The 144,179-nt window shown below is 42.3% G+C and overlaps 1 protein-coding gene across 3 annotated transcripts; it reads left to right on the top strand.

The window, feature by feature from the left end:
* The first annotated feature begins 23,786 nt into the window (after window positions 1–23,786).
* Window positions 23,787–124,644, top strand: SCN10A (sodium voltage-gated channel alpha subunit 10). 3 transcript variants are annotated; one of them, XM_050778350.1, is made up of 27 exons: window positions 23,787–24,056; window positions 25,524–25,651; window positions 28,630–28,710; window positions 50,630–50,758; window positions 58,307–58,398; window positions 60,544–60,735; window positions 61,178–61,244; window positions 64,775–64,916; window positions 65,063–65,260; window positions 65,987–66,157; window positions 69,447–69,740; window positions 71,759–71,870; window positions 79,488–79,726; window positions 82,321–82,494; window positions 92,666–93,025; window positions 94,519–94,965; window positions 96,290–96,427; window positions 98,367–98,490; window positions 99,538–99,692; window positions 102,785–102,958; window positions 107,861–107,983; window positions 109,584–109,868; window positions 111,131–111,184; window positions 112,392–112,529; window positions 114,643–114,747; window positions 119,896–120,166; window positions 123,431–124,644. In XM_050778350.1, exons 1-27 carry the CDS (start codon window positions 23,787–23,789, stop codon window positions 124,642–124,644), a joined length of 5,877 nt encoding a protein of 1,958 aa, XP_050634307.1. The 3 variants fall into 3 exon arrangements, with proteins under 3 accessions (XP_050634307.1, XP_050634306.1, XP_050634308.1); XM_050778349.1 differs by having other exon boundaries at window positions 96,287–96,427; XM_050778351.1 differs by lacking the exon at window positions 69,447–69,740 and having other exon boundaries at window positions 96,287–96,427.
* Window positions 124,645–144,179: the final 19,535 nt, after the last annotated feature.

The following is a 144,179-nucleotide window of genomic DNA, read 5'->3' as shown; positions in this document are numbered from 1 at the left end:
TGGAATGGCTCTTTTTACTCTCTCAGCTGCACCCACACAACTATGACCAGCATCCATAAGTGGTCCAAGAATAAGGAGGGGAGTTGTGGCGGTTGAAATGAAGTTCCAGTAGGCAACTTTCCCCACGTGCCTTCCCTCTCTTTGCCCTCAGCTTCCACTCTGCCTCAAATGGTGAAGGCATTTGGCGTAGACCTTGCATACCAAAGAGCAAAAGTATTTCCATCCAAAGGGAACCACCATAAAAACAGCCATATTGCAGTGGCTCACCCTTGTAATTCCAACACTTTGGGAGACTGAGGTGAGAGGATCACTCGAAGTCAGGAGTTCAAGTCCAGCCTGGGCAACAAATCTAGACCCCTATCTCTACAAAAAAAAAAAAAAAAAAAAAAAAAAAAAAAAAAAAAAAAACCTTGAGAAATTAGCTGGGCATGTCGGTGCACGCCTGTAGTCCCAGCTGCTTAGGAGACTGAGAAGGGGTATCACTTGAGCCCAGGGATTTGAGGCTTCAGTGAGCTATGATAATGCCACTGCACTCCAGCCTGGAAGACAGAGCAAAACAACAACAACAGCAACAACAAAACAAACAAACAAACAAGCAAAAAAACAAAAAACACCAACAACAAAATTGGCAGCTTCTCCTGAACCATCAATCTGCAAGTATATTGAGATGAACCCTGATTGTGGTAATTAGTTACAGGAGGGGAAAGATCACATCATACCAATAGTGTGGTAAGACTTCTGAACATCTGCGAGGAAAGAGATGGTTAATGATTTTTATGACATTTCTAAGTTCAAACCCAACTGCAAAACCAGAAGGCAGCTAAGAGTTCTCCTTGAAAAATGTGTTTATTTTGCAGGTGGAGAAAATGAGATCCAGAGAAATTAAGACACAAAACTTACCAGTGGCAGCACTGACCCTCCATGACAAACTCCACAGCTATTTCCCCTAACAATGCCCCTTCTGAGAACCCTGAAGCCCTGGTTCTAGGATGGGAGGAAGAGAGAGAGCAAGCGGAAAGGGTGGTTCCAAAAACCGAAGAGAAGCCCTTTTCTAGCCGTGCAGATTCATTTGAGGGAAGACGACAGGGCTTAATGTATGTGCAGGGGCACTCAGGGGATACCCTCTGAAGGAAGGATTCCCTTCTCCCAGTCGACACTCCCAGCAGTTGCTCCTTCTTACTCACCAGACAAAGGGGGGCAGAAATCCTGACAGAGCCCTCACCATGCTCTTTAATTTTTCTGAAATTAGCAAGTTTAATATGGAGAGAAGTTTAAAAAAAGGGAGAAGAAGAAAAAAAATATTACCCATAATTCTACTACACACATACAAACACTCAAACTTTGAGTGTCTTTCGTTCCAGACAGTATTCTCTGTATATAGCTAGAATTTTGTTTTCATAAAGTTAGAATCAACAGTGTCACAATTCAGTTTTCATGTAACAGCCTAGTGTTAATGCCTTTGCATGAGCATCACAATTTACAAACATTTTGTTACAGAAATTTTCAAGAATATACCAAAGTAGAAAAAAATAACATAATAAAATTATTACCGACTCCAATTCTACAATTATCTACTCAGAGTCAATAAATTATTTTGCAGCAAATTCCAGACCTCAAGTCATTCCACCCATAAATATTTCAGAACCACCATCTTTCGAGGCAGTTCAGTTTTCATTGCCTGGATAGACTGACAGCAGAAGCACCTTAAAAAGCTTGCTGGGGTTGAGGAACACCCTCCTCCTCCTCCTCCTCCTCGTCTCTACCCTCCATGGAGCTCTCTGATGCCCATACCCTCTGACCTCTACCCTTTCTGTAGATCTGTGCCTTGGAGCAGGGATGTGGCTGTCCTTGGCTGGTCCCCTTACAAATTGCAGTCCCTTCAGGAAAAGGCCAAGGCTTCACAAGAAAGGAACCCTGGCCCAAAGAAACTGTTTTTTGCTTGACTTAAGAGGTTTTGAGTAAACAGAGTTGTAATGTAATAAAGCACCGAGCCAGTTTCCTCCTCTATTAACTGGCACTGAGAGACAAGATGAATCAAGCAGCTGCAGGGGAGCTGGCTTGGCCTGGGACCCCGCTGCAGCACCTCCTCTACCTCCCCCTCCCTTTTGGTCCTGTGGCCCTGTGGACAGGTTATTTTCTCCTGCTCTTTGTTTTGTTTAATCTCATTGGAGGTTTCAGATCTTTTTTTTTTTTTTTTGTAATTTCATTTCAAACTATTATTTTGTAAGACCTGGCCTATTACTTAGTATGCATGCAGAATATGAAAATTACTCCAGAACTTTTTTAAATGAAATTTTCAAGATGCAAAAAGTGAAACTTTAAAATTTCAATGGAAGAAGGGGAGCAAAAACATTTTAATAAATGAGAGTGTTTATTCTGGAATGGGAATATAGAGACAAGGAAGGTACCATGTGAATGGGTGCACCTGTGCTCTCTCGGGTCAATGGTAGGAAACAGCCTGTCCCACAGTCAAGGCAGGCTTGCGCAGGCTATGAGTCTATTGTGGATGCTGGAGGCATTGTTATCTAAGTGCAGCCTCTTTGCTTCCTCAGGTTTCAGCATTTCCCATGAGATCATTTAAAACCACATTTGCTATTTTACCATCTAATCACACATAAGCCTCTCCCCACACTCCCCCCGCCCTGTTTCCATCCAAAGAGTGCACTTTCTGGAGCACCAGCAACCAGGGTGGAACTCGTGACGGGAAATGGGAATGACACCCAAGAAAGCATGATTCCTGTAGTTTCGTGAATGACAGCAAGGCTCCCATCAGACAAGCTGAGCCACTGTCACTGAGGAGGACAAACAAGTGCAAGTCTTTGCAAAGCTTGGCATTTCAGACTTGCTTCTCCTACCTTGCTTCACACACTAGCCTCTTGGCTAGAGAACAGACATCAGATGGAGTTTCTTCTTCTTGCTATGCCTGGATGTTAAGCTGAATGTATGTTCCAGGAGCTCGTGGTCTCCAGTAGAGGCAATCTGGGATAGAAGGGAAGATATTTCTTACGTAGAAGACAAGCAAGATTGAGCAGCAAAGGTTTGGCTGTGCGACTTTGTTAGTCTGTGGCTAACAGTGTAAAGATATTTGCCTGGGGTATTTTGAGGGGGATTACATATTTTATTCATAAACCAAAAACAAAACATGTTTGGTGGGACGTTTTAATATATGACCTTCCTCAAATAGTATTTTCTTGGAAAAATACTATTAATCTATATGCCTAAAAGACTCCCACTGCATCTCTTCCTCCGAAGGATAAGAGTGAAAATATAGCTAAATCCAAAAGCTATCAATTTCTACACACTACATCAGTGTCAAGTTTCTACTCTTCAAAGAGTTGTGTTGATATAAAAAGACGGTTTATCAGCAAATGTGATTTCAGACATTTAACAAAAACTGTGATCACAGAGCTCAAATGTCCTGGTAGTATTGATGAAGTTGTTAAAACTAAACAAAAAGGGGCACAGAAACAGAGAATGCATGGTCTCCAGGTCAGTGGTGATACACAGCTTCAGCAAGAAGTTTTGCCTCAAACTCAAGGCAACAAGTTATCTTGTTAGAGAAGTAAGAATCAGGGTCAGAGCAGTGGTTTTCATTCTTAGTACACATCAGAATAAAGTGGAGAACTTTTTAGAAACACAGACTCTTGGACCCCACTCCAGGCCTATTGGCTCTGAATGTCTAGGGGGTGAGAGTCAGAAATCTGCATTTTTCCAATACTCTCCAGAAAATTCAGATGGACAACAAGATTGAGGAACTTTTGTTTTCAAATATTGTGATGAAAAAAGACAAGACCAGGTAGCCAAGGGTATTATTCAACCTTCAGTGTAGCATTTATACGTGTTCAGAGAGGTGACAACAGGCACGACCAAAGTCACCTAATCTTTGTTTGTCACCCCAAATCTGTAATCCAGAATGCCTCATTCAGAAGTTTCTGTGGTTCTGGCTTTGTTTGTTTTTTTTCCCCATACCTCTAGCACACTTAGTGTAAATTTGATTCTTGATCATGATTTTGCTCTTCGAGATTACCTGATTAGATTTGTGCCAGAAAAGAGAAATATTTGCTATGATTTTAAAACATAGTTTGAATCAGCTTTACTGGACTTGTAAAATAAAGCAGAGAGAAGCAACCACATGTATATGTTTTAAGTAACAGAAGCCAAAGGTTGGACTTTCTAGCCACATGTTGTGGGAGGAAGTTTGAAATGACACAGATAAATGAATTGCTTTTAAACTGGTGGAAATTTTTGGTTTGAAATGGCATGAAGTTGGTTTGAAACATTAGGAAGGTTTTAGAGTGGCCTTAAAAAGTAATTTCCTAGTTCCCTGTCCACTCAGTCAAGTAATGGTAGTAATAATATTAATAATAAACAAGCATATAAATTGAAACATCAGCATGTTTTTGCCCCAAGCATATGAAAGAGCATATACCTACAATGATGATTTTGAGATAATAATCATCAGAAGGAAATGAAAAAGAAACCTGAGAATGGTCTGTAATGGTAAATGGTGGTAAAGGGTCTTTTACAACTAAATATTTCCAAGAAAATGTTATTCCAGGAGGAGAAACCCACTAATTACTGACTCTGGGCATGTGCAGTCATGTATTCCCTTCTGTCAGCACCCAATCAAGTCAAGAAGACTCTTAAGATTTTCAGCTTTTTTTGTGAGTGTTAGCCCCAAGATTCCCCTTAGCTCCCCCACTCTCAGAATACAGACCAGCCCTATGGTCCCCAGATACAAAGTGATACTGTGAGTTTAGGGTCCACAACTCCTGAGCCCATGAGTGAAACACTGTCCCTGCCCCCTCTTCAATTGCCGTATTCTTTCTCATTCGGCAATTGAATGAGAGCATCCGCCGGGCTCTCCCTTTCTGCACAATCACTTTCTGCCCAAATCTTACCTGCCTTTCCAACTCCTGAATAGACCTCATTCTCCCACAAGGCATAGTGCCTTCTCTCTCTTCCTCTGCTCCCACCTCACCTCTTAACTTGTATTTATTTACATGGTGCATGTCTCATTTTAGAGTGATGCTTGTATGTGTCTCTCTCCCCACCAGAGTGTGAGTTTATGAGGATCTCCCTCTCCTCGATTTCTATACCCCATCAAAACTTTGCACATATTAGCAGCCCAGTAAGTGCTTACTGAATAAAAAGCATGGCCTGGTGTCCTGGATCATAGAGGAATAAGATTCAAATGTGACAGCACCTTCTCTCACCCTCCTCACTCAAGCAAATATGTTCTGTCCCTTGCCTGCCAGCATCAATTCTGAGAGACTTAGAGCTACTAATATTTGTCCTTAGAATGTCACTTTGGTCCGTCTTGCTCATTAGATCCCATGGTCACTCTTCTTACCTTGGTATTTATATATTGCGCTTTTCTCTGTTCTCCAAAGATATCTAGAGCCATGTTTTATGAACTAGTTCATGAGGGTAGGAAGGGGTCAGAGTGCCAATGGCCAGTTATAGAGTACAGTGGCTAACAGCATAGGCCTTGTGAACTCAGCTAGACCTTGGTTAGGGTCCGTTTCGTCAATTGTGACATGGCCATAATAATACGTATGTCACAAGATGACTGTAAATATTAAACAGGGGATGCACAAAAAGGTTAGCCTAGTCTATTATCTCCTATTCCTATTATCATTTAGTCTGATACACTCATTTTATAGATAAAGAAACTGAGACTCAGTTTCAGTTTTAGTGACTTATTCAAGGCCATGTAGCTGGTTACTGGCACAAGGAACAGGAACCCCACTCCCCTGCCTGCAACGTGAGGTGACAAGAGGGGAGTCCTGTTGGAGACACTTTGTTCACACTTTGTTCATACACTGTAGGCAGGAGCCAAGGCACTCAAAGCCCCGCATGAATTCATCAGCAGGTGTGAGCTTGACTTGCATTAGGCACACTCCTTTGGGAGATAAGGTGGAATGGTAATTATTGTTGTGATTATTTTGAGGTACTCACAGAGCTGACCAGCAGCACAAATCAGAGGATGCTTCAGAAAAAGGGGAATTGAGGGGGGTTGTGAATAACAGGTAGACTTATTTATTTATTTATTTATTTATTTACTTATTTATTTATTTGAGACAGGGTCTCACTCCAACACCCAGGCTGGAGTGCAGTGGTACAATCTCAACTCACTGTGGCCTTGATCTCCAGGGCTCAGGTGATCCCCTTACCTCATCTTCTGAGTGGCCTCTACCACACTTGGAAAATTTTTATGGTTTTGATAGAGACAGGGTCTCACCATGTTGCCCAGACTGGTCTCGAACTCCTAGGCTCAAGTCATCCTCCTGCTGAAGCCTCCCAAAGTGATGGGATTATAGGTGTGAGTTACCATGCCCAGCCATGGGTAGACTTTAGATAAATGGAAGAGAGGGGAGATTTCTGTGCCCAGAGTGCAGTGACAGGAAGAGAATCAGAAACATCTAGCAAGTGCTGACTCTGACAACAGAAGATGAACGGTAGTTCCCTCCAGGCAGAAGAGGGGTAGCCACTGGGAAGGGGCGCAGGAGAGTCTTCTCATTTTCTACATCTTGGTCTTGGGGGTAGTTACACAGGTGTTTGCATATGTTTTTTAAAAAGCATCAAACTGTAAACTTAAGATGAATGAACTTGGTGTACTTTGTGTATGTATACTCCTCAATTAAAAAAAAAATCACCAGTACTACCACTCCCCAAGAATGATGTGTTAATATTTGTATTCATTACCTACTGAGCGAAGAGATAAGATCATTGCCCATCTCCGATAGGCTATGACCTTCACTAAGTTAACCTCAAGGCTTTAGTGGCTTCTCTGCAGAAATGGGTTAATTATAGGATATTCTCCTATGATTGTGTGAGGATCAAATGAGTGTTCATAAAATACTTAGCACTATGCCCAAAATTTAGAAAGCAAATAAGAAGACACATTTGTTAGTAAGACAATCATCTTTTTTGTTCAATTTTTAAACACATAAAGCTGTGGTCACACTTTTAAAAACACTGGCTGCCTTGGTGGATGATCATAGGCCAAGCATGGGTCAGTGGCACTCAGGCTGCCAGCTGCCCTAGAGCTTGCTGGCAGTCACCATGGATCAAGGTGCTCAGGAAGTATTGATTGGTTGCCTGGCTCATTGCTCCACCATAAACCAAGTGAGGGGCAGGGGGTTCAGGACATCCTGGTTGGCCTGCTGGTTCAGTGGCTGGCCAGAGGCTGGTCAGACACCTCACTGTTTCCCCTGCTCCAATATATTCCAGTTCTAGCTTTGTGAGAAATCAGTATGAGAGGAGGAAAAAGGGAATCCTGGGGAAATTGGTAGCCTTGGCCCTGGACAGTAGAAAGTCCTGGAAAATCTGGGTTGTTGTCCAGCTCTGCCTCTTATTGCTGGAGTCCCAGGCAAGATCCACTACCTAGTCTCAGATTCTGCAACTGTTGGCTGGAAGAGTTGCACATTAGGAAGACTGTATGTTTTGATGTAAAATCAGACAAAGTGGGTAGCACTTCTGAGTCAACTACTTAATTATGTTACCTTGGGAGATAATAGTATTAATAGCAAGATTAATATATTTCTTCCTTAGTTCTTGAGCAGTACATATCTTTTTTATGCTCATTTAATTTAATTTTCATGACTACTTCATAGTTCAATTTTTTTTTTTTTTTTTTTTTGAGACAGAGTCTCACTCTGCTGCCCAGACTGGAGTGCAGTGGCACAATGTCGGCTCACTGCAACCTTCACCTCTCATTAAGCAATTCTCCTACTTCAGCCTCCTGAGTAGCTGGGATTACAGGTGCATGCCACCATGCCTGGCTAGTTTTTGTATTTTTATTAGAAATGGGGTTTCACCATGTTAGCTAGGCTGGTCTTGAACTTCTGACCTCAAGTAAGCCAGCTGCCTCAGCCTCCCAAAGTGCTGGGATTACAGGCGTGAACCACCGTGCCTGACCTGTAGTTCTATTATTATGATTATTTTGTAGATGAGAAAACTAAGGCACAGAGAAGTTAAGTAGTCTTCTAATAGTCCCACAACTGGTAATTGTAGAGTGGGGATTTAAGCCGGGAAAGTAAGGCTCCGGTATCCAAGATTATAATCATTACCCTATCCTCTTGAAACATTAGTTTCTTAACCAATGGAAAATACGTTGCTCTGTTGAAGAAAAGATATGACAAGTGTAAAAAATGTGTAGAAAAAAGTTGAGAGGATTCAAACTTTACATGCAATCAAATGCATTTTGAAAAATCTGAAACAGTAAGCATATGCTACAATGTTTGCAAAATGCGACTATTTCACTGAGATCTCATTTTTACCTAATGAGACTATTTCATGCAAACATTCAACAAACCTACTTGGGGTATGTGCTAATGTGCTGTTTGCTGCCAGGCACTAGGGGCACAGAGCTGTGGACAGAATGATTTTTATGTCTGCTCTCATAGAACTTACAGTCTAGTGGGGCAGACAGATATTATACAAATACACAAATAAATATAATTTTAAAGTGTGGTAAGTGCCAGGAAAGAAATAAACTAGATTCTTTGGGAGATCTCGGGGCCACCTAATTTAAACAGACAAGACCAAGGAAGGCCTCCGTGAGGAAGTGACATTTAAGCTTTAGCCTAAAAGGAGATACACTATTTTTGTCCGAGTTTGCCATTTATAAGCAGAATTTGAGAACCAAATCAAAATGCGACTTGTGAACAAAAGACAGATTCCTTCAGTGTCAGAACTGCACAGCAACACTGGATTTCCTGTGTATCCTTTGCTTGCCTGGAATAAACTGAAGGGCTGCATTATACTGGTTGGCATTTACATAATGTTCACAGTGTTTTTGTCTTAGAACCTTGCCCAAAACCCATTTCTACCTGTCAATTTTTATTAGAATTTGCATATTTTTTCTTTAGAAACTTAGAAGAGAAAAAGGGGGATTGTTGTTCATGAGAAACACTTTGGCTTTGAAATAATTAATGTTTAAGAAGATTAACAACCACGGAGTTGCTTAACGAGCAGGGGCTCATGCTTTTGGCAGGTGTTCAACCAAGGCCATGCACAGAGAGAAAGTGCCCAGTGGGGGCCTCAGTCTGGGCATGTATTTGTGTATTTTTCAGTGTACGAAAGCCCAGAGTGTATGTGGCATTGTGTATGTGGCATTCACATTGTGACAAACACAGTCATAAAAGTACTCTACCAACAGCTTCCTAGGAAGCCTTCACCAGCTTCTCTCATCTATATCGATCCATCCCTTGTTTAGTACCTTGAGTCACTTACCTTTATTACTTAAAATTCCATGGTCAGAACCATATAATATAGCCTTTATTTGTTTTTCTTGTGATTTCCTCGTTATAAGGGCTTCTTTTCTCCCTGAGTAGACTCAGAGGCCTCGAAAATAAGGAACACGGCTTCTTGTCAAGATAGAAGGGCCTCATTATACACCTAGCCCAATCCTCTCATTGTACAAATGAGAAAACAGATCCAGAGAGAGAAGATGCCCAAAGACTGAACATGGTTTATTACAGACCTGCTGGGACTCAAGACTCCTAACCGCTAGCCCATTGCTTTTCCCACTACACCACATCATCTTCCACAGCACCTAATTGTGCTACTACTGATAATGAAAGCATTTTAAAATATTCAACAGAATGAGAAAGAGCTGTCTTGCCGGCTCACCCCATAACCTCCAGCAGCTCAGCTGGCACTTTCAGGCTCTGACAGTTTCAAGAGATAAGCCCCTGAACCTTAAAAACTCAAGGCCACGTCCACATTTGATTGAAGTCAGGAACACACAGATCTGTTGTTTCTCATTTTCTAGGAAGTCAAGAACAAAGTGTCTATGAAGAGCAGTCTTCTAATTCTTCCAAAAGTTGCATTCAGAAAGCAACTAAACAGACCAATCACATTTGGGAGAAATACTTCTGCCAGGTGTGTGATCAAACCCAGTTCTGTTGTTTGCTACTGCAAAGTCAACCTGTCTGCATGGAACCTGCCTGGCTTCTAATATGACAAAGCCTTAGTTTCCTCACAAGATCATAATCAGAATGAATCAGAGCCATAACATTACTTCCAGGTCCCTAAAGCACCAGAGTTTGCAGAGGTCACCTCAGAGCACTTCTTCATCTTCCTGCGTAGTAACTGCCTCTCAAAGACAAAAGCAACAACAACAAAAGCATGTCCAACATCAGAAAGCAAGTCAGCAGAAGGTCCAGGGTTACCTAACCCCAGAACCCCTCATTTCTGAATCACAGTTCTTTTCACTGCGTTACAATGACTCCTTCTTAAAAAATGTCACTGAGCTCCCCTTCAGTCATTGTCCCCATTTTAGTTTTCTTGCCTTGATATTTCAGCTTCAAGCTCCTCTTTCTTCACAAGACAAGGTCAGTCGTGCTTAGCATCTTTGGGACATAGGAACAATGTCTTTAATTCTAAGGTCAAACTAGGCACACTGACAGCAGAAATTCTAAACTTAACAGTCACAGGGCACATTCATGATGATTCTCTAAAATAGTCTGTCTCTGAGAAAGCCATCATCGTTCATTCATTTGTTCTTTCACTTCACAAATATTTCTCAAACACTTACATGTGTCACATTGTCTTAGATGCTGAGGATACAGCAGAGGAAGATATGAATATTGTCTGTGGCTCAGGAAGCTTACTTTCTAACATAGGAACAGAGACATTGAACAGATAATCATCAAATAAATGGCCACCAGGAAATACTGGCTGCTATGCAACTGAATAACAAAGAAAACGTGTCTAGTTCAGAGAGTCAAGAATGGTTGTTCTGAAAAAGTGACTCTTAACTAAATTGAAAGAAGAAAGAAGTCACCTGGGGGAAAGAAGAACAAAAACGTTGCTGAGAAAGAGAGAAAAGTATGTGCGAAAAGATAAATTTCACCAGCAGAAAGCAAGCTGGTGAAAGTTAGTAAGTGAAAGAAGACCAGGGTAACTACCAGGGGAAAAACAAGGAAAAAGGTGATGTACAAGCAGGTGATGGGCAGGGACCAGATCACGCCAGGCCTTAAGTGCCATGTGAATGAATTCAGACATTCACAAGGGTTGAATGTGAATGTCTAAACCCAAAGAGGTTGAGAAGTCTTTGAAAAGTATCATCAGAGAAGTGATATGATCAGATTTGCAGTTTTAAAAGATTATGTTTGTTGCTATGAAAGTAGGCAAAAAAGAATATGGGGAGAGACCAGTTAATAAGCAAGTCTCTGGTAACAGACCAGATAAGAGATGGTTGTGACTTAGTGGTTGGGGCACACGTGAAGAGGTGGTGAGAGGAGAGTCTACGTGTTTATGATGTGAGAAACTGGGTGCTTTATAGTGCTGTTTAACCAAATAGTGAATATGAAAGAAGCAACCAATTTATAGGGGGGAGATATCAAAAAAGAACAGGTGGATAGTCAGGTCTGCAACAGAAAAGAGGTTTGAGTGGGAGTTAAAACCATGAGAGGAGATTAGATTTTGATGCAAGGGAATATAAAAGAGGACTAGGACAGAATGCCAAGAAGCTCTGATATTTAATGACCTCCAGTACGCAGAAGACTTCAGTGAAGCCTCATATGGAACAGAGAGAGGATTTCAAGAAAAATAGAGTGGTCAGTCATGTCAAATTCTGCTGGGAAATCAAGTCAGTAGAAGTATAAAAGTTTATCTGGAATTGTCAGCCTGGAGGCCATTTGCATCTTAGCAAAAGCTTTGGTAAAGGAAGCTGGGAGAGACATATTGCAGTGCTTTGAGGTGCAAAAGCACGCATTGATGTACTTTTCATGTATGAGCTTTGTGATATTATATCACTTAATTAAACCTGTGACCTCATCATCCCTAGAAAAAATTGATTACACAAATTCTACTGTCCACCAAAACTTTATAAATGGCAAATAATTATCTACATTAGTGATTTTAATATTCTTCTTGAATTAAGCCTATACTTCATCCTTACAAAATCTTTGGCTTACTTAAATGTAACTGGTAATGTTAAGCCACAGTTTTAAAAATTGTAAGAACTCACACTGTTTTCCAGGCCTCCTCCTCCAAGAATTATGAAGGAATCCTATGATATCTGTTAAGGATATCATAGGATGAAAATTTGGGGGAGAGGGGGAATTAGAAATAGGAGAAAGGAACACGGCTTCTTGTCAAGATAGAGGGGTCTCATTATACACCCAGACCACTTCCCTCATTGTACAAATGAGAAAACTTTTTTTTTCGGTCAGCTGAACCATATTCAAAAGCATTTGCAAACTAAAGGTGGGATATGGAGAAATAAAGTGGAACATTGTAAATTCTTTATATTTAATATAATTGCAAATGATCCCACATGTTTGTTTTGTTTATACACTGAGAGCTAGTGGTGTGGAATTGAAATAGGCTAAGTGGTTATTGGCTATTAAATCACATACGTAATGGAAATATTAAGTCTATATTATGCATTTGTCTATAATTTATCTTACACAGTGCTTTCATATATGTTATTTGATTTTCCCAGCAACAGTGTCAGATGAGTAGGGCAGAGGCAATCATCTGCAGTTTGCAAATCACAGAAATGAGGCTCAAATAATTCAAAAGACCCAGTCAATGTCAGAACTCATGCTTCCTGTCTTTGAGTCCAATGGCTATTTCAACAAAACCACACTATCTCTCTGGGTTTTTTTTTTTTTTTTGAATGATTATAACTCAAGGTTTCTATAGCTGACTGAATCCACCGTCCTGAGTTTTTTGGTTCACAACACTTTCAGATCACGTGATGAGGAACTTCTTTTCTTCCTTAGACACAAAAATCTATTTCTTCTTTCTGATCCCATTCTCAATGGGTTGGAAGAGATGATACAGAGGTAAAGACTCATGAGAAGTTAACATTTCTCCTCTTCAACTTCGTTTGGATCTCCATTCTGGTGGGCAGATCTGTTTAAAGTGGCTTATTAGGCACTTTCTTCTCTAAACTCCAGCTTTCTTTTTTGAATTACGCTCTTCTTCCCCTTTAGCACCCATATAAATGCACCTATTCTCAGCACTTCAGCCTGACACACTCATTCAGCAATACCACCATATCAGTCATTTACCAAGCCCCACAAAAAGCCAGTCCCATCCAGCTCTCACCCATTCCTTCCTCTCTTGTTCAGTACCACGGTCAGCTCAAATCCAGACTAGGCACCCACTAGCTATTTCAGGACCATGGATAGCGCACGCACTTTTCTCCGCCCTGCAAATTACTTTAGTCCTGCTCCAACAACAGGTTACCTAGCTATTATCTCTGAGATCATTCAGAGGTGATTCAGTTAAGTAAGGATTTCCCTAACCCCATTTTTTGATATCAGAGGCAACTTAGGATTATTCAACTTCAAAGACAGCTAAGTGCTATTTTTCCAGTGTCACAGATTATTGAGACTCGGTCTTGAACGACTGGGCAGGATCACGTAGAGTGTGGTCTTACTTTCGTCACCACAAACAGCTTATTACACCGTCTCAGTGGCTTACCTATTTCAAATGCTATCTCTTTCCTGGACAGCTTACTCGTATGTTCGGTGTCCTGTTGCTCCCATCAGATGTCTAAAGATTAAAATTTTTCGAGGCAGTGGACTGCTTAGCTTGGCACATATCAGTGTCACTGGCTATATGAAATGCTTACATCTTGGAGACAATCTTTTTAAAGTCTTGACCAGTCTGGCCACATCTGCAAAACCAGGGACATTTAATCTCATGCTCGCGTTGCCATGGAGAGCCCAGCAATATCTTCAGTGCTAAAGCTAGTGTGGTTATTTGTTCCATGTATTAGAGAACCTAATCACTCTCAGCACCGTGCATAACACAGTTTCACTCAGACACAACAATAGTTCAGTTAGTATTTCTTAGCACCAGCTCAGTCACACTTTCACCCAGTGCTATGAAAGGTCCAACCACATTCTCAGTCCTAATAACATTCTTACAGCACACTCCTTATTCCGCCAAGCAGCTAAGTCATACCGGGCAGATAATGAACCTGAAACAGTTCATTATCATGGCCTGCTCTTTTGGTATCTCTTATAATTAGCTTAGTCATGTTTGCAGTCACACCAATATCTCAAACACCCTCTTCCAGCAACTCGAGAAATCTAGTCACATCCTCTCCACTCCACGGTACTTATTCACACTGCCTCTGAGTCTTCATGACTAAAATCATTCCCACAACTAGAACAAGACTCAGCAGTTCTTGAAACTTTTCTTCCTGCTGTTTTTATGACACTGACATATCCTTTTTCTTCTCTTTCATTTTTGGCTACCGCATCTTTGTAATATTCAATGCCATTCCGCCCCCACAACCCTCCTGGTTTCAGCCTTTATTGTTCCCCTCTCATTTTGGAGAATAACTTTTATCCAGATCTTGATGGATTTTAGTAAGTCGTTATTGAACATAAGATACTTGTCTTTTCAGTAACATGGAATATGGTCAGTTTCTATCCACACTGGACTCGCAGTTCAGCTACAGGTGCCTCCTCTTCCCTGTGTTCCCTAAACTCAATTTTGGTGTCAGGTGAAAGGCTCTTTTTATAAATATCTGATACATGCCCATCCAGATCTCTTGAATATTTATTTATTTATTCAACAAATATCTGTTGATTACCTACAATGTACTAAACATTATTCTCAGTGTTTGGGGTTCAACAGTTAAGCAAATAGACAAAATCTATACTTTCATGGGGCAAACATTCTAGCTGAAGGAGATAAATAACGAAAAAGAATGTAAACTATTGGTGGAAAAAAGTGTTATGAAGAAAAATGAAGAGACAGCTAAAGGAGTACAAAGTGGCCAGAGGCTGCTGTTTGGGAAAGGATGGTCGGGGAGTCTTCTTTAGTAAGGTAATAGTTGAATGAGGTATGTAATTATAAACATGAAGAGAATATGGGCAGAGAGAAGGGCAAGTTGAAAAACACAGGCAATATTGTGCTTGGTGTGTTCAAGAAACAGCCAGGAAGTCTGTGGGACTCAGTTCCAATGAACAAGCAGGAGAATGATATGAAGTGAGTTCAGAGATGAAGTTTATGGGAACACACTATAGGGTATATTTCAAAAGTGCCATTCTGATTGCTACAGAAAGTATAGTCTTCAAGTGGTTGGGTGAATGCTAGCAGTGAGACAAGTTAAGAAGATATAATCGCAGTCCAATCAAGAGCTGATGGAGGATTGGACTGTGGCAGCAGCAACGGAAGTGGGTGATAGTAGCTTGGACTACATGGTTAGCAGTGGCTGTGATGAGAATTAGACCGCTGTACTTCAGAATCAGAGTTTTCTGAGACCGGATATGAGATTTGAGAGAGAGAAATAATGGGTAATTAAAAAGTTTTAAGGCTTTGGACCTAAGTTACCAGAATAATGAAGTTACAATGTGTTAAAATGGGAGAAGGCTAAGGAAACAGTATATTGGGAGTAAAATATTATAATTTGACTTTATACTTCTGTCAGACATCTGGGTGGGTGGTGATGAATAGATGGCTGAATACAAGGATTTGGAATGTAAGTGAAAGACTTGGGCTAGAGATATAAATTTAATGTTTCAAATGTGGCCACGGACTACTTAGGTTGTCATCATAACTTCAGCCTTTTTCTCCTTTGAACAGTAAGGGTCTGGGAAGCTGGCCAGATTAGTCGACTGAGGCCCAGAGCTACATTTAAGCTCCCAAAGGTTATGGACCTATAGTTTGTGTACTGCTGTATCCCCAGAATGTAAAAAAGTGTCTGGGATAAGGGAGGAAGATTTGAGGAAGCATAAAGGAAGACTCCTAAGTTTCCATCTTGGAAAAATGGCTATGCAGTTTATTGAGATAGGGAACACAGAGGGGAGAGAAGCTTGATTTTGGTGGAGGAAGATGATGAGATCATGGAAGACAATGATTTTGAGGTGTTTATGGAGCATTAAAGGGGATATGTCCAAAGGCAGTGGGTTAGCGTGACTGGAACTCAGAAGAAAAGGTCAAGAGTTTGGAGTCACCTACATGAAAATGTTAACTGTAGTTGTATATAAGTAGATGAGAGCAACCATGGGAAGTATGAGAAGGTACAATCCTACACAGGTAAAATCTTACAATTTTGCTTACTAATTAAGTTCTGGAAAAACTATCGTTACCTGTTTATCCATATCATATCTGCTATACAGAGTCATATGTTACATTAGTAGAGAAAGTCCTCTACTGGGTTCTTAAGACCTCAGTGAGTTACAGGAAAAAAAGGCTGTTCTCAGAGGCCCCTTGAAATCTCACCAAATCTGAACACATTCAGATCAGTTGCTGCCTCTCTCAAGTCCCAGAACTCTCCAATGGTGCCCCAATCAGTAGGATTCCAGACCTGCCCCAGAGATGGTAAAGCTCTGAGTCTGGAATCAAAAGACTCAGAGATAAGCTTGTTCAGTCCAATTAACATCTTTATATCACAATAAGCACAGACCCTCATTGGTTCTTAGTTTTCTCTTAAGAAAATACCTTTGACCTACTCTACAGGATTTCTCTGGAGATGAAAAGGGATAATTACGCAGAAGTACTTTGTAAACTCACTGTACATAAATGAGGTGCTGTTGATATTGCTGTGGATCAAGGATTTGAGTAGTTCACCTCATGAGGCTTAGTCATTTCTGTGATCAGACTCAATTAGTAAACACTCAGGAGATAGAGAATTTACGATTGCTGTATAATCAGAGAAACATCCTGATAAGATCTACAAAATCTGGTTGGAAGAACCTTCTCTCCTTCCCTGCCCACTGTAATCTCAGGGAGACCCTCATTGTCACCCTTATTCGCACCAGCCTCTGCCAAGAAGCTCTGAGTCAGCTAGCTCTCCCAAACCATAGGTCTTAATCAAAGACCAACCACAGCTATTTTAATCACCATCGAAATGGCAAATGTGAAACACCTGTTATCTGTTCAATTACATTTAGTCTCCTTCTTAGAAACTGCTCATTCATCAGATCTCAGAAATGCAAGTCAAGATGCTACTATGGCCCATGAAGAAGAGACCCAGTGGGTCCTCTTGTATCCCAGAAATCCCCAAAACAGGATAAATATCTATATAAACTTGATCCTCAGAAATAACCAAATTCCGCTCTGTTCTCATTCCCTGGGTGTAAGTTTCCTGAAGTTCCTGGCCAGGAGTTGCCCTGATTCTGACAACAGAAGGAAGTCCTAAGGACTGCCCCAACAAAACCTCTGGGGAGTCAGAGTTTCCTAGAACGAATAGGAATACCTGCCACTTGGTGCCAGGTCTCTTTTTCCAAAACTCTCTAATACTGGCTTCTGACCTACCTCCAAAATCCAGAAAGATTTTCATCCAGGCCCTAAGACTGTGGGAGTAGATCGTGGCTTCATCAGATTCTATAACCTTGTCCTGTTTCATCTCACAGTTGCAAAGAACTTCAGTGCTTCTCAAAGGGACAACACCTTTGGCAGCTTCAGTTATGAGTCTGTTAAAAATTGGGCTCCCTGGGCCTCACCTCAGACTTACTGAATGAGAGTCTTTGCAGGTGGAGTCCAGGAATCTGCATCTTAGCCCACTTCCCCGCTGTGATGGGGATACAGCTAGCTCAGCACCAGACTGCGGACTGGCATGTGAAGTTCACTGTACTAGAGAAGGTGGAAGAGCTGTTTTCCATAACACTAGTGGTAACTGCAGAGAACTAAGACGATCAATGCCTGTTGTACGAGCTTTTGTTCTAGCTTCCCTAAAGCAAGCAACAAAAAATTCCACATAGATACTGCTTTACCCATCTGTGATGGCAAACCATCCTGTTTACCTCCAGACTAGCCCTAGGGCTGATGAGCTTTCTGAGAATATTGTAACGCATAAAGAACTTAGAAAGTCAGTGAACTGCCTGGACCATGATGGACCAGGGATCCCAGAGACCCTTTCTGGAAGCATTAGAGAACATATCTTAGGACAAGATTTCACAAGCTTATAGGACCAGCAAACAACTTTAAAATCATCATGCACTGTTAAGTCATCAGTTGGCCCTCAGGAGATGCAAGATATACTTGAAGTAAAATAACACAGCAAACATGGTTTCATGAATAAATCACCTGAAGAAATTATCAAAACCTTAATCAAATGATTTTTTTTAAGAAAAACTTTATATGAGAAGGAAAAGTAACCAATTAGGGAAATTAAATAATTTGTTTTATTAAGAATAAAAAACTGCAATTATGCTGCCAAACTGGAGAGTGTCAGGCAGAAGCACATTCTCAATTAGCAAGTACATCCATGTATTCAAGGAGCTGGGCCTTCTCCTCTATCTCCCTGCCACTTTCGAGATTGGCTGTCACTTCTTAAAAGCATACCATTACATAATAAAAAGAACAATAAAACATGTTAGTGTCTTCTATACTTTTCAACAAATGCATTATAAAGGGGAAAATTTTACCCACATTGTTTTCCCTATAGGACTTTTATTTACAAATTCCGCAGAACACATTGGGGAAAATGCAAGGTTAGACAGTCCTCTCTGAAGGCTCTGAGTCAATACCCTTATAATTGATTAGTCAATGTGAGTGATGGGGGACTGCCTGTGAAAGGAATTTCTGTAGGCCTGGATCTGGCCCTCAGGATCTGGGGCAGAGAGGGTCACCACTGCATAAAGGAAAGTATTGGCCCTATACCTAATCCGTTCTGCCATCACTCAGGTTAGTGTCAGGAAACTCAACCTTCCCCCGGAGATCCTACAGGTTCTGGGAGACATGGAGCTTTAGAGAACGGCAATAGAGAAAGAACCTCTCCCACCTGATATTAAGAAGGCAAAAGGGGCTGGGTACAGTGGCTCATGCCTGTAATCCTAGCACTTTGGGAGGCTGAGGTGGGAAGATTGCTTGAGCCCAGGAGTTCGAGACCAGCCTGGGCAACATGGAAAAACTCTGTCAAAAATACAAAAAGTAGCCAGGCATGGTGGCACATACCTGGAGTCCCAGCTACTTGGGAGGCTGAGGTGGAAGGATCACTCAAACCTGGGAAGTCAAGGCTGCAGTGAGCTATGATTGTGCCACTGCACTCCAGCCTGGACAACAGAATGAGACCTTGTCTCAAAAAAAAAAAAAAAAAGGAGGCAAGGGGAACCAAATATCACTGTTGGTTCATCTTGGGAGAGCTGAATGCCCACCAAATAGAGAGGCTCGCTTAGCAGGAACAGCTATTAAACTTAGGGGAATATAACTGCAAAAACTTATGCGGACTATTTGAAAACTAGGGCTGAGCTTGGAGCCAAACTAGAATAGATATTTCTTGATTTCTTGGATTGTCTCCTCCTCAACCACCAATTCAAGAAGTGAATTATCGGGCCCAGACTAACTCTATAACACATACATTTGATATTGCTACCTCACAAAGGATGTGCCTTCCCCACTGCATTCAACTGGACCCTAAAATAGAGATTCCCAATTAAGGTTGCAAGGACTGTAGCAGTCACTATCTGCATCTTGCTCATTTCCCATGGATCTAGCCCAGAGGTCATCAGCAGACACTTCCTACGTGTGACTTCCTGCCTCTCTCTGCCCAGGACTTTCTCTGGCCACTGAAGTAAGTTCTGTAGAGTTAAGATCCCAGGGCGACCCTCAACCAGTAAGGAACAGGACCGGTAGATAAAACCCTAGTATCCTTACCCCTAAGTGAAACAATTCTGAGCCCAGTTTGCCCATAAGAGTAAATGGCTCATAAAAATACTGCTTTCTTCTTCTTATCTTACTTTTCCACTCTTCTATGACATTCCTAGAAATAGCTCTCAGATAAACTACTTGCACTCCAATATTTTTCTCAGGATGTCATGTAAAGACACTGGGTAATAGATGGGAATATAGAGAACCACTTCAATCAAGAGATCCCAGGTCCAGAGCTATCACCTCTAATGGGAAAGTCTTAAAAGAAGGACTGGTCCCTCATACCCACATCACATCACTACAAATTCCCACCCCAATGTTGAAAACAACTTTATCCTTAGTCAGAGGGATTTATGGTAGCCCAGAAGAACTACGGACGTTTGGCATCAAGTCAGTCTCATGACTGCGTCTGCTTTGACCTCAAGCCCCAGCTCCAGGACCTGGAATTATGGCTTAGTCCTGTTCTCAATCCTCAACATTGCATTCCAGTGTTACTGAGAGAACTCCTGCATTGTTACTAAACAACTGAGTCCTGGGATTCAAATTTGGTTCCAAACTATAAGTATCTCTTCTCCCCTAGATGAGGAAGAGAAAGTTAACGTAATCCTTGTTTCTCAGAAGGGAAGAATTAAAGACACTGAAGTCAACAGTGTTTGAATGGTCATTGCATAAATACACCATGTTAATCAGAATTTGGGCACACAATGCACAGAATTTCTAGGTTAGAAGAAAATAGAAGACAGATGTTCAATTATGTAATGTAGGTTGACTTTGAAAAGTTCCCTAAGAGACAGATCAACTACAAATAGGCAGGAAGAGAGGAAGGGGGTGAGGGAACGTTCTCAGAAGAAAGTAATGGAGGACATTAAGGAAGAGGAATGGTGTCAGAGCAGTGAGAGCTCCTCCCAGGATTTCAATGCATGGAAGGACTGGTGACAACCAACGGAGCCTCCCACATATGGGTATTGGGTACCAGAGCTGCCTCTAGGGCTGGTGACAATAAGTAGTGTCTGTATCACAGGGGTGTTGGATTCAAGAGACACCTGTAGGTATGGTGGGAGCAAGCAGGATAGCCATCATAGGGGTATTTGATTTAAGCAGTGCCTCTGCCGCCATCTGCTTGACTTTGGGGTGTGTGAGCTTTAAAATGTCAATAGACTCAATCATCTCTTTGGTTCCTTATATTCCTATTATTGGATCTGTGATTTTTGCTGTATTTTTCTGAACAAAATGTTCTTTAGTTTTTCAGCTATTATGCTTTGTCATTACCTCTATTCATGCAACAACTATCTATTCTGTATCTACTAAGTACCAGACACTATACTAGGTTCTGGAAAAATCTATGCTGAACAAAATAGATGTGAGTCCAGCCCTCACTGAGCTTATAATTTGGTGGAAACAATAGAAAGGCAAACAAAAATTACAAATCAGAGGTTTATAGAGAAAGAGCAGAGAGTTATGGAAACATGAAACAGGAATCCTAACATAGACTTCATATAGATCAGAAATGGAAGAAATTGTCTCAAAGCCAAGAGTACAAGAATGAGAGAGGATTAACCAGGCAAAACAAAGTGGAAAGATAATTTTAGGCAAAGTAAGTGGAATATGGAAAAGCCTTAACATAAAAAAGAAAGCATCAAATTCAAGGAGAAACTTATAAAAGTAGTGTGGCTGGGAACTACCATGCTGGAGAGGTCAGCACACAGTTTGGGTTATCTTGAGTGCTATGGAGAGCCTTAGAATGATTTTAAATAAAGATATCATATAACCAGATTTGCATTTTGGAAATATCATTTGGCCACTGTTGGTGAATAGGTTAGAAAGGACTAAAGGGTAATCAAAATGACACCTATGAGGCCATTGGGATGGCAGTGATTGGACCAACAGTATGATGGAGAGGTTAGAGAGACATGAAGAGAAGATACTAAGGAGGCAGAAGCAACAGCACTAGATGTCTGATTGCATGTGGGAATGAAATAGAAAGGGCATAATTATGGTACCCAGGTTGTGGGCAGACACAGAAACAGGCTATCTGGGGCTAATGGCAGCAAAAAGACATGGAGGAGAGGCATGTATTCAAAAGAAGTGAGGAGATAACAATGAGTAGTTTGGGGCATGCTGAGTTTTAGGTGCTCAGGAGACACTCAAGTGGAGAGGTCAAATGAAGATCTGAGCCCCATGGACTTCTGAGAGCTACAGATTAAGACTCAGTCATCTGCATATAAATGAGAAGTGAAGACATGGGAATGATGAGATGTTCCCAAGAGATTGTGGCAAACATACATGAGTTTAAGTACCATTCTGCCACTCATTAGTAATGTGATCTTGGAAAATTTAACTTTGATGCTCTGGTATCTTATTTATATATTAGATATAATACTTCACAGGTACAGTGATAGTTAATGTAATAATGCATGAAAATTGCTTGATCCAGAGTCTGAAATACAGTGGAATCTCAGTAAATGCTAGTGCTGTTGAAGTTGTTACTATTGTTATTATTCTGAAAACAAAAGATAGAGTGCCAATATTCACAATCATGTATGGGAGAAGCTGAGAAAGGAGAGACTGAGAAGAAGACAGAAAGTTAGGAAAACCAAGAGAGTGTCATGGTAGCCAAAGAGAGACAGTATTTTAAGGAGGAAGTTGTCAAAACAGCCAATAGGACCATCAAGATAAGAACTGATATGGGCCTGGACAATATAGTGGTACATCGTCTCTACAAAAATTTTTTTCAAAACCAGTCGAGTGTGGTGACATGTGACTGTAGCCCAGCTAGTAGGGAGGCTGAGGTGGGAGAATTGCTTGAGCCCAGGAGACAGAGGTTGCAGTGAGCAGAGATTACACCATTGCACTCTAGTCTGGGTGACAGTGATACCCTTTCTCATAAAAGAAAAAGAAAAAGAAAAAAGAGATAAGAACTGAGAAGGGCCCCCTGACTTTAGCCACAAGGTGATCTCTTGTATCCCTGCAACGAAGCATTTTAGTGAGATAGGAGGGCAAAATCCAAGCTTCAAAGACTGAAGAGTGACTAGAAACAGTGAGCAGAAGTAAGTCCTTTTTTAAAAGCCAGCAGAGAACAGAAGGAGAGAGGAGGGAAGACCTGGATGGGCTCTGCATCAAGGGAGAGTTTTTAAAGTTGAAGGAAAGTTAAGCATCTTTAAATGCTGATAGGAAAGAGCTGGCAGACAAGGAGAGAGAGAAAAATGAGGTAGCTATGAGATAAGACCCTAAGCAGAGGGAAAGGACTGGTCCTTAGAATGTGGGATGATACCTCTCATGTTGTAACAGAAGGGACAGAGGAAAAAAGGCTACAGACGCAGGTGAGTTGGAGGTTTGATGGCATGAAGTTGACAGAGTTCTGTTTTTCTCCATAAACTAGGAAATGTGGTCATTGGCTCACTGCAAAAGAAGACAGGGAATAGTGAGAAAAAGAGTGTATTTGAAACCTCAGACTAGAAGAAACTTCTGACTAGGGATACCATATGATTCCCAGGCAATACTGAGTTTTCCCATCACCCCTCAGCAGTTCAGGGGAACGGTTCTAGATTGACTTAGGCTTGGGAATTAGGATAAGGGTGAGGAGTGGCTAAAATTGTGGACCACAGGTCTGATATGGACAGAAGTGTTCAGCCATAGACTGAACCTGGAGGTCCCAATGAAATTGGAGGTTCCCAATGAAATTCTCCAACAATCTGGAGCTCTCCAGTAACTTGGAGGTCCAAATGGAATTCAAACAGGGGGAGAAATGTTGACAATGTCGATAAATAAAAGTTGTGATAAGAAAGTAGCATGAGACTTAAGATAAAATAGACTATGAACCAAAGTCTTTGATGAATATGGGAGAGTGCCTGGAGCTCAGTGGTCCTGGAAATGAGGAGAGAGGGCAGCATGGCTAAATCTGGTGGTAGTGGTAGGATGGTACAAAGTGATGAAGAAGCAATGACATAGAAGCACATGGGGGGCAAAGACATAGCCACCTGGAGGAGGGTGGAATAAACAGCCTCCCCTGAGAGCATTGCAGGGGAATGGGTTCCTGGGAGGAGCCAAGCGTGAGTTCAGGGAAAAGCCAGATATGAGGGTGGGAGGGGGGCTGTTCTGACAATCAAAATGGGACAGATGAGAGGGACAGGACCAGTGGGCAAGCTGTCACCTCTCTGTGGTTATGTCCACTCTCATAAGAGTATAAATACTTCCTGAAGAAGAATGAGAAGATGGAATTCCCCATTGGATCCCTCGGAACTAACAACTTTCGTCGCTTTACTCCGGAGTCACTGGTGGAGATAGAGAAGCAAATTGCTGCCAAGCAAGCAGCAAAGAAAGCCAGAGAGAAGCACAGGGAGCAGAAGGACCAAGAAGAGAAGACTCGGCCACAGCTAGACTTGAAAGCCTGCAACCAGCTGCCCAAGTTCTATGGTGAGCTCCCAGCAGAACTGATCGGGGAGCCCCTGGAGGATCTAGACACCTTCTACAGCACACACCGGGTAAGAGCTACCAGTAGGAATGTCTGCTCTCAGCTCTTGGAGAGGAAGTCGTGGTCCCACCCAGTCCAGGAAGTCCTCCTGAACCCTGGGTGATGTAGTCTACTAAAGATTCCGTTAACAACAAAAAAACCATATCTAACTTCTTTGATGATCTCTTTGAATTTTTATGACATTTATGATAGAAACTAACTAAACCTAGATCTTCAAAAGCAGATAACTGCTGCAGAGCTTTCAGAGAAAGTTGGCTGTTCCTTTGGATGAGCTCTGGCCTGGGGCCTCCAGATGAGTTGGCTCTCTTTGCAGGTGGAGAGCACACATCTTGAGGTTGGGGGAGGAGTATGGGGATGAGGACAGAAAGCAGGATGATTTAAGCCAGTGGTCCTCAACTATGATCTTGGAACCCCTGGTGTACCCAAAACTCTTTTAGTGGGTTTATAAAATCAAAACTATTTTATAACAATACTTGGATATAATTTGTCTTTTTCACACACATTCTCTTATCATCATACATTGGTGAATATAGAGGCTATTGATGGGGGATGATGTCATCACTCTAACAGCTACTGGAATGTGTGCTTGTATATTCCCGTGTTTTAAAATTTCCTGAGTTTTAAATTTCTAATATGAGGTATATATACACACATATGATATGTATGTATGTGTGTATAAGCATATATACATATATATTAATTTCTAATATGATATACCTATATATGGCATAAACAAAAAGGTATTAATATAAACAAAATTATTTGGGGTCCTCAATAAGGTTTGAGAATAATAATCCCTGAAATCAAAAAGTTTGAGAATCACTAAACAAGAGCTTCTTCATGGCGATTATCTCACCTATGTTGTATTTGAGATGTTCTATAGAACCAAAAAATGGTGAATGCATGTTTGGGATTTAGGAGAACAGGAACCAGCCATCTCAAATATGGCTAGCAGAGTAAATAAAAAGGCACTGAATATCTTTCTTCCTCCTCTCCCATGCCAAGAGTTCATATACTCCTAAATGCTCAGAGGGAGAAGACAGGAGAGGGTTTAAGAGGCAAAGACATAGGAGGTGGAGACAGAAGAAACATTACAAAACAAGGATGGTTCTCTAGTCAGAAGAGAAATGAAATGCAACCAGAACTTCACCATCCTGCTGCCAGAATCCTCCCCTGGGCATAATACATCTTACCAGCCTGAGGATCGGCTGTCTGTCCATGAAGCACCCTCAGTGGGCTCATCTTGGTGCACTGTCAGTCCCAGAGACCAGGATCTTGCTGAGAGGGTGAGGATATGGCTTTTAGTCCTTGATCCTCTCTATCTCTCTGTACCTCCATTTGGCTGTCATTGACCTGTGGTTCCGAGAGCCCTTCTTGCTCATGAGCCTGAGATAATGCCACTCATGTTTAAAAATATGGTTGTATAAGGAGTCTTGTTTCTCATTGGAGGTCCACTTTCTGTTTTGTTTTGTTTTAGACATTTATGGTGCTGAACAAAGGGAGGACCATTTCCCGGTTTAGTGCCACTCGGGCCCTGTGGCTATTCAGTCCTTTCAACCTGATCAGAAGAACGGCCATCAAAGTGTCTGTCCACTCATATCCTTTGCACAATTGCCTCTTCCACGTGTTAGAATCAGACTTTGCCCACCGTGTCCAGTACCTTCTTTAGAGGTTAACAACAGAGCCCTTATCCAATTGAATCCCAAAAGGACAATGAGGTTATTAGATTGAAAAAATGGCCTGTGCCTTTAATATGTCCCACACCCCAAAGCAGTCCCAAGACACAGAGGAAGTGTTCATGCAACACACAGGTGGTTTGGATCCACCTGAGACTAATCTAGACACACCTGTGGATGCACAATTTGAAAAAAGCCCTCTTTATGAGGGGAGGTTTGCTGATGTCCCCAGACACATTCTCACCACAGTGTGTGGTCCGTTCTCCCCACAACACAACAGGCAGTAAGAGGGCCCAAACCTTCTTTGGGCAGATGAGATAGGCGTGGGTTGTTACTCTGTGCCATAACCATGGCAAAAGGGCAGCACCTCCTAGAGGGCAAGGAAAGCAGACCATGATGGGAAGCGCACACACAGTCTCAATGAGACTTCGTTGGTCATGGGGCACTGTTAACATCACAAGTTACTCAAAAACTCCTAGCAGATTTAAAATGTCAATAATCCGCGCTTCATGCCGTACAAGACTGTAATGATTAGAGACACATTGGTCAAATGTCTACTATATGAATTGTTTTTAGGTAGTGTCAGAAGCTGCCTTCAGGGGATTTTGCAAGGCAAGCCAAACTAGTAGAGAAAAGAAACTTTGGTTTGTTTTCCTAAGATCTTCCTGGGTAGTCCTAATGGAAAGATCCTAATGACCTAAGATCCTTGATCATTGGGAGGACTGGAAGTTCCTTATGACAAATTTAGCCCTGGCTTGCAGGAGATTGATGTGCAAGAATACACCTGCCTCGGTTGCCTGACAAATGGTAACCAGCCTTTTCTTAGAAGGCATCAGTAAAAAAGAGCTCTACCCTGCTCCCTAACTCTGAGGCAGATTGTTGGATTTCTGGACAGTTCTCATTGAGCTAGTAACCTTGGCACAGTCATCTAGCTGCACACTCAACATGAAGCTGCACGGTTGATGAAGTTGCATTACGTTTTCTCTTTTTACATTTTTGTCTTTATGGCTAGCCAGCAAGAATTACGTTTTCTGAGCTGAATCTTGAATTTTCAGATTCTACAGAAGGATATTTAATGACAATAGCAGTCTCCCACTTGCTAAATACTTCCTAAGTGTCAACACCATCATCAGTTCAAAGTAGAGATTACCATCCCCATTCTACAGATAATGAAACTGACACACAGAGGCATTAAGTAAATTATCCAAGATTACGTACCTAGTTAAGAAGAAGTCCAGCCTGCATCCTGCATAGAGCAGTATCTGCAGTGAGGAAGTAGGCAGTTAATGGAAAGTAATCAGGATAATTATTCTCTCAATGTGTCATCTCTGCTTGGGTAGTTATTGCTTTTTCAAAATATATACAATTACATTGAAATTACAAATAAAGAGAAATCACAAACGTACAAACTCCTCTATATGGATTCTGGTTGAATTACATCTGGATAAGTAAAAAACAGCTAATTAGAAATAAAATCCCCTTAAAAGAACCAAGTGACCAGTGAATATTCTCTTCATCTTGAGATTTGATGAGTAAAATAATTGCTTGGTAGAGTCACAGCTGAACAGAAAAGCTGTTGAGGGGGTCTCTTCCTCACAAAAGTCTGCATTTAAATCTCATAAATTTGGTAACTCCAGCCCCAAAAGATACTAGAATTCTCAGGGCCCTATTATTAATATTTCACCAAAAATATAATTCTAATCACATTTGCTATGAATGTTTTCATAATTAATATTATACATAAGATATATTACTTTTAAAGGTTTGTAGAATTGGAGACATGATTTTAGTTTAATCCATGGATTAACATTTCCCCCCTGTGAGCATACTTCCTAATTTAATTGTAAGTCAGCAGGAAAATGTGGTTTAATTAACAGAATTTTTCTTTTCAAAATAGATGTGTTCCTAAGTAACTAAAACCGGACACATCAAGGCATTTACAGAAAACGAAAATACATTTAAATACTTGCGCTCAAATTGAAAAATAAGTGTTGTACTCTCTCTGTAGGTCAAGCTTATCTTCAAGCTTTGTTTTTCCTTAGGAAGTACTGTTAGGAGCCCAGCTATTCCTAAGAAAAATGTCCAAGTGGGAACAATTTACCTTTAAATTCTCCCCACTAACGTTTCTTCCCTTCTATTTACCCCATTTACCCACCTTCCTTTCAATGTCTCCCTCCCTTTCTGGTGATCCCTTTGCCCATAGTCAGCTGTCAATATTTTCCACTCTGGCTATTCAGAGTTCTCCACTCCAGCCTAATTCTACTTGGGGTTTTCTTCCGGAGCCAGTATTTCACTTCCCTGTGCCTGCCTCCACCGTTCCTATCTGGAAGACCATTTCCTTGGTGGAACTGATCTCAACTAGGTTATGCAAACAATCTGATGAAACTAATTCCCATGAAAGTTTGTACCTCTTCACTTATCTCCAAGTTTCTAACTTCTCTTTGTCTTTTAGAATAAAAAAAACATTTGCCAGATGAAATTTCAGAACATTTTGTGTAGTGAAATGAAGACTTCGGGGCAGAAGGACATTTTGAAAAAGGGAGTCTGTTTCCTTCTATCTTGCTCAGAGTTTATCAGACAGATAGAGTTCACATCTCTGCAGCATGGTTGACTAGCTGCATGACCTGAGAAAAGTTATTTAACTATTATTTTCTGTCAGCCTGCTTCTCAGCTTCAAAATGTAGATAATAATACCCACCTGTAGATTAGCTGTATTAGAAGTAACATGGGCAAAGTACTCAGCCTAGCTTAGGCACACTCAGTAAATGTTAGTGGTCATTATGTGACAAGATCATAAAGCTAATACTAGCTAAGATTTATAAATGTAATTATTCAGCATCAAGGTGATCCTAGATGACATCACAGAGACTTGGTGATCTCAGATTTTCCTTAACACAGGCTTTTCAGGTGGTTCAGTTTATTTATTACAGTCACTATTTTGGTTAATTGTGTGTGCATGACCCGAACTGACCTTCCAGAGAAAATTGAGTGAGTAGATTTGCTATCATTATTGTACCTTCTCTTTTTGCTTTCTTTTCTTCCTTCACTTGGCAGTCTTTGTCTTTTATTTATCTTGCCATGACTCATGTGGGTAGTGCTGAATCTTATTGTCTATTTGTCTTTGTAATAACTAGGTCTCTCCTTCTATGAGCTTTGTTTCATAAACATACACGATTTTCAGTTTCAAGGAGAAACAGATTAGTGGTTCTCAACTTTGGCTGCATATTGCAATTTTTGGGGAGATTTTTTAAATGCCTGAGTCCCAGCCCCAGAAAGTCTAATTTCTAATTTCATTAGTCTAAGGTGGCTGGTAAGATGAGTCCCCTCGCCCCCGACACACACACACACACACACACACACACACACACACACACTCACTTGTTAGATGCACACATAAATTTATGCCTTAGAGAAGGTATGCTTTTGAGAAGGCCTACTGTGAAAGAGAGACAGGAGCAAAGCTGAGACAGAACTAAGAACAAATGGCTCTGGAGTATATTTAGAAAATAATTCATAAATGAAGCTGCTTAAGTTATCAAGCTTCATATGGCTCAAAGGAATCTTAGTATTCCGGAGGTTATTCTATTTCCCTAGGTTAGTGGATGAAACCTCTGTAGTTTCTGAATGTGGAAACTTTCCAAAACCACTCCATATCCACACATCTGGGAGGGATACTCTCACTCCAGCTTGAACCTAACATACCTTTGGGTATAATAACAGGTGCTTTGCAGAGCTTTCTTTTCTTTTCTTTTCTTTTTTTTTTTTTTTTTGCTAACCATAACAGTAATGCATGCCACAACAGAAAATATGTTATATTTTTATTAATAGATTAAAGGAAAACAATCACATAGTCTTCTTAATTGATGCTAAAAGTCATTTGATAAAATTTAATTTCCATTTATAATTTTAAATTCTTAGAAAAGTTGGAAGAGAAAGGAATAAATGTGGCACATATATGACATGGAATACTATGCAGCCATAAAAAAGGATGAGTTCATGTCCTTTGCAGGGACATGGATGAAGCTGGAAACCATCATTCTCAGCAAACTAACACGAGAACAGAAAACCAAACACTGCATTTTCTCACTCGTAAGTGGGAGTTGAACAATGAGAACACATGAACACAGGGAGGAGAACATCACACACCGGGGCCTATTGAGGGGTAGGGGGGCTAGGGGAGGGATAGCATTAGGAGAAATACCTAGTGTAGATGACAGGTTAATGGGTGCAGCAAACCACCATGGCACGTGTATACCTATGTAACAAACCTACACATTCTGCACATGTACCCCAGAACTTTAAGTATAATAATTTTTAAAAAGGGAATTGCATCACCCTGAGAAAGGATATTCATTGTTTTAAAGTATCAAGCATCATACTTAATTGTGAACATGGAACGCTTTCCCTTTGAGATCAAAAGAAAAAAAAAACCAAAGATGTCTGTTCTTCTCATTTCCACTTTGTAACAGAAGTCTCAGCCAGCATAGTAAAGAAAAGGAAAAAAAGTGCAAGAAGAAGAAAAGTACCAAAGATGTAATTTACAGATAATAAGATTGTATACATAAAATATCCAACATAACATACAAGAATTAATAAAAGAGTATAGTAAGGTAGCTGGGTACAAATTAACATACATAAATCAATTGTATATATACACTAGCAACAAATAGAAAATAGTACCATTTCATTTACACTGGCATTTTAAAATGTCAAGTATCTAGGAATAAGATTATCAAAGTATGAGTAAGATGTCTATAAGGAAAATTATAATAAGTGTTGTGCAAAATTTTTAAAGAAAACCAAATCAGTGGGGAGACATGTTCTCAGATTCAAAGTCTCAATATTGTAGACTCCCCAAAATTACTAATAAATTTAATATGATCCTCAAATCAATATTTCAACAGGCTTCTTTTGGTATTACTTGACAAACTTTAAACTTTAAATTTTCTTCCTCAAAAGTTTACATGAAATTTTAAAGAGCAAATTATAGCCAAGAAACTTTTGAGGAAGAAATACAAAGTGGGAGAACTCATTCTACTGGATGTCAAGATTTACTATAAAGCTCTAATTGAAACAGTGTGCCATTGGTGTAAGATTGGTCAGAACAATGTAACAGAATAGACAGTCCATAAACAGACCAACACATATATAAACATCTAATGTGTGAAAAGGTGGCACCCCAGAACAGTAGGGAAAAGGCGGTCTTCAAAAAGTGATGCTGAAGAATAAGGAATCCCACTGGAAAAACTACATTAAACATGCAACTTTGCGCCACACACAATAATCAATTCTAGGTAGATCAACATCTCACGTTCTTTGTGAAATATAAATACATAAAGCTCTTTTTTTTTATTATACTTGAAGTTCTGGAGTACATGTGCAGAAAGTGCAGGTTTGTTACATAGATATACACATGCCATGGTGGTTTGCTGCACCCATCAACCCATCATCTGCATTAGGTATTTCTCCTAATGCTCTCTCTCCCCTAGCCCCCCATCCCTCAACAGGCCCTGGCATGTGATGCTCCCCTCCCTGTGTCCATGTGTTCTCATTGTTCAACTCCCACTTACAAGTGAGAAAATGCAGTGTTTGGTTTTCTGTTCTCGTGTTAGTTTGCTGAGAATGATGGTTTCCAGCTTCATCCATGTCCCTGCAAAGGACATGAACTCATCCTTTTTTATGGCTGCATAGTATTCTATGGTGTATATGTGCCACATTTTCTTTTTTATTATTGTTATTATTATTATTATTATACTTTAAGTTCTAGGGATGTGCCACATTTTCTTTATCCAGTCTATCACTGATGGACATTTGGTTGGTTCCAAGTCTTTGCTATTGTGAACAGTGCCCCAATAAACATATGTGTGCATGTGTCTTTATAGTAGAATAATTTGTAATCCTTTGGGTATATACCCAGTAATGGGATTGCTGGGTCAAATGGTATTTGTGGTTCTAGATCCTTGAGGAATCACCACACTGTCTTCCACAATGGTTGAACTAATTTCACTCCCACCAACAGCGTAAAAGCATTCCTATTTCTCCACATCCTCTCCAGCATCTGACTTTTTAATGATTGCCATTCTAACTGGTATGAGATGCCATCTCATTGTGGTTTTGATTTGCATTTCTCTAATGACCAGTGATGATGAGCTTTTTATCATATGCTTGTTGTCTGCATAAAAGTCTTCTTTTGAGAAGTGTCTGTTCATATCCTTTGCCCACTTTTGGTGGGGTTGTTTGGTTTTTCTCTTGAAAATTTGTTTAAGTTCTTTGTAGATTCTGGATATTAGCCCTTTGTCAGATGAGTAGATTGCAAAAATTATCTTCCATTCTGTAGGTTGCCTGTTCACTTTGATGACAGCTTCTTTTGCTGTGCAGAAGCTCTTTTGTTTAATTCGATTCCATTTGTCCATTTTGGCTTTTGTTGCCATTGCTTTTGATGTATTAGTCATGAAGCCTTTGCCCATGCCTATGTCCTGAATGGTATTGCCTAGGTTTTCTTCTAGGGTTTTTATGGTTTTAGGTCTTATGTTTAAGTATTTAATCTACCTTGAGTTAACTTTTATACAAGGTGTAAGGAAGGGGTCCAGTTTTCTGCATAAGGCTAGCCATTTTTCCCCACACCATTTATTAAATAGCGAATCCTTTCCCCATTGCTTGTTTTTGTCAGGTTTGTCAAAGATCAGATGGTTGTAGTGGGTGGTATTACTTCTGAGGCCTATGTTCTGTTCCATTGGTCTATATATCTGTTTTGGTACCAGTACCATGCTATTTTGGTTACTGTAGCTTTGTAGTACAATTTGAAGTCAGGCAGCATGATGCCTCCAACTTTGTTCTTTTTGCTTAGGATTGTCTTGGCTATGTGGGCTCTTTTTTGGTTCCATATGAAATTTAAAGTAGATTTTTCTAATCCTATGAAGAAAATCAGTGGCAGCTTGATGGGGATAGCATTGAATCTATAAATTACTTTGGGCAGTATGATCATTTTCATGATATTGATTCTTCCTATCCATGAGCATGGAATATTTTTCCATTTATTTGTGTCCTCTCTTATTTCCTTGAGCAGTTGTTTTTAGTTCTCCTTGAAGAAGTCCTTCACATTCCTTGTAAGTTGTATTCCTAGGTATTTTATTCTCTTTGTAGCAACTGTGAATGGGAGTTCACTCATGATTTGGCTGTTTGTCTGTTACTGTTATATAGGAATGCTTGTGATTTTTGCACACTGATTTTGTATCCTGAGACTTTGCTGAAGTTGCTTATCAGCTTAAGGAGATTTTGGGCTGAGATGATGGGGTTTTCTAAATATACAATAATGTTATCTGCGAACAGAGACAATTTGACTTCCTCTTTTCCTATTTGAATATTCCTTTTTTCTTTCTCTTGCCTGATTGCCCTGGCCAGAACTTCCAATACTATGTTGAATAGGAGTGATGAGACAGGGCATCCTTGTCTTGTGCTGGTTTTCAAAGGAAATGCTTCCAGTTTTTGCCCATTCAGTATGATATTGGCTAGGTGTTTGTCATAAATAGCTCTTATTATTTTGAGATATATTCCATCATACCCAGTTTATTGAGAGTTTTTAGTATGAAGGGGTGTTGAATTTTGTCGAAGGCCTTTTCTGCATCTATTGAGATAATCATGTGGGTTTTGTTTTTGTGATGGATTACACTTATTGACTTGCATATGTTGAACCAGCTTTGATCCCAGGTATGAAGCCAACTTGATCATAGTGGATAAGCTTTTTGAAAGGAAAAAACAAAGAGGAATATCTTTATGACCTCAGATTAAGGAAAACTTTATTACATATGACACAAGAAGCACTAACTATAGAGGGAAAAACTGATACATTTTAGTATACTACAATTAAGAATGTTCATCAGAAGACAACTTTAAGAGCGTGAAAAAGCAAGTGCTTATATTCAGAGTAATGAACCCTACAAATCAATTAGAAAAATGTCAGAACAACCACTTGTAAAATAGCACAAAATTTGAATAGGCACTTTACAAAAGTGGAAATCCAAATGGCCATAAACATATGAAAGTATTCTTAACCTTTTTTTAAATCAAAGAGATGCAAATTAAAATCATACTGAAATATTATTACATGTTCATCATAGAAGGGAAATTTTTTAAAGTGTCACAATACCAAGTATTGGGAATGACATGGAGCAACAGAAACTCACACACTGCTAGTGGGAGTGTAAATTTGGACAACCTCTTTGGAAAGCATTGGGCATTATCTGTTAAAGGTGAAAGCACACATATACCGTATTCCTTTATTACACTCTTAACATACCTGTGTTTAACAGAAATATGTAATTGTGGCCACCAGAATACAGTTACAAGAAAGTTTATGAACATTTGCCCATAAAAACTCCAAACGAGAAACCACTCAAATGTCCATAAACTTTGAGTACGTTAACTATTTCTGTTACATTCTAAAATGAGAAAATGTACAGCAATAAAAATGAATGAACTTTAGTCCTGCACAACAATAAGGATGAGTCTTAAGAATGTAATATTGAACAAAAAAGGCCAAATGCAAAGGATTATATAAACATGATTCATTTATATAAAATTTGAAATCAGGCAAAACTAAACTATTTTGTTTAGGAATGCATACTTATGAAGTAAAAAACATCAATAAAGTAAGGCAAGAAAAAGTACCAAAAATTAGGAGAATAGTAGCCTCCAGGGCAGAAGAAGGAGGACGTAATTGGAAAGGGGCTGGTAAAGTGTTGGTCATATTCCATTTTATGGCATGGGTAGTTGTCACACAAGCTACTATGGAGTGAATTGTGTCCCCTCAAAATTCAAATGTTGAAACTAACCCCCTATGTTGCTGTGTTGGAGATTGGGCCTTTAAGGAGGTGACTGAGGTTAAATGAAGTCACAAGAGTAGAGCCCTTAAGTGGTAGAACGGGTGTCCTTATAAGAGAAAGAGACAGAGTCTTCTCCCCTTCGTGTGAGAACACAAGGACAAAGCAGTCATCTATAAGCTAGAAAGAGAGTCTTTCCCAGACCCAACTATGCTGACATCCCAATCTCAGGCTTTAACCTCCAGATTTTTGAGAAAATAAATTTCTGTTGCATAAGCCACCCATCTATGATAGTTTGTTACGGCATCAAGGGCTGATTAATATATAAGCATTTGTTTTAAAACAATTAATTTATGTTTTATGTACATTTTTATTATACATGTTACATATCATAATAAAAACTTAATAATTTTTAAAATAAATGACCATTGCATTAATGCTGAACACTGAAAATATAAATCAGAAGATGGTAACTAGGTAGAGAAATCACAAAATCATAAAATTATATTTAATATAGTTGAGATTATATAGCACGTAAAATGTCTATGCTTCTTCCGAACTTTTAATGCAAAACACTTTTTTCAAAATGAGTTATTTGGGAGTTATCCGGAGATTCTGGTTAAATATGGAAGATAGAATGCATATGTTTTACCCCACCCTCTCAAAATGCCAATAGAATGACAGCATGGGGAAAAGAACAGTATAAATATACAAGAACAAAGAGAAAGAGAATGGAAAACACAGAGAACAAATGATGTCAAAACAACTGGAAGACCAGAAGTGGGCGGAGAAGTGCTAAATCACTTAGCAGATCAGGGCTAGTTAAACCACGGTGCCTCCAGAGGGGGATAAAAATGAGAATAAAGGCATTTTACCCCCTACAAGCCCCAGAGGCCCTGCAAGTGTTGACATGATACAAATAGCAAGAAATGGAAGCAGAAAGAGGAAAGAACCTGGGAGCAGAGTATGTTTACTTATTGCTGTTTCTATAATAACAAAAAGTTAAAGAGTATTATTTAAAGTTGACAGATCAAGAAATGGACAAAATAATTATATTTGACAGTACAAAGGTAAGCACAAAAAAAGATATTATTGAATACAGTCAGATGATGGATAAAACAGAGAGGAAAGGAAAGAGAATCACCAAACTGAAATAAGAGATTTTGTTTCAAGAACTAGCACACTAAGGACAATGTATTACATGGTTTTAATTATAATTAAAAATTTATAATAAGTTTTTACTTACAAAGATAACCACTAGGATAAAGATACAAACTCTTTAGTAATCTATATATTTGTAACAAATAATATGACAAACTCTAAATACTGGAAGAATTGTACATCAAAAAATAAAAAGCAAACAAGATACGCCAAATAATGAAAAGGTGCAAAAGTGATTGGGGTTTCAGACCGTGAATATTAAATCATTATAACTAGGCTCAAACACATATTTATTAATCAAAGTAGGAACCATTACAATCAACACATTTTTGCCAATAAGAAATGAGTTTGTTTATTCCTGTAGCATAAAAGTCCATGCTTCGGGATTCAACAAACTCTTGGAAAGCATTTTCTGCATCCTGCTGGTTGTGGAAGTGTTTCACCTGCAAAAAATTGTTGAGATGCTTGAACAAGTGGTAGTTGGTTGGTGAGAGGTAAAGTGAATATGGCAGATGAGGCAAAACTTCATAGCCCAATTTGCTCAACTTTTGAAGTAAGTGTTGATTGTGTGACATGCAGTCGGTTGTTGTGGAGAAGAATTGGGCCCTTTCTTTCTTTTTTTTTTTTTTATACTTTAAGTTCTAGGGTACATGTGCATAACGTGCAGGTTTGTTACATATGTATACTTGTGCCATGTTGCTGTGCTGCACCCATCAACTCGTCAGCACCCATCAACTCGTCCTTTACATCCAGTACAACTCCCAATGCCATCCTTCCCCCCTCCCCCCCCCCCCCCCCCCCTCCCCATAATAGGCCCCGGTGTGTGATGTTCCCCTTCCCGAGTCCAAGTGATCTCATTGTTCAGTTCCCACCTATGAGTGAGAACATGCGGTGTTTGGTTTTCTGTTCTTGCAATAGTTTGCCGAGAATGATGGTTTCCAGCTGCATCCATGTCCCTACAAAGGACACAAACTCATCCTTTTTTATGGCTGCATAGTATTCCATGGTGTATATGTGCCACGTTTTCTTAATCCAGTCTGTCACTGATGGACATTTGGGTTGATTCCAAGTCTTTGCTATTGTGAATAGTGCCGCAATAAACATACATGTGTGTGTGTCTTTATAGCAGCATGATTTATAATCCTTTGGGTATATACCCAGTAACGGGATGGCTGGGTCATATGGTACTTCTAGTTCTAGATCCTTGAGGAATCGCTATGCTGTTTTCCATACTGGTTGAACGAGTTTACAATCCCACCAACAGTGTAAAAGTGTTCCTATTTCTCCACATCCTCTCTAGCACATGTTGTTTCCTGACATTTTAATGATTGCCACTCTAACTGGTGTGAGATGATATCTCATTGTGTTTTGATTTGCATTTCTCTGATGGCCAGTGATTACAAGCATTTTTTCATGTGTCTGTAGGCTGTATGCATGTCTTCTTTTGAGAAATGTCTGTTCATATCCCTTGCCCACTTTTTGATGGGGTTGTTTGTTTTTTTCTTGTAAATTTGTTTGAGTTCTTTGTAGGTTCTTGATATTAGCCCTTTGTCAGATGACTAGATTGCAAAAATTTTCTCCCATTCTGTAGGAATGGGGAAAGGATTCCCTATTTAATAAATGGTGCTGGGAAAATTGGCCAGCCATAAGTAGAAAGCTGAAACTGGATCCTTTCCTTACTCCTTATACAAAAATTAATTCAAGATGGATTAGAGACTTAAATGTTAGACCTAATACCATAAAAACCCTAGAAGAAAACCTAGGTAATACCATTCAGGACATAGGCATGGGCAAGGACTTCATGTCTAAAACACCAAAAGCAATGGCAACAAAAGCCAAAATTGACAAATGGGATCTAATTAAACTAAAGAGCTTCTGCACAGCAAAAGAAACTACCATCAGAGTGAACAGGCCCTTTCTATTGACCAGTGCTGGCTTCGGGCCTTGCAGTTTTCCTTGCATCTCATCGATTTGCTGAGCATACTTCTCAGATGTAATGGCTTTGCTGGGATTCAGAAAGCTGTAGTGGATCAGACCGGCAGCAGACCACCAAGCAGTGACTATGACTTTTTTTGGTGCAAGTTGGGTTTTGGGAAGTGCTTTGGAGCTTCTTCTCAATCCAACCAGCAAGCTGGTCATTGCCGGTTGTCATGTAAAATTCACTTTTCATCGCACATCACAATCTGGTTAAGAAATAGTTCATTTTTGTTGCATAGAATAAGAGAAGACAACACTTCAAAATGATGATTTTTTAAGCATTTTTCCTTAGCTTATGAGGCACCCACTTATGGAGCTTTTTCACCTTTCCAATTTGCTTCAAATGACGAATGACCGTAGAACGGTCATGTTGCTTTCTTCGGCAACTTCTTGTGTAGTTGTAAGAGGATCAGCTTCGATGATTGCTCTCAACTGGTCATTGTCAACTTCCAATGGCCAGCCACTACTCTCCTCATCTTCAAGGCTCTCTCCTTTGCAAAACTTCTTGAACCACCACTGCACTGTACCTTTGTTAGCAGTTCCTGGGCCAAATGCATTGCTGATGTTGAGTTGTCTCTGCCGCTTTACAACCCATTTTGAACTCAAATAAGAAAATTGCTAGAATTTGCTTTTTCTGTAACATAATTTCCATAGTCTAAAATAAATATAAAATAAACAGCAAGTAGTCATTAGCAAAAAAACATAAAATGAGAAATGAACATTAAAATGATGTATAACATAGCCACATTTATTTAAGAATGTATTCCAATATCAAATGGAAAATTTCAACAATGCAAAAACCACAATTACTTTTGTACCAACCTAATATTTTAAAAACTAAATACATCATATAGAATAATATAAACAAGCTAAGACTAAGCAAATCTCTCATGTCAATAAATATAAATGGATTTGACTCACCTATTTTTAAAAATGCCTATTACATTACAAAGCAATACCCAACTCCATGTTGAATAAAAGAGATACTCCTCATGGTGACACAGAAAGGCTAAAATTATAGAATTCGAAAGACATAAGCAAAGGCAAAAAAAGAAAGCAGTATCCATGATCTTAATATTATAGCAAGTGGAATTTAGGTCAAAAAGCATGAAATAGGACAAAAATTGCACAGACATATTAATATTAAAGACATAATAGTAATCTATATCTTTGCAACAAATAAGATGGCAACAATATTTATAAATCAGAAATTATTAGAGTAGGAAGATAAATAAAAACATTGTAGGAATAGAAATTTTCAAATAATTTTAGCCAATAACAGATCAAATGTATTCAAAAGTAAACATAATCCAGCATATAAACAGAACCAAAGACAAGAACCACATGATTATCTCAATTGATGCAGAAAAGGCTTTTGACAAAATTCAACAGCCCTTCATGCTAAAAACGCTCAATAAATTCGGTATTGATGGAACGTACCTCAAAATAATAAGAGCTATTTATGACAAACCCACAGCCAATATCATACTGAATGGGCAAAAACTGGAAAAATTCCCTTTGAAAACTGGCACAAGACAGGGATGCCCTCTCTCACCACTCCTATTCAACATAGTGTTGGAAGTTCTGGCTAGGGCAATCAGGCAAGAGAAAGAAATCAAGGGTATTCAGTTAGGAAAAGAAGAAGTCAAATTGTCCCTGTTTGCAGATGACATGATTGTATATTTAGAAAACCCCATTGTCTCAGCCCAAAATCTCCTTAAGCTGATAAGCAACTCAGCAAAGTCTCAGGATACAAAATTAATGTGCAAAAATCACAAGCATTCTTATACACCAGTAACAGACAAACAGAGAGCCAAATCAGGAATGAACTTCCATTCACAATTGCTTCAAAGAGAATCAAATACCTAGGAATCCAACTTACAAGGGATGTAAAGGACCTCTTCAAGGAGAACTACAAACCACTGCTCAGTGAAATGAAAGAGGACACAAACAAATGGAAGAACATACCATGCTCATGGATAGGAAGAATCAATATCGTGAAAATGGCCATACTGCCCAAGGTAATTTATAGATTCAATGCCATCCCCATCAAGCTACCAATGAGTTTCTTCACAGAATTGGAAAAAACTGCTTTAAAGTTCATATGGAACCAAAAAAGAGCCCGCATCTCCAAGACAATCCTAAGTCAAAAGAACAAAGCTGGAGGCATCACGCTACCTGACTTCAAACTATACTACAAGGCTACAGTAACCAAAACAGCATGGTACTGGTACCAAAACAGAGATATAGACCAATGGAACAGAAAAGAGTCCTCAGAAATAATAGCACACATCTACAGCCATTTGATCTTTGACAAACCTGAGAGAAACAAGAAATGGGGAAAGGATTCCCTATTTAATAAATGGTGCTGGGAAAATTGGCTAGCCATAAGTAGAAAGCTGAAACTGGATCTTTTCCTTACTCCTTATACGAAAATTAATTCAAGATGGATTAGAGACTTAAATGTTAGACCTAATACCATAAAAATCCTAGAGGAAAACCTAGGTAGTACCATTCAGGACATAGGCATGGGCAAAGACTTCATGTCTAAAACACCAAAAGCAATGGCAGCAAAAGCCAAAATTGACAAATGAGATCTCATTAAACTAAAGAGCTTCTGCACAGCAAAAGAAACTACCATCAGAGTGAACAGGCAACCTACAGAATGGGAGAAAATTTTTGCAATCTACTCATCTGACAAAGGGCTAATATCCAGAACCTACAAAGAACTCAAACAAATTTTTTTTTTTTTTTTTTTTTTTTTTTTTTTTTTTTTTTTTTGAGACGGGGTCTCGCTCTGTCACCCAGGCTGGAGTGCAGTGGCCGGATCTCAGCTCACTGCAAGCTCCGCCTCCCGGGTTCACGCCATTCTCCTGCCTCAGCCTCCCGAGTAGCTGGGACTACAGGCGCCCGCCACCTCGCCCGGCTAGTTTTTTGTATTTTTTAGTAGAGACGGGGTTTCACCGGGTTAGCCAAGATGGTCTTGATCTCCTGACCTTGTGATCCACCCATCTCGGCCTCCCAAAGTGCTGGGATTACAGGCTTGAGCCACCGCGCCCGGCCAGAACTCAAACAAATTAACAAGAAAAAAACAAACAACCCCATCAAAAAGTGGGCAAAGGATATGAACAGACATTTCTCAAAAGAAGACATTCATACAGCCAACAGACACATGAAAAAATGCTCATCATCACTGGCCATCAGAGAAATGTAAATCAAAACCACAATGAGATACCATCTCACACCAGTTAGAATGGCAATCATTAAAAAGTCAGGAAACAACAGGTGCTGGAGAGGATGTGGAGAAATAGGAACACTTTTACACTGTTGGTGGGATTGTAAACTAGTTCAACCATTATGGAAAACAGTATGGCGATTCCTCAAGGATCTAGAACTAGATGTACGATATGACCCAGCCATCCCATTACTGGGTATATACCCAAAGGATTATAAATTATGCTGCTATAAAGACACATGCACACGTATGTTTATTGCAGCACTATTCACAATAGCAAAGACTTGGAATCAACCCAAATGTCCATCAGTGACAGATTGGATTAAGAAAATGTGGCACATATACACCATGGAATACTATGCAGCCATAAAAAAGGATGAGTTTGAGTCCTTTGTAGGGACTTGGATGCAGCTGGAATCCATCATTCTTAGCAAACTATCACAAGAACAGAAAACCAAACACCGCATGTTCTCACTCATAGGTGGGAACTGAACAATGAGATCACTCGGACTCAGGAAGGGGAACATCACACACCGGGGCCTATCATGGGGAGGGGGGAGGGGGGAGGGATTGCATTGGGAGTTATACTGGATGTAAAGGACGAGTTGATGGGTGCAGCACAGCAACATGGCACAAGTATACATATGTAACAAACCTGCACGTTATGCACATGTACCCTACAACTTAAAGTATAATAATAATAAATAAATTTAAAATAATTAAATAAATAAATAAAATAAAGCCTGCATTGACGTTAAAAAAAAATGTATTCAAAAGTATGTAAAGTTATAGATGGCCTAGTAATATAATTAATATAATGTATCTGATTAATATATAGCAAACTACCTTCCCTACCAATAGAAAATGCACATCCTTTTCAAAAACACAAACAAATCAAACCAAATATTAAGCCATGACAAAAACCTCAATAAGCTCCAGAAGGTGGAAATAATATAGAAAACATTCTCTGACCACATTGCAATAAAGTTAAAAAATAATAACCAAACTTAATAAAATGAGAGGACTTTCCACTTGATAATTTTTAAAAAATCTCTCTTAAAGAACTCTTGGACAAAAGACAAACTACAAACTAAAATTATATAATTTCTAGGGAAGAAAAGATAAAAAAAACAGTTTAATAAAAACCTAGAGAGTGCAGTTAAAGACATACATATTCAGGGAGTAATTCACAGCACTAAAGCATAGAATATTTATATCAGTAAAAGCTGAAAAGAAATTATTTAAAGACCTAACATAAAACTAGAAAAAGGATAACAAATGAAAGAAAGAAGTTAATAATTATAAAAAGCAATAAATTAGAAAATAGAAAAACAGCAGATCTAATAAATCCAAATGCTGTTTTAAAAATATGCACAAGACCTTTATACTAAAAAAAAAAAAAGTATTATTGAGAGAAATTTTAAAGTACCTAAATGAATTAAAGGATGTCTCATGTGACTGGATTAGAAGATTCACAATTGTTAAAGTGTGAGTGCTGCCCAAATTAGTCTATAAATTCAATGACATCCCCAAAAAAATCCCAGCAGCAGCTGTTTTGTAGAAATTAACTGAACAGATTTCATTTGCATGGATGAAGCAAAGTTTATTTAACTGTTTTACTATTGATAGACGTTCATGCTTATCATAATTAACATAATCCTCATATTTTGCCACCACATATTAATTTTTTGGTGAATATTCTTACACATGTATCTTCGTACACATAATATAAGTAAAATTAAGGGATGAATTTCTAGAAGTAGAATTGCCAGGTCAAAAGGGTGTACATTTTAATTTTTGAGATGTTGCCAAATTGTCTTCCAAAGTTGGATCCTTTCCATTCCCACTAATTATCAAATCGATTCTTTAAGAGATTTTGTATTAACTGAATTATTGACATAATTCCCTTTATACGCACACTATGAAAAATATAACATATACAAATCTACCTATATGGTCTCCAGCCTAGGGATTTGTGTGACAGGTATTGGATGATGTTCAGCATCCTTGGCCTCGTGGAAATAATCAGACTAGATTTTCTTTTTGAAATGCAAATTGATAATAGCCATTAGTTGTTTCCTATGTTGCTGAGAGCCCAGAGGAAGAGAATAAATGTCCTTGGGATAGACTGGGGATTCTGAAGATCATGCTGGATATTTGTGAAAAAGCATTAAATTGTAGCCAGTAAGGAATCAGAAACCAATCTTTTTTTTTTTTTTTTTTTTTTTGAGACGGAGTCTCGCTCTGTCGCCCAGGCTGGAGTGCAGTGGCCGGATCTCAGCTCACTGCAAGCTCCGCCTCCCGGGTCTACGCCATTCTCCTGCCTCAGCCTCCCGAGTAGCTGGGACTACAGGCGCCCGCCACCTCGCCCGGCTAGTTTTTTGTATTTTTTAGTAGAGACGGGGTTTCACTGTGTTAGCCAGGATGGTCTCGATCTCCTGACCTCGTGATCCACCCGTCTCGGCCTCCCAAAGTGCTGGGATTACAGGCTTGAGCCACCGCGCCCGGCCAGAAACCAATCTTATTGCCATGTTCTTAACAGAATCTTTTTCCTTGTCTTCCCTCTCTTCTATTATTCCTTGCTGAAACATTAGCTTTGCATAATTATCTGCTGATAATGGTAGGTCTATGCCTTTCTGTATGCCTGCCTATCTGTCTGCTTGTGGAAAGATAAAGATATATGTTCCATTTTCTAATCCCCTTTTTTGCCTAGGAGGAAACTAAAGGTTATTCCTCAGATTGGGCACCAGAAGGTGAAGAGAGCAGAGGGTCAAAAATTGTTAAGAAGGGCAAGACCAGAACTTTCCTACTCTCCCCATGCCCTGGTTTAAGAGAGTCATTGAAGGGGCTCTTTGATTACCCTAGGACACTCATCACTAACCATATCAAAATTCTGGAAAACTTTGACAAATTATAGCAATTTGGTTGTAGGGAAGATAAATGTTTTCTCACCTGGAAAAGAACATGTGAAATGAAGCTGCATCTACTGCAGACAGGGAAGTGGGTGTTTAACACTGCATGCATAAAGTATTGATTTGTATCTTTTGAAATTTATGGAACTGTTATCATATTGTATGTGTGCTTTATCTGATGTTTTAAAATTATGTTTTTGAGATTTGCCCAAATGGATACATGAAGACCTAATTCATTCATTTTTTATTGCCATATAGTATTCCATAAAGGTATTACTCTGTGTTTTCTCCTCAAAGTCAGTTTTCCTTTCTACATTTAGGTATTTCGATCTCCTAGAATTTATTTTTGTATGTGTGTGGTATGAGATAGGCTTCCAATACTTTTCCATATGGATTATTCCAACATTATTTTCAATACATCATTTCCCAAGTGGTTTCTACCACTGCTTCTGCCATGCACCAGATTCCCATGTCGACGGAATCTGTTTCTCCCAGTAATCTCATTGTCACATCCTGAGTCAACACCACATGGATTAAAACGCTCTATAGTAAGACTTAACCTGGTTGATTCACATGCCCCTCCTTATTTGTCTTCTTGACAATTATTTTGGTTCTTCTTGTTTCTTTACTTTTCCATATCAGTTTAAGGGTTATATTTTCCAGCTCTTTTCTTACAAGTCTGTGGAAACTTTGTTTGGTAATGCGCTGAATTTATTTATCACCACAAGAGGAGTCACCACATTTACAATACGAAGCCTTCCCACACATCAGTATGGCAGATCTCTTAATTTATACAGGTCTTCTTTAATATTTTTCTACAACATTTTATAATGTCTTTTTCCTAGGTACATTGCAATTTTGGTTGCCCTGTTGAATATTTATTATTGCTAAACTATCTTAATATTATTAATTTTTATATTTTGATTTTGCATCCAGCAACCCTGCTGAGCTCCTTAAAGTTAAATTTTTCTCTAGATTCCCTTGGACTTTCTATTTAGACAGTTATATTATCTGCAAATAATGACAAACTTGTTTCTTCCTTTATGATTCTTATACCATTTGTTTATTTCTCCTGTCTTACTGAATTGGCCAGGACCTGCAACATGATTCTGATTCAAAGCTATGACAGTGAGCATATTTATTTTGCTCCAGATTTTAAAGTGTGTGCTTCTAATGTTTCACTATTATGGTGTTTCTGAGAGTCTCATAATTACTCTTTATATCAAATTTTTCCATTTCTTGTTTGTTGAGATTTTCATCATTAATGGGTGTTGGCTTCTATCAGTATTTTTATGTTTATTGAGGTTATCATATAGTCTTTCATCTGTTAATATAGTAAATCTGTAAACTAACAGATTTGCTAGTCTATTTTTAATGGTTCCAGCTGATCATTTTGCTGGATTCAATTTGCCGCATTTCATTTTATCTATTTTGCTAAATGAGGCTGGCCTGTAATCTTCTTTCATAAACTGTCCCTTTGGGATGTTCCACCTCCCTCCTGAATTGTCCCTGGGAACTCCAACTTATTCTTACTTTGTTTAGCAGGGCAATTCATCTCTCTCCATCTCCTACAATGTTTCTCAACAAGTGATCTAAGGATATCTATGCACATATAATTTTAAAATCTAACATGTAAGATTAATTATGATATTCACAGAATTTCTAACTTTTTGTGTTTTCAAAAACAGTGCATGTGCTTCAAAAACTGATTTCATTCCTAATGGTTAACATGGAGTTAATTATAGGCAGTTTATCTTGACTAATGTATTTTATTGTCACCTGACGGTTGTTTACACTAGTCAGACTTGCATTTGCCATTGTTACTGTCGCATTGCATAACATCACAATTCAAAAAAAAGGAGCCATCACTTCGAAAGTGGTTTTCTGAAGCCTAACAATAATGATAAAAATAGAAATACAAATCCTACAATGTGAAATAAGGTCACAATATAAGTAATGAATGGCCTCCATTGTAAAAATATAAAGCATGAATATGTTTGTCATGAGACAACTGGACAATGGATGTGGATAATCTCCCCAAAACAGACAAAAATATATAAGAAAATGGGAGTCATGACAATGAATAATGATAATTGAATTTTATTGGACCAATGATCCTTTTGTCCTAGCACCCAGTTTATTATCTGCTAACATTTTTGTCAAGTAATGATATAAAGCTATCAAAACTTCCATATTATTTTCCAATAAAGCTTATCAACCCCACTTTTAAACCAATTGATTGTCTCTACTACAAGTACAAAATAAGGCTTTCCAGTATAAAACTGTGAAAATTTTATGTTAAAGGTTGAGAAGACAACAAAACTATAGAGTCATCATTCATCCTCATATCAAAAACAAGCACAATTGCACTCTTGCTGGTAAGATACGAAACCAGTTTCCAAATCAATTACAAATATTGCAGTTGGAAAAGAAACAAGAAAAACAATTGGTATAATTCCTTAATCAGAAGTATTGCATTCGTTATAATGTGACTGGCATTTAAAGGCAATGACTGTTATGTATAAGAGCAGACATTTTGTTTTATAGTTGAACAAAACTATGAATAAATAAGTTGTCAGCATATGTTCACTATATATATGGGAAAGACTCAGTGACTTTTTGTTCTATTTATCATGAAGCTAATTTTAAAAGGAGAGCTTTCTGGTATAATTAAAAATTAGTTTGAACCTATGAAACAGACTTTAAAAGGTATGTTGGCTTATGCACTAATGTTTGTAGCAGCATTATTCACAATAGCCAAATATGTCCATCAACAGATGAATGGATAAAAAATGTAGTATATATGTAAACCATGGAATATCATTCAGTTTTAAAAATGAATGAGATTCTGATACATGCCACAACATTGACGAAGCATTGTGCTAAGTAAAATAACTCAAACGCAAAAGAACAAATGTTGCATGATTCCACCTTTAGTAGGTACCTAGAATAGGCAAATTCATGGAGACAGAGAGTAGAGTGAAAGTTGCCAGAGAGGAGGAATGGGGAGTTATCGTTTAATGGGTACATTTCTGTTTGGGATTATAAAAAAGTTTGGAAACAGATAGCGGTGACGGTTCCACAACACTGAATGTACTCAATGCCACTAAATTGTGTACTTAAAAATGGTGAAAGTGGTAAATGTTATGTTATGTATATTATACATAGTTTACCAAAACTTTTTTTTTAAAGAGGAAAGGTATTAAATTGCCATTGAAGAAATCCAGCCACAAAGTCAGCAAGGAAAGGTATCACTACCTAGATAGAAGATGCTGCTTCCAAATTCCAATGCTAGCTCATACCTTATTCACAGAACGCAGCTGGGAGTCTGTAATATGCCTCCAGATTCTGATTTGCTGTTGAGGTACACAGTGGAAATTGTGAATACAAACTGATTGTGGTCACTTAGTGTACATCTCTTTGACCTACTGGGCTGAAATGAAAAGTGAGTAAGAGAGGCTGCTCTCCCACATTGAATTGCTTTGGCTGGCAAATGGGAAAGGCTTACACAGAGTTTTAAAAATAAGGCATGAAATTTTTTAATTACGATTTTTATGAATACAAGTTAGGTATCTCAGTGATCCATTCAGAATTTGAATATTATGAATCTTTGCTTTCAGAGCCTGAATATCGGGATTCGTAACAATCAGACATCAGTGGTGCAAGTGCCTCAATGGCTGAAAGCTTGACTTTTTCCCAATACCCAATGATTTTCTTCATTCACCAGAAAAAGCACTTAGGAAATAACACACTGGGCTTATTAAAAATTACATCCGAATGCTGTAACCGAACATCAAGAAATAACTTGCAGAGCCAAATACCACCAAAGAGAGGATGCAACTCCATTAGCTGCTGTTGAGCTGGGGCACTTGCCTTCTGGTGAAACACTGAAAATAGTCTTTAGAGAGCACTCTCTCCATAATTTCTGGGTCTGTGTTTGATTTGACAAACCAGAAATATCCGTCAAAGCTTCGCAACAACCTATAATTCTGAGTTAAGATTTTCTAATTTAGAAAACATAAAGAGTGTGTGGGGGAAACCAACAAGATATGGAAGCTGACAGCTCAAGCAGCTATGCAGCCAGATATAGATTTCTTCATGATTTCAAACATGATTTCTCCTCTCACAGATGTGAAAAAAAATTATTCACTTTTTAATTTGACTTTTACTTTTATTTAAGACATATATGTTCATGATTTAAAAGGTCACAGAGTTTTATAAAGATTCTGACCAAAAAAAGCAGCAATTTCATTTTTCTCATCTCTTCTTTCCAGAGGCCATCATTTTTAGCTTTTTTTACCTGTGTCTTCTGATACCTCCCTATCTCCAATAAGATACTCATACTACTAATTTTTAATTTTTCAATTTCTGATGTTATTTATTGGCTTCCTATTATGAGAACAAACTTAAGGCCACATACACAAACTCATTTCCTCTCACCCTCGTCTTTCTGTTACAGTCATATTATAATCTTCACTTAGATCATCAGATAATATATCCATTGTCTGACTACATATATAATTACATTACATTGCTAAGTAAACACTGTTTACAGCTGTGTCAGGCAGTGTACTTTGACTATATTTCCTTTTTGCACAATGTTTTTACTTTCCCTGAAGTTAATAAGGATTTGTTTCTTTGTTTGCTCAGTTTTCTATTTATCCCTAATTTGTTCCCAAACTCTTCTCCAGATGTTTAATTGTTGCTTCAATTTATTTGCACACATTAGGTGCATGTGTATCATTTTTTTCCTATGGAAATCACTGCTGGAGTACTTCATCTTCTGCCTCATTCTGACCTAGATGTTTTCTAGGCCTGATGCACAGCTGTTTTCTAGATATTTTTTCTTCTTCATCCTTTTTTTGGATTCCTTTTGCCTCTTCCCTGGATCGCATATATGCTTCTTGTTTGGATGGAGAATATCCTCTAGTAACTTTTTTTTTTAAGACAAAGTCTCTCTATGTTGCCCAGGCTGTTGGCCTCAAACTCCTGAGTTCAAGTGATCCTCCTGCCTCAACCTCCCAAGTATTTAGGACTACAGGTACACAGCACTATGCCCAGTTTCTAGTAACTTTATTATAAGGGTAACTAAGAAGTAAATTTCCCAAGACTTCATATATTCTACCTTCTTTGACAGTTTGGCTAGGGAAAGACTTCTGTATTAGAAGTTATTTTCCTCTTAATTTTGAAGGCCTTGCTCATTGTCTTCTAATTTGTTTCTAGCCCTCCTATTAGTCAAACAATACACCTCCTAGTGTGATTCTCTAATTTTCAAACTTTTTATCGTTCTTATCCATTTTTGCTTTTTTGTTCCACTTTCTCTGAGATTTCCAAAACTTTATTTACAAGTCCTCCTATTCCATTTTTTCTTTGAAGGTACTTTTTCGGCCTTCTGTTCTTGTTCTATATGTGGAACCTCTTCTTACCTCTTAACTCTCTAAAAATATAAGTACCTTTGTTTGTTTGTTTGTTTGTTTGTTTGGAGACGGAGTCTTGCTCTGTCGCCCAGGCTGGAGCTCAGTGGCGTGACATCTCTGCTCACTGCAAGCTCTGCCTCCTGGATTCGCGCCATTCTCCTGCCTCAGCCTCCCGAGTAGCTGGGACTACAGGGGCCCGCCACTCTGCCTGGCTAATTTTTTTGTATTTTTAGTAGAGATGGGGTTTCACCGTGTTAGCCAGGATGGTCTCGATCTCCTGACCTTGTGATCCGCCAGCCTAGGCCTCCCAAAGTGCTGGGATTACAGGTGTGAGCCACTGTGCCTGGCCAATACAGTTCTATTTCTCTAACTTTTCTTCTGCCCTCTGTATTGTCTCTTTTTCTTTTCTTTCTTTCTTTCTTCTTCTTTTTTTTTTTTTTTGTTTTGTTTTGTTTTGTTTTGTTTTTTCAGTTGTTTGGTTGCTTTGGTTTCTGGTGTTAGAAGCATCCTTCAAATTCCTGTTGCTCCCTGGCTGGCTGCTCATGTTAAAAGTGTAGCATCTTCATGGGCTCTAAACCTGACTATCTTCTGGAAACTTAATGAGGGACAGAAGTGAATAGGGAGGGGAGTTGTTTGCCTTTCAGTATGTAAACTTTTCTTTATGTGCATTTTTCAGTATGCAACTCTTTCCCTTTTCTTCAACTCTTAAGAAAATGAGCATCTAATCTGTTGCTGGAGCAGAAGCAGTTTCTCACTGAATGGATGGTATAAAGCAGCATCTAGAAAACCCAACTGGTTCTTGTAAAAACTTTCAAACAGTTCTTTCAGCCCTACTTATCACCCTCCCCTAAACCTTGCTTTCAGAGATACTTAGCATCTCTACATTCCAAGCAGTTCTGGGGCTCTGCGGTACAGCTTGGCTTGCTTCTAGGTATTCCCTGCTTCAGCCAGTTTTCAGCTTTCTTAGGTCTGCTCTGTCAGTTACCTCTCATCAGTCTGCCCTCCAGTCCCTAAAAACTGGGAGTTTTTAGATGAGCCCCCAGCTTCCTGCAGGGTAGAGAGGCCCTGGCAGACATAGAACAGGAGTATCCTTGCTCTTCACCCACTACTGCCCTCTGCCTAACCCCGGAACAGCAGAAGCTGCTGGCTGTCCCAGTCACACACATCCCTCCCCACTCCATCTATTTGTGTGGCCCTTCTTTTTTCCTCAGTCTGTGTCTTGTTTCCTTGCCTTACCTTCTTCCCCCTCATCACCTTGGTGATATTCTTTGCATGTTTTTTCTTGGAGCAATCACAGAAGCTCATCCCTCCCTCCTGGAAGGAGAAGGAACCCCCTGAGTACTCTCCATGGCACAGTTGATGCTCCTTTTCTACCCTCCTTCCCAGGTATGTCTTCACCGTCATTTACACCTTTGAAGCCTTGATAAAGATACTGGCAAGAGGATTTTGTCTAAATGAGTTCACGTACCTGAGAGATCCTTGGAACTGGCTGGATTTTAGCGTCATTACCCTGGCGTGAGTAATTCTCTATGCAGATCTGCATGTGTGAGAGAAGAGGGAACAAAATGGTGGGTAGGAGACAGGGCTAACATGCAGGTCCCACTTGGACAGTGTGTGGATACTTACCCATGAACGTTTGCTCCAAGAACCACTGCAGGAATATACCAGGAGAACTGAAAGAATTCACAGATCCTTTTAAATAAGTGGCACGCTGCTGCAAATTCTGCAAGACAGGTGAAAAACTGTGAGCTCCCAAAGTGTGAGGGGGGGAAACCTGCCTCCAAACACACATCCCAACTGGGGAATCTGAAAATCCAGATGACAGGAGAAGAATTTACCCTTATCTGGAACATAAATAAATTTAGGGAGCCCACAAAATATAAAAGTAGAAGCCGCAGAGGGAAGTGCCTTGTAGGCACTCCCAGTCTCCAGCTTGAGACCAGGGAATCCATCCCTGACTATATCTCACAGGGGCCCTTGGGGAAGGCAGCCAGTGGAATCAGGGAGGGGGTCACAGGGTGAAAGAAACTTCAACTAAAATTAGCAATAATTTCAACTGGTTACAAATTTTCTTGAGCAGAATCCAGGGGGCAAATGGGAACTGCAAGCAGACAGGGAGGGATGAGGTACAAAAGTCATGCTTTCTTTCTCAGTGGGGAAGCTCACAGCCTGGGGCAAGGTCTGAGTGGGGCGCTGCAGGAGCAAGACCAGCCTCACCAACTACATGACAGCTAGGCGAGGCCTCTCACTACCAGCTATCCCCCACTTCCCTGGAGAACTCTGTGGCACAGCAGAGGCAGCCAAAATTCCCTCTGGAGCACAACCCCATTGGCTTGAGAACCAGCCCCCTTCCCCCACAGTGGCCACAGCAACCCCCACCCAAGAAGAGTCTGAGTCCAGACTCCCCTACCCCTGCCCCCACCTGATGGTATTTCCCTACCTGCCCTGGTAGCTGAACACAAAACACAGAAACTCTTGGAAGCTTTATGGCCGTGCTCATCACCTGAGAAACTAAAACATTTACCCTGGCCAACTTAGGGCGAGCTCAGATCCCCCTTCTACTAATGTGCTAGTGCTCTATTGAAAGCATCACCTACCGACTGGAGGCCAACCGACTCAGGCCATTAAAGCAACTCATGACAGCATAACTTTGATCCCAGGAAGAAGAAAACAATAGCCAATTGCACTGTCTGCAACATCCTGGCTAACCAGATGTCCTGAGTCTGTCCATGTGACAACTTCACAGCTAACATAGCTAGCATTCAAGAAAGCCAGCACACTAAACCTATCTACAACCAAGGACTCTCACAGACTCTACTTCATTCCTCTGCCACCTTCACCAGAACAGATGCTGATATCCATGACTGGGAGATTTCAAGATCAATCACATCACAGGACTCTTTGCAGACATTTCCCAGCACCACCCCAGAGCCTCGCAGCCCCACTGTGTGGCTAGGCCCAGAAGAGCAATAACGATCACTGCAGTCCAGCTCTCAGGAAGCCCCATCCCCAGGGGAATGGGGAGACACCACATCAAGAGATCACCCACGAAACAAAAGAATCTGAACAACAGCCCTTCAGTTCCAGATCTTTTCACTGAAATAGTCTACTCAAATGAGAAGGAATCAGAAAAGCAATTATGACAAGAAAGGGTTTAATAACACCCCTCAAAAGATCAAAGTAGCTCCCCAACAATGGATCCAAACCAATAAGAAATATCTGAATTGCCAGATAAAGAATTCAGGGCTGGGCACAGTGGCTCACGCTTGTAATCCCAGCACTTTGGGAGGCCGAGGTGGGCAGATCACCTGAGGTCAGGAGTTCGAGACCAGCCTGGAGCCAACATGGAAAAACCCAGTCTCTACTAAAAAATACAAAATTAGCTGGGTGTGGTCGTGCATGCCTGTAATCCCAGCTACTCAGGAGACTGAGGCAGGAGAATCGCTTGAACCTGGGAGGCAGAGGTTGCTGTGAGCCGAGATTGTGTCATTGCACTCCAGCCTGGGCAACAAGAGCGAAACTCCATCTTCGTCTCAAAAAAAAAGAATATTAAGTGATTCAAGGAGATACCAGATAAAAATAAAAACTAACTTAAAGAAAATTTTAAAACAACAGGATATGGATGGAAAATCCTCCAGAGAAATAGATATAAAGAATAAATAATCACAATTTCTGGAAATGGAAGACACAGAGAAATACAAAATGCAGTGGAAAGTTTCAACAATAGACTAGAACAAGTAGAAGAAAGAACTTCAGAGCTCAAAGACAAAGCTTTTAAATTGACCCAAACTGAGACACACAAAAAAAAGAATTAAAAAAAGTGACAAAGCAGCCAAGAAATTTGGGATTATGTGAAACAACCAAACCTAACAATAATGGGTGTTTCCAAGGAAGAAGGAAATCTAAAAGTTTGGAAAACTTATTTGAGGGAATAATTGAGGAAAACTTCTTTGGCCTTGTTAGAAATATAGACATCCAAATACAAGAAAGTCAAAGAATACCTCGGAAATGCATCTCAAAAAAGATCATCGCCTAGGCAAATAAACATCAGGTTATCTAAAGTCAAGACAAAGAATCTTAAGAGCTGTGACACAAAAGCCTCAGATAACCTATAAAGGAAAACCCATTAGATTATCAGCAGATTTCTCAACAGAAACATTGAAAGCCAGAAGAGATTAGGGTCCCATTTTTAGCCTCCTGAAATAAAATAAGTGCCAGCCAACAATATTGTATCCAGTTAAACTAAGCTTCATAAGTGAAGAAAAGATAAAGTTTTTTTTTTTTCAGACAAACAAATGGTGAGGGAATTTGCCACTACCAAGCCAGCACTACAAGAAATGCTAAAAGGAATTCTAAATCTTGAAATAAAACCTTAAAATACATCAAAATAGAACCTCCTTAAAACATAAATATCACAGGACCTATAAAACAATAACACAATAAAAAAAAGAAATTAAGCCAACAACTAGCATAATGAATAGAACAGTACCTCACATCTCAATATTAATGTTGAATGTAAATGCCCTAAATGATCCACTTAAAAGACACAGAAGGGCAGAAAGGATAAAAATCCATAACCAAGTATCTGCTGTCTTCAAGAGACTCACCTAACACATAAGAAGCCACATAAACTTAAGGTAAAGAGAGGGGGAAAGATATTCCATGCATTTAAAAAGACAAATAGGGACATTATATGAATGATAAAATAATTGGTCCAATGGAAAAAGATCATAATTCTAAATACATATGCACCTAACATTGAGCTCCCAAATTTATAAAACAATTACTATTAGACCTAAGAAATGAGATAGATAGCAATACAATAATAGTGGCGGATCAATACTCCACTGACAGCACTAGACAGGTCATCAAGACAGAAAGTCAACAAAGAAACAATGAACTTAAACTATAACCTAGAATAAATGGACTTAACAGATATTTGCAGAGCATTCTACCCCACAACTGCAGAATATACATTCTATTCATCAGCACATGGAATATTCTCTAAGATAGACCACATGAGAGATAGAAAAACAAATTTCAATAAATTTAAGAAAGTAGAAATTATGTCAAGTATCCTCTCAGAGCACAGTCAAATAAACCTGGGAGTTAACCCCAAAAGAAACCCACAAAACTATACAAATACATGAAAACTAAACAATCTGCTCTTGAAAGATCTTTGGGTCAACAATGAAATCAAGATGGAAGTTTGAAAATTTTTTGAACTGAATGATAATAATTACACAACTTATCAAAACCTCTGGGATACAGCAAAAGCAGTGCTAAGAGGAAAGCTCATAGCATTAAATACCTACATCAAAAAGTATGAAAGAGGACAAATAGATAATCTAAGGTCACACCTCAAGGAATTAGAGAAACAAGAACAAAACAGACCCAAACCCAGCAGAAGAAAAGGAATAACAAAGATCAGGGCAGAACTAAATGAAATTCAAACAAAAAATAATAATTATACAAAATATAAGTGAAACAAAAGGCTGGTTCTTTAAAAAGATATACAAAATTGATTGACCATTAACAAGGTTAACCAAGAAAGGAAGAGAGAAGATCCAAATAAGCTCAATTAGAAATGAAATGGGAGACATTACAACTGATACCACAGAAATTAAAAAAAAAAAAAAAATTCAAGGCTACTATGAACACCTTTATTTGCACAAACTAGAAAATCTAGAGGGGATGGATAAATTCCTGGAAATATACAACCCTCTTAGATTAAATCAGAAAGTAATAGAAACTCTAAACAGACCAATAACAAGTAGCAAGAGTGAAACAGTAATTCAAAACTTGCCAAGAAAAAAAAGTCCAGGAGCAGACAGGATTCACAGCTGAATTCTGTCAGACATTCAAAGAAAAATTGGTACCAATTTTACTGAAACTATTCCAAAAGATACAGAAAGAGGGAATCCTCCTAAATCACTCTATGAAGCCAGTATCACCCTGATACCAAAACCAAAAAAGGACATTTAAAAAAGAACTACAGACAGTATCCTTGATGAACAAAGATGCAGAAATCCTCAACAAAATGCTAGCTAATTGAATCCAACACATATCAAAAAGATAATACACCATGGTCAAGGGGATTTCATACCAAGGAGGTAGGGATGATTTAACCTACACAAGTCAATAAATGCCGTACGTCACATAAACAGAATTAAAACAAAAAAATCACATGATCTTCTCAATAGATGCAGGAAAAGCATTTGACAAAATCCAGCATCCAATTATGATTAAAACCCTCAACAAAATTGGCATAGAAGGGACATACTTCAAGGTAATAAAAGCCATCTATGACAAACCCACAACCAACATTATTCCGAACAGGGAAAAGTTGAAAGCATTCCCCCTGAGAATGGGAACAAGACAAGGATGCCCACTTTCACCATTTCTATCCCACATAGTACTGGAAGTCCTAGCCAGAGCAATCAGACAAGAGAAATAAATAAAGGGAATCCAAATCAGTAAAGGGGAAGTCAAACTGTTGCTGTTCAACAATGATACGATCATATGCCTAGGAAACCCTAAAGACTCATCCAAAAAGCTCCTCGATCTAATAAATGAATTCAGTAAACTTTTGGGATACAAAAACAATGTATACAAATCAGTAGCACTACTGTACACCACCAGCAACCAAGCAGAGAAACAAATCAAGAACTCAATCCCTTTTACAACAGCTGCAAAAAAAAAAAAAAAAATCTTAGGACTATACCTAACCAAAAAGGTGAAAACTTTCTACAAGGAAAACTACAAAACACTGCTGAAATAAATCATAGATGACACAAACAAATGGAAACATATTCCATGCTCATGGATGGATAAAATCAATATTGTGAAAATGACCATACTGCCAAAAGCAATCTACAGATTCAATGCAATTCCCATTGAAGTACCATCATCATTCTTCACAGAAATAGAAATAACAACCCTAAAATTCATATGGAACCGAAAAAGAATCCACATAGCCAAAGCAAGACTAAGCAAGAAGAACAAAATCTGGAGGTATCACATTAGCTGATTTCAAACTATACTACAAGGCTATAGTTATCAAAACAGCATGATACTGGTATAAAAATAGGCGCATAGACCCATGGAATAGAACAGAGAACTCAGAAATAAAGCCAAATACTTACAGCCAACTGATCTTTGAAAAAGCAAACAAAAACATAAAGTGGGGAAAGGACACCTTATTCAACAAATGGTGCTGGGATAATTAGCAAGGCACATGTAGAAGAAAGAGACTGAATCTTCATCTCTCACCTTATACAAAAATCAATTCAAGATGGATAAAAGACTTAAATCTAAGACCTGAAATTATAAAATTTCTAGAAGATAACATTCGAAAAACTCTTCTAGATATTGGCTTAGGCAAACAGTTCATGATCAAGGTCCCAAAGCAAATCCAACAAAAACAAAAATAAATAGATGGGACCTAACTAAACTAAAAAGCTGTTGCACAGCAAGAGAAATAACCATCCAAGTAAACCGACAACCCATAGGATGGGAGAAAATCTTTGCAATCTATGCATCCAACAAAAAACGATTATCCAGAATCTACAAGAAACACAAATAAATCAGAAAAAAAAAAAAATCCCATCCAAAAGTGGGCAAAGGACAAGAATCCACAATTCTCAAAAGAAGATATACAAATGGCCAACAAACAGGAAAAAAATGCTCAGCATCATTAATTATCAGGGAAATGCAAATTAAAACCACAATGAGACAACCTTACTCCTTCAAGAATGGCCATAATCAAAAAATGATAGATGTTGGCATGGATATAATGAAAAGGGAACACTTTTACACTCTGCTGGTGGGAATGTATACTAGTACAACCACTAAGGAAAACATTATGGAGATTCCTTAAAGAACTAAAAGTAGAACTACCATTTGATCCAGCAATCCCACTACTGGGTATCTACCCAGAGGAAAATAAGCCATTATATGAAAACATATGTATGTTTACAGCAGCACAGTTTGCAATTGCAAAAATATGGAACCAGCCTAAATGCCCATCAACCAACAAGTGGATAAAGAAAATGTTGTGTATGCACACCATGGAATACTACTCAGTAGTAAAAAGGAATGAAAGAATGGCATTGGCAGCAAACTGGATGGAGTTGGAGACCATTATTCTAAGTGAAGTAACTCAGGAATGGAAAGCCAAACATCGTATGTTCTTACTTACAAGAAAGAGCTAAGCTATGAGGATGCAACGGCATAACAATGACATAATGGATTTTGGGGACTTGTGGGGAAGGGTGAGAGGAAGGTAAGGGATAAGAGACTACACACTGGGTACAGCATACACTGCTCGGGTGATGGGTGCACCAAAATCTCAGAAATCAACATTAAAGAATTTTCAGTGCAACCAAACACCACCTGTTCCCCCAAAAGTGTTGAAATACAGATAAAGAATGTATTCATGTAACCAAACACCACCTGTTCCCTCAAAACCATTGAAATAAAATAAAATAAAATAAAATAAAAAGCTTTGCATGTGTGTCCATGTGGGGCTTATGGGTGTATCCACGCTCACACTCTGAAGATGGTTCTTCATATCAGTTCAGCTTCCTCATTTGGAATTGTATGGCCTGGGATTTTCTTGCCACGGAGTACCGCTTTGGGCATTGCTTTCCAAGATTAGTCCCGGCCCATGAGGAGATGTCAAAGACCTCAAATCTGAGATGATAGTTAGCCTGTCACAGTGGATCAGACAAGGCTCAGCCTTGTACCCCTCGGACATGGAGGTCTCCTCCTGAGAAATCAGTGTCTGAGGAGACTGGTTAGTCAAACCCCCGTGTTTGAAGATCCATCCACATGCAGTGTTGCCTAGATCGCAATGCATCTTCTCAAAGGGTCCACTCTGAAAGATGTTACAATAATGAAATCAGTGTCAGTGTCAGTCTATAGATGGCAGTGTCACTAGATTCTAAGTGTCCATTCTGCATGCTCTCTAGGCTAATGATACCCCAAGTTGTCCTTATTTATGCTGCATGCATCCCCAGGACCCTTGGTTGCAGAGATGCTGACTAACTTCTGGTCCTACAGATATGTTGGCACAGCAATAGATCTCCGTGGGATCTCAGGCCTCCGGACATTCAGAGTTCTTAGAGCATTAAAAACAGTTTCTGTGATCCCAGGTGAGTTGCTTGAACCAGCACATTTATTCACAGAGCATATGTTAGTTTTCACAGCCTAACTCCCTTCTTTAATTTTCACAAGAGCCCTGTAAGGTTCCAGGGCAAGGACTATTGCCCCCATTTACAAGACAAAGGAACTGAGGCCTGGAATATAGGAAATATGAACCCAAGGCCTCATCACTAGTAAGAGACAGTGTGACCTGGAGAGCCTATTGTCCCAACTCCTAGGCCAGTGCTCTTCCCACATACCACATGGCCTCATAATCAACACATAACAGGAGGGGCATGTCTTCACTTTCTATTCTGGTTGAGGGATTCAGGCAAGACCCCCCCAGCTGAATTTTTATTTATACCTTAAACTAAATGATTAAACTTGGAAATGGGGAGGAAGGGAGAAAGCAGTCCCAGTATCTTTACTATTTCCGGAGGTCTAAAATCCTGTCTTTAGACACCCAGAGGAAAAAAGAATTAGGCAATTCTTGATTACTGAGAATTCAGAAACAAAAGTAGTCCATCAAAGCTCATTGTATGAGACCTCTAAGATCTCCACTGTCACCAGTAGCCCAGCGACTACCCTTCATCCCCCACGAGGTTGATGGTGAGGATGGGGAGGCCAGAGACAAGGCAAACTTTCTGAAATGGGACTCAGCCCTTCCCCTTTGTGGCCTGATGGGTTCTCTCCTCTCACCCCGAGCATTCGTTCTCTCATCTGTAAACAGAAACACCCATTCTAGAGTGGAAGTCGTTTCTACCATTTCTTGTCTGGCTCTGCAGGGAAAGATTGGAAACTCTCTGCCAGCTTCCACTGGACACACTTCTTCATGAAGAGAGGCCTGGTCCTGCCCCTTCATATCTCTCTCACTTACTCTCAACTGGGAAGACCCTGAGTCTTATTTGCAAGACCTGGTCTGTCCATACTCCCTCTTCTGCCTCATCTCTCACCTCTCCTCACCTCGCACCATGCTCTGGAATCCACCTATGGTTCGGCAAATACTCCACACCGTTGCTCACCTCCTAGCCTTCGACTGTGCTGCCCCTTCTTCCGGGATATCCTTCCTCCTCTCTTTACTCAACTCACACTCGTTCCTCAGGGCTCTGCCAAGGTTTTACCTCCTCCCTTGTTTTTTTCCACCTTTCTCACACTCCACCCACCCCATTCCTACCCCTGGAACTTCAGTTAATGGCTGCTCCCCTGTGTGCCCATCTGCTCAGTAATGCTATGGACTTGCCCCTCAATTATCAGACATCAGCACTCGACATGCTGCTGCCTTAGCCATCACTCAGCTCCCAGCCCAGGGACTGACACATGTAGTGCTCAGTGGATTATTTGCTGACCAAAATGACTAACCAAAAATAAATCCTAAATTGCTTCCCTGGTTAGAGTTCTTTCTGCTACCTGTGAAGCTGCTCTCCCAAAGAAGTTGATTTTACTTACCAGAGCAACAAATCATCCCTCCTTAAACAAGAAGGTGTATCCTTCTTTGCTGCCAGCTGTGCTTGGCACAAGTTCTATTTATGCCCCAGTGACTGTCTCAGTGTTTCTTACAGTCTCTCTCTATTGCGAAACTCACCTCTCTGTTTCTCTGTGTCTCTGTCTTTTTCTTTCTCTTGGTCTATTTTTGTTTCACTCTCTCTCTCTTGCATGTCTCTCTCTCTCTCTCTCTCTCTCTCTCTCTCACTCTCTCACACACACACACACACACAGACACACACAGAGTGAGGTTCATGTGTCCTGAGTCTCAAGTTGCCTCCTAGAACTGAGAGATGCATGCAGAAAGACAGATGCCAAATTACCGGGGTGAAGTTAGTAGCTTCATGCCTAGCACAGTGCCTGAAAAAGTAGGTACTCAGCATAAATTATTTAAATTGAGTTGCTAGTGTCAGGAATTTTATTAGCTTCAAGATGATAAAAATTTATTGCCTGGGTCTCAGTTGCATCATCTTTATAATGAGAATAGCCCCTGCCTAACTGCCTGCCTCTCAGGTAAATGTAAGCTTCGGATGGGAAAGGTCTTGGAACTGCCCTGGAGTGTGTATATACTTCACTCCTGTATGTAGAGACGAGGGAGGATGGCTAAGATGAAGATGTGTGCTCTGTGTGTGCTCCCTCATCCATGTAGTCATACCACTGTCATCTTCCCACAGGCCTGAAAGTCATTGTGGGGGCCCTGATTAACTCAGTGAAGAAACTGGCTGATGTGACCATCCTCACCATCTTCTGCCTAAGTGTTTTTGCCTTGGTGGGGCTGCAACTCTTCAAGGGCAACCTCAAGAATAAATGTGTCAAGAATGATATGGCTGTCAATGAGACAACCAACTACTCATCTCACAGAAAACGTGAGTGGAGTTTTCCATAGGGATCAAGGTCTGGTTGGAACCTTGGTACCATATAGGGACAGGGGATATGGAGCCCCTGTGTGTGTGTATAGATGTATATTTTGATTCCCCTTTCCTGCCAAAATGCTTCTCTTGAGTTGTGTTTTACTTCTGGGTATTCTATTTCCTGTTGCTCAGCATCCCTCTTGCAAGGAAATGAGCCATAAATCTAGAGACAAGTCATTCTACCTCTGCTGGGGGAGACAGAGAGCCGAAGTCACTGCTCAGCTCTTCTCTTTTCAGATGTGACTTTACACCTTCTATGTGGCCCAGTATGCCCACTGAGTACCTGTAGCCAAAGGAGCTTACTTTGGAAGACTTGGGAGTGTTGCATTCACCACACAAGGCTTGGGTTGGAGGGTTCAGAACCATCTGTGAGGCTTTCTTTTCTTCCTTTCTTCAGCAGATATCTACATAAACAAGCGAGGCACTTCTGATCCCTTACTGTGTGGCAATGGATCTGACTCAGGGTGAGTTTCCAACTTATGACAAAGCAACAATTCCCAACAATTCTTTCTCTTTCTCCATCTTGTCCTTGGCATATTATGGGCACAGATGGGGTTGCAGGTCCTGGGAAAGATGTATAAATAAATAAATCATGCTCTTTGCCAACCCAGAGCTCATGGGGAGGGAATTATGAGTTAGTTTTTGCTGTATAACAAATGACCTCAAAATTTTGTGAGTTAAAGCAACAATTTATTTAATTCTTGATTCTGTGCATCAGCATTACGAACTGGGATCAGATGGGCATTGGCTGACATTAACTAGGCTCATTCATGCATATGCAGACAGCAGATTAACTTGGAGATGGCTGGTCTAGGATGTCCTGTCTCTGCTCTTGTGGCCTCTCACCTCCAAGCAGGTTAGCCTGGGCCTGTTCTCATGGCAGAGTTCCCAGAGAAACAGTGGAAGTTTGCAAAGTTTCCTCAGGCCTAGGCTTAGAACCAACACAGTGTACCTTTTGTACATTATATTGACCAAAGCAAGTCCCAGTACAGTCCAGATCCAAGAAGTAGAGAAATAGACTTCATCACTCAATGGAAGGAGCTCAAAAGTCACATTGGAAAGGATGTGGGTACACAGGGAGAAGAATTATAGCCATTTTAATAAACAATCTACCCCAGGAAGGAATCAATACGTATTTGTGTCAAATTCTCTACACTTAATCATCACAGCTAACTCCATTCTATAGCCACATTACCCTCACAAATAGAGGAATAAACACATGTATCAGACTTTGCAATTTCAAATTCTTACAGAGGCCAGATTCATAATAACAAATGAGTGGAATGGGCCAGGAGGGAACCTAGGGGCTGAGAGTTCATGCCTCCTCTAAAGGGGACAACCCCACTGCTCGGTCCAGGTTTTGGTTGCCATGTGGAAATGTGGGTTCACTGTTTCCAGCTCTTCCAACTTTTAAAATAGAAATAGGAAATTTAGATTTTTATATAAAATGTCCCAACTATAAATATTGGCTACCTATTCCCAAAAATGTCTACCTATTGTTGGGCCAAACAAAATATTTCTGCCGGCCAAATCCAACCTATAAGCTGCTAGTTTGCAATTTCTCATGCATAGACATAAAGATGCTACTCTGTGGAGAACAAGTTCTTTACTAGAGGCTTCAAGGGCTGGGGAAACACAGTGAGATGGCGGTGTGAGGCAAGAGAGAAAGTCGGAAAGGTTTCTTAGAGGTGGTATTTGAGGTAAGCTTTCAAGGGCAGGTAGGATGTCTCCAGACTGGGTGAATACAAGACAGTTTGAGTGAAGGCCATTCCAGGTCGCAGAACAGAATGTGAGACAAAGCTAAGGGATGAGGACCCCTCAGCTCTGCCTGCTGCTTTGGCCACTGGAGGAAAGCATGAGCAGAAAGAGTTTAGGCAAAAGATCAAAAAGGCCATCTCACCCACCTCCACGGCTGAGAGCTTGGAAGAGCAGAGCTCACAACGCCCCCACTCCCTGAGAGGCTGACGGCTCCATATTGCCCAGGTGGACCTGTATGGAGCCTGCATGAGGCTCCACCTTCATCAGCTCACTAGGAAAACAATCTCAGTTAGAGCTGAGGACTGGAAACAAGCAGGAGCATTTGGTCAACATCAGGTTCCTTGGACTCTTCTTTCACAAATGCACTTGGCATTTGGTTCTTTGGCTCATGGGACGGTTGTTCTGACATCAGTTTTCATTTTCCTTTGACTTAAATGTAAACTACAAGCCCCTCAGCATCCTTTTTCTGTCTAGATAATGCCATTTCTCAAGGCAATGGCTCCAGAGCAGCTCAAGTCCTTTTTGTGGTAAAGTTGTGGAGTCCATCTACACATCTCCACAGCTCAGCTCCCCAAGAGGCCAGGCCCGCTACTGAGCAGGTCGCAGCCAGGCAGTTGGGGAGTGGACCAGGCTGGGATGTCAGAGAGAGGCCAGCTCAGGATAATGGACAGAGTGAGCCCTGGAGGGTCATGCCATGAAAGCTAAACCTGGGTCCTCTGTGGGGCTGCAGAGAAGCCAGAGCCCTGAGGAAAGGCCCACATTGACCAATGGCACTGTGGGAGGAAGGTCAGGGGTCTCAAGGCAGAAAATGAATACCAGAAAATAGCTGATAATTTTCAGTGTTCTTCCACATATATTATATATTATTCCAGTTTATCTTTTCAGCAGCTTCCAAGGTTAAAAACAATAGGAATTTTCCTTCGCAGTTTATTTACAATATTTACTATGCAGAAGTGCAAGATACTGTACAGTGATCTCATTTAATCCTAAGAGCAGTGAACTGTTGATATGTAGTGACTACAGTGGGTTTCTAGAGAAGACATAGAAATAAGGCTGCCCTCAGGGTTAATTAAGAAACCTACAGGTAATGGGTTGCCTAGCCCCTTGGGAGAGCAAACCGAGAGCCTGCCTTTAAATGTGGGTCTACAAAGCTAGGGAACTTGCAATCTTCAGTCGAAGTGGAGACAGAATTGGAACTGATTAGATTTAAGTTGTCAGAGCTCTAATCCATGGTATGCGTTGTTCACATGGATGTCTGGGATAAGGAGAGCCTCAGAGATTGGAGTTCATGGAGAAATCATGGGAGTAAAAGAATTCCATGTATTCACAAGGAATGCAGGTAAATAAAAAAGGAAAATAAAGAAAAAATATTAAAAAATAATAATTTGGGACTTCAAACGAGGCATTCCTGTTTCATTGATCAGGCAATCTCCACTAGGATAGATGAGAGCCCTTTATGCTCCCTGAGCTGACAGACGCTTCCTGACATCAACTCATCCTACTATTATGAGAGAGAGGAAGGAGTTGAGCACTCCCACCCCAATACTCACCAGGCAGTCATTTTCAATTTGTCCTTCCTTCACAGGCCATCTTCAGGAGGAGACTAGGCTGACTCAAGTATTAGGCTACTTGACAGTTATATTTCTCCTTTTAATAAATATATTGACACCTGCATAGTTTTAGGCAACTGATTTCTTTCTGACCCCCAGCTTCCTTATCTGTAAAGAAAGAACATTGAGTGATTAAATTATAGTGTTTGTAAAGCACTTAAGGGGAGAGAGAGGAACACAGAAAGTGCTCAGTAAGTGGAAAGTGTTATTTCCACTGTTATGTATAATTAATCAGTGAACTTGGCTAATGTGAGACCTCCCTTGATAGACAACTCTGCAGGTGATGCCAACAGGCTCAGGTTTTAAGTCTGCATTATTGCTACTGACTCTCCTTTCCCTGGTGTGAACTGGCAAAGAGCTCATGGTATCATGTCTGGGCAGTCGGCTGCCTTCCCCAGACAACTCCCCTGTGCATGAAATTCTGACGTGAAAGTATTAGCATCTCCATTTTATGGATAACAGAAACCAAGACCTAAACAGACCAAGTGTCCAAAATCATCCTGCTAATAAGATGAAGACTAGGTCTTGAACTCTGATCTCTGACATAAAACTCTGTGGTTGTCTCACAGCCCTGGGCTGCCTTGTGTGCAATAAGCAGGGGATGACCTTCTTTGTTCTTGCTGCAGCCACTGTCCTGATGGTTATATCTGCCTTAAAACTTCTGACAACCCGGATTTTAACTACACCAGCTTTGATTCCTTTGCTTGGGCTTTCCTCTCACTGTTCCGCCTCATGACACAGGATTCCTGGGAACGCCTCTACCAGCAGGTACTGAGCTGCATTCTCCCACACAGACTTGGTTGGAGGCTGGTGGGTCACCTGCATGGCTGTGCTTTTCCTGGAGGAGCCTGACTTAAATTCAGGGGTCCATGTGCTATGGGTACAGGTTTATCTTCTTTCCCTTGAATCTGCAGACCCTGAGGGCTTCTGGGAAAATCTATATGATCTTTTTTGTGCTCGTAATCTTCCTGGGATCTTTCTACCTGGTCAACTTGATCTTGGCTGTAGTCACCATGGCATATGAGGAGCAGAACAAGGCAACCATTGATGAAATTGAAGCAAAGGAGAAGTTGTTCCAGGAGACCCTCGAAAAGCTCCGGAAGGAGCAGGAGGTTTGTAAGGAGTGGAAGCTTTGGGAAGAAAGTTGCAGACTTCCATTCTTGGATAGAGTTCTGGAGTAGCCACTTTAATTAGGGCTGCTATTTAGGGAGCTATAGGAGGAATCATCTTGCCTCAGGGACCATATTAGCTCAGGTTTTCTCAAAGAAGAACCTAAGTGAGGATTCTTGTGCAAGTGACCTATTGAGGGAGTGCTCTCAGGAGAAAGTGAGTTAAAGAAAACAGAATGAGGCAGAGGGTGGAACTAAACAAGGAGTGTTCTCAGCTAGAGACCAGCTTCAGCTTGATGCCATGGGGAACTCTGGGGCATGACCTGTACCACAGTTAGCCCTACCTTGAGGCAAGGGAGCCAGCTGTCTGTACCCTCCCCATACCTATCCTAGAAGCAGGCAGCCAAAAGAGCTTTTTTTTTTTTTTTTTTTTGCAGAATCTGCAAGTATGAGTCATTAACTGCTGCCACTCAAGCAGCTCAGGATAGGTGTGCTGATCTGGTGAAAGGGATCTGGGTAGGGCACCAACAGAGTGCCCCATGAATGAGTAGGGGGTGACCCAGAGGTGTCTGTTCCTGCCATGACCTAATCCCACCACCACGCAGGTCCTAACCCTTGAGCTTCTCTGTTTCAGATATCTCACCCACCTGGCACCCCATGTCTGAGGAACACATTTATTCTAAGTCCAAGCAAATACTATTGGCTACACCTGTTGTTCTCTCTTCACAGGTGCTGGCAGCGCTGGGGATTGACACAACCTCTCTCCACTCCCACAACGGATCACCTTTAACCTCCAAAAATGCCAGCGAGAGAAGGCACAGAATAAAGTCAAGAGTGTCAGAGGGCTCCACAGAAGACAACAAATCACCCCGTTCTGATCCTTACAACCAGCGCAGGATGGTAAGAGGCTCAGGTTTGTGCTCTAAAGATTACCCACCATTGCAGCTGCCATGGACAATGGGTTGGAGTGGGAAGAGGTGTGTGTGGCAGAGAAAGAGCTGGAGGCACAGAGCTTAGAAGGATCCAGACACCCCTCCAAAATGCTGTCTTAAACTAGGAAAGTGTAATTATAGATGGGGAAAAGGGGTGAATTATAAGGACACTTTAGGCGAGGGGGATCCACAAGATTGGGATTGTGGACTGTAGAAAAAGGAAAGGGGAGTCCAATTTGACTCCCAGGTTTCAGGATTGGGCAATGAAATGGATGGTGATTCCAAGATGAGGACACTGGAAGAAGAACCCAGGTTTGTAGGAAAGGGAAGCCCATATTGAACATGCCAATCTTAAGGTGTCTGTGGACATCAAAGGTCAGCTTCCTTCTGACGCTCTGGTCTGCAGTTCTACAGCCCAAGGTTCCCTGTCTGTGGTGTTAAGATCCTTCACACACCTTTTTTTTTTTTTTTTTTTTTTTTTTTTTTTCTGATGTGTCGAGATGGTTTTTATTTTTTACTTAGTTTATTTAAAATTGACGCATCAGAATTTTACATAATTATTGGGTATAATTTCTGACCTCCTTCCTAAGGCCCTGCAATTCAAGCTGTCACCTGTTTTTAGCAGAAAAGTTCCCAGCACCCATCTCTGTGACACAATCCAGCCTGGGAATGGCTTCAGCACCTCACCTCAGACCCTGTAGCAATTCTGTTCCCGCCATAATAACTTTCTGCCTCCCACTCTAAAATTTGCACTGCAACTTTCCTTGCTATGCTTCCTCCCACCACCTTCCTGCCCCTTGAAAGTCCTTTTACCCCAAATATGCCCTTTCTGTAGGTCTGACACATAATATCGGCTGTGTGGGAGGGTGGCTCCACACTAACAGTGTGGAAAAGGGGATCAACATGGCTATTTTTATGTTTTATGCCTCTCACTTCCCTCTCAATCTCTTTTCCTGTGCTAAGCCAAAGGATGTTTTACTTTTTTGCAATACCATCTCTCCAACCCTCAGATTTATGTGTGCATATACAGACACACTCGCATGCACACCAACCTCATGACACACCCACACTTCAGCATCTATCTGCATCTGTGCCCTCCTCTTTCTTGCTTTGCCTCTTTTGAGAAGCACCTGGCATACATGGGGCACAGTTCAGACAATCACAGAACAGGATGAATCACAGCTTCCATGGAAATGTCAATGACACTGAATTGGGCTTTAATTACCCCCATTCTGTCAGCCCCACGCAGATTAGCACTTGGATGTCCAATAATTGGTATGTGTGCTTGTCTCTCCAGTGATGCTTATTTTCAAAGGGAAAAAAGAAGAGCTGCAACTTGTTCATTCAACAGTACTAGGTGCTTGGTATAAAGAGATGACTAGAACATGTTCTTCTCCCCAAGGATTTCCATTTGGGTGGAGGAGGCAGATATAAACACAGCTATGCGTTAAATAGTGTATTAGAGACACATATGTGGTGTTTTGACAATCACGGAAGAAACATCCACTCTCATGGGGCTGGATAGGTATCAGAAAAGGCCTCCTGGAGGAGGGGATAATTGGGGTCAACAATAAATAGCATGTAGGGATTCTTCCAGTAATTGAAGACTTGGGAGAATGTGAGGAGTATTTTCCTGGCAGAAAGAACAACATGTATGTGCAAAGATGGGGAGGTACCATTTGAGTACTGCTTTAATGCTGACTGATTGATTGGAGCCCATCCAGGAAGGCATCTTCTCCCTCTTTTCCCAGGTACATTCATCTGCTAAATAGACCTAACGCAGTTTTTATATAAAGCCATTTTATAACCCACAGAAATGAAATACAGGAATATATAGGAGAGACCCAGGAGGGTTTTTGTGGAAAATCACAGACCAGTTGGTTTCCTCAGAGGATGCCTTTTAAAGCAATTCTAATGTTTTTACTCAGAAGACATTGCCCACCATTTGTCAAAAAGCTTAATTCTAAAATAACTCGTGGCCAAGGAGACACTGCTGTCAAATATGCAACCAAAATTTTCTTCTCAGTTTCTTCATTGGTTTGCTTGGTGCTCAAGTGCAAATAATGTAGTATTCCCTTCTTTAATATGGATGTGTCAATTTTTCTCATTTCCTTCAAAAATGGGAAGGATTTTTGCATTATATGAGTTCTATAGTCCTTGGGCATGTATTACAGGCAGAGAGTACTCTACTTTTTATAATACTGGGCTTTTAGTAATGGTTGCTAAACAGGATCGGGCTTCAAATTATCAAGAGAGGAAACTTCGGTTCTGTGAGATAAGAGGATTAGTAAGGAGAACCCCAGTTGGCAAGATTCTCTACTTTAGTAGTTTGGTAAATAAAAGGAATTAAGGAAGGTGAGTAGAATAAGTCAGTATGATCAGAGTTTGGTATGAGGTCAATGTTTAGATTTTGGACATACTATAGACCACCTGAGGACAGAAATGATGGTTTGCTATGATCAAGTTTCACTATGGTCATGGGAACTACCTAACCTAGCACACTAATTCTCTGAGGGCTCTGGGCTTATGAATTAGCTCTTTTCTCTGGCAACTTTAAGCCACACAGTTCCCTCAATGGAAGATGTTGATGGGAAATGTTTATTGATTTGGAGGAATGACATTATTCTTCCAGGAAATTAGGCTGCAACCCTTCCTTCAATCTCTCCATTGTTGACTGTTCAAGCCTCAAGGGATCCTAGAAGCTCATTACACTGTACAGTTCTTGTCTCCTCCTGTGCAACACAAACTCTCACACTCATACAGACAGGATCTAATGAATTGCACAACCTAATTTTCAGACAATGAAGTGCACTCGTTCATTCAACAACCACTTACCAAGTATGTTCCAGTACTGGTATGTGTAGTAGCCTCCTTAGGTCACAACTTTGCATGTGGAAAAGGGAACTTAAGACAGCTTTGTCTAGCCCTGTGGCCAAAGGTTGGCAAACAGTTGACCTATCCAGGTGACAAGGTTTCCTCTGACATGTTCCTGTCCATGATAACCTATTTGCTGAGCATCGGCACCCTGTGATCTCTCCTCTCTCCTGGTCTTTCCCCGAGTCTGTCTAGAATCTCCTTTTTTCCTTTTCCCTCACCATGCATACCTAGAATACCCCTTAGATTTGTGCCTTTACTTAGCTACTGAAAGGTCATAAAAATAGGGGCAGGGAAATGGGAGTAGGTAGAGGGAAGTGTTGGGCTCTAGACTTTCCAGAAGACCAGTTTCCAGCCTTCTGCTCCTTTGGGGCAATGCCCAGTCTTTTCTAGGCCTCGCCTCTGGAAAACGCCGGGCTAGCCATGGCAGTGTGTTCCATTTCCGGTCCCCCGGCCGAGATATCTCACTCCCTGAGGTAGTCACAGATGATGGAGTCTTTCCTGGAGACCATGAAAGCCATCGGGGCTCCCTGCTGCTGGGTGGGAGTGCTGGCCAGCAAGGCCCCCTCCCTAGAAGCCCTCTTCCTCAACCCAGCAACCCTGACTCCAGGCATGGAGAAGATGAACACCCACTGCCACCCACTAGTGAGCTTGCCCCTGGAGCTGTCGAAGTCTCGGTGAGTTTGTGAATGCTTCAGACTCCCCCAGGCTGTCTTCCAGCTAGAAACCTTGGGCCAAAAAGCCTGAGTGTCACCAATGGAAGGGATCTTTAGCCATCATCCTGTCCAATGCCTCCCCATTCTACTCCTTTTTTACAGACATAGAAGATGAGACCCAGAAAAAGAGATTGAGTTGGCCTGAGGTCAAACAGGTTTCCTGGTTTATTCTGCTGTACAGTGATGCAAATTATATTCCATTTGACCCCATATTTCTTATCAGTGTTTCTCAGTCCCCACTCAACATCACTGCCTCAGTGATAGGCCTCCTTTCTTCCTGGACAGGTATGAGAAAAACTGAAGGACCCTTCTCTTCCTGCTTATGGCTCTATGCAAACTCCTCTAGGCTGGGCAAATGGAACCCAGATACATTCTGGGAGTTTCTTAAGACAGATCTGAATAGAAGCACAGTATTCCTTGCTTTACTCACCGAAGAAATAATTTGCCAAAATGAACAAATTAGGCAACAGTGACTAACTGGCCAGCACTCTTTAATAGAATAATAGCAGAGTGTAATGGCAAGTCAGGGATTCCTCATTGGATTGGGAGCTGTGAGTTAATTTGAGCTCTCCCCTCCAGTTTCAGTAATGATGTTTCTAGTGTTTTTCATTTGCCCTCTCTGGTTAGCCAGGGATACAGAGCAATTTGCAGACAGAATTGTAAAGAGACCAATATATGGTTCCACTGATACAGGTAAGTCTTACAGAGTTGCCTTAGCTCGGTCTCTAATTTGATGCCATGTGATTCAGGGTCTCAGCAAGAAACAGATGGACCACTCCAATGGGCTAATAGAGTTTAGTAAAGTATTTACAGAGGTGTGGGCTGGGCTTAGGGAATGAATAAGGGACGGCGAGGCACCTAGAAACTAGTAACAGGGGGAAGTTGTTACATGCCTAGGCTGAAGGGATGAAGGAAAGGACCAGAATTAGACTAAAGCAGCAGCTGCCCTCATGTGTCAGAGAGACTGTGTGGCAGAACTTGTGATCTTAGTAGAGGATCACAGCTCTGCTACTCAGTCATAGCACAGAAGAGAAGCAGCCAGGGGAAAGTACCTGACTTGTCTCTCCTTCTATCCTTGAATCCTCCCATTAACCAAACCTGGCCAGAACCAGAGGGCAAGGGTAATGCATTTTGTACAGGTCTCCCTCCCCAGGCACAGAGAGCGCAGAGAAGGTATAGTGTACATCTCCGAGGCAAATGGAATCACCAAAACAGAGCCTTAAAGTCAAAGGTAGCCTGCAGGGCTCGCTGGAAGTGCATTAGCACTCTAGAAAATGCCTCATTGAAGGCATTTATGCCTCTCTTGTGATGGGCCCTCAGCCTCTTTTCTCTGTTTCTGAGATTATTATGTGTTTAGATATTCTGACGTTGATTCAGTCTAGTTAAATTACCAGGCTAGTGAAAGATTGACTCTTTAGGCCCTTCTGTTTAGTATGGACCTGTATCTTAGTCCCAACTGTGCCAGTTACCACTGAGTCACCTTTAGCAAGTCCTTTAAATTATCCAAGCCTACTCGTCTCCCCTTGTAAAAAGATTTCTAAATAGCTGGAGGGTTAAATGAAATAATAAAGTGCCAACATTTTTATATATGTCTGACAGATAACAATAAATAGTGACTACTAGTATCATTTGCTTAGTCCTCATGGTTGGAAACTTTATAAACTTTCTTTATGTTTATTAACTATTTATACTTACAGTATTCAGCAATAACATGCTGAACAGATTTGTAGCTTAGGAGAAATAGGCCACACTATTTAGCTTAGATGTATAGAAGGCTATAGCATTTGTTTGTGTAAATACAATGTAGGATGTTCACAGAATGATGAAATCACCTAATGATGTATTTGTTGGAACATATCTCTATCATTAAGTGACATATGACTATATATGAGACTGGCCAATAGGAGGCTGAATGATCCAACTTTGCCATGAAGATGTCAGGTTAAGGGAGTGTCCTGACTCTGTTTGTGTCTCAGCAGGCATTCGATGCAGGACAAAAGAAGACTTTCTTGTCAGCAGAATACTTAGATGAACCTTTCCGAGCCCAAAGGGCAATGAGTGTTGTCAGTATCATAACCTCCGTCCTTGAGGGTAAGTGCTGCTCATTGCATTGTTCGTCCGCTGTGCCATGATGAATTCCCATATCAGCAGCAGAAGCAATGTCTCTAACTCGTGTCAAAGCGTCCATCTCTGTGTACTGGAATTCTTAATACTCCTCCTTCTTATGTCTTAGGCCCCATCATCTTTTATCAATGTGATTTTTTATATGCATAATTTTTCAAAAAAAATAATTTGATGAATAAAATATCCCAGTTCATCTCTTGTTCAAATTAGTATCTGCTTTGCATGCATCACAAAACTAGATTTTAAAAAGTGATCTGGCAGGCATCAGAGAATTTCAGGCCAGCTCTCAGGTGTGCAAGAAATTTAACCATCTTTAATTTTCCAATATGGCAAAATTATCCTTTCCATGATTTCAAAATTGTATCTTTCATGGTTGTAACTTACACAGTTATAACTTAATTTCTTGTTCAAGCCCCCATTATGCTGAATATTGGAAGACAATTTAAGTCCATTAATCAGTCAATTTAACTAAGTCCTTGTTAATTCAGAATTCTACCAATCAAGTGGGAATCCACTCAGTCTCCCCAGCCGTGTGTCTAGGTTTCAAGCCAAGGGCTAGTAGAAGAAGAGAGTGGCAATAGTCATGGCCACCTATCCATACATGTTGCCATAGAGGGTGATTGCATCCCCCTAAGCCTGAGCAGGAGGTCTGTTCTATTCCAGCCTTTTTTTGCCTCATGGTATGGAGAATGCAACCTTAGTCATTTCCAGTTATCTTACTCCCCTAGACAAATTAAACTGACCTGGGCTGGAGGAGCTGTAAGGGAGCTTGAGTGCCAGTGTGCTCCTGAGAAGGAGTCCTGTGTGTTTTCCTCCCAGCCCTAGGCTGAATCCTAATTTGAGGGGAAGAAATGGTGAGCAACCAAAACGGAAAAAACGTTTGAGGGATTTCAAAACAGAGCCAATGTGTGCCTTACTTTCTAGGTGAAGCCAAAGGTGGCAAGCCTTAGAGAGAGATTCACATGCATGGCAATTGTAGAGTAGAACTGGCCAGTAATGTACCAGATATGCAGAGATGTATCTGTTTTGCTCACAGCTGGATCTCCATTACCTAGAAGAGCAGTGCATGCACAAAGGTGATATCTGGGTGGTGATGCTAATTTATAGTGATGTAAACTGATAAAAAGGAAGAAAATAAGGAATAGTCAGAGATCTTGGGGTAGGATAGACTTCCACTCAAGGAAGATACTGTGAGAGTGGAGTAAGAAAGGCAGGAGAAACAATGATGTTTTCAAGAAGATCTGGGGAAAGGTAACCTTAGCTTAGGTCAACCTTAGGTTAGAGAAGGCCTGAAGCAGCCTCAGAGAGGGTCCTGTGGCTCTAGAATGGCAGAGAGGAACTGGGTGATGACTTAGACCCCAATGAAGGCTGTGGAAAAAGATGAGTGAGACCCACAGAGGGAATCTAGAAAAAGAAGAGCTATCTTCATGGATTCTCCCACCAGGGACCAGATGGGAACTACAACTCAGGCAAAATACGCTTTGCAATGACAAAGGACCTGTTCAACTCTCCACCAGGTTTGGGCCCTATAAAACTCAGACACAGACTCAGATATTGAAATAGTACCCAACATTGACTTAATAAAAGACAATTCCCATGGTGAGGACTTGAAGCATAAATTGAATTCAACTAAGTTACATTTCTTGCATACCTGAGTTTGTGCTTTGAGAAATGTGCACCCATTTCTCAACAACAATGTGTACAGACTCCCTTATATTATTTTTTCTCATTGATAATTATTTAATATCACTGTTCATTGTAATACAATCTGCACTTCTAACATTTTTCATGGCATGGAATTTGACCAAGTTGCTATTCCCACAATTTTTTCTTAACCAGATAGGTTTCTTTGTTTTTGTTTGTTTGTTTTGGTTTTTGTTTTGCTATTAGTCATCAAACAGCAAACATTGAATACAAACAAACAGTTTGTTTTTTCATTTATTCTCAAAAACTGTTAAGCTTCCTCCTTCTCTCTTCTTTCATTTATTCTCTTATCAACAAGCATTTGTTGAGCCCCTTTTGTGTGTGGCATTGCTCCAGGTGCTGGGATTCAGCGGTGAACTGATACAAGCTTGAGCTCATGGAATCTACATCCTAGCAGGGAAGGGGACACGAAAGATGAACATGAATATTCAGATATAAGAAGTAGGAGAAAACATAAAGTAGGGAAGGAGATGGAGAGTTCTCTCCAAGAAGAACATAAATTTGAATTAAATAAAGGAATCAGCTATGTAAGAAACTGAGGAGAAAGTTCGCAGACGTGAACAGCAAGTACAATGCATTTTGCAAGAATGAGATAGGAATGAGCAAAATGCATATCCCAAACACATCCCAATGTAGGTAAGACCAAAGAAGGTCATGGAATGAATGAGAGGCAACAGAGGGTAGTAGTTAGAACACTGCTCTGGAGCCCGGCTGCCTGGGTTTGCATCGTACCTCTGCCACTTATGGTACACAGTGTGACCTTGGAGCTTCAGTAACTTTTCTGTGTCTCAGATTTTTAGCCTGTAAAATAGTGAGACTATACTTATCTTGTAGAGTTTTGTGAGGATTAAATGAATCAGGTCAAGTAAAATGCTTAGAACCATGACTGGCATGTAGTAAGTACTCATCACATTTGGCTATTATTATTCACTAGGTTGTAAAATCTATGAGGGCAGAGATGTGCCTGTTTTGCTCACAGCCTGATCTCCATTACCTAGAAGACAAGTGCATGCACAAAGGTGATATTTGGGTGGTGTGGGCAGGAAGGGGAGTGATGCTAATTTATAACAGTGTGAACTGATAAAAAGGAAGAAAATAAGTAATAGTCAAATATGTTGGGGTAGGGCAGACTTCCCCTTAAGGAAGATGCCGTGAGAATAGAGAGAAAGCCAGAGAAACAATGACTCTTTAAAGAAAATCTGGGGAGAGGAAACCTTAGGTTAAATCAAAGAAGTCAAAGTTTTCTGAGCATAGGGCATATCGTCTTCTCTGGTTGGATGTTATATTCATTACACACATGAGATACTTGAAGGATGCTTCATGCTGCCAGAGTCGTAATAGGATTTACAAAGGCCACCTCTTTAAGAGGGATTGTGCTTAAGAAAGTTTGACCCAAACCAATAGGAGCTTGACAACTCACTGAACTCAAAGCATGTGAACCATCTATGCTTGGCATGCAAGCTGAGATTTCACAGTTGTCCAAACCAGAATTCAATAAGCTGGGTCACAGCAGTGAGCACACCTGAGTCTCTGCCCTCATGTTTAGTGGGGGGTACGAGGATATGAAACAAGTTGTTACTGGAGTGGTGAGTGCCTTAAAGAGGAAGTGCAGGATACTGAGTGAAATATGGTAAGGTTAGCCTGGAGTCAGGGAATTATTCCAGGCTGAAAGGACTGCAAAGCAGAAGAGAGAATAACATTTGAAGGAATGAAAAAGCCTAGTGTAGCTGTAACCTAGAGAACCGGAAGAACTCAAAATCAGGCTAGAGGGATGAGTTGGGACCAGATCCCAAGAACCTCCCAGACCACATTAAGGATATGGGACTTCATGCTAAGAGGAGTGAGGTGCTATTAGAGGACTGGAGGCAGGGAAGTTACCTTTGCATTTTATAAAAGTTACTCTGGATACGTGTAGATAATGAAATTAAGAGGTGAAGTATGTTGGCAGGGAAACCAGTTAGGAGGAAACCAAGTACAAGATGGCAGTGCTTGAACTCTGTGGTAGTGACAGTGGGGCTGATGGGAAATGGAAGGATATGAGCGCTATCTAAGGGGCATAAGATTCAGGACTTGATGATGCATATGGTTCTGGTATAAGCACCTTAAGATATGCTGATACAACAACTCATAACAGGAGCATTTTAGGGGGAGAAGGGGCTTCACTGGGGAAAGATGAAAGGAGAAGATCATGAGTTGAGTCTGGGATATATTGGGTTTCAGGTGCCCTTGGAACATCTTCATCCCCAGTGAAGCCCCCTTCTCCCCCTAAAATGCTCCCGTTATGAGTTATTGTATCAGCATATCTTAAGGTGCTTATACCAGAACCATATGCGTCATCAAGTCCTGAATCTTATGCCCCTTAGATAGCGCTCGTATCCTTCCATTTCCCATCAGCCCCACTGTCACTACCCCAGAGTTCAAGTACTGCCATCTTGTACTTGGTTTCCTCCTAACTGGTTTCTCTGCCAACATACTTCACCTTTCATATATATGTATACATATGAAAGCAGTTTGAATATAGGTGGTAATTTTAAGAAGATGCAAGTGGATGAGTTAACACAGAAGGGTTGAAGTAAGAAGAGAAGAAGGACTAAGACACAGTTCTAACAAACTAAGTGTTTAATGGTTAAGCAGAAGGGACAGACCCAGCAAAGGAGACTGAGAAGGAAGGTACAGAAATAAGAGACAACCTAGAAGAATACAATGCAGAGCCAAGAGTAAAATTTCTTCAGGAAGAGTAGAAAGGCCAACAGAGGCAATGCTGTGGAAAGGTCAGGTAAGATGAAATATGAAAAGGTGCAGGGGTTTTAGTCACATGGATGTCTTTGGTGATTTAAGCAAAAGAGGATTAATGGAGTAAAAGGGTAGGCAGAGGCCACATTGAAGGGGCTTAAAGAACAAGTGAGAGGTGAAGAAATGGAGATATGGTGTACAGACAATTTTTTTCCAGAATTTTGCCTGTGAGAGAGAGGAGACAGTAAGATGACACTAGAGAGTAAGTAGAATTGAAAGAAGACTCTTTGGTTTTTGTGTTTGGGGGAGTGTTTGTTTGTTTATTTGCATGCTAATGGGAAGGATCTGGGACAGTAGGAGAGACTGAAGAGTAAGGGAAGAGAAGGAATATTCAACAGACTCCTGCAGTGGCAGGAGAGGAGGCACAGTGGAGACATTGGTGTTACAGGAGCAGGGGGACCTCTTTAAGCATAACAGGATGAAGGGAGAAAAGTTCTTTCTGTATCAGTTTTACATAGCAGATCCTTTTGAGGGGGGCCATGGTCATGTTTTAAGCCGCCAAGTAGGTACTTTTCGCTTCTCTGTCTCCGCAATCAATCAAGTTCAGCAATGTCAAGGCTGTTTACAAAGCTGCTTCTCTTTTCCCGTCATGCCTCACAGGTGGCTGCTTCCTGCCAAAATGGCACATCTAAAGTGTCCTCATTCATCACTACTTCCTATGCTTCATCTTAGTGCCAAAATAGGTCCAGGGAAGTTCTTGCTTTTGTTCCAAACGGAGATTGTTGATTTTGGTCCCAGGATGTGCCAGCTTCTTTAGAGAACTATGCTTTGCCAGTTTTGACATCTGTAGTTTCTAAAATCCACGGTCAGTGATTAAAACAGCATGATGGTGAAAATAAATAGTCTGATCTGTGAAAGAGAAATGGACATGTGTGTATGAAAACACATGAACATAAATGTTAATAACATGACAAAAATGACATTTCAAATCTTAGGAAAGTGAAAAATTATTCAATAAGTAATGTTATTATAAATAACCAGAGACAGGAAAAAAAAACCACATCAATATCTTACTCTTTACCCAAATAAACTTCAAATGCACCAAAGTTTTAAGTGGAAAAAGTGAAACTACAAAAGAAAGAAAAAAACATGGAGAAGGTGTTTTCCAAGCCTTGCAGTGAGAAAAGCTTCATATGCAAGGCATACAAGCAAGAAAACAAATAAAAATACTACTGATAAATCTTGACTACATACACATTTTTAAATTATCTATCAGGAAAAAGCACTGTTATCAAAATTTAGGGGCACACAATTATTTCTCCAAACTCATTTTTCAAGTGCATATAGTAAAAAAAAAAAAAATGTAAACACTGCAAATGTATATGCAATAACAGTTATGTCTCCTTCCCACTATAGACCCTTCTTGCTCCCCAGACTCCTGGTGCACCCCCCACCCCCACCACAATCCAGTTTATCTTATGTTCTTCAAGCAATGTTCTATGCATATATAAGCACATGCATGCACATACACACATCAAACATATATATTTTTCTACATCACTACAAATAAATCTCCTCATCCTTTTTCATAATGTATTATACTTTATCAGTTGTTGTTTTCTATTATGATTATAAACAATGGACATCATCTTTCTTTGCCCACATAGGCTGATATCTGTTTAAGATGCATGTCTTGCCACAGAATTTATAGATAAACCTAAAGGTAAGAAATTGCGCTCCATCAAGGTGGCCACAGTTACAGATCCACATGGAGATTTAATGGAGGCAGGTAGAGAGATGAGCCTAGTGTTCAGGAAGGGATCAGAAATTGGACGCATAATTTCATGGAAATCAGCAAAGAGATGGTTTTTTAGGGCTATGAGGTTCAAAAACACAGAGAGGCTAAAGTGAGAATGCTTAAGTTCTCCAACATTTACAAGCAGGAAAGGAAGATGGAGACAAAAACAGAAAGTAAAAAGAAGTAGAGAAATATAGGAGAAAAAGCAAGAGATAGTGCAGTCCCCAGAGCCAAATGAACACTGGTTTCAAAGAGAACAATATAAATTCTGTCAAATGCTGTAAGAGTAAGATGAGAACTGGAAATCGATTATTTGAATTTGGAAGCAGCAAAAGTTGGATTCCAGGGGCTGCAGAGAAAAAAAGAGGTAAGGAGGTGTAGAAGGTTAAGTGTAGAAAACTCTTAGGAGGAATTTTGCTGTTAAGGAAGCAGTAATGAAAGAGAGCATGGGGTCCAGGGAGACTTTTTCAAAGCTGCAAGGTAATTAAAGCATGTTTACCTACTCATGGGAATGGTCTGGAAGGAAAAGGACTGTGGATGATGAAGGCCTTGAATAGGTAGAAGAAGAAAGTGGGAGGGGTAGAGCGACCCACGCATTATGTGGGCCATGAAGACAGAATACCAGGTGGACTTGCAGATATGCCAGAGATTTAGTGGTAGGAAAAAGGGGAAGTTCTTTTGTGAGCTATTCTACATTCTGAGTGAAATAAAAGGGAGCTCATCAACAGAGAGTGAGGAGCAGAAAGAAGGCTGGAGGTTAGAGGGGGAAGAGGAAGTGAGAAACAGTCATCTGGAAGACTGAAGGAGCGGAATATAACATAGAAACACAGCCAGATTTCTGGGCAGGGCAAGGCTGGGGCTCACAGATCTTTAGGAGGGCCAGTAAGCATAGTTATGTATTTTTTTTCCAGCCAGGTCCAGCTGGTTGGGTGCAAGTACAGAGTAGTCTACAAATTAGGTCTATTCAGAGTTCAGGTTTTGCCAGGCAAGTACAATGAAGGAGGAGAGGGGCAAAGGAATTGAGGGTGTCTACAAGGGAGGAGTTAGAGAGATGGATGTGAAATCTAAGCTGGGTAAATTGAGAAGTAAGGACATGATATAGGTGATGGGCAGTAAAAATGTGTATTGTCAGTGGTTTGAAGGACTGGATGGGGCAGAGATTAATTGGAGTTGCAGGACTAAAGGAGTTCAAAATATAGGAAATGAACACCAGAGACAGAGAGACGACTGAAGTCAAACTGTTGGAGGTGGTAGTTATTAGAAACAACAAGGCCTAGAGGATGACCGCAGAATTGGGGTCCAAGGTGACACATGGCTGACAGCTGTCATTGACCACACCTGTAATGCAGAGCTCGAGGAGTCTGAACAGAAGTGCCCACCCTGCTTGACCAGCTTGGCTCAGAAGTATCTGATCTGGGATTGCTGCCCTATGTGGGTGAAGCTCAAGACAATTCTCTTTGGGCTTGTGACGGACCCCTTTGCAGAGCTCACCATCACCTTGTGCATCGTGGTGAACACCATCTTCATGGCCATGGAGCATCATGGCATGAGCCCTACCTTCGAAGCCATGCTTCAGATAGGCAACATTGTGAGTGCTCTGGCTGGTACTGCCCTCACTGGCATGGCCGGGGCGGGGGTGGGGGGGGTGACAGGATGCGGTTCAGGTGGGGTGGGGCATGCCCTTATTGGTTAGTGTGTTGAGCCCATTAGCTGAAAGCAGAGCAGCAGTGCAGGAGACATGTGGACACTGGGTGGGTTCAGGAGGTCTAGTATGGGAGGACCCAGGCTGAGCCAGTGGGAATGGCTTTGGGATGAAAAAGCACAGGAAAGTGAACCAAGAGAGCCTGGAGCCAGAGGCAGCTAGTTGCCCTTTATAAAACACAGGACAACCACTTGAATTCTCTGAATCTCAGTTGCCTCTACCTTGAAATGAGGATAAATGTCACTTTTTTATCTAAAGACAATCTTTGGACTTGTCCATTTCCTTCCAATGTAATTACTTTTATGACTGCAATTAGCAGTAGCCACGATTTTCAATGCTGTCACTTAAGGAGAAAAAGAGTTAGGGAGGGAAGGGAAAGACCGTGGAAGGGAGGAAACATGGAAACACGATTGCTGTTGTAGCAAAAGCATCAGGAAGTCGGAACTTTTCTTTGGCGTCTAGTTTAGATATGATGCTACTTTAAATTTTCCTCTATCATTTGTTAGTGTTATTTACTCTTAACAAGATACAGTCCTTACTGGATTTCACTATATACTGAATCAAGTATCTGACTCAGAGGGAGAACAACTGCTCCAACCTTGCCCCACCCACAGGAATAGTAATAATACTCAGATGCTTCTCACGGATTATCTCATTTTATTTTCACAACAACCCTATATGGTAGGTATTATTATTATTCCCTTTCCCAGATGGAAAATGGAGATACAGAAGGTTAAATAATCTTCCCAAGATCATAAAGTTAAGTTAGTGGCCACATCAGAATTTGAACCCAGATAGACCAGCTCCCAAGCCCACACTTTTCTTAACCCCTGAATTAAGCCACCTCACAGGACTTGCTAGTGTGTGTGTGTTCAAACACATGCACACATGATAGGCAGAAACTAGAAAGGGTCGGTGTCCTGCCTTCATGTCCGCAGCAGGGTCCACCACTCTGGACGTGACCTACTGGATTCACCAGAACTGTCCAGCTTTGGGATCCAGCTTCTTACAGGCTGCATACTTAGGTGGAGGGGGAAGGCCCAGAGGTAATGTAACTACTCGTCCCTAGAAACCACTCCCTCCCGCATAATCCAGGGCTGTGAAAGGGGCTGCAGTAGGTTCTGGAACATGGTGGAATCAACATGACTCATGTTTTGGCAGCACCTAGGCTGAGGTCACATCCTAAAGTTGACATGAAAAGGAAAAATGGAAAGAGAAGAGAATGCTTATTCCCAAGAAGTCAGCCTAGGACCACAGAGGGCCTTATGGAATAGACATTTGAGCCCACACCCTCATTCTACAGTTAGAAAAGTGGACGCAAGAGAGAGAAAAGGCCTTTTCCACAGTGTCAGAGCAAAGTGCCATTTTTTTAAAAGCAAGAAAGTCATGTGTTTGGTGCCTACAATGAGTCAGGTGCTTTATGAATGTTATCTCAGTGTCACAACAACATTATAAGGTTATCATCACCCTCACATGACAAAAGGAAGCATTAAGACTCAGAGAGGTTAAGTATCTTGCCCAAGATTGTATAGCTGGTGAGGGTGGAGCCAGGGTGGACCCACGTCTCTGGAAGACACAAGACCTCAACCCCACCCCCCACCATACCACACTGACTTGCCTACAAGGGGCACTCAATAGATGCTCTTTGAATTACACAGGGACAGTCTTGTGGCATGAGATAGTCACTTAAACTCTCCTGTTTTCTTCTCCATAAGAGGGATGCATTGTCCGTTTTTCAGGCTGGTGAGGGGCTCACATGAAAAGATATGAAGGCAAAGCACCTGACCCTGGTCTTTGCTTTCCTCCTTCTCTGTCTCCCTTCCCTGCTGGTTGTTGTGTGACCCGAGCCTGGTTCTGACCTCTCTCAGCGTCCGAATTCTGTCCTATTTAAGACAATTAGAGACACATAGAGCCTAAAAGAATCTTAGAGACAATGAATCATTGTTCTCACTAGTCACTATTATTTATGAATGAATTACTATCTGCCAGGCCCTTTGCTAAAAATTGCACATGCATTGGCTCATTTTATGCCCATTATACAGATGAGGAAATTGAGGTACAGGAAGGATGTGTTATTTGTCCAAGCTTACATAAGCTAGAAAATGTCTGAGTTGGGATTTTAATCCAGGTCTGTGATGTCCCACAACCCACACTTTTTAACTACTGAACCAGACTGACTCTTCACTGACATATTTACATTATAATAATGATCTTAAAGACTATCCACTTACTCCACTCCCACCACCATTCACATGGAAAAACTGCAGCATGCACAGCCCCTGAGAATGGTGCAGAAATGTCTCCATTCTGTCCCGTTGACTGTTCCCCTGGCCAATACTCAGGAGCCCACAGATAACATAGCAACTGAACAAAACAAGAGGATTTTCTATTTTGTAAATAAGACATTTTCTTGCTGCCATTTTTGTCATTGCCTCCGACCCCACAGATCCCACTGTGATAAAACTTGTTTCCACTCCTAGGTCTTTACCATATTTTTTACTGCTGAAATGGTCTTCAAAATCATTGCCTTCGACCCATACTATTATTTCCAGAAGAAGTGGAATATCTTTGACTGCATCATCGTTACTGTGAGTCTGCTAGAGCTGGGCGTGGCCAAGAAGGGAAGCCTGTCTGTGCTGCGGAGCTTCCGCTTGGTAATGTTTTTCTCTTGATGGCTTGGGGGAACTCCCACCCAGACTCAGGGAAGACACTGTGCTCTGGGGACTGCACCAGCCAGCTCCCCCTTCCTCTCCTGTCCTTGTGGGAGGGAGCAGGGTATGGCTCCTGGGCGACTGGAGACTTAGGTCTGTGGTCCCAGCTTTTCGGTGACTCAGAGTGGGGACGTACCTTCTCCTCTCTGGGCCTTGGCTCCCTCATCTGCACCAAGAGGGGACTTCCAAGCACTGTCCTCGTCTCTTATCAAATAACAATAACAGCGATAATCATAGCAGCTAATACTTACTGAGCACTTCCAATGTGTCAGGCATAGCACTGGACACTTGATAAAACGTACCTCATTTTATGCTCAGGACAACCCTGAAAGATAGTTGTTTTTAAGATCCTCATGAGTGGAGGAGGAAAAAGAATGGTTCCATGATGACCCCAAAGTCTCCCATCTGCCAAGCAAGGGAATATGCCACAGACCTGGATCTCAAATCCAGGTTGTCTGACTCCAGAGCCCCAGCTCCTTCCAGCCTCAAGGAGGTCATTCTCCAATTCCCTGGTGCCCGAAGTCACAGCCCCAATGTGTCAAGCACCCTCAAACTGCCTCCTATTAGCCTCACTCACATGCAGTGACGACTCTTCTCCAAACTCAGCTCCAGGACGCCCTCTACAGGAGAAGTGCCACAAGTCACCCACTTTTATCAGAGCCACGTTTGTCAGCCAAACTTGTCAGATTCCCAGGAGAGTCAGGTCACTAGGTTCTTCCAAGTCTCCAGGCCATCTGGAGGAAGCCTGGCATCTCGTTGACTCTTGGGAATAGGAAAGAGGCCTGAAGAAATGTCATGGCTTGTTAGCGCAGGCCACTTGCTCTCAGGAATCTCTCAGTGTTAACTGAGAGCCCTGCATCTAGCCTTGGAGAGAGGTGACGAAACAAAGGGGAGTGTCCAGCAATCTCCCCAAGGTCCTGACAAGTGTTGGGCATCCAGAGATTGAAGGGGTGCATGGTTCAGGAGGCAGCGAGACACTAGGACAGATCTGCCTGGGACCCTATCACGGAGGCCAGTGAGACAGTGTTGAGCCCCTGAACTTGGTGTACCTGGATTAGGGGTGGCAAACTCAAATGCCCATGTGTAGTGACATAGAGCCAGCCATGGAAGAGATTTGGGCACTGGATATTTGCCTCAGGTAGACAGGCAAAGATGACTTCATTTCACCTAGGCAGACCCAAAGCAGTGCACAACTCCAGGGAGGGAGGTTTACATAGAAATCAACGTGACCATCTCAGGCCGGGTGCAGTGGCTCACACCTGTAATCCTAGCACTTTGGGAGGCCAAGGCAGACAGATCGCTTGAGCCCAGGAGTTCAAGAGCAACGTGGTGAAACCCTGTCTCTACAAAAAAATGAAAAAATTAGCCAGGCATGGTGGTGCGCATCTGTTGTCCCAGCTACTCAGAAGGCTGAGGTGGGAGGATCACCTGAGACCAGGGAGGTGGAGGCTGCCGTGCGCCATGATCATGCCACCGCACTCCAGCCTGGGTGACAGAAGGAGACCCTGTCTCAAAAAAGAAAGGAGACAGAGAGAGAGAGAGAAATAAAGATAGAAAAAGAGACAGAAAGACAGATGAAAGAAAGAGAGAAAAAAAAAAGAAAAGAGAGAAAAAAAGAAAGAAAAGAGAGAAAAAAAGAAAGAAAAAGAAAAAGAGAAAGAAAGAAGAAAGAAAGAAAGAAAGAAAGAAAGAAAGAGAAAGAAAGAAAGAAAGAAAGAAAGAAAGAAAGAAAGAAAGAAGGAAAGAAAGAAAAGAAAGAAGAAATCGAGAGAGGAAGGAAGGAAGGGAGGGAGGGACTATGGCCTGGAAGGAAAGAGGAAGGAAGGAAGGAAGGAAGGAAGGAAGGAAGGAAGGAAGGAAGGAAGGAAGGAAGGAAGGAGGGAGGGAGGGAGGGAGGGAGGGAGGGAGGGAGGGAGGGACTATGGCCTGTCCATTATTGTCAGAGTTACTAATTTTCCATAAAAAGTCAGAAATTCAGATTTTTGTGCAAATGTCTTTAATACTGGCCACTAAACCAATTTTTAAAAACACTCTAAAGACCAAATAAAGCATGTCCTGAGACACAGCTGTGCCATGAAACGCTGGTTGATGGCATCTGCCTAAGCTGATGGTGCTGTCACCATCCCAGGGAGGAAAAGGGTAGAGTAGGCCTGTAGGACTCTTTATCCACAATCCAGAAATCTTAGAAGGTCAGAATTAAATCACATTTGTAGAAGGACAGATTTCTCTCGGTATCTAGAAATTGATGACAAGAGGCAGGCCCCTAAGCTGATGGTCAATATAAGGCACCTATGCACAATCATTAAGAGAGCAAGATATCATACCCCCATGCCCTGGCAGGCCCACAGTGAGTTTTCTAATAAAATACGAACGTTTCTATACATTTGGGGAAGCAGAAGCTTAGTGTTTTAAGGTCTATGTGCTACTTTTGTTGTGATCCCACAGTCTAAAGTCTCAAACAACCCAAAATAGGCAAGTTTACTTCACAATCTGCCCCTATAGGATTCTCCAGGGGAATGCCACCCTGTCCCCACCTTGCTGATTTTAACATGCTGATCAAGGCACAATTCCCTAACCACACCCACCAACTACACACTTTCTTGGGGTCTATTCCACCTCCCTCATGACCTGCCTTAGATTTCACGGCCCACCAATATTATTATGCCCTTGAAAATAAACTCAGTCACCTTTCCCCTCTGCCTCTTTGCATTTTTGTGTTTGGCAAAACCTCACTGGAGAGTCTAAGTCAAATATTTCTCTCCACCTTGCCTGCACCTGAGCTGTGAGAAATGCTGGAGAAAAATCACTGCCAGCTGGTCAGCTTCATGGTTTTAATTAATAGACTTTATTTTCAGGACAATTCTCAGTTTTCAGAAAACTGGAGCATATTGAACAGAGAGCTTTCATATACCATCAATCCCACCACACACACACACACACACACACACACACACACACACACACACACAGAGTTTCCCTATTACCAACATTTTATGTTGGTAATACATTTGTTACAAGTAACTTCACTGGTTTCCCATTGCTCTGAGAATAAAATCCAGACTCCTCATGATGGTGTACAAAGTTCTACATAATCAGGACCTGCCAGTTCACCAGTCTCTGTCTTGCCCACTTTACTTCAGGCAGAAAGGCCTCTTCTCTCTTCTTCACACATAACAGAGATCTTCTTGGCTTTGGGCCTTCGAAGTTGTTTTCACTGTGCCTGGAATGCTTTCCTTTAGTCTTCACTTAGCTCACTTATTCTCAACCTCTGAGTTCCATGCACTTGTCACCTCCTTAGAAGGGACCTCCCCAACCACGCTATCTAAAATTGGATTCCCTCATCAAATTAACCCGGCATTTACAATTGTCCTGGTATCCCATGAGGCAAAAACCAGAGTTTCTTGTCTACCATTTTACCCCAAGGGCCTAGCACAAGGCACAGCACATACATAGGAACTCAATAAACATCTGTTGATTGATTGAAGGAAGGAAAGAAAAGAGAAGGGAGGAGGGGGAAAGGAAGAAATAAAAATTCTGTCTTCCGTCTCTCCCAAAATAGTATTGCTTCTCCTCCCATCATTTAAAGCCTTGCTCCATTTGCTCCATTAGTCCATTGGTCTATCCTGGTACCAATATCAGTCTTAATTATGGCAGCTTTAAATATATCTGTGTCTGTAAATCAAGTAATCCACCTAATTTACTGCAAGAATATCTTGGCCTGCACACTTTCATATTCATTTTAGAATTAGCTTGCCAAGTTGCACACCCCTCCACACACAAAGCTGTTATTGTTTTTCCCATTAGGGACTGCTATAATTGATAGGTCAATATGGGAAGACATATAATCTTTACAAAATGCAGTCTTCTGATCTATGAAGATAGTATACTCTCTACACCAGTCTTTCAATATAGTTTAAAAATGTTTCCATGATGTTTTTGCAATTTTCTCCATAGAATCTTGCATATCTTTTTAAATGTTCTTTTCTAGCATTTTTGGCTAGCATTTTGACATTTAACATTTTTGTATCCAGAAACGTCTCTTATTAATTCTAATGATTTATCTATACAATGTTTTAAATTTTCTAACACAATCACATCATGTGAAAATAATGAGTTTAATTTTTTCTTTTCTAATCATTATGCCGTTAGGTTCTTTTTACTAGATCACTGTGCTAGTTAGGACATCCAGTACACTGTTGAAAACAAGTGTTAATAACAGGCATCTTTGTCAACTTCCTGATCCCAAAGAGAATCCTTTCAACATTTCACCACCCGTAACAGTTGTGGGAGGCTTTTTTAAAGATAAGAAACCTTTATCAGTTCAGAAAGTTCTCTTTTATCAAGGATATTTATCATGAATGGATGTTTAATTTTATCGGACAATTATTCTACATGTATTGAGATAATCATGTATTTTCTCCTTTAATCTGTTAAAGTGGTGAATTATATTAATTGACTTTCTAATGTTAAATCAACTTTACATTCCCAGCTTAAACCTAGCTTGATCATGATGCATTTTTTAATACATTGGAAGATTTAGTTTGCTAAAAATTTGCTTAAGATTTTTTTATCCATATCAATGAGTAATATTTGATCTATAATTTTCCTGACTTTCATTGTCCTTGCCAGGTTTCGGTATCAGGGTTCCAAAGTTATGCCAATTTTTTTTTTAAAGCCAAGGGAGTCGGTGGGGTGGCTCACACCTGTAATCCCAGAATTTTGGGAGGCCGAGGTGGGAGGACTGCTTGAGGACAGGAGTTGGAGACCAGCCTGGCCAACAGGAGGAAACCCCATCTCTACTAAAAATACAAAAATTAGCTGGGTGTGGTGGCGCATGCCTGTAATCCCAGTTATTCAGGAGGATGAGGCACGAGAATTACTTGAATCCCAGAGGCAGAGGTTGCAGTTAGCCAAGATCATGCCACTGCACTCCAGCTTGGGCAACAGAGTGAGACTCGTCTCATTAAAAAAAATAAAAAGAAGGCCAGGTGCATTGGCTAATGTCTGTAATCCCAGCAGTTTGGGAGGCGCAGACAGGTGGATCACCTGAGGTCGGGAGTTTGAGACCAGCCTGACCAACATGGAGAAGTCCCATCTCTAGCAAAAATACAAAATTAGCCGGGTGTGGTGGTGCATGCCTGTGATCCCAGCTACTTGGGAGGCTGAGGCGTGAGAATTGCTTGAACCTGGGAGGTGGAGGTTGCGGTGAGCCGAGATCACACCATTGCACTCCAGCCTGGGCGACAAGAGCAAAACTCGGTCTCAAAAGTAAATTAATTAATTAATTAAATTAAAATTAAAAAAAAAGAAATGTAAAAAAAGTAGCTGGACATGATAGCGCACGTCTGTAGTCTCAGCTATTTGGTAGGATAAGGTGGGAGGATGACTTGAGCCCAGGAGGTTGAGGCTGCAGACATTACACCATAAATTAACTCTCCATTAGTTAATTTAATCAAAGCCAAAAGTTAGCTAAAATCTGTAACCTTCCTCCCAATTTTTCATTCCAGATACCCTTCCCCAATTTATTGTAATGATAAGTATTTTAATTTTATCTTGTTTATAAAAAGTTTTATTAATCAATGAAAAAAAAAGCTATTATACAGACAATCCCTAAAATTGAGTAACTTACCCCAATAAAGGTTTATTTCTCACTCATATCATAGCCTAAATCAAGCCAGACAGCTCTAGGTGGAACTCCAAGAAGTGACATTGCCATACCTGTAGGAGGCCAGTATAACCTTCAAAGTTTGCCTCCTGCTTGTGGAAAAATGGAAAACCAAGGTTTGTTTTAAGGTTTAAATAGTGAAAGGCTTTTTCAGTCAGGGATTATGGTTTATTTCACAATACCATTACTTCAAAAACTTAGATGGCTTCAGACCTCTCATTTGCCACACAAAATGCTTTCTTTGACAAAGTTCTCAATTGTTCTTCATTTCTTTGCTCTCCTTTCCCCATGCCTTTCTCTTGCATGAGAAACGGTGGCTACACCATTACTACATGTTTTGTTAAGACTTGTTTCATTTATTGGAAAATTTAACTAGTCTTCAACATTGGAAGACTTAATCCCATTGCTCACTGCCTGGAATCTAGAAGCAGTACAGTTCCCTAAATTGTCAAGGCTCTAAATTTCTGGATTATATTTCCTTTTATTTCTTATAAACCAGCTAAATCTTTCCTAAGCTGATCTCTTTCTTGTACTGTCTTGACCAACATAGCCAGTTACAACTGACCCACAATACTAAGGTTTAATAAACGCTTCCCCTAGGGTTGCTGGTTCATGAGGCTTATGATCTGCCTCAAAGTTTTTGCAGGCAATATTTTGTCACTGAATAGCATGGATTGACTTTCCAAGCCTTCTCCTATCAGCTTCCTTGTTGCTCACCACATGATCATTAAGCCAGTGCCACAGATTGATGCTTTTGAAAAGGCGATACCTTTTTTCAATGAACCAATTTCTCCATTACTCAAGATAAGTACAACTAATTGCAGAGATACCCTCTAAATCTGTAAGTTAACATAATAGAGATGTATCTCTCACAGCACGTTCAGTGCTTGTTGGGAAGCCCTCCTGGGAGTTTCTACTTCAAGTAGCGACTCGAGGATCTAGGATTATCCCATATTATGATGTCACCATCTTCAATTAGTGACCTTTATGGTGAACATGAAAGGGAAAGAAAAAGTGCAGGGGGTTTAAGGCTATGCCTAAAAGCCATGTATATTACTTCTGTCTCCATCTCCATTCCACCAGACAGAACCCACTAATGTGACCCCAACTATTTGCAAGCAAAACTGGAAAACAGTCTTCCGTTGTGTCTGGGAGCAGAAAAGTGAATGGAGACCATGTGACCAGTCTCTTCCACATCTCACAAGACATTGCTGTTGTGTCCACTCAATGTTTATTTAGATTCACTCTCATACTTAGCACTTTCCTACTCTTTATGCCTTTGTTATAGAGCCAGTGGGGGCTCGCTGCCCAAGGCACTAGAAACCAATACTATGACGTTGGAAGCCAAGACTATGACACCAGGTTTTTGAGAAAAGAAAAGCTTAATATTGCAAGCTGGCTGGCAAGAAGACAGGAAGTCAAGCCTCAGATCTGTCTCCCCACTGCGCTGTCTTCAAGGCAGTATTTTTATTAGAAAATATTTAGTGAGTGGATACCGAGATTTGCAGGTGATTGGTGGAAGGAAAGGGGAGGTTTGGAGAGTCCCTGGGCCTGCACAGTTATCTCTTCATGCTAACTTGTGGGTTGCATATGCAAATCTTGGGGGAGTTAGTATCCAATATGAAGTGGAAATTCAGTCCATGACGTCAGTAAGTTCATTCTGCACAAACTCCAGTCGGCCATCCTGGTTCCAACTGATTTCAGCTACTTTTTTCTTCATCTGACAAGAGGAGGGAGTTTCAGTGTCACAGCAAGTTGTTTCTTTACCTATCTGCTGTCCTAAAAACACAAGAATTTTTGTAAGTTACTGATTTCTTACTCTTTGGAACACAGTTTGAGTTTCGGATTTTCAGTGAGTAGTTTCTTATTTGGTATCCTGTAAGCCTAAAAATTTAGTTATTGATTTATTTAACCCTTTGGGGTACAGTTTCGCATTCTTGTATATTACACATTACATGTTACTTCTGGGATCACTTTCTATCTGCCTGAAGTACCTCCTTTCGGATTTCTTTTAGTAAGTGCCTTCTGGCAATAACCTCTCTGTTTATCTGAAATTTGCTCTTCAGTTTGCCCCTGTCTTTGAGAGACATTTCTTATGAATGTAAAATTCTAGTTGATACTTATTTTATCTTCCTTCAGTGAAGATATTATTCCAACAATTGGCCTCCATTGTTGCTAATGAGCAGTCAGCTTTCAATTTAACTGTTATTCCTTTCTTTCTGGATGCTTTTTAAATCTTCTCTCTGTCTTTGCTGTTCTGCAATTTCACTGTAATATGTCTAGGTGTGGATTTCTTTTCATTTATAATGCTTAAGATTCATTGACTTCTTGAATCTTTAGATTTGTAATTTTCTTCAATTCTGGAAAGTTCCCAGACATTATGTGGGCAATTATAGCCTCCACTCCATTCTATTTTTTCTCCTTCTGGACTTTGGTTAGATAGATATTAAACTATCTTGTTCTATCCTCTGTGTCTCTTACACTATTTTGATATTTTTCATCTTATGTCTCTCTGGGTTACATTCTGAATAATTTATTCTGACATATCCTCAGTTCACTAATTCTCTCCCAAATTGTGTCAAATCTGATGCAAACCTTCTTCATAGTATTTTTAATTTTAAGTATTATACTTCTCATGTCTAAGAGTGTATTTGTTTTTCACAAGTTGTTATCTATAGTTTTTTTATTCTCTACACATTGTTTCAAGTTATTATTTTATTTCTTTAACATATTATTCCTAATTATACCATTATCTCTGACTAATAATTATATCATCTGAAGAAATGGAATGACTGTTTCCACATCTGTGGTTTCTCCTGGATCTCATTCACTCCTGGTGACTCATTCCTTCTGTTTTTGTTTGTTTTTTTACTGCAACTCTTAAACAGTTTTTGAGGGAATACTATGAAACCTGGGATGAAGGCAGGTTCTTCCAGAGAGTATTTGCATTTAATTCTGCAGAGCACTTTGTAGAATTGCTCTAAATTAAATTCTCAACTTAAAATACCTAGGTAGTGTGAATTCTAGCTAAAATCCTATATGAGCACCACCACTTTGTTGTTCCAAATGCTCAGAGTCAATTTTCCTCCTGTAGCTGGTACCTAGCACCAGCCATTCAATTTTTCTTGCATTCTCCTGGGCTTGTTTATGGTTCAACCTTCCATGAAGGGTAAAGCTCTTTGGGATCTTGTCTTAAAGCGGGGAGAAATTCCTGCTAGGCTCACAACCTTTGGCAGGCCATGGACTACGTTTCCTGCTGCCCATACTAGTTACTAACGCTCAATTTTTATTTGTGTTCATCAGCTGCCTCTGTGACCAGTCCACAGAGTTGTTGTTTTAAGCTCCGCTTCCCATATGAGGAGAGTAATTTCCAGATTAGGTCTAAGGTGAATGTGGACCCCTCTCCACTATCACATAAAGAGGTGTATACAGTACTTACTGTGTAAGAGGATGAAACCTCCTCCTATGAGATTTACTCACTGATATGAGTGATAAAATTGTTGCTGCACTGTTCTGTTCAGCATTGCATCCTAGCACCTAAGCCACAGGCTGGCTCCTAGTAGGTGCTCTATAAACACACCTTGACTGACAGACTGACAGACTGACAGTTGATCGCGGTTGTTTTTTTCTGAACAAATTAGAGAACCACACAAATATATTTTAAAACATTTACACATTTTTATGCTTGTTGCTTTTGCTGTCTGTGGGACTTAGCATATTTGAGTTTACAATGAAGACTTTTTGAGACTTCATCTTTTCTCAGTAACTAAACAATTAGTTCCATGAGAGCAAGGGCCCACACACCTCTCTTCATATACCTCATAGGCTAGCACAGTGCCATGCACCTGCATGGCTGGTGCTCCGGGGGGCAGGTTAGTTGGTCAATTAAATGAACATATGAATGCTGAGTCCATGAAATCATAGACATTTGTAGTTTCAAAGCTGGTGGGAGCAACAGATGTTATCCACTTCCCCAAGATGAGAAATGCCCTAAGAGATGTTTTGCCAATACCTATCGAATGCAGTGGGTCATCCCCTACCCGAAGGAGGCTGGTCTCTCTTCAGGTCAAAATAAGCTTGTTCTCACTTATTTGTGAGCCCCATCACACCCACCCCACCTCCACAGAAGAGGCCCATATTCAGGAGGGATCAGGCCTGTGGCTATAGAACAGAGTACAGATCACAAGGCCACCACCCCAGTACAAGACCCTGACTCAGCCACAGTCAATGAAACACATTGATACTTAGGAACCATAGAAGGCTGGTCATATTTTTGAGTAATTTATAGCATAGGAAGAAAGGTCTCTGAAAGCAGCTTCCAGAAAATGCCCTGGTTTAATGGGATGAGAGGCTTTGTGTTTTTCCCAGATCTTTGGTTTCTAGCCAAAACTTTAGATGAAAGGTAATGAGCACAGCTACCAACACCTGACAGTCTCTGTTTCTCTGCAGCTGCGCGTCTTCAAGCTGGCCAAGTCCTGGCCCACCTTAAACACGCTCATCAAGATCATCGGAAACTCAGTGGGGGCACTGGGGAACCTCACCATCATCCTGGCCATCATTGTCTTTGTCTTTGCTCTGGTTGGCAAGCAGCTCCTAGGGGAAAACTACCGTAATAACCGAAAAAATATCTCCGCGCCCCATGAAGACTGGCCCCGCTGGCACATGCACGACTTCTTCCACTCTTTCCTCATTGTCTTCCGTATTCTCTGTGGAGAGTGGATTGAGAACATGTGGGCCTGCATGGAAGTCGGCCAGAAATCCATATGCCTCATCCTTTTCTTGACGGTGATGGTGCTGGGGAACCTGGTGGTGAGTGGTGAGCCCTGCTGGGGGCACTGTCTTCTGGGGAAAGGAGGAGGCTTCTGGGTTATCTGAAAAAGCTTTGATCTGCATTTTTATGCCCAGATTGTACTTCTCTGGTTGAAAAGTCTTCAAACTTTTCAAATTCATCTGGGATTCATTACAAAAAGTGTGCCTTGGGAGGCAGCCTGACTTGCAGGAATGAGAACATATGATTAAAAAAGAGAGACCTGGTGTAGAATCCCAGCTCCACCATTTACTAGGTGGGTGACCCCAGGCAAGAGACTTAATCTTCTCAAGCTCTAATTTCCTTAAAATCAAGAAAATAGTGCTTACTCATGGGTTTACTGGGAGAATTAAATGACAGGAGATGACATATGCAAATTGCCTAATGCAATGTCTGGGCCGAGGCAGGAACTCAATAAATGGTGGCTATTAGCTGTTAAAGGAAAAATGTGTTTCCCCACTCTAAGGGGGCTCAGAAACCATTTTTATTCAGGGAAGTAAGAGCTGACTGATTTCTCCAAGCTGCACAGGTCCTAGCTAGGAGCAGGGGGAGAGGCCGCAGGGAGAAGGCACAGCAGGTCACAGACAACATCCAAGGCCATGGAGATAATAACAAAATCGACTCCATGTTTGGAGGAAGGCCCTCTGGAGACTTAATTGCCAATGAGCACCAGTACCCCTTCTCTGCCCCAGCCTGGCCCCCTGCCCTCAGCTTGTCTCCACCCAGTCTGGTCATGGGGGGTCGTTGCCCTCCTGGGACTGGCTGGTTGTGTGGGACGATGCAGTCTTCCAGAAGCCCCTTTCTTATTGCCCTGGACATCAACCAACTTGGGTTCTTTCCTCATGAGAGTTTTATAGGCAGAAGAAAGCTAAACCAAGAGAAGGGAAGCAACAACAAATCCAGACTCTTTAGTCTTTTCCACCCTGGCTTCTGAGCCAGAGATGCCTCTGCCTGCATCTCAGAAGCTCTGTTCTTCCGGGCTGAGCCCACCATCTCTGCAGAGCCTCGCTAACCTCTTCTCACCCTCAGACAGGAAGTTTACCCCTCTGAGCACTTTTACATTTCTCGTATCATTTTGTCTTCACATCCACTCTTCACCTGCTCTCAAGTGAAGAACAGGAAGCAGCAAGATGTGCCCTGGATTCCAGAGTTGGGAATAGAACCCAGGGCTTTGGCACATGAGGGTGGTCGCAGGAAGGGCCAGTGCCTTCTCTCTGTTGTCCCTAAACGTCCCTTTGCTCAGCAGGGGGCTCCTCCTTTATGGCAGAAAATATGCTTCCACGCCTCATCCACTAAGGCAGGTCACTCCAGGACATCCCCAAACCTTCCCTCAACTGCTCTCAGAATGTCTATTCCCCTAAAAGAGACAGAATCCCAGGTGGACAGGAAGAGGCCCAGGCCATGCCTGTCCTGCCAGCCAGCTGCTAACCCAGTAGGCCAATGTGGGGCTCAGCTTAGAGATTGATCAGTCTTCCCTTCCATTCCCTCTCTTCAGGTGCTTAACCTGTTCATCGCCCTGCTATTGAACTCTTTCAGTGCTGACAACCTCACAGCTCCGGAGGATGATGGGGAGGTGAACAACCTGCAGGTGGCCCTGGCACGGATCCAGGTCTTTGGCCATCGTATCAAGCAGGTTCTTTGCAGCTTCTTCAGCAGGCCCTGCCCATTCCCCCGGCCCAAGGCAGAGCCGGAGCTGGTGGTGAAACTCCCACTCTCCAGCTCCAAAGCTGAGAACCACATTGCTGCCAACACTGCCGAGGGAAGCTCTGGAGGGCTCCAAGCTCCCAGAGGCCCCAGGGATGAGCACAGTGACTTCATCGCTAATCCTACTGTGTGGGTCTCTGTGCCCATTGCTGAGGGCGAATCCGATCTTGATGACTTGGAGGATGATGGTGAGGAAGATGCTCAGAGCGCCCAACAAGAAGTGATCCCCAAAGGACAGGTAAGAGTTATCCCCATAGGACAGCCACAGGCAGTGGGGAGGGGCCTCAGGGCTTGAGTGACAAAGGGCAAAAGGGAAATGCAGAGGAGACCTTGACATAAAGAAATGTAAACCATGCCAAGCTTTCCAGGGGAGGTGGCGTTTGAGCAGGGCCTGGAAGAAAAAGTCAGAATTCCCCAGGCAGGCAAACAGGGAGTGGGGGGCAGCAGGTGAGCAACAGGCCACCTTGAGGTGCTTAGGGATTGTCTTTCACACAGTTGTCCCATGCGCTCTGCCCAACCCAGGCTCTGTGCATGAGATGCTAATGAGATTTCTCTAAGAACAGGATGTTGTCCAAGAGCAAGGCTCATCTAATCTTCACCAGCATCCTCAGAAGTCCTGATTCTTATGTGACTCATTTAGCCAGCTTTTCCCCACGAGTGATATAATAGGGAAATGACACACTCCTTTTGGCACCAACAAATTTAAAGCACATTTAAGCCATTTGATAATATGTATTTTTAAATACTTGGCACTATTCCTTACTACCTTAAGCTGGTATATCAACCCTCGCTAACCTCTTCTCAGTAACTCAGGGCATTCACCTCTGCCCAACGTGGGAAGGCAGGGATCCCTGTGGGGCCTCAGGAACATGCAGGGCTGCTGGTCAGGTCACTAAGTGGTCCAGAAAAATTGTGCTTTGAGTCTGTAGCTTTCCCATAGCCTTCTTCCCTGCAGTCGTCACTTGTGTTCCAGCAGCTGCTGTTATCAGCTGCCATATTTTACATGCCTTTGTCTGGGTGACAGCAGAGGGCAGGGCATCACCATCCCCAGAGTAAAGGACATGAACTCCGTAACAGCTGTCTGCCACTCAGAAGCATTTTCAGTTACTTTGGGGCTCTTAGGGAGCTCCAGATGGCCAAGTTCCCTACAATTTTGACCTCTGCACAAATAACAATTGTCATGGCTGACATCTACTGAGCCAAGCACTTCGTGCAAAGTGTTCTACAAGCACTAACATATTTAGTCACCAAAACAGCTGAATGATGCAGATCTAGCCTTTTGAATTTTGAAGATGGGAAAAACAAAGATTAGAGAGGTTAAACAATTTGCCTAAGGTCACACATCTTATAATTAGTGGAACCCAAGGATAAAACACAGGTCTATGTAGCTATAGTCTTCATGCTCACTTCACACTGTGTATGTATGTATATGTATGTACGTGAGTTGCATATATGAAACCCTTGGCTCTGGCAGCCTGTGATGTGCAAGATCCCTTCAAATTTAGAACTGGTCATCTAAAGGTGGGGCCAGGCACCCAGCTGGGACCCTCTCTCACTAGCAGGAGCAGCTGCAGCAAGTTGAGAGGTGTGAGGACCACCTGACAGTCAGGAGCCCAGGCACTGGAACATCTTCTGAGGACCTGGCTCCATACCTGGGTGAGACGTGGAAAGATGAGTCTGTTCCTCAGGCCCCTGCAGAGGTAGGTATGTGAGCTTCCTGGAGAGGTTGGACAGCCAGCCAGACACTGACCAGTGGGCTGGTAGAGGCTGGAGGGTGGGGGTGAGGGTGAGGTATTCCAGACTGCGTTCAACCACATAACCTCATTTCTCATCCTGGGAATTTTTGAAGTCCCTCCCAACCTCCGGCTAATCTGCACAATTTCAACTTTCATCATATACCATTGCTGCAATGGTATCTCACTCCAGGGTCGCTGTAGGGAAACAAAGAAAGAGTGAGACTTGGCCGGGCGCGGTGGCTCAAGCCTGTAATCCCAGCACTTTGGGAGGCCGAGACGGGTGGATCACGAGGTCAGGAGATCAAGACCATCCTGGCTAACACGGTGAAACCCCATCTCTACTAAAAAATACAAAAAACTAGCCGGGCGAGGTGGCGGGCGCCTGTAGTCCCAGCTACTCAGGAGGCTGAGGCAGGAGAATGGCGTAAACCCGGGAGGTGGAGCTTGCAGTGAGCTGAGATCCGGCCACTGCACCCCAGCCTGGGCGACAGAGCAAGACTCCGTCTCAAAAAAAAAAAAAAAAAAAAAAGAGTGAGACTCTGCAAGCTGTGGGACCTAAGATCGGTTCCTAAACCTCTCTGAGCCTCCATTTCTTCACCTATGAAACTGCATGGTAATGCCTACTTGGTAGGATGATTTTGAGGCTTAAATGATATGCTCTTGTCAAATGTGTAGCTCCTGCCCGAGACAAAATAAGCACCCAGAAAACGGCAGCCAAGAAAAAAGGAAACAAAAGACAATGCACAAAGAAAGTCAAATGTCTTTCAGAGCCAGCAAGTAAGAGTCGGAGGTGCTCACAAATGAGGAAGTTTTCCCTTGATTCTCCCCCGCTTGCTTTTGTCCACGTCATTTTCTTTAGACAAAAACAGCCTGGGGCTGGGGAGGGGCTCTCTATAGGTGAGTAGTGAAGTGACAGCCTCGCAGAGACTGAGCTGGAAGGTCTGAGGTTTAGGATTGCCTTATACAAGGTAAAAATAAATGTTGTGGTTTCACTCACAAATCTTGAAGAAAACAAGCTATAGGGAAAGAGGCGTCTATGAAAGTTTAGCATCTTTAATAACACTGCCTTCAATTCAAGAATTTAATTTGACACCTAGCCGCTGAGTGCTGACTATGTGACAGGCACTGGGCTCAATAGAGATAAGGAAGACATAATTCATCCCCAAAGTTATCAAGCCCTTCAGCTTGAAGAATGTCAGCTACTGGCTGTGTGCCCTAGGCAAGGCTGACCACAGCAGGGTAAGATAAGAGGGAGGGCTGAGACGGCATTTGGGGGCTGTGGGTGAACAGAAGCCGCTTGGTTCCCACTGGGTGAGGGCTGTCACATTGTGCACGTGGATGTCATGCTTCTTCCCAAATGTTCCAAGGACACCCCTGGCTAGTTGTCCCTGCTCAGTGTCTTCAGTACACAACTTCTGGGTGTTGGTTTTTTGTTTTTGTTTTCTTGTCCATGACCCTGGCTAGGCAGGAGGGGCCTGACAGGGACAGATGGGGACCCGCCCCACCATTTGGGTCCATTAGCCAAGCTATCAGGTTTACTAATATGAGAGCAGCTTCAACTCCTAATTGAATTAATCTGGAGACATTATAGGGCTGGAGCTGCCAGGAGGGCAGCAGGCCCCTGCAGCATCACTCCATGATTAAATATTCAAGCCCAGTGAACGCTGAGAGTCGTTATGGGTGTAATTACGGTGTCTTGGGCCATTGCCAGCACTCCATCAGGGGCCCAAAGGTTTACAGTCTCACACAGCTAAGCCTCTGGGGCTCCAGGGAGAACAGCAGTGTTCCAGGCCTCAGCTGGCGAGGCACCAAACACGGGTGCAGTTGAAACTGCAGTGACCGTGTTCAATTCCCCGGGCCCCGCGGAGAGACGAGTTCACTGCCCTGGGCTTCTCCCCTGCAGGGAGTGGATGACACAAGCTCCTCCGAGGGCAGCACGGTGGACTGCCCAGATCCTGAGGAGATCCTGAGGAAGATCCCTGAGCTGGCGGATGACCTAGAAGAGCCAGATGACTGCTTCACAGAAGGTAAAGGGACAGCCACAGGCCCCCTCACACTGATGTTAATTAGGGCCAGAATCCAGTTGAGCAAACACTCACCTGGGCACCTCTGGGTCCAGGGCCCTGGCCTGGTGTCCACAGAAGACAAACACGCTGTGCCCACTTGCTGCCTCACTCCCAGGCCTGAGGGCGCCAGCATCAGACACACATGCCCCAGCTGGCAGCAGCCTGGCCATGGTATCTGCCTCTCATGCACTATCAGACACCACGTTGAGATGTGGGCCTTCCTCGTTACCCTCAAAAACCGCCCCCTCAGTTCTAAACCAGCCCTCTTGAGTTGAAAGGGGGAAAGGTAGTCACCACCATAAACACCACCAAAAACTCTTGATTTGGATGATGAAGGACCCAGAAGAGGGCCGTGATGTATCTGCTTCCCTCAATCTTTTGTTTAGCTCTCAAAAGCAGAACCAGTGTCTTAGTCATCTTTCTTCTCAGTGTTTAGAACAGTGAGACACGTTACATTCTCAATAAACATTTGTGCAATGAATGAATCAAGAGTCCATTCTATGAAGGGAATTGTGGCCTCAATGCTTTCTAAAAATACATAGAAAAAATGTCTTAAACACTTGAGTTTCTATTAATAGTTTTATTTGACCCTGGGCTGGGCTGGGCTGGACTGGACCTAATTCCCATCCCAGCCATGTTGTGGCCCTCAGTTCAGCTTGGGCTCGGAGCATATCCCCCTCAGGCACCCCCAGGCTCATATCCTGTAGCTTGTCTGTTTTCCAGGTATAGGTGGGCAGAAGAACAGGGACCACTGGTGCCATCTGTAAGAAGGATATAGCTAGGAAAAATACCAGAGTGGGCAAGACTGATGATGGAGAGGAACACCTGCAGGACTGGATTGTGGGACTGCCTGGAAGGGACCCCTCTTCTCCCATATTCCAGGAAATAATTCTTTTCCAAGGGGATGACAAGTGGGTTTCCTAGCAGAAAGCTTTCTCTGCAGCAGGAGCAGAAATTATCCCCTTTGCCCAGTGGCCATCACCCACCATCAGTCACCTCTCCCCACAGGATGCATTCGCCACTGTCCCTGCTGCAAAGTGGATACCACCAAGAGTCCATGGGACATGGGCTGGCAGGTGCGCAAGACTTGCTACCGTATTGTGGAGCACAGCTGGTTTGAGAGCTTCATCATCTTCATGATCCTGCTCAGCAGTGGATCTCTGGTAAGGGGAGGCACACTCCCTGCCTCCAAATCCTCCAGATAGGAATCTCGTACAATCCAAAGGCCCTGGAGCTGCATCGGTGGGTTCTCCTGACTACTGAGCTGAAAGTCCCCAGCCTGTCACTAGAAGGAGAGCTGCAGCCCAGGGCGAGGGTCCCTCTTAGCAGCAGGGCATGGGAGGTGTTCAAGGTGCCCATGCCATGGCCTGTCACACCTGGCTGCAAGCATTTGAGTGAGTGAGTGTATGCATCCCACTGCATAGTGGGGAAACTGACACTCAAAAGGTTTAAGACTTGTCCAAGGTCACCCAACTCGTCAGCAGCAAACCCCAGCTTTTCCCTTACTTAATCCCAAAGCCCCTGGCTTCTCACCCTCTGACCTCCCCAACCCACGGCCTTCTCTGAAGGCCTACAGTACAAAAAGGACTATATTTCCTTATCAAACCACTTTCAAATGCTACTAATTACTCCTTTAAAGCTCACAGAAAATCATTACAATAGCAATTCTCAAAATTTAATCTCCCAGGAGCTTGTTCAAATGCAGATTCTCATTCCATAGATCTGTGGCAGGGCCTAAGAATTTGCATTTCCAACAAGCTGCCAAGTGATGCTTGTACTGCCCTCAGTGACCCACGCTTTGAATAACGAGACCTTATGGGAATAGAGATTCAGAGTTGGGACACATCTCTAAGGCCCTGGCTGAATACTGGGCTTTGTAGAGCAAAGAAGGAAGGTTCTCTCCGTACTGTGGCTTAGGCTCCTTATACAATCTCAACTACTCGGCCAATAGACCAAGGTAGACATAGACACAGGAAGAGACAACATCCTCAGTTGTTTGCATTTTCTAGATGAGGAAGTTGAAGCCCAAAGGCATGAGGGGCTTCAGGTAATGAGTTGAAGGGCTGGGAATAGAGTCCAGGGTCGCAGCTAATTCGTTGAAGGGCTAGGACTACAGCCCCACTCTTCTGATTCACGGCTGTGTGTTTTCACTCATCTTGCGCCTCGTGTCATTTACTCTCTAAAAACAACCTACTAAATATCTGGGCCTCAATCTAAATGTCAGATTGCCCAGGAAGGGTGACAAAACTGCTCGGTGCATGGCCTCAGCCTTAGGGAGGAGCACAGGTGTGGGACAAGGCAGGATCTGAGAGGTGGGAGGAAAACTAGGGCGGCAATGACGCAAAGCCAAGGGAGAAGAGAGTTTTGGGGCAGGGACTGGTCTGCCATCTTGGGTGCAGGGGGGAGGGTGTGACAGCAGCTGCAGGTGCCCAGTGCCCTGGCACAGGGTGGTGATTGTCCACACGGACCTCAGCACAGTGTAGAGGCCAAATTGTAGGGGCAAGAGGGGGCTGGGCAGTGCTTTCTCCACACCTACGCTCCTTTCCTTCCAGTCCTCCTGGATTAAAATAATAACCACATGTGCTGTTGGCCAGGTGCTCTCCTCACTACCTCATTGGCTTGTGGGCCTTCTCTCCTCATTTCACTTCTCTGCTCTCCCTTGCTCCCTCCCTTCTCTCTCTAACCCCCTTCTCCTCACACCTCGGTCCACCCCCCACATTCCCAGGAGGAAGCTCAGACCTGCAACATTGCTCCAGCCCAGCCCACCCCCCTGCAGCTCTCCCTTCCCTCCCATCTTCTTCCCCATAGGACTGAACAGGCTGGCACCAAATTTAGCCCTCTTTAGGCTTTCACTTTGAGTACCTTTTAAAAATAACATGCATTTTCATCTGACAAAGTAAAGTACCAAAAAAATACTTGGAAATTATAGAAAAAGGTAAAGAAAAAAAAATCATCCATTTCCCCATCACTCAAAGAGAAGCTCACTTTGAAGACATGCTGGTATACCTCCTTCTCATCTTGCTTATGCATAAAATATACACATATCACAAAAATAAAACCACATGTATGCATGCTAAAACCTCAGTAAATTTTCTCAGTAAATATTCTCATATTATCTCATTTAATTGGCTACAACATATTCCTTTATAATTTATTCAATCAATCCCTATGTTTCCTTCTAATACACATTGAATATTCCCTATGTGTACTCCTTCAGAGACATTGGATAATCTCCTGTCTTAGTCCTGGTCCTAGACACAGAATCAGAAGCTAAGAAAAGATACGGGTTCAGTTGAAATCCAGCTTCAGCTCTTCCCACGGAAAGCGCTGAAGCACAAAGGGCACCACAGAGCTGTCCCACCTTGAGGCAAAGGAGACAGCCTTGTAAACCCCCCTGTCAGTGTCCCTGGCTGAGGGCTGCCCCAGCAGGGAGGATAAGCATTTCCCAAGGTGGACAGTTCCCTCCAGCTCAGCGAAGCCATCAGGAAAAGGGGGTGTCTGCATCCATGAACTATTAGCAGCCGACATTCCCAGCAGATGAAGGATGGGGCACTGGCCCCTTAAAGAGGACCTGGGTGGGCGCCAACAGCCTCCAGTGTCCTTAGGATTAGTGCTTGAAGGAGGAATTGCTGGGTTCCTGAAACCTTTGAGTCACATTGCCTATTTGGCTTCACACAGAACTGGTCAGGTTTTCGCTCCCGCCAGTCACTTGTAAGAGTGGCAGCTCCCCACAGCCACAGCATCCTAGGCTTTCCCCCATTCTTTTCCATCTCCACCAGTCTGATAAAAGAAAAACAGCATCTTCTTTTAATTTGAATTTCCTTGATTACCAGTGAGATAGAACATTCTTTTTCAGAGGTGTGTTGGCGATTCTTACTTTCATTTTGTAAACTGCCTGTGAACATCCGTTGATGCTTTTATTTTTAAACAAAGTCACTGTTAGCATACCTTTGGTTCACTTCCAAAATCCAATTTGAGAAGGTTTTCTTTCTCCCTTGCATTCAGCATCCCTGCAAGTATCAGCAGGGCTGTGTGTCCCCGTTGGCCCTGAAGAAGTCATGCTTTGTATCTCACAGTACCTCCTCCACTATCCCACTTTACCTCCTCACAGCAAATAAAATGCTACCAGCAAGCTGACTACCAAATCCCCTTCCAGGGACTGTGGTCAGGGCTGGCTGGGTCCTTCCCTCTCAGTCTGGGTGCCAGTTCTGTGGGTTCAGGCAGACTGCCATTCTGCATCCTTTCTTCCTTCCAGGCCTTTGAAGACTATTACCTGGACCAGAAGCCCACGGTGAAAGCTTTGCTGGAATACACTGACAGGGTCTTCACCTTTATCTTTGTGTTCGAGATGCTGCTTAAGTGGGTGGCCTATGGCTTCAAAAAGTACTTCACCAATGCCTGGTGCTGGCTGGACTTCCTCATTGTGAATGTGAGTGGTTCAGTGGGAACACGTGGGGTTTGGGGTCCTGCCCTCTGACTCCTGGCTATAGCTAGTGCAAAGGAAGCTCAGAGACTTGGCCCTCAAGGGCTACTCCAAAGAAAAGCTTTGAGCAATCTAGTGAGGAGTCTGAGAATAGCCCCGACACCCATGAGTGGTAAAGTCCAGGCAATACATGACTGTGACACAATAGTGACTGTTAGGTGAGTTATTAGGTCTCCATTCAGAAAGATCCCTGCAATCCTCTGCATTTTTACATCCAAAGTGAGATGACATATGCAGCTTTCAGAGGTCTTATGGCCCTGCATCCACAGATGGGGCTTCTGGACCTCGGGGAGCCATGAACTGTGAGCACAGAGGATCTTCCCACCTGCTGCTCTGTGGTCCTCACACCTGGCTGCTCTTTAGAATCCCTGAGGAGGTCTGAAATATGCAGTGACCAAACACCACTACCCCAGAGATTCTGATCTTATTGGTCTTGGGTGGGGCCCAGGCATCTGTGTTTTATAAATGCTCCCAGGCATTTCCAAGGTGTAGCCATGGCTAAGAACCACTGAGCTTATACTGCTGCCTCCTCCCCAGTGGCACTGAAAAGAACAGAGGGCCCTTTTGGAGAGGTAATGAGCTAGAGTTCATGTGTTCACACTCATAGTAACCTGTGGCCAGTAGCCCGTGCATCAGGGAATTGACTGTGTGCTTCTCACACATCACACATGTGATTCCTCAACATCATCTCTTCCTCATCTTAACCACTTCATTGCTGTATCACTGTCTAGACCCCTACCTTCTTTGCTTTGCTGCATGGTTACCTAAGTTATGCGTTCACTGCCGCATAGCTGAGGGTTTCTGCAAGCAGGGTGAGGCATGTGCTGTGTTGGTCTCTGCCTGCCCCACTCCAGCAGCTGCCAGCAGCAAGGTCTGCCCAGCAGAGGTGTCAGGAAATGTGTCTGTATTTGGTGCTTGCCTCCTGAAGCTGGATGAGGTCCAGCACGGAACATTCTGTCCAGCCTCCTGTGCTGGCAGGTCCTCCACAGCAGGCCTGTGCATTCAGTTCTCTTCTTCCCTGATGCACTAGCAGCTTCAGGCCACTGTACTACAAGGATTAGTTGTGAGACCTGAAATCGCAGTCATGGATGATAATTCTGTGCATATAAAATAATTATTCATAAATGAAAGGAAAATTATTTATTCCTGTGTCCCACCCCTTTAGGAGCACAGTCACTCCTGCTTATGTTGATGTCACCAGTCTCAGTCCTAATCACCTTAAATGGTCATGCACTCATTTTATCCATCTTCTTACTGATTCTTCCTTCCAACCATCCATCCTTCCTTCCATACATTTCTCCTTTCGTATCCAACCATTCAGTCTTCCTTTTTCCTTCCTCCCAAACATCCATCCATCTTTTTTTTTTTTTTTTTTTTTTTTTTTTTTTTTTTTTTGAGATGGAGTCTCGCTCTATCGCCTGGCTGGAGTGCAGTGGCCGGATCTCAGCTCACTGCAAGCTCCACCTCCCGGGTTTACGCCATTCTCCTGCCTCAGCCTCCTGAGTATCTGGGACTACAGGCGCCCGCCACCTCGCCCGGCTAGTTTTTTGTATTTTTTAGTAGAGATGGGGTTTCACCGTGTTAGCCAGGATGGTCTCGATCTCCTGACCTCGTGATCCACCCGTCTTGGCTTCCCAAAGTGCTAGGATTACAGGCTTGAGCCACCGTGCCCGGCCATCCATCCATCTTTATTCCTTCCAGCTGTACATCTCCATCAGTCCTCCCCTTCCATCCATCCATTCCCATTCTTCTTTCCCTCTTCTCTTCTGCCCAATCATTTATTCTAAACTTCCTTCCATCTATTCATCATCCTTAACCCTTATATCTTTCTATCTTTTGATTAATTCTTCTATACAACTGTCCAATCATCTAACATTCTGTTCACTCATTCACACATCTTCCATCCAAGCTTCCTTCTACTCACTCATCCTTCTATCCACTCATTCTTCCATCTTTCCATTCTTGCTTCAACCTATCCATCTATTCTTCCTTTCTTCCACTTATCTGTTCATTCATCCCTTTCACTTTCATTCATCATCCATTCGTCCATCCTATCAACCTTCCAGTCATTCACTAATTTATTTCATTCATCTATTCTGTCCAAATCCCCATCTTTCCATTTATGCATCAGTCATTTTAGCCAACCATCCATCCTTCTCTTATCCACCTATCTCATCTATCCATTACTATTCCCTGCTTTCATAATTTTTCCTTTCTTCTTTGTTTCTTCCATCCTTCCATTCAACTATCCTATCCATCTTTTTGTATCTGTTATCTTTTAAAAAATTTTAAATACATTTTACCGTATGTATTTGTATTAGTCTATTTTCATGCTGCTGATAAAGACATATCTAAGACTGGGCAATTTATAAAAGAAAGAGGTTTAATTGGACTTACAGCTTCATGTGGCTGGAGAAGCCTCACAATCATGGTGGAAGGCAAGGAGGTGCAAGTCACGTCTTACATGGATGGCAGCAGGCAAAGAGAGAGGTTGGGCAGGGAAACTCCCCCTTACAATACCGTCACATCTCATGAAACTTACTCGCTATCATGAGAACAGCATGGGAAAGACCTGCTCCCATGATTCACTTACCTCCCACTGAGTCCCTCCCCTCCCACAACACATGGGAATTCAAGATAAGATTTGGGTCGGGACACAGCCAAACCATATCAATATTTAAGGGATACAAAATTATGTTATAAGATATATATATAGTAAAATGGTTACTCTAGTGGAACATATTAACATATCCATCATCTCACATAGTTACCCATTTCTCCCCCTGTGGCAAGAGCAGCTATAATTACTCAGTAAGAAAAATACTTAAAACAATATGCTATTATTAACTATAGTATTCATGTTATACATTAAATTTATCCTATTTATCATTGTATCCTTTAATTCATCCCTCTGTGAAATTACCCTTCAACTTTTCATCCAGCGGTACTTCCTTCTTTCCTTCCTTCTAGCCATCCCAATGCTCCTATTTTTCTTCCATTTGTCAAACGTCTCTTTATAACTATTGAATACAGGATTGCCTTATGAAGTGCTCTGGAAGAAACCGAAGCACAGAATAAGTACTCACTATCTCCAGGATCTTACACTTTAGTCTTTCAGCAGACAAGACACACACACGGAAATAAATGTATTGTAAGGGTGAATGTGTTGAGCACTGCTGGGGGCAATTGGTATCTTGGAGACAAAGAGACATGAGCCTTCTTCCACTCTTGGGGTGGGGTGGTTGAGAAGGCTTCCTATGGGAGGTGGCATTAGATGTGGGGCATAGAAACAAGCAGGAGCAAGAAGCTGCGAGAGGACTGGGGAAGGCCTGTCTTAGCTAAAATCTGACCCTGAACAAAGGCACAGACACAAGTATGCTCAGGGAACAATTTGATTTGAGTAGAATGTGTGGGTGAAATATGACTGGAAAAGTAGGTTGTGACCATATAACACAGGCTACAGAGTATGGAGCTTATCCTGAGGGTGATAAAGTACCAGTGAAGTTTGAGAGTTAGAGAAAGACATGATCATAATCAGATTTGCAATGGAGAATAGATGCATGGATGCAATACTAGGGCCTGGAGACCACTTGGGAGGCTAGTGGGTTGAGCAGTGAGAATGGAGGTGGGCTTGGGTGGACAGACTTTGCTGGAGAGGCACCAGCACCTGTCTGCCCCAGCTGCAAATTATCCATGTGAGGCAGACTTCCCAAGGGGCTGAGCAAAAGACTGAATAGGGTTCAGCATGGAACTGGCCCCAAACCTCCCTGCCCTAAGGCACCCAGGCAGCTGGGTTTCACCTGCTGGTGTCTGGAGCCTTACATGAATGAAGGAAGGAGGTCCCTTCCATTCCAGTTGTTTGTCCTGGTAGAATAAGCCATTCATCCAAAGAATGGGCATTGCTTGGGGCCCTGTCACTCAAGTATAAAGCCCTTCTTTTCTGAAGCCCCTGTGTGCATCCTGCCTAACTGCCAGGATAAGCTGAGTCTGAATTCAGCCCACCATCCGTGGCGTAGCTAAGATCTCACAGCACAGGGTCATAGCCCGTATCTATGACATCTCCCTGGAACCTTCAAAGTTCCTAGCAGGGGAACTTTTTTCATGTAATTTTCTGTCCTTTGCAGTCTTTGGACCACCACTTAAAGAAAACTGACAGACCAAAAGGGGTTCACAAGTCAGTCATTATTTCTCAGATATCTATTGAAGCTAGATCTCATGGACCCATACCAGAAACTTTTTGAAGAACTACAGAGCTATCAGAACTTTGGAATTCTCTTAGTCTGACTTTTTCATTTTACAAAGGATGAAAGTATCCTGGACTAGCCGGGCACTAACCCAAGGTCACAAAAAATCAGGGGTCAAGAGGGAATTAGACCCCACCCAAGCCACTATTCTTTCCACCCCACTTCTCTGAGCAAATATAATTGAGACTACTATATTCCTTAGAGTAGACTCTCAGCATAGCCCCTAGGAGGGAACATCATGTCTCCAAGTCTCTGAAAATCAATTTCAAGGTTGTTGAGGCCTGACTGCTGCCCCTAGAGGGAAAAGGAAGAGTTGATTTAATACACTGGAAGCTTGGCCACCTATATACCAGAGGTTGGTGATGTTAGAGACTGAGTTTTTCCTGCCCAGATTGTTTAAGAGAGTGGTGAATAAAATTTTTAACAAAAGGGAAGAGACAGAACTCTTTCCAGACCTCTCATTGGAGTTCCAAATAAGGTGGGAGCTAGGATGATGGCTTAGATGTGTAGGGATGGGAGGCTGGGCAGGGAGTTCCTGTCTTCTTCCACCAGGACTGCCCTTCTGCAAACCTAGAGTGATGTTTCTGCCCTCTGCTGCACTTAGATCTCACTGACAAGTCTCACAGCAAAGATTCTGGAATATTCTGAAGTGGCTCCCATCAAAGCCCTACGAACCCTTCGTGCTCTGCGGCCACTGCGGGCTCTGTCTCGATTTGAAGGCATGCGGGTAAGTCTGATCTCAAAACTGCTCTCATCTGGCCAGGCGCGGTGGCTCATGCCTGTAATCCCAGCACTTTGGGAGGCTGAGGCGGACGGATCACCTGAGGTTAGGAGTTCAAAACCACCCTGGCCAACATGGTGAAACCCCGTCTCTACTAAAAGTACAAAAATTAGCCGGGCATGGTAGTGTGTGCCTGTAATCCCAGCTACTCAGGAGGCTGAGGCGGGAGAATCGCTTGAACCCAGGAGGCAGAGGTTGCAGTGAGCTGAGATTGTGCCATTGCACTCCAGCCTAGGTGACAGAGTGAGACGCCATCTCAAAAAACAAACAAACAAACAAACAAACAAAAAACTTCTCTGATCTGCAGCTCTTGGTAACCCTTAACCCTTTATGCCCTCCATCCCACCAACCCTGAGCTCCGGGGCCCCACGTCCAAAGGTAGGCTCTGAGTCTTCACTTCCTGCTCTGACTTTGGTGGTGCTGCATGTCCTAACTCTCTTAGTTCTCTTTCAAGTCCTTTTGTGGGCCCCTCTTCCCTTGTCACCCATAAATATCACAGCCACCAGGACCCAGACCTCACCCCCTTTCCTCTTAGTGAAATGATCCTGAATCATTGCTCCACAAGCATCTATTCTCTCAGTCACTCAACTCTGCCTCTTATTGCCAACATCTCCAGAACATCCCAAGTTATCCGTCTTTCCATGATAAATGAGTCTTTCCTCTAATACTCCATTTAAACGTAGTGACATCATCAGCTCAGTACCTCAGCTGCCACCCACTGGAATGCTTCTTCTCTCCAACTTGATGCAATCATCAGGTCCTGTGGATTTTCCCCTTCCATCCACCCCTTTCTTTATCCACCTGTGTCAGCCTCCACTTTGCCCTAATTGCCTCCATCAGGACGGAATGCTCACAGCCCAAGCCTTGTTTTAGAGACTGCTGATTGACAGCCACCTCTTCCTCATAATTACAAAAGTCTCCCCAGCAGAAAGTAAGGTTTTGCTTTGCTCCACTATCATTGGCTGGAAGTAGTCATCATAGCTTCAAAAACAAAAGTGGGCTTTTGAAATTAACTTGAGCCTTTACAAACAGTAGGACCTGAAGATTGAAATAGTTTGAAATTTATTTTATTTTGTATCTAATAGATCCTCGTTTGCTTATTTACAAATGAGCTATTTTGTGACTATGGATTTAGGTTTTCATTTGTTCTTGACCAAAGCATACTTTAAATTGTATTTAAATTGTGTTTCTGTTTTATGTGTGGTATTTAAAGAGAATAAGTCAAGGTTCTAGAAGTCTGTATGTGCAGGTACAATACACACATTCTCACACTTCTAAACGAGTGGAGTATGCTTGTAAACTCATCCATCTTCTCACTGCAACCCACCCTGAATGAAGTTAAGGGAAGAAGGTCTAAATCCATCTTCAGCTGCCCAGTGTCTCTCAGTCTTCTGAGTCTGGATTATTGCACTAATTAACCCACTTCTCTTGCTGCTTCCACAGGCCACTGGCTCATGAAGCAGCCTGAATGAGAATAGAAAGAGATAGAATCCAGCAGAGGGGGTGGGGCATTGGGGGTTCCAGATCCGTCTCTATCTCCCACCAGGTGGTGGTGGATGCCCTGGTGGGCGCCATCCCGTCCATCATGAACGTCCTCCTCGTCTGCCTCATCTTCTGGCTAATCTTCAGCATCATGGGTGTGAACCTCTTCGCAGGGAAGTTTTGGAGGTGCATCAACTACACCGATGGAGAGTTTTCTCTTGTACCTTTGTCGATTGTGAATAACAAGTCTGACTGCAAGATTCAAAACTCCACCGGCAGCTTCTTCTGGGTCAATGTGAAAGTCAACTTTGATAATGTTGCAATGGGTTACCTTGCACTTCTGCAGGTGGTGAGTCAACCATGAGATCAACCATATCTCTTGCTTTGGCTGCTCAATAAAATGGAGAGTCTGAGTTCCCAGAAGATGCTATGTGGGGACTTTGCAAGGAGTAGAACTCAGGGTGAACTGAGGTCATTCTCTATTCCTACAGACTACACCATGAGACTAGAGGGCCTTCCTAGTGAATGTGATCTCACAGTGGTGCAATTACACAAGTGTGGGCTGGTAGAATAGTATAAAGGGATGGGCCTGCCATGGGATTGTATCAGGTGGTGACTTAAAACACAGTACCTGTAAAAAATAGACAGGGCATAGCCATATGTTTGGTCTTCACATCATTTCCTAAATGGTAATAAATTATGTCTAATTAGGTCTATCGTAATGATAGATAATGTCGGTGATAATGACAATCAAACACATTCACCGTGTCTTTCTTTCTTTCATCATCCATTCAATCGTTCATTTCTTGCCTTCATCCACCTGTTTATTCAGTCCTCTGTTCATTCAAGTGTTAATACAGTTACTCATACATTTGTCATGCAGTTACTCTTGAGTGTCTACATTCCACCATTGGTTCTTGCATTTATTCAAAAAATAATCTCTGAGTATCTCTGGTATGCCAGGCATGGTACTACTCAGCCCTGGGAGATACAGACAGAACTGGCCTTGGACACTGATGCTGTATGAGAGAAACAGACTAATAAGTGAATCAAAACAGCTCATCAAGTGCTGTAACAGGCCTAGGAGTGTAAGACCTAAGATGTCTTGCACGCTCTGAACATGCTGGAAGGCACACCCAGTTTCTCAACCTCAAGAATGCTAAAGCTGAAGGCAGGAATGTGGATGTCTTCTATTCTCAACTTCTCCATCTGAAAGATACAACATTCTTACATCATGTGCATATGGTGGGAAAGTGGTTGAGAAAATGGCAGCCCTGAGAGGGGAAACCTTAGGCAAGTGCACAGAGCAGCATTGTAGCAGTTGGCACTAGAACCAGACACCTAGACACTCAGTCCTCAGTCCATACTACATTCTGAAAGGCTCTGTGTCTTTAATGCTACTCTATTCTTAAACAGCCACATGTGGAATTACTTTAAATCATCGTATGAGATTAGTCAAGTAATCCAAAGGAACCTTTCCTTTCATTCTTTCTGCCCAAGCCCTTTCCAACTCAGGAATCTGCCCCTCTCTCACTGGGCCACCATGGCTTGGGAAAGGTCCAGTGTAAATGGATGGGCAGACACTGAGTGGCCTCTGCTCCTTGTCTCCAGGCAACCTTTAAAGGCTGGATGGACATTATGTATGCAGCTGTCGATTCCCGGGAGGTGAGTCTCAGCCCACTGTCCCTACAGCCTTCCCCTCTGTGAGTCCTACCCATATCAGTTCAGTCTGCTTTTGAAATGAAATGAAGATGACCCTGGTACTGGAAGAGGTGATCACCAAGCAACCTCACACTGTCCCTCCTTGAGCAGTGTCCAGCTGGCTCTCTGTTGGGTGTTTCAGCCACTGAGCCTATCCCCTTTACATCTACACTCCTGAGGCTTCTCAAGGTCTTCCTCTGCTCACCTTTGAGGAAAGCATCAGATAACCTCTAAGAGAGAGTTCATGTGAGCCACTCCCTGGACAGGGGTGGGAGCAAAGCAAGGGTAGTGGCTATAATCAAGGGACATTGGGAGGAATGAGGTAGAATCTCAGAAACTATCATAAAATCCAGGCTGGGTTGGGCGCAATGGCGCATGCCTGTAATCCTAGCACTTTGGGAGGCCGAGGTGGGCAGATTGGCTGAGCTCAGGGGACCAGCCTGGGCAACACGGTGAAACCCCGTCTCTACTAAAATATGAAAGAAATTAACTGGGCACCCAACTGCTTGGGAGGCTGAGGCAGGAGAATCTCTTGAACCCAGGAGGCAGAGGTTGCAGTGAACCAAGATCGCTTCACTGCACTCCAGCCTGGGTGAGAGAGCGAGACTCCATCTCAAAAAAAAAAATAAATAAAACCAGGCTGGGGAGACACTGTTGGGGAATGACCCCGTCCTGCTATGGCAGGTACTGTCAATTCCCTGCCACCTTTTCCTTTGGCCCACTTCTGATTTCACCTGCAGGCTGCACTTCTGATTCTCTGTTTGAAGACTTCAGGGCTTAGGAGCTTGTTCAGCAACTCCTCCCCCAAGGACCAGGGATTTAATGTTCCCAGGGGCAACACTTACCAATAAGTTTTGGGAGTCTCAGGATAAATACTCCAGCTTCCCTGTCACTTGGTGATACAATCCTGCATGTGCTCTACACAGTTACTCAGAGGACCCCAGTAGGATTGTGCTCCAGTTGCCCACAATGATGCCCTGCTTAACAATATCCTCTTCACAGGCTCTTCTCCTGTTCCCACTTATTCTCCCCGACTCCCTCATTCCTGCTTCCTTGGATCACCTCCCAGCTAAATCACCTGTACCCAGGTCCCTGTCTCAGGCTTGGCTTTCAGACTGAACCTGAACTAAGACACCCACCCTCCTTCCCACTCTCCCTTGTCTGGTCACAGGTCAACACGCAACCCAAGTGGGAGGACAACGTGTACATGTATTTGTACTTCGTCATCTTCATCATTTTCGGAGGCTTCTTCACACTGAATCTCTTTGTTGGGGTCATAATTGACAACTTCAATCAACAGAAAAAAAAGATAAGTGGGGCTCAGGGGTTTCTGGTTTCTGCTGTAGTGGTAAGCTTTATATTTCCTGTTCCCTGGCCAGCTCTGGCCTCCTGACAAAAGCCACACTACTCACAGCCCATCACTTTAATATCAGTGCTAACCCTTGCCCTGTGATTGCTGTTGCTGGAAGAGCTGCATTTCTCTCTGTCAGCAATGCCCCCCTGACATCCTCATTCAGGGTTCACATCCCAAAGGGACCTTGGTCTTCCCAACTGGAACCGGATGTATTAGATGTCTTCCAGGTGAGCCCTGGGAGAATACAAGCAGGGAAAGAAAGGGATTCAGAACTTGCTGACCTGTTGGGGGATCTGATCCCCACAAAGGACTGAGTCAGGGCATCTCAGGAAAGGCCATGGCCAAGCACTGGCAGAATCCCAACCCTCCTTGGGATGGGGAGGAAGGCTTGTGCCTCCAAGGGTACCGACTCTGATTAATAAGAATCAAATCTCAGATAACCTCTGATGTTTATAAGAAAATATCAGGGCAATAAAGGTATAAAGTACTTTCCTATTATCCTTTCATTTAATGCCCTCCATACCCCTGAGGTAGATAGGCACTGTCCTAGATTTGCATGACTGAGATCCAGAGAGAAAAGGGGCTACATAGATAAGTCACAGAGCACATACAAACCTGGGTTTGCATTCCTGACTCAACTACTTGTGGATGGCTCATGCTGGCAATATTTTAAACCTCTCTGAGTCTCAGTTTTTTTCATTCATTCAATGGGGCTGATAATACCTACTCTCTGGATTGTGGTGAGGGGTAAACAAAACCCTGAACAAAGAGCACTGAGGTTAGGACTGAGCATAAGACATCTTTAGTGGTGCAGTTTCCAGCACTGTAACAGCAGAGGGCACTGTGACTGGCAGGGCCTCAAGAGCACCAGATGCTCTTACTATTAACAATTTAAAATATATACATAGTGGGGCAGGCACCCCACTTACAGGAAATCCTTGCTCAGGGTTCTGGGCATAAGAAGAGGGTAGGATAGGTCTGGGACAAGACAGTGTTGATCAGCGTGATCAGCACCCTGGGGAGGTTTGAGATTATTCAGCAGTCGTTTCTCCCATTTTACAGATGAGAAAACTGAGGCCAAGAGACAGATTACAGAGGGAGACATTGGGTAATGGAGGGAGATGAGCCAGTGATCAGGCTGGGGTCACTGAGAAACTGCATCTACTGAATCCGTGGTCAGAGTTCTCAGCATGACTTCACCCAGAGCTCACCTACCCACTGCTCTTGCCCTTTCCTTCTCTTACCCCATAAAGATGGTCCTCCCAGGAAGCCCTTTGTGTCCACAGATCTTCTCAGATCTCCTCTCAAATTCCACGGATCTCAGCCCACTTTCCCAGCATTTGCAGGGACTGACTGCCATAAACATGTTATTAAAATGGGTGGCTTTCAAATTATGTCAGGAAGTTAAAGGTGAGAACTTGAATGAAGGAAATCCAAGGGCCACTAAAGAAAAACTAATACCCAATTCTAAGCGTGGAAGACATCTTTGGTGGTACAGTTTCTGGCACTATAACAGCAGAGGGCAGTGTGACTGGCAGGGCCTCAAGAGAACCACAGGTCCCTCTGAGACCAAGGACCCAAGGATAAGGCAGTAATTGTCCTCATCTCCTCCTCTTCAGAAAAGATTTGAGGGCTTCTGTCCCAGAGTCTTTGCTTCAAGGTCCTCAGGAAATCTCTTGCCCGCTGGGAGAGACTGTGACTCTAGAAGACCAAAGAATTTTACTGGAATGAACAGGCTAGATCCAAGACTCAGATTTGAACCAACATGTACTGTCTCATTGAGTCCTGTTTCCCAACCCTCCCCACCCTCTATCCAGGCAGTATCTCTGGATCCCTCGAGAACAGAAACTGGCTTTGCTTTAGAGACCCAGGCAGGGAGTCGGCAATGGAACTGACTCCCACTGTTCTGACACTGGTTGTGGCAAGACACTCCTTGATGCTGAGCTTGGTGTGTCTATTTGTAGAGGAGGGAAGAAGGTTGATATGATCCTTTCTCGCCTGCCTGTTCTGATTTTGGTATCCGTCGGGAGTTCCTCTTGCTTTAGTAACAGTGTGGCCCTCTCTGCACTTAGGGGGCCAGGACATCTTCATGACAGAGGAGCAGAAGAAGTACTACAATGCCATGAAGAAGCTGGGCTCCAAGAAGCCCCAGAAGCCCATCCCACGGCCCCTGGTAAGCCCCAGAGTTTTCCTGTAGCACAGCCTGTCTGTGAATCCAACATGACAGTCTATGCCTGTGTCAGGCAGGGGCTTGAGGGAGTGCTGTTTATGGAGGAGAAGATCTGGGTTGACGTTGGGATGAGGGTGATGAGGGTTCCTAGGCCCAAGGAATGAGAAGTCCAAAAGAAGCAACTCTGGTCTTCTGAAGTAAACGTACCTTTTATAGCTATTTGAAATGAATCTGTTTGGGGGAGCACTGAGTTTCTCCAACAGTTTTAGAGTTCAAGCATAGGATTGGAGGCAGATTAAGCTAAGTGACAGTAAGGGTAGTTAGAACCCAGGGATTAAACTTGTGTGGTTATGTGTCATGGTCTAGGTCACAGTGGATCTCCAGTATCACCCTATATTCTACCCCATGCCTACAGGTATAGAGAGGAAATGACCACAACTCAACTCCCCCGCCAGGATCCAAGATGCAGACATGGTCATGGTCGAGTGGCCCAATAGGAACCAAAAGTTATCCGACTTGAGTTAAGGGCCAGACTCTAGTTTCACTCCTTTTTTCATAAAGATCTCAAGATCTCCATTAAACACACTACCCATACCACACATGATATCACCTAAGTTCTTCTCAGCCCTCTACCAGAAGATAGAAAACATCAAGCCTCTGAGAGGCCCCAAGATAGCACTTTTTTGGGAATGGATGATCAGGTTTGTGGGTGAAGATGTTGATGTGTCAGAAATTTTTGCTGATCCTCTTCAAAGAATTTCCAAGCCATCCACTCCAGTGAATGGAATTGGCCCCGTGTCCCTTTACGTAAACTTTCTGTGGCTAAGATGCAGCATTTGTGAAGAAAATCACAGGTACTGCTCATGGCACAATTTCATTAGCCCTTCCCCACACAACGGCAAAGTCCAAAGGACCTTTAACAAAGGAACAAGCCTTTCCCTAAATGAATTATAGAGACTTGCATTCTGTTAGCCAAGGTATTAGATTTTTTAAAATCAAGGTATAGGATTTGCATAATTTACTTCAAATTTTGTCAGAACAAAGTCAAAAACATTTACAAGAGAAAAAAAATGATGACTTTTGACACTTTATTTTGAAATAGTGGTCATGAATTTATTACTAGTCTAGATTCCGATAAGAAGTGTTCCAGTGGGGAATGGGGAGTGATAGGAGGTTCAGACCTCTGTAGGGACAGAGCTTTCTTCCTAAACCCCCCATATGATCAAGATAACTGGATCTGAGTGAGCCTAAGCAAAAGTCCTTAGGTTCATTGAGTATCCCTCCATCAACAAGTTCAATGGGGAGGAGCAGGCTCAAAATTAAAATTAGGTGAAAGGCTGAGTCCCAACTACATTCAAGTCATGGGTAATGGGAGGAGGACCCTAAGACTTGCTGAGAAGCAAGCAGCTGAGTCCACACTGGCCTTTACTGGTGGCTGGAGTAAGGTTGAATCCACATTTGAACCAGATGCCAAGGAAGTGTATGCTAGGGGCAACCCTTGGCAAAATCATAAAGGTTTTTGGCACCTTCCCCCACATACTACTCAATCTCTCTGACATCCCTGCTTCTTCCCTGTCATCACCCAACCCCATAGGCTGCCAAAGAAAGCTTCCTCCCCTCAAGGAAGACAACATTCTTAGGACAAGATAAATCATATTTTAAAAAGGGACCCTGGAGAGGCATCTACCTACAAAGGCAGGACTCTAATGTTGAAATTCCAGGCAGTAAATAAGAGTGGGAGATGGAGTTGATGGTCAGCCAGGAATACCTGCAACAAAATCACCATTTCTGCTAATTAAACTGCAACTAGGATCCTCCCAGGATGGCAATGGGGGAGTTCTCCACATGTGGAGGGAAAGTGAAACCTCATAACCAACTCTGTTCCTGAGATTCTCCATCCTTTGAATGGAAGGGGAGTAGATTACTAATTCACTCTCAACCTTATGCTAGCCTTAGTGGAGGAACGTGGCTCTCCCCTTAATATTCTGGCCCAAGCAAGGTAAACACTCTTTCCTTTGTTCCCTAATTTAGCATAGCTGAGGCAAGGTTAGAACATTTAAACAAAACTTTGAAGTCACAGGGATGCCAACAGAGAAACCAGCATGAAGCAGAGTCCAAGCAGCAACTGCAGATGGCTGCTCTCCAGGACCCATATGTCTTGGACAATCCTAGCTCCTGATCAGCATCCATATGACAGGCAACATCTTTGACACCCACATGCCCAGTGGCACAAGCCTGATCATCTTCCCTCTTCAAAGTCTAGAACCAAGAAAGAAATCCAAGGAAAAAGGAAATTTCCACTCCCAACTAAGACCCTTCTTCCCAGGCCCAGCTTGCTTTTGGCCAGATTATTGGCCCTGGAATGTCCACCTTCTCCCCTTAGGAGCTCCAAAGCTCAAGCTGGTCATACCAGCAAAGCACTGACACAGGACTTTTTCCCCATCAGTGCATGGGTGCCATTTCATGACAGAGCTTACCTGGGACCACACAGGAGCCCCACACACCTCCTCTCACCTCTGATGATGCTCAGGCTCTAAATCTTGTTTCTTCCATGGCAAAAGCTAAGGATTCAACAAGACTGGAAAATTTTATTCTTTAACATTCCCTGCTACAGAAATCAATAAAAGCAAGTCTCACATACTCCGCTTTATAGAAATATAATAGGTTCTAGAGATTATCACATCATCAATCACCCACTTCATCATCTCTGAGAGCACCAAGGGTTGCAAAGGTATGATCCCTGACTATGGGCTAAGCCAAGAGCAGCTAGCAAGTCACAATATCCAGGGCAAACTTCACACCCAGCCACTTAGCGATGCTGTTGCCTGCTGTGTTTAATTAGAAGTCATGTGACCATGAATGGGCCTGTATTCTTTCACCATTTTCAGTGATGAAATGGAAGGGATTAGTGGCTCAGCAATCCCCCTCCCACCCCGGGAAAGATGTGAGCCAGCAGTTCTGCGCTGAGCCAAGGCCACTTGGGTCTGGTACTTTGCTCTAACCCAACAGGAAAGGAACCCATCCCCACCGTGAAGCAGAAGGCAAGGATCAGCCTCATCACAGCACTTCCCCCTCTGCCTGCTGTGCAGCTCCCGTGGGCTCCCTGGCAGGGATCAGACAGGTTCTTCTTTTCCTCCCTCATAGCCACTCATGCAGAGGCCACATATCCCATACATTCAGTATGTACCCTTGGTACAGAATTGAATTTAGTCAAATAAAGGGTGACTTTAAATTTTTATTTGAGCTATGGTTAACTCAGAGCTGCCCATTCTGTCTTCCACTCATTTACCAATTTGTAGAGCATCTATTGCAGCCAGGCACTATGGAGACACCAGGGTTAGAGCAGTGAGCAAGACAGACAAAGTTCCTACTCTTATGGAGATTACAGTCCGGTGACAGAGGCAAACAATTGGCCAAATTTGCACATATATATTAACTCCTGGCTGGAGAAATTGTCAAGGGAGAAAAAATGGGGTGAAGAGCAAAGGATGCTCAAGACTGAGCCTTGAAGAGCTCTGATGTCTAAAAGTTGGGTCAAGTAGACTATAAAAGAGCATCACAAATGGCAAGAAAAGAAGCAGAAATGTAAGCCATGGTGGAAACCAAGAAAGCAACATTTCAAGGTAGAGAGTGTACTAGGCAATGTCAGACAAGTGTCCTTGGATCTAATATTATGGGAAGTCATTCATGATCTTAGTGAAAACCATCTCAATGTCAGGATAGAGGCAAAAGTTCTGTTGACGTGGGCTGAGGAGTAAATGAGGGACAGTGATTGTCATAACTCTTTCAAGAAATTTTGCTTTGAAGGTGGGCAGAGATCTAAGATGGTAGCTGGAGGGAGATGTAAGTTTCTGGAAGATTCTGCTTTAAGTTAGGAGAAACTAGGTAATTAGAGATTTGTGCAATAAACTAAGAGACAAACAGTAATGCACATGGATATTAATGTTGCCTAGGATAATAGCCAAGAGTGGGCAAATGTGGCCAAGAGCGGGCAAATATGGCCAAGAGCCTCCTCACCCATCAGTAATGAGGCAGAGAGACCAAGAGGTTGGTAAGTGGCAATAATGAGGAGGTGACAAAGCTAGGTGGCAAAGCTACAAAGCAAGAAGGGGTTTTACAAGACACAGGAAGAACAATGGTATGGAAGGGTCAGTGGTGAACAAGGAGAACCCCAGACCCAACCCCTGAGGTACATGGGGTAGGGGAGAATGGCAGCCTTTGAATAGGGGGAGATACATGCAGATCAAGGCAGGTGAGCTCCATAGAGGTCAGGGGAAGGTTTGGGAGGTCAAAAAGAGTGGGGAATGGGGTTGAGATCAAGGACTCACAGAGCAGTAAGATGTTCACAGCGCTAAAAAAAGAGAGGATCACACTAAGAACTTTTTAAAGGCACCATAAAAATAACCAGATGTAAATGATCTCTTGGTTTTCCAGGCCACTCTGGATATTCCTTCCAAGATGCAAACAACCAACACTTGACCCCATGCCCTATACCTGTATTTGCTTAGGCATTTGCATAGCACCAGAAGTAGAGGGAACATTTCCAAGAATAAGTTTCCCCTTTGCACTTGACTTTACTCTCAGCAAAGTAGCTCAAACTAATATTTCAAGCAGCTCTTGAACTCTTGCAATGTACAGGGCACTACAGGGAAACAAAGTTAAGGAAGGTATAGCCCTTGTCCTCAAAGAGCTCATTGTCTAGTAAAGAAGAAGAGACGCAGATATGAAATACTAGAACTCAAGGCTGACTGAAAAGTGGGAGCCCCAAAGGGACAGGGCAGTGTGGTGTCACGTGACTAAGGGAAGCTCCATGCAGTAAATAGAGCTTAAAACAGATAAATTACTCAAGACTGTTGGAATTTAGACAGCCAAGAGAGGGGACTGGGAGGGCATTGCAAATAGAGGCAAGGGCACAGACCAGGACAAAGGAAGGGCCTGGTGACATCAAAGGGCCAGGAGAGGTATTAAGGACTTGAACTGGGGCAATGAGGTAGAGTCAACTAAAAGTGAAATTTTGGAAGAGGTAAGGATAGTATTTGGCTTCTGTTCAGATGTGGAGTGTGATGGAGACAAAACTCATCTATGGATAATACAGATGCCTGGTTTGTGTTGGCCCAAAGGCTCTGATGCCACTATCTCCTGTTTTCTCAGAACAAGTTCCAGGGTTTTGTCTTTGACATCGTGACCAGACAAGCTTTTGACATCACCATCATGGTCCTCATCTGCCTCAACATGATCACCATGATGGTGGAGACTGATGACCAGAGTGAAGAAAAGACGAAAATTCTGGGCAAAATCAACCAGTTCTTTGTGGCCGTCTTCACGGGCGAATGTGTCATGAAGATGTTCGCTTTGAGGCAGTACTACTTCACCAATGGCTGGAATGTGTTTGACTTCATTGTCGTGGTTCTCTCCATTGCGAGTAAGTGGGCAGTCAGGTGGTGGGGAAGCCCCATCTCTGCTTAGGGGTCTTTGGGATACTCTTCTAAAACCAAGGAAATAACCAATGAACTTTTTGAAATACATGTTTATGTTAGAACAACCCTGTATTTGCGGCTTTCCAAGAGCCGAAAGTTTTAAATGCCTTGGGCTACTGTCTCAGTGAAATGAAGAGGTTCTATTGGTCTTCTCCATGCTCACATGAAGTGTTTTCAATTGCCTATTGTGTGCACAGCCCATGGCCAGAACCTCAGGGGCTGACAGAGAATAATCATTCCTCCTGAGAACCTCAGACTGTAAGATGATGGAGCCTCCAGCAGACCTTGCTTTTATGGTCTTGAAAGCAGGGGGCGGGTGGTGTAATGTGAGGTGAGTCTTAAAATACGTTCTGGAAAAGGAGGTGGGTTGCCATCAAAGTGAGGAAAGACTGGGAGGAGATTGTTCAAAGCAGATTCTCAAGTCTAGGGTCTGGAATTAAGTCTCTACACAACTGTTCTATTAGGGAACATCAGTGATAGAAAAGTCAAGATATCAATGCCAAGAAATTAAAACCCTTAAGGCCCAGTCTGGGTGTTGTTGAATGACAGGTCCAGTATTTTGGGCCCAATGGTGTTCAGAGAATATTACTAGAGTTAGAGGCTAACATGGGGAATGGAACTGCCATGATTGAATACTTACTAAGTTCTGAACGCTGAGCTGGGCTCCATGAATGTTCGCAGCCTCCCTGTTAAGCAGGTGTTATTATCCTCATTTTATACATTTAAAATTGAGATTCAGAGATCAAGAATATTATGCAGGGTCACAGAGTTTCCAAGGGGTGAAGCTGAATTTAGACTAGGCTCTGATCTTCTAATGAACTTGCTGCCTGTCACCAACAGCCAAGAGACTGTCCCTGGACTTATGGTTTAGGTGAAGTTTGACCCTATAAAGGCCAAATCACAGCTCACCAGTTTCACCTGGCATTATCAATGTATATTGATTGGTTATATCCTGACCTGCTACTTTTCATGTTGGGGCATAGCTGTAGATTTAATTTCCCACTGATTTACTACCAAGAGCTGAGAGTATCTAAATACAACTTGGCAGCATTCATCAACCTCCCCACCTTGGTGCTGAAACACAGCCTTTGGTTGCATGTATTTCTGGGGATTTCAGTTTGTTTTTGTTCCTGTTTTATTCTGATATTGCTGCTCTGTTTTCTAATACTTTATTGAGGTATGATCCACATGTAAAAAGCTGTACATGTTTAATGTACACAACTTTATGAGTTTGGATATAAGTATACACCCATGAAACCATCACCACCATCAATGCCAGAAACATGTCCATAACCTCCAAATATGTCCTCCTGCCTATTTATTTATTTATTGAGTGCTAGGAACACTTAAGATTTATTCTCTCAGCAAATTTTTAAGTAGACAACACGGTATTGCTAACTACAGGCACTATGCTATAAGTAGAGCTCTAGGATTTATTCATGTCACATAACTGAAAGTTTGTACACTTTGACAAGCACCTCCCCAATTTCCCCTCCTCCCAGCTCCTGGAAACCACCATTCTATTCTCTGCTCCCATGAGTTTGACTATTTTAGATTCCTTATATAAATGCAATCATGTCGTTTTTGTCCTTCTGTGTCTGGCTTATCTCACTTAGCATAATAGGAGTTTTTGTTGGTTGGTTGGTTAGTTGTTTTCATTTTTGTTTTGTTTTGTTTGTCTTCCAAAGTGAAAGATTCCAAAGGCTATTTTGATTTTATATTAAAGAAGGAAGCTTGTTTATGTATCAGAAATATAGAAATAAAACATAGCCAAGTACATAGTTCTGTGATGGGGATATCTGAACTACCAGTTCCTGTGACTTACAGGGTAGCACCATCCGCTGGGGCAGGAATCCCTTATAGAGCTGGAAAATAAGCAGAAAAACCCACTATATCAATCTTTCTGCCTTCTCTCCTTACCTCCCTTTCTTCCTTCTCACCAGCAAGAGGCAATTGGATATCTAACTGTTACAAGTACGAGCACTCATTCTCCCTTAAAATAAGATTCTGGAGCAAATTAAAATATGCTGTAGACCAGTTGTCTGGCAGAAAATTTTACCAGAGTATATAGACAAATAATGTACCCTACACTATGGGAACATGTCCTAATTAAACTGGAATTTCACAAAAGGTCTTCCACAAAGATTTTATAATCCAAAATTATAATTATTTCCCAAGTCCCATTATACTTTCTTCCTCTTTCCAACACAATATTGTGACCCATGTGCACAACCACAAAGGGCAGGTTAGGGGAGAGGGCCCAAGGAACCCGGCAAGGAGTGAGAGCTTGCTGCTACATCCCTCACCATTTTTCCTGTGAGATGTTGAACTTCTCTTACCTAAAGGCCTTGCCTCATCTTTGGTGGAGGCCTTTGGTACAAATAGGGTTCCCCAGGTCCCCAAGACTAAGCTTCAAACATCTTCAAATTAGACATCACATAGAGGCACATATACATTCTTTATATTTCCAACTTTGTTCTTAGTTGGAGTTGGGGGCAGTAACTGACCCCCAAAAAAAACCTATCTCCAGGCCCTAACATAAAGTTCAAACACAGCTGGAACCAAAAACAAAAACAAAAACAAAAACAAATTAAGCCATTGTGCAGACAGCTGGCCATTCAAAGCCATTCTACTTTAGCTGTCAGCCAGTTGTCCGACTCCTCAGGCCCCCTTGTAATTAACACCAGACTCCATACAATTAGCCATGGGACCAGGTGCCAGAAACAGAGTCAATCTTCACAGTAGGAGGTAGGGAGAGGAATCACAGGGGGTCATGGCCTTCACAGAGCACAGGACCAGAGAGAAGGAAAGGGCATGACCCAAAGGCTGCAGTATCAGGGAGGAGCAGAGTCTGTGTCATAGGCAAAAACAGGCCAAAGACTGTGGGCCTGTGGAATAAACTGCAATCACTTCCGGCTGAACTTGGCTGCAGAAGATAAGTTTTTGACTGTGGAGGATGTTCTGGGTGGAGGCAAGATAACATGGTAGGAAGGGTAAGACTGATGAGGAAGACAGGACTTATGCAATGGGCGTTTACTGAGCCCCTACTTTGTGCTACCTACCGTGCCAGGCTCCGAGGGCCCAGAGTCCTCAAATATGGATGCCCAAGTGGCAGTCCATGCCAAGCAAAGCAGAGTGCCATCACAGCCAACTTTGTCAGGTCTCACAGCTGGAGATACTAATTAGATAATTTCCCCCTTCTTTTAAAGGCCTGGTTTTTTCTGCAATTCTTAAGTCGCTTCAAAATTACTTCTCCCCGACGCTCTTCCGAGTCATCCGCCTGGCCCGAATCGGCCGCATCCTCAGACTGATCCGAGCGGCCAAGGGGATCCGCACACTACTCTTTGCCCTCATGATGTCCCTGCCTGCCCTCTTCAACATCGGGCTACTGCTCTTCCTTGTCATGTTCATCTACTCCATCTTCGGCATGTCCAGCTTTCCCCATGTGAGGTGGGAGGCTGGCATCGACGACATGTTCAACTTCCAGACCTTCGCCAACAGCATGCTGTGCCTCTTCCAGATCACCACGTCAGCCGGCTGGGATGGCCTCCTCAGCCCCATCCTCAACACGGGGCCCCCCTACTGTGACCCCAATCTGCCCAACAGCAATGGCACCAGAGGGGACTGTGGGAGCCCAGCTGTGGGCATCATCTTCTTCACCACTTACATCATTATCTCCTTCCTCATCGTGGTCAACATGTACATTGCAGTGATTCTGGAGAACTTCAACGTGGCCACGGAGGAGAGCACCGAGCCCCTGAGTGAGGACGACTTTGACATGTTCTATGAGACTTGGGAGAAGTTTGACCCAGAGGCTACTCAGTTTATTACCTTTTCTGCTCTCTCAGACTTTGCAGACACTCTCTCTGGTCCCCTGAGAATCCCAAAACCCAATCGAAATATACTGATCCAGATGGACCTGCCTTTGGTCCCTGGAGACAAGATCCACTGCTTGGACATCCTTTTTGCTTTCACCAAGAATGTCCTAGGAGAGTCCGGGGAGTTGGATTCTCTGAAGGCAAATATGGAGGAGAAATTTATGGCAACTAATCTTTCAAAGTCATCCTATGAACCAATAGCAACCACTCTCCGATGGAAGCAAGAAGACATTTCAGCCACTGTCATTCAAAAGGCCTATCGGAGCTATGTGCTGCACCGCTCCATGGCACTCTCCAACACCCTACATGTGCCCAGAGCTGAGGAGGAGGCTGCATCACTCCCAGATGAAGCCTTTGTTGCATTCACAGCAAATGAAAATTGTGTACTGCCAGACAAATCTGAAACTGCATCTGCCACATCTTTCCCACCATCCTATGAGAGTGTCACTAGAGGCCTTAGTGATAGAGTCAACATGAGGACATCTAGCTCAATACAAAATGAAGATGAAGCCACCAGTACAGAGGTGACTGCCCCTGGGCCCTAGTGAGGACACTCCCGCCTGAATATGTTCAGTTATGATGTGTCCTTCTGCTCTGTGTTAACTCTTTCCCGCTACAGATCACACCCAGCTACAGCCTCGGCAATGCATGCCACTGGTCACAATGTCAGAACTGGGCAGGGAATGCAGCTGGTAACCACCTTTGAAAAAGCCCTCATACACAAAGAGTCAGAAGCCAAGAGTACTTCCACTGTGATTTCCCTTCTGAATTTCAATATCAGATCATGGGTTCTCTTACTCTCCGGAAAATATCCCTGGTCCTTTTATTTTGATTGTAATCAGATTATACTTACTGAGACAAACTTCTCAGGACCAGAACTTCCAAAGATATAAAACAAGAACGTTACTTAAGGTGCAAGGTAGTCCTCTGTGAAGCACCACATAGAGATTGGCAATGTTATTTAGGATTTTGCATGACTGCATGTGAGAGCTGTTGGACAACTGCTCTGACCCAGGGTAACACCTGTGGCCCATGTCTTGAAAAACCTTTGCGATCTCCATTAAAATTATTATTTTTAAAGGTATGTCCACACCAGTGTTATATCTTAAAGCATCATTTTATTTTTCTTTTATTTCTGTGATACTGACATGTATCATGAGTCACTTACCCCTCACTTTCTGGGATCTTGATATTTTTCAGTTTGAGATTGAGGCTGGGTGGAGCAGGAAAGAGCGCTGTCCTGGGATCTGGAAATGCCAGTTGGAATCCTAACTTTTCCACTGATTGCCTGGCTGACCAGGGCTAAAGACTTTCCCCTCTTAACTTCAATTTCCTCACTTGTAAAATTGGTGGGAAGGGAAGAAAATGAATGCTGTCTATAGCCTTCACGTCTCATGTTGTAGAACTCAATGGTGCCTGCCCCATTTATATGGGAAAAACACTCTTCTCTGAGGCTGAAATGGCTGGACCTTTCTGTTGTGTAGCTAAAGAGGCAGCTTCTGAATACATTCCAGAGTCTGTTCACATCTCATAATCAGACATTAAGGAGGAGAGTTTTTACATTACCCGGCGGCCAGGACTCCATAGTTAGTATAATCAGAAGAAAAAGTATAATCATGAGAATGATGATCCAGTATATAAAAGGTATGGCCAGTAGTTTCTTTCATTCATCCTGCAAATATTATTAATTACCTAGTATATGATGGGCACTGCTCCAAGAACAAGAGATAAAATAGGAGTTAAGCCCCCAAAAGATTAATTGTATGAACTGAATGGAGTGAGAATTGTCAGAGGAGTTTATTTAGGCCAAAGGCGTGTTGCAGATTTTGAGATGAAGGAAAGCAGACTCCCTATGACAACAGAAGACATAGGGATTGTAATGACAATCATGATCTTCATTAACTCTTGGGCCATTCCCAGCCACAATCACAAAGTTCAGGCCAATTCATTGGATATATATTTGATCATTTCATAAGATTTTCCATTTGCATAATTACAAAGCACAGTGGCTGATACATATCACATGCCTCAAGGATACAGATTTGCTGAGGCCTTGCTGTGCCTTCTCTGTCATTATTAGCCCATCAGAAGTCAACGAGGCTTTCAAGGTGCTTATTGGGAGTTGGCAGCATCCACAGATGCAGGTTAATAAGATGATGATGGGATAGCAGAGGGCCCAAGGCATCTCACCACAAATCAGCTATTCTCTGAATGCCTAATTTATTCTAAAAGATGAGTTCAACCAAATAGCTCTTCTTTTCTTGTAACACTGAACCAGGGAGCACAGAGACTGACTGTGCAGCTTCTTCAACATCTAAATCCCATGTAGATTTACTAGCCCAAGTGTTTATAAGACAGCTAAGTGGACAGAGAGTTTGGGCACAGGTTTATTTTTACAATGATATGTGAAAGAATTAAGTGTGCCCAACCATCAGACTGATTCTGTTAAAGTAGACGATACTATTCTCAGAAGTATTCTTACTTTGAGTTGAATTATGTTCCCTAAACATAGGAACATAATTCAACTTTATGTTGAATTATGCTTCGGGTTGAATAATGTTCCCTAAAAGGGTATGTTGAAATCCTAATCCATAGTACCTGTGATTGTGACCTTATTTGACATTAAGGTCTTTGCAGACATAAACAAATTCAGATGACGGTGAGCCCCAATCCAATGACTGGTGTCATTAAAATATGAGGGAAATTTGAACGGAGACACACAGAGAGGAGAATACCATGGGAAGATGCAGAAAAAGCACACACAGAGAAAAGACAGCTGTATGAAGACACAGGAAGAAATCGGAGAGATACATCTGCAGGCCAAGGAGTGGCAAGGATTGCTGAAGCTAGAAGGAGGCACGGAAGGCAAGGGTTCTCCCTTGCAGGCTTCAGAGGGAACACGGCCCTGCCAATTCCTTGATTTTAGACATCTAGCCTCAGAAATGTAAGAGAATAAATTTCTATTATTGTGATCTACCTAGTTTCTGGTAATTTGTTACAGCATCCCAGGGAAACTAATACATTTCTCATTTTTTCTACACAAATGCATTTCCCAAATTGTAATGGGAACCATTGGAAAAGGGATGCAATATATACATCTTGCATGACACGGAGTTTTTGGAAATGTATCCAAATGCAAGATTATCTTTTGAAAATTTCGCTAGATCCAGTTTCCAAGTTCACCTGGTGGTACAACTGCAAGGTAGGAACTAGATTTCTATGCGAGCCAACCTGAGAGCCAGAGCTACCTTCTGAACCCCACCCACAAGAGATAATACTAGAATCTCTCTGGACCAGAATATGTGAGGATACCTTAGCGCTGAAGGGAGATAAGAGACAGGACAATGATGCTGGCTATACAAATATCTGAAACCTGCAAGTTCTCAAAAATATGCCTCCACCATAAACACCACCCTAACTTTTTATACCATTAAACTGCATAACACTTAGACACAGATGGCAAATTCAGAACATCCAGTTAACACAGAATAGTAGGTATAGGCAGAGCCCTGGTGTGCTGGAGCATTTGCCTAAGACAAAAGTGAAGTCGCTTCTCTAAGTGCTAGGGATGCAAAATAAGATAGAGCTTCAGTCTGGAGTTGAAGACAGGCTGAAGGCTTACAAATACATTAAGAAGACAATTCTTTCGTTTTTTTCTTTTTTTAAAATTACACTTTAAGTTCTAGGGTACATGTCACAATGTGCAGGTTTGTTACATAGGTACACATGTGCCATATTGGTTTGCTGCACCCATCAACCCGTCATCTACATTAGGTATTTCTCCTAATGCTATCCCTCCCCCATCTCCCCACCCCCAGCAGGCCCCAGTGTGTGATGTTCCCTGCAGTGTGTCCATGTGTTCTCGTTGTTCAACTCCCACCTGTGAGTGAGAACATGCGGTGTTTGGTTTTCTGTCCTTGTTATAGTTTGCTTAGAATGATGGCTTCCAGCTTCATCCATGTCCCTGCAAAGGACATGAACTCATCCTTTTTTATGGCTGCGTAGCATTCCATGGTCCATTTTCTTAATCTAGTCTATCATTGATGGACATTTGGGTTGGTTCCAAATCTTTGCTATTGTGAACAGTGCTGTAACAGACATATGTGTGCATGTGTCCTTATAGTAGCATGGTTTATAATCCTTTGGGTATATACCCAGCAATGGGATCACTGGGCCAAATGGTATTTCTAGTTCTAGGTCAGAAAACCGCTTAAATTTACCCATGACTCAGGTTTTTCATTCTTGGGTATGAAATCTAGAGAAATCCATGCACGCATATTCCAGGAGATATTTACAAGACGATTTCTTATCAATATTGTTCGTGATGGACCCAAATTAGAAACAACCCAATGTCCTTCAATAGTAGGATAATTTAATAAATTGTGGTATTTTTAAATGTAATTTTATGTAGTAATGAAAATGGATGATATACAGCCTCAAACAAGTCTAAAAAGGAACCTTATTAAATGAAAGAAGCCAGACACAAAACTATATCTACTCTATGATTGTATGAGTGCCAAAAACAGGCAACATTAAACTATATCGTTTAGGAACGTATAAAGAAAAGCAAGGGCTGGTGACCACAAAAGTCAAGGTTACTGGTAGATGGACGATAGTGCTTGTGACAGATTGGTAATGTTCTAATTACTCATGTAGGCCGGGCACAGTGGCTCACGCCTGTAATCCCAACACTTTGGGAGGCCGAGGCAGGTGGATCATGAGGTCAGAAGATTGAGACCATCCTGACCAACATGGTGAAATCCTGTCTTTACTAAAAAATACAAAAATTGGCTGGGCATGGTGGCACGTGCTTGTAGTCCCAGCTACTCAGAAGGCTGAGGCAGGAGAATCACTTAACCCCAGGAGGCAGAGGTTGCAGTGAGCCGAGATTGCGCCACTGCACTCCCGCCTGGTGACAGAGACTCTGTCTCAAAAAAAAAAAAAAAAAATTACTCACCTACATGATTCTCTTAACGAGTATTATCTTTATGTCTATGCATTAAGCTAAATGTATTTGTCTCATGCATTTTCTGTGTATGCTCTATCCCATGATTTTAAGAAGAAAAGAGAAATTTTAAATGGTTCAGCTTTGATACTCCTACCTTTTCACAGAAGTAGTTACTATTTGCTACTCTCAGTGGTGACATTTTATGTCTTGGACTTGAATTATCAAAGCTGAGTTGTAAAAGGTGGCATAGGAGTCCAATCGTGGGTAATAAAAAATAAAATTCTTGGAAAAAGGAATAAAAACTGCAAAAGACACTGAAGATGTGCATGTGGATGAAGAGTTTGAGGAAAGGTAACCAAGCTATTGTAATACAAGCATATCAAGGAGTGTGAGAGTGAGGAGAATATGCTCACAATGGGCACAAAGTTTTGTATCCCCTGAATTATTTCGGATGGTACTATGGATGACATTAAAACTTTTCACAATCTGCCTGGCACTAACCAATTAGCAGGAACTGACCATATTGTTGAAGCAGGCCCCCTGCTGTGTCAGTTATTAACCCTTTCATTGTTGGATTGTGGGGAGGTCCAGAGAGAGAGGGCCCAAAGAAGGGATCAGGATAGCTGGCAGGGTAGGAAGCCCTTGGAAGACTTGAGGCAGCCGCTATTTCCGAGTCAATATAGAAATATCTCATTATACCTCTGTATACTGACCAGATATTATTCCATGTTGCAAGTGATAGAAATCCCACCTAGATTAGTTCCCGGGAAAAAGGAGAAAGAAAAGAAGACATTTTCATCTAAACAGAAAACGCTGAGATGCAGCTGAATCTGGGCTTAGCTGGATTCAGGAGCTCACACAATGCCATCAGGATATCATCTCTCCCTCTTGACTCTGGTTTCTTCTGTGTTGGCTCCATTATCAGGCAGACTCTTTCCATGGGGTAGCCAAGATCACCTGCAAATTGCATATCTGTGATCGCAGAGGGGAAGCTCAACTCCTACCCAGTGATTCCAGCAAAAATCCAGGAAGGCATGGCATTGGCCCTGATTGTATTACAGCCCTTTTCCTAAGCAAACATTGTGTCCAGAACATGCAGCCTGCGGGCCATTCCTGGATCATGTGCTCAGTCAGAATCAGAAACTGGGTGGGGAGTAGTTCCCATGTAGAGGAGCTCTGTGGCCATAAGAAGAAGGAATAGATGATGAACAACAGCTGCTCACGACGTTCCACCTCATGGCTGCCCAGTGTCGGCAAACTTCCTTCTTTCCAGACATGCAATAACAAGAATAACTTCCTAACATGATGTAACTTTCTCACATAAAACCATACACTCCCAAGCCTTGTCCAATTATTGCATTCAGCTTCAAGTCAAGCATGTTTCAATAATAGATATCAGCAACTACTGTCAACTCTGCTTTCAAAATTCCAGCAGGTTCTGTGTCCAGGATTTGACCATTTCTTTTTTTCTTTCTTTTTTTTTGAGACGGAGTCTTGCTCTGTCACCCAGGCTGGAGTGCAGTGGTGCAATCTCAGCTCACTGTAAGCTCCACCTCCCAGGTTCACGCCATTCTCCTGCCTCAGCTTCCCAAGTAGCTGGGACTACAGGCGCCTGCCACCATGCCTGGCTAATTTTTTTTTTTTTTTTTTTTTTTTTTTGTATTTTTAGTACAGATGGGGTTTCACCATGTTAGCCAGGATGGTCTTGATCTCCTGACCTCATGATCCACGCGCCTCGGCCTCCCAAAGTGCTGGGATTACAGGCGTGAGCCATCGCGCCTGGCCGATTTGACCATTTCTTTACCACCTTAACTTACAACTTTATCCAAGTAGCCATCATTTTTCACAAGTTTTATTTCAATTTCTACTCTTACCCTCAACAGTCAATTCTCAAACCACAACCAGAGCTCAAATCCACCCATGCTCCAGGGTGCTCTGAGTAGATGTCATTACAACCGTTTCACATCATCGGGCCCTCACTCCTCCCTGACCTCATCTCCCCTCCACTCACTCCCTGTGCTTCGGCCCTGCTGTCCTCCTTGCTGTTCCTTAAACACACCAGGCATGCTCTTGCCTCAATGTCAAGTCCATGGAACTTGCTTTCCCTCAGTCAGTATAACCATAACACTCAGCCCTGCGCTTTCTTCAGTTCTTCTCCCACCAGCCTATCTAATCACGAGCCACATCCATAGCACTTAACACCCTCTGTCTCATACATGAACTTGGCTATGGCCTGTCTTCTCCACTGGAATGTAAGCTCTGTGGCGGCAAAGACTCTACTTTACTCATTGATGTATTCCTAGCCACCAGAACAGTATCAAAGTAAATTCAAAGATATTTGTCAAATGAGTGAAATGCTTTCTTCCTGATCAGTTTAGAGGTAGCTCCTCATGGCCCAGTACCCAAATGCTAACCATGTGATCGATAGTATAGGATAAACATGTTAGCTTCCATTTAGAAAGCACTATTTAGAAAAAGAGAAACCACATCCCAAAGTACCAATCCACAGTGTACCCTGAAGCATGTACTCCTTGACCTGAGAGTGGAGAGTTTTCTTGGTCTTGATCACTGGAAGAATTCCTCATCCACTGTCCTACTTCCTCATGAGACAAGAGTACTGGGAAGAGATTCCCTCTTGGGAATAGGCAGCTTATTGCACTTTATGTTGGCACCAATGGGCCCTAGAAATTGCCTTCAGGTTTGAGCAATCACAGGCCATTTCTTATCTGGACTGAAGTTTCTCTGGCAATGCAACTCACTCAAAACTCCAGTCTCAAAATATAAGAGATTTTTTCTGTTATATTTTACCAACTTGTGAGATCTAGTGGGTTATGCCCCTTCAATCTAGACTTAGACCTGTGTGTTACTGTCTTTTAACAATAGACCTCTTGCCCTCTCTCCCTCCAGCTCTCAGCTGAGTAGCCTTCATCATGGTTTTAGCCAGCCACTAAATAAAGATACTGCTGAAAAAACATAGGCTTGGGTTTGGGGGCACAGTTTACTTCCCCATTACCCCAGTCTGTATCCCACTGGACAGCTCTTTAAATTGGGGTAAAGTCTCCCTTGCCTTACAGAGAGTGCAGGAGAGGGGAGGAGGTGTCAGGCTTCTCCCAGCTCCTATTCTTACCCCATCTCAATGTATCCAACCAGTGGTGTGCTAGTGTTTAAAAAATTAGCTCTTTAGGAGAAGAAAAAAACTGATACGTAGCATTTTCTGCCTTGTCTAGCGTAAACACTTCCACCATGGCCCATGTGAAACTACTAATGTGACCACCCTGAAGATAGAATTGGGAAGAGATGTCCAGAGTCAACTTGAGCCAATATGAGCCGGCTCTGGCACACTACCATTTCCAACCCCACTGCCTTCTCTCCACCATTATTAGCCTGGGACAGAAATTTGTTTTCTCTACTTTTCAATGCATAAGCCTATAAGATCTAGGGTTCTTGCCATAAAGAGAAAAGGCTTCCCCTTCTGCTTTAATATGGGCCAACTTAGGCAAAGTAAGTTTGTCTTTATTTGTATGACTTTGCTAAGGCTACAGAAAGTAGCCCACACCCTTCCAGATCCTAGAATTTTTCCATCAAGGCCCTAAAACTCCTACTGCAAGAGGCAGGTGGCCTGAGTCTCCAGATACAACAGGCTACAGCTAATGGTATAATAGAGATTTCCAGATTTGGATCTGGGGACAGGAAAGTCTCAGTGCTCTACGTTCAAACCTCAGTTTGGCCAATGACACATTTTAGAATCTGTTAACAGTAACAGTCATTTCCAGGTATCAATTTCTGCATCAGAATTATTCAGTTGCAAGCATAGAAAGAATCTACTAGAAGGCTATGGGAAGCTCAAAGAATGAAAGAAAATGCTGAAGAACCAGGGAGGATGGCATCCCAGGCTAGGTAAGTTTCTGGGCAGTAGGCACTGATAAAAAGTCTCTTCAGAGGCCAAGACCAAGGAGTTTCAGTTTTTTTCCCTTGTGAATCTCCCAGTTAGGATTCAAATTTCAGCTAGAGAGCACCTGATCGGCCCAGCTCCAGTGGAGGAAGACAGGGGCGTTTAGACTGATAGTTCCAACAAGACCACATGCAATTATCTCCTCTCTCCAACCCCTCCCCCCAATAAAAACGTGAAGGTACTGTTACCGAAAGGACGAAGGAGGCTGGTGTGCAAAAATTCCCCATGAGTATTACAAGTTACAGGCTGTATTCATGTTTTGTAAAGACCCGTCTGGCCACAATTACAAATTACATAAAAGCTGAGCTTAGGTGCAGGGAGATTAGGTAGGAGGTTGTGTCCAGTGCTGACCTGATTTAGGGACTTTTGAGTCTCTCAACCAAACTAACTAAAAGCCACTAAGCCTGCTCAGATAGGATGCCAAGGACACGGACTAGGCTCCCCTTTCCCATCTTCATCTAAGGGGAGATGGCCAAGTACTTTTCGTCTGGATAAATGCTCCCTAGGCCCCAAACATTGGCAGTGAACTCTGGCTCCAGAAAGTCATTCAAAGACTCCTTGAAATGGAAATATGTTTGAAATGTGTCCTCCTGAGGAGACCCAGATAAATCATCATTCACCTGAGTTCGGGTAGAAAAAGGCAGGATCTGCTGGGGGCATCAAATATACACCAAGGAAATTCCTGTCTACTGCTGACCCTTTAAATACCAGTTCTGACAACAGAACCAACAACAAAACTGGTCCATATGCACACCGCACAAAGATAAATTCTGAAGGGGGGTACATGAGGAAGACTCATTTTTTTTCCTTACCAGAACTGAGTTAATTGATTGTTAGAAATGTAGCTGTTCCTACTTCCAGCTTACGGATTTAATTGCATTATAAGGCAATATAAAGATGTGTGTGTGTGTGTGTACGTACTTGTTGAATAATTGTTTCTTGAAGCTAGAACAAGGAGCCTCAGAAACACTTGGAGGCCGAAGATATCTGGAAATGATCCACGCAGATGCATTCAAACTCATCTGCTAAGCGGTATGGCCCTCCAGACAGAGCTCTGCGTGAGAGGGCAGATGGTCCCAGTTTGATTCCAGGCCTTCTGTTGCTCATGTCACAAATTCCTTGAGCAAATTTTCTCATCTACACAACTAGAGGGAAGATTACTGCCCTACCAAACCCAGCAAAGAAGTTCAATGGGGATGAAAATGCTTTGCAAGGTTTGAAAGAGAAGAAACAGCTTTGGGAGGGGTTGTTATGGCGAGACCATTGTGAAATTCTGCAGCAGATAAGGAACATGCAAGGGAGTGCTTAACTCCCAGAGCTTCCTCCTAATGAAGTAGAATGGCAGAGCCTCCAAAACACCGGGCCCTTAAGAGGAAAAAGGGCTTGAGTCCTTCCTACAACACTCCCTCCTCTGAAAACATTCTCTTTCTTTCACTTTCTTTCCCTCTCCCTCTTTGAACACCTCTTCCTCTGGCCATCTTTAAATATCAGTGCTGGCCAGGTGTAGTGGCTCATGCTTATAATCCTAGCACTTTGGGTAGGCCAAGGCAGGAGGATCACCAGGAGCTCAAGAACAGCCTGGACAATATAGCAAGATGCCCATCTCTACAAAAAATTTTTTTAATTAGCTGGGTGTGGTGGTTTGCACCTATAGTTCCAACACTTTGGGAGGCTAACGTGAGAGGATCACTAGAGCCCAGGAGTTTGAGGATACAGCAGATATGGAATGTGCAAGGGAGTGCTTAACTCCCAGAGCTTCCTCCTAATGAAGTAGAGCTACGATTGCACCACTGCACTCCAGCCTGGGTGTCAGAGTGAGGCACTGTCTCTAAAGAAGAAAAATGTGAGTGCTCCCTAGAGTTCAAAGTCACCCCTCCTCAACTGGCTCCAGCACCTCCTGGTCATGTCCACCTGAATGTTCTCAGATCACTCCAACTCACACCTCTTTTCTCATAACAAGTCTCCAGTGCCCCCTGCCCTTTTCAAGATACCACTCACCTCCCAATCCACCCAGTTTGGACACTCAGAGCTAGCCATGCTTGCTGCCTTTCCACACACTCTGTCAGCTAAGTCCTGGGGTCTCTACGTCAAATCTCTACCTCTCACCATCCGTTATTTTTACTCCTCTAACTCAGGGTCTTGCCTTCTCTCTAGAACAGTGTGATTACTTCCCCCAAACTCTTTGAAATATTAAATTTACTGCCTAGAAATGTATTGAGCCTCAAAACCTTCACCTCAGTCCAGTGCTGTAACTCCCATCATTCTGGCCCCGACCCACAGTGACTGAAAAGTCATGCCCACTCCACCCATGACCAAGTTTGCTTCTAGCTGACCCTAAACTGCTCTGAAGCAGAGGATGATGCTGGCGCTTCTTTGCTGCCCACTTAGGGTTGCCTTGCAGCCAGCCATAGCCCCGTTTTGCCCTCCCATTTTATGTTAAGTCGCTAAGTCCCATTGACCCCTACCCTGTATTCTTTAGGGAGGAGCACCTACAGGCCAACCATTTATTGACGTTGGCATAACTTCTAAACATTCTCATGCTAAGAGATGCCTTCCACTCCTGCCCAGAAGAAAGAAGCAGAAAGACAAAAGGGGGGGAAATTAGAGAGTCCATCCTGCCACACTGTGCCCCTCCCCAGGGGCAATGCTGCTGTCCCTGCCGCATTGAGTAGAGGGATGTTGGGTGGGACACTGTGCTCACACACAAAGGAGCATCTCACCACATTGCAGGGTCCTCCTTGAACATGCCCAGCACTTGGGTCATCAAAATAGAGGGCAGCTCCTCTAGAGCCCACTGTGGGAGGCTGTGCTCAAATTCCACCATGTCAACCCTGTAGCATACACTACTGGGGCTCTGTGCCACATCCCTTGCCTCATCTGACTTGGGATGCAACTCTGCAGCTCTTCTGCCTCGGGGCCTTCTCCAAAGTCATTGGGCTTTTCTCCACTGCTATTTTCCAGGCACATGCAGCCCAGATGCACGAGGGTGGAGAGGCGAGTACATGGGGATGTTGACACTCTTGAGGCTGACCCTCTACCCATGGAGGACAAGAGTTAGAAGATAAATATCCTAATCTCCTTGGAGAGACAGTTCTGAGCCAAACTCCTCAGAGAATCCACAGCAAGCCTAGGCTCTAGTGTAGGGCTAGGTTTTCATGAACCTGAGAGTGAGTGCCTCCTTAACTTCTGCACCCCAGGCCACTTTCTCAACTCGCCTTAGTCCCTGCCCTGCCCTCTTACCCAGGGCATTAACCAGCTTTTCTTGGAATTTCTTCCTTCATGGCTAACTCTCCCTGCTCCTTTACTTTTACTTCCTGGAATAGCCACCCAAATAAACTATCTGTCCCCAGATTCTTGTCTCAGCTCCTGTTTGGGGGAAAGCACAAATTAACACAAACCCTCAGACATCCTGCTGCTCAGAATTGGGAAGTCACTCTCCCATGCCATCCACATGCCCTTGCGCCCATCTCCAGGCTTGCTACAGATGGCTCCTGGAGAAAGGAAATCACTTCCTCTAGCTTATGTGAGGTGTTGAAGGGTCCTACCCAGAAATAACAATGTCATCTCCAGCTCCCCACCCATCACCCATCACCCATCACCCATCTGCTTCTGACCATTGTCATCTCCAGCTCCCCACCTATCACCCATCGCCCATCTGCTTCTGACCAAGGAGGCGGGTGAAACTCCTCTCTACACCTTCTCAAAGCACTATTGAAAGCTTTGATTTCGATGGTAACTGCTTTGGGACCAAGTAGATCCTCACCTCCCTTCTCAACTGTTCTGTGAGAAAGAAAAGGTTAATTATAAGCCCAAGTTCTAGCTTCTCACTGCCTCTTGTAAACCGACAAGACTCCCAACAAGTCTATAACCACCTATGGCCCCTTTTTCCATGAGTTTATTGTACTGAACTACTTTGGAAGTCACAGTTTGCAACAAGACTCTCCAAACTGGGACTGTACCCAGAAGCTGTCACGGTTCCTTTTCCTGGCACACAACATCAGGCTAAGTTGCTGTGGCTTACTGTTTATAAGCAGCTTAGCTATTGCTGCTCAGAGCAACAGAAGACTGTGGGAGAAACTCTTTGGCTTCCCCTTGTTGTTCACTTCATAAAAGAAGTCAGGGGGCAGCCAAGGCTCTCTCCTAAACATGGAGAAATAAGGGCTCCAACTGGTGGCTTCACTCCAGTGGCATCATATGTATGGACCATGAGGTCCACCTACCCCACTCACTGTCCCTGTTTTGGGCAGAGCCTCTACGGTATCTTACTAAGCTCTAAAGTCTTTCTAAATAGGGATCGCCTTGAGGATGATGGAGCACATTTCAGATATATTTATCCTGCCAGCTTGAACACTTCCTATAGTTCTCAAAATCCCTCCCTGAATCTCTTCCATACGGAGTCTATAGGACCAAGATGAACTGCTCCCGCAATGTGTTGCCATGGTGGGAAGAGCACCTCTGTGTCAATCTTGGTCCTCCAAGAGCCAGTCTCTCAAGTCAGAATTATATTGCAAGAGATTCATGGAGGGGGACATTTATAAAGAATAAAAGGGAGGGGAGCAGGAATCAGCAGGAAAAACCTCCGATGTGATGCAGGTCTGATGTCTATAAAAGGAGAGAAGGAAGGAAGTAGGATTAGATTGGAAAAGCCTCGGTCTGCAGTGCAGCCAGCAGTGGAAAGGTCTCTAACAGGCTGGTGAGGAGTCTTAGAATAAAGAGTGGCCAGCAGAGGGGTCTTCAATGGGCAAGAATGGCCTAGTTCTAGAACCCCCACTCTCTTTAGTCATTGATGGAGGCAGCACGGGAAGAACATGGCTTCTGCATGAACACTATACAGTAGAGTAGATTCTGAAGGTATCACAGATGGAGGCCTTCAGAGCAGATGTTCAGCAGTATGTCATCTGAGCATCCGTAGTCATCTTGGACCAGAAAAGCTGCTTTCCAATTAGATCTAGCAACAACCCTTCCCCTCCCTGAGTGCCCACAGTCATCACGGATTGCCCTCAGCACTGTGAAGCAATGTTTCTGAAGCAGAGCCCCCATTCAAGAAACTCCCATCCAGTAATTTTGACATCCTCAAATCCGTACCTCGGGTCTAGGCTTCCCCTTACCACCTGCAGGGATTGTGCTTTCTCCTCTAGTACTGCCCGTCAAGGTGGGGACCAGAGTGAGGCAAGCATGGTGCCCTGGACGCAGGATTGAAGGAGGCACTCACTCTCAAGTGCTGATCCTGCAGTTGCATGAGCCTGAGAGTTGGTGTCTCCTTAAATTTTGCTCCCTGGCACATTGCTTGCCTCTTACTTCTGTATTCAACGATGCAACTTCATTTTTGTCACTCATTGCCCCCTTAAATTTCATTCAGAATGGAAGTTGTAACACTTCTGAATTGAATCTTGATTGTCCCTTGCCTCTTCTGATTACGTTTATGTAACAAGAAGTCCACTGATCACTTTTGGTCACAAAATAAAGTCCCAATTTGGTACTTAGAATGCCAGTCCTATGTAATAACCAAGCTTTCAACCTCGTTCAAAGTTCCAGTTCCTGGAAAGGGGTGTTGCTTGTTTCCTCTCACTTGCCTTCTCCATCTTCTAGCTGCTGTCTCTGACCCTTATGAGAGAGGTCTAGCTGCTGTCTCTGACCCTTAGAAAGGAAAGGGAACTGGAAAATTCTTTCCAGCTGTCACTGTTGTGAGTTGACCTCCGGCTCTCTGAGCCTCACCAATGTTTAAATATGACTCTGTGGGAGATTTTATGGGTTTACCTCAAGCTCTCATTCCTGGAGCTCTCCCACCTGTAGTTTCTTCCTTTGGAGTAAGATGCTGTCCTCTAGCTCATCTGTCCCCTCCCCCTACTTCCATCCACAGCCCTGAGAAGCCCTGAGGTAGTCCCCTACAGATTTTTTTCTGCTGAGATCCCTTGGTTCTTCTGGGCATCCTGTTAGATGACAAATTGTAGGAAGGCTTATCTATCCCAACACAGCCACCCTGCATTCGGCCTCTATGCCAACAGTTAGCTAGCCCGTCTTCAGATGCATCACATACCAGGCATGAGAAACACCAGCCACTGCCCATCCTCAAATCAGTGCTTCAGGAATAGGTTGGTGATCAGCACTAGAGGGGAGGGAAAGCACCCTCAGGGGTCACAAAGTTGGCCTGTTGAAATGCTCCTCACAAGGCTCAGATACAAGCCAGGCAGTCCACCCACAAACACCACACATCCAGGTTCTACCCACTGTGAGACCTTGGATAAGTTACCTAGCCTCTTGGTGCCTTACCTTCCTCTTCTGCAAAAAGGGATAGTGTATTGTTATGAATATTCAGTGACTGAATCCAAGACTTGAATCTGTGCCTGGAGTATTGTAACTTCTTAAGAAATGCTGTCAATCACATTTGTTTCAGATATCTTCCTTTATTCTTGAAAGAATTCAAACATTAAAGAGTTGAGATATACCTTGTATCCCTTCCCAGTCTGATTCTCTTTCCTTCCATCCTAGAGACAACCACTGTCATGAATTTAGAGCACATTTTTTGCAAGATTTTTATCTTTATATTATATAAAAAATGTTTTGTGTTTATATTATGCAAATTTGTTTAATGAGTAATATATGATATTTTGGGTATTTTATACACTTTTCATAAACAGCATAATATTTCCTGTATCTTTCAATAATTTACTTTTTTACTCAACATTTTTTAGCTCATCATTCATTTTAAGTTTTAATTATTTTTCATTTTTTGAACACACCACAATTAAACCATTTCCAACTGACGAATATTTACATTGTTTGAAATTTTTGCTACTCAAAACAGTGCTGATCAGAGCAATCTTATAAGCAATTACTTGTGCATATTTGTAAAAACTGCTCTAGGGTACCTACTTCAAGGTTTTCTGGGGTACATTCTGCACCTCAAGGACTGTATGTACTCCAAAGTGGTCAAACCAAATTATGCCAATAGTGTGGAAAGCTCCCACTTGCCCATGTCATTATCCGTACTAGATGTCAGAAACTTTTATTTTAAATTAATTTTAATTAAATTTCATCAATTTTAAATATGATGAAACGACAAATCGTTGGCATTTTAGTGATACTTTCCTGGTTCCTTTTTTTCTCTTATCACTTAGAATTTTTATTTTGTATTTATTGAAATAGCTCTGGGCCAGGCACGGTGGCTCAAGGCCTGTAATCCCAGGACTTTGGGAGGCCAAGGCAGGTGGATCATGAGGTCAGGAGATCGAGACCATCCTGGCTAACGTGGTGAAACCCCGTCTCTACTTAAAATACAAAAAAAAAAAGCTGGGCATAGTGGAGGGCGCCTGTAGTCCCAGCTACTAGGGAGGCTGAGGCAGGAGAACGGCGTGAACCCAGGAAGTGGAGCTTGCAGTGAGCCGAGATCGCGCCACTGCACTCCAGCCTGGGCGACAGAGCGAGACTCAGTCTCAAAAAAAAAAAAAAAAAAAGAAAAGAAAAAGAAAAAAAGAAATAGTTCTTTTATATTATTTAGAGATAGATTATATATTATTTCTATGTGTATATGTGAAAGAGTATATAAGCAAAACTAAAAATTTAAGGGATTCCTAAAACTTCTTCACAGAGTCTCAGTAACTTAAAAACAAACAAAAAAACACCCTTGCACTCATTTGTGTGAGTGTGCCTGTGGGTATATTTTGTTCTATGAAGTTTTGTCACATATAGATTCATGTCACCAACACAGTGAAGATACAGAACAAAGATCCCTGTGCTACCCTTTTACAGGCACAGTCACCCCACCTCCTTTTTCCACCCCTAACCTCTGGCAATCACTAATCTGTTCTCCATTTCTATAATTTTGCCATCTCAGTAATATCAAATAAATAGAATCATACAGTATGTAAGCTTTGAGATTGGATTTTTTTTCACTCAGCATAATTCCCTAAAGATCCCTCCAAGTGGTTGTGTGTATTCATAGTTCATTCTTTTTTCATTGCTGAATAACATCTCATGGTATAGATGTATCACAGTTTGTTTAACCATTTACCCATTGAAAGACATCTTGGTTATTTTAAATCTTCATTAAGCATAATGCTACTATGAATGTTCATGTACAGATTTTGTGTGAACATAAGTTTTCATTCCTTTGAAATAAATGCCCAGGAGTGCCATTACTGGTTCATACGGTAAGTGCATGTTTACTTTTGTAAGAAATTGCCAAGCTATCCTCAAGTGGCCATACTATTTTACGTTCCCACCAGCAATGTATGGTTTCTGTACATCCTACTCAGCATTTGGTGTTATCACTATTTTGTATTTTAGACATTCTGATAGGTGCATAGTGATATCTCATTATGGTTTTAATTTGCACTTCCCTAATAGTCAATGATGTTGAACATCTTTTCATGTGTTTGTTTGCAACCTATAAATCCTCTTCAGCCAAATGTCTGTTTATGTATTTTGCTCATTTTCCCATTTGATTGTTTGAGACTTTTTTATTGTTGAGATTTGAAAATTCTGTATATATTCTAGATAATAGTTTTCCATTGTATATGTGATTTTCTCCCTATCTGTAGCTCATCTTTTCAACCCCTTAATGGTCTTTCACAGAACAAAAGATTTTAATTTTGATGAGGTGCAATTTATCAACTTTTTCGTTATGGATAATCTTTTTGGCATCAAGTCTAAGTCCAAATGTCTTGAAAGTTTTTACGTAAATATTTTTCTTAAAGTTCTTTTAGTTTTACATTTTACACTTAAATGTGTGATCTATTAGAGTTTATTTTGAGGTTGCGGTTCATGCTTGTTTTTTGTTTTGTTTGGTTTGTTTTTTTTTTTTTTGAGACGGAGTCTTGCTCTGTCACCCAGGCTGGAGTGCAGTGGCCGGATCTCAGCTCACTGCAAGCTCCGCCTCCCGGGTTTACGCCATTCTCCTGCCTCAGCCTCCCGAGTAGCTGGGACTACAGGCGCCCGCCACCTCGCCCGGCTATTTTTTTTTTGTATTTTTTAGTAGAGACGGGGTTTCACCGTGTTAGCCGGGATCGTCTCTCGATCTCCTGACCTCGTGATCCGCCCGTCTCGGCCTCCCAAAGTGCTGGGATTACAGGCTTGAGCCACCGCGCCCAGCCTGGTTTGGTTTTTTAGACAAAGTCACATTCTTGTCCCCCAGGCTGGAGTGCAATGGCACAATCGTAGCTCACTGCAACCTCTGCCTCCTGGGTTCAAGCAATTCTCCTGCCTCAGCCTCCCAAGTAACTGGGATTACAGGTGCCTGCCACCAGACCTGGCTAATTTTTGTATTTTAAGTAGAGACGGGGTTTCACCATGTTGGCTAGTCTCGAACTCCTGACCTCAGGTGATCTGGCCTCCCAAAGTGCTGGGATTACAGGTTTGAGCTACTGCACCCGGCCATGGTTCATGTTTTTGCCGGTGGATGTCTAATCACTCCAGCACCATTTGTTTAAAAGGATATCTTTCTCTATCGAATTGTTTTGACGCTTTTGTCAAAAATCAGCATGTCATAAGGCTGGGCACAGTGGCTCACGCCGATAATCCCAGCACTTTAGGAGGCCAAGGCAGGTGGATCACCTGAGGCCAGGGGTTCAAGACCAGCCTGGCCAACATGGTGAAACCTCATCTCTACTAAAAATACAACAGTTAGCCAGGCATGGTGATGGACGTCTGTAATCCCAGCTACTCAGGAGGCTGAGGCAGGAGAATCACTTGAGCCTAGGAGACAGAGGTTGCAGTAAGCTGAAATCATGCCACTGCACTCCAGCCTGGGCAACACAGCAAGATCTTGTCTAGAAAAAAAAATCAGTTGGACATATATGTATATCTTATTTCTGAATTCTCTATTCCACTCCATTGACATATATGTTTATCTCTCCACCAGTGCTACACTATCTTAATTACTGTAACTGTGTAATAAACTTTAACATTGAATAGAGTGATTTCTTCCACTTTTTCTATTTTTCAAAATTATTTTAGCTATTCTACATCCTGTGTATTTTTATGTACTATTTAGAATAAGCTTGTCAGTGTCTACAAAAACTGCTGCTGATATTTTTATAGAAGTCACATTAAATCTATAGATTAATTTGAAGAGAACTGACATCGTTACTATATTAAATTTTCCAATCCATGAATATGGTATATCTCCCCATTTATTTAGCTCTTCTTTGTGCACCCACATTTTGTAATTTTCAGAATGTAGAACCTACACATGTTTCATTACAGTATTTCATTTTCTTTTAAATGAATACAATAATGATATTGTGGGGTTTTTTTTCACCAATTGGTATTGTGTTTTTAATTTCAGTTTTTATACACTCATTGTTAGTATATAGAATGTGATGAAATTTTGTGTGTTGATCATGTATCCTGCATCTTGCTAAACTCACGTATTAGTTCTAGGAGTTTTCTTGTTTGTTTTTGTAGTTATTTTCTTTTTTTTTTTTTTTTTTTTTTTTTTTGAGACGGAGTCTTGCTCTGTCACCCAGGCTGGAGTGCAGTGGCCGGATCTCAGCTCACTGCAAGCTCCGCCTCCCGGGTTTACGCCGTTCTCCTGCCTCAGCCTCCCGAGTAGCTGGGACTACAGGCGCCCGCCACCTCGCCCGGCTAGTTTTTTTGTATTTTTTGGTAGAGACGGGGTTTCACCGTGTTAGCCGGGATCGTCTCTCGATCTCCTGGCCTCGTGATCCGCCCGTCTCGGCCTCCCAAAGTGCTGGGATTACAGGCTTGAGCCACCGCGCCCGGCCTTTGTAGTTATTTTCTACTAGACAATTATGTCATCTGCAAATAGTAATTATTTTATTTCTTCTTTTTTGAATGCTTTTATTTCTTTTTATTGCTTTATGGCACTATCTAGAACTTCCAGTAGTAGTATGTTGCATAAGAACAGTGAGAATAGACATTTTTTCCTCATTCTCAATCTTAGGAGGGAAGCATTCAATCTTTCACCATTAAGTATGATGTTAGCCATAGGTTTTTCATAGATGCTTTTCATCAAGTTGAGGAAATTTCTTTCTATTTCTAACTTGCTGAGAGTTTTTATCATGAATGAGTGTTGGATTTTTACAATACTTTTTTTCTCAATCAATTAATATAATCATAGGATTTTCAGCCTGTTGATATGGTGATCATATTAATTGATTTTCCAAATCGTTTTCAAATCAGCCTTAAATACTTACAATAAATCCCACTTCATCATAGTG

This window comes from Macaca thibetana, chromosome 2, assembly GCF_024542745.1.
Source record: "Macaca thibetana thibetana isolate TM-01 chromosome 2, ASM2454274v1, whole genome shotgun sequence".
Lineage (NCBI taxonomy): Eukaryota > Metazoa > Chordata > Mammalia > Primates > Cercopithecidae > Macaca > Macaca thibetana.
This window is presented reverse-complemented; position numbering and strand designations above follow the sequence as displayed.

Coding starts and splice junctions, on each gene's coding strand:
- SCN10A (XM_050778349.1), top strand. CDS start 23,787: ATGGAATTCCCCATTGGATCCCTCGGAACTAACAACTTTCGTCGCTTT. Junction 66,158..69,446: donor CTTACAACCAGCGCAGGATG/GTAAGAGGCTCA, acceptor GGCAATGCCCAG/TCTTTTCTAGGCCTCGCCTC. Junction 98,491..99,537: donor AGATGACTGCTTCACAGAAG/GTAAAGGGACAG, acceptor CTCTCCCCACAG/GATGCATTCGCCACTGTCCC.